Consider the following 137,801-nt stretch of genomic DNA (forward strand, 5'->3'; position numbering starts at 1 on the left):
ATGAATTTCCTAACTCATAAATAAACCAACACTTAATAAAACAGGCTTGTACTGTATTAGTCCATGTACATCTAAGTAACATTAACTGTAAAATTAGAAAGTATATGAGAACGTGATTCCTTAACTGTCATATTGACACTGATCTTGACTTTCCTCAATACTTACAACAGCTTTTCTTCTTGAAATTCCGTTATTGTTTTTGTCCTGAGGAAAAACGCAAAACAACCCGGGTCCAGTCAGAGAGGATGTATTAAAGCAAAGGTCCGGAACATCATAATGTCTAACTTGAGTTAGTGTGATATATGTTGATGTAGCCTAGTAGTTGTATCAACGTCAATATGTAATCAATAACTGCCTGTCAAATAAAATAAATTCAGTATGATTCAAAAACATTTTGACAATATTTATTGACACTTAACATTTAAGTAAACAGATACATAATACTGTAGATAGGTAGAACGTTCTTGTCTCATTAAGTCATTAAGAGCTGCATTTAGAAATAAGAGAAAATAAATAAAATAACTTGAATAATTGCGTCTTAAAATAAAGTTCATAACTTGAGAGTTTGGCAGCAGTTTTTCCCTTTTTCTGTAACTGTCACATCTTGACTGAACAGTCAACCAACTTTACAATATATAAATCTCAAACCTTATGGCTTAACTCGAATGCAATTGGTCTGTGCGTTTCCTGATCTGCTCAACCAATGCCGTAAACACTAGAAAAGCTGCGCCGGTTAAAATAGAAGCGTCTTGTCAAATTTAAAATCCCCTTATAATTTATTGATAATAGGTCTGGGTCTGTATAGGATGGTGTCTGGGTCCGGACCCAGACCGCAGTCCGCGGTCCGCCAGTTAGTGACCTATGCTTTAGATGATCCACGAAGATGCCACAATCTATTACACTTCATGAGCAAAACAGGCTACAGTCATGATAACCTCTCATATTAAGATTAACCCTTTCATGCATGAATTATGATAACCTCAATCAGGATTTTTTCACTAAGTGTTTTTATTCATCTTTAGGCATGAAAAACAAGGGTTGAACTTTATTTTTTTTCAACCCATATTTTATAAAGAAATATTTAGCAATCAATCAATCTTTATTTATAGAGCGCCAATTCATAACAGCGTTATCTCAAGACGCTTTACATAAAGAGCAGGTCTAGACCAAACTCTTTAATTAGAGAGAGACCCAACGATTCAGGAATTCAACATTAAGGATTCAAGAATCCCCACATGAGCAGCAGTGGCAGGAAAAACTCCCTCTTAACGGGAAGAAACCTCGAACAGACCCAGGCTCAATGTGGGCGGCTTCTGTCAGGGTCCATGTTGGGTGGAGGTTGGACAGAAAGAGAGAGAGAGACAGAGAGAGAGAGAGAGAGAGAGAGACAACACAAACAGCAACCAACATACTAACAGTGACTATAGCACTAACAATAGGAGTGTGACTAAAAAATTTGCATTAGCAATATGGTAATATTGTAAAACATGACGAGTGGCCGACGATCCGCAGCAGAGAACCACAGCAGGAGAACCAGGACCAGGATCCACAGGAACCTGAGAGATGAGAAAAGCACAGAAAGGCTCCGGGGAAGTTACCAAGTAAGTAACAGACTTTAAAGAGACATGAAGCATCAGGATGGAGAGGAAGAGGAGGAGAGAGGAGCCCAGTGCATTATAGGAGTCCCCCGGCAGTCTAAGCCTATAGCAGCATAACTAGGGGCTGGTCCAAGGCCTGAGTCAGCCCTAAACTATATGCCTTTATCAAAAAGGAAGGTTTTTAGTCTGCCTTTATCAAAAAGGAAGGTTTTTAGTCTGCTCTTAAATGTATTTATATGTGCACTCAGATGGACAGCATGCATTCTTTTAGAAATATGCATTTAACAAACAAATGAATAAAATTTTATAATAGAAGAATAAAAAAGTGTGTTGAAATGTGAAATGTGATGCATGCATAACCAAAACAAAGAAATGTACACTGCATCCGTAAAGTATTCATACCGCTTCACTTTTTCCACATTTTGTTATGTTACAGCCTTATTCCAAAAAGGATTCAATTCTTTCTTATTCTCAAAATTCTACACACAATACCCCATAATGACAAAGAAAAATGTTTTTTAGAAAATGTTGCAAATGTATTAAAAATAAAACACTCAAATATCGCATGTACATAAGTATTCACACCCTTTACTCAATACTTTGTTGAAGCACCTTTGGCAGCGATTACAGTCTCCAGTCTTCTTGGGTATGATGCTACAAGCTTGGCACACCTGGATTTGGGGAGTTTCTCCCATTCTTCTTTGCACATCCTCTTACGCTTGACATTCAGGCCAAAGAGTTCAATCTTGGTTTCATCAGACCAGAGAATTTTGTTTCTCATTGTCTGAGAGTCCTTTAGGTGCCTATTGGCAAACTCCAAGCGGGCTGTCATGTGCTTTGTACTGAGGAGTGGCTTCTGTCTGGCTGGCCACTCTACCATAAAGGCCTGATAGGTGGAGTGCTGCAGAGATGGTTGTCCTTCTGGAAGGTTCTCCCATCTCCACAGAGGAACGCTGGAGCTCTGTCAGAGTGACCATCGGGTTCTTGGTCACCTCCCTGACCAAGGCCCTTCTCCCCCGATTGCTCAATTTGGCCGGGCGGCCAGCTCTAGGAAGAGTCCTGGTGGTTCCAAACTTCTTCCATTTACGAATGATGGAGACCGCTGCACTCTTTGGGACCTTCAATGCTGCAGACATTTTTCTGTACCCTTCCCCAGATCTGTACCTCGATACAATCCTGTCTCGGAGGTCTACAGACAATTCCTTTGACTTCATGGCTTGGTTTATTCTCTGACATGCATTGTCAACATTGGGATCTTATAGACAGGTGTGTGCCTTTCCAAATCATGTCCAATCAATTGAATTCAATTCAATTGACTCCAATCAAGTTGTAGAAACATTTCAAGGATGATCAGTGGAAAAAGGATGCACCTGAGCTCAATTTTGAGTTTCATAGTGAAGGGTGTGAATATTTTATGTATGTTTTGTGTATGTGTGATATTTGAGTGTTTTATTTTCAATACATTTGCAACATTTTCTAAAAGAATGTAATCCATTTTGAAATAAGGCTGTAACATAACAAAATGTGGAAAAAGTGAAGCGGTATACTTTCCAGATGCACTGTAGCTAGTGATGCATGATGTACACTTCAGTGGACATGTGTTTAATCATAATTTCCTCCCAATATAAAATCAATACTTGGAAAATTTAGCAATTGCATGACTCCTTAGATGTTACTTGATGTCACAATATTTTTCTTACCTGCAAGGGTCTCTTTTTCTCTCAGAGTGTAAATGAACCAACTCACTGTTTTAACCACACTCTTGACCTTGTTTTGGCTTATGGTGTTGAAATTGAACAGTTAACAGTCTTTCCACATAACTCTATTTTATCAGACCATTACCTGATAACATTTGATTTCTTCCTACTGGACTATGGTCTATATGACAGAGAGGTCCTCACTAGATGCTTATCTGATAGTGCTGTTGCCAAATTTAAGGAGGTGGTTCCTTCAGTATTTCAGCCAGTGTGTCCCTGTGCTATGGATGACCGCTATGCTAATCTTAGCCCCTCCCAAGTTGATTATCTGGTCGATAGTGCTGCAGGTTCACTGCGAATGACACTAGACTCTATCGCCCCTCTAAAAAAGAAGAGAATTAAAGACAAGAGACAAGCTCCCTGGTATAACTCCCAGACCCGCGAGCAACAAACAGATTTCCAGAACTGCCTTTTTCCATCTACGTAATATTGCTAAAATCAGGCCCATCATATCTATAGATGATGCAGAAAAATTGGTCCATGCATTTGTCACTTCTAGGTTGGACAATTGTAACTCGTTATTATCAGGCTGCCCCAATAAGTCCTTAAAGACTCTCCAGCTGGTCCAGAACGCTGCTGCTCGTGTACTGACGAGAACTAAAAGAAGAGACCACATTTCTCCTGTACTGGCTTCTCTTCATCGGCTTCCAGTAAAATCTAGAATAGAGTTTAAAATCCTTCTCCTCACCTACAAGGCTCTTAATGGTCAGGCTCCATCATATCTTAAAGAACTCATAGTCAACCTAATGTCTGCCACTAACTTGCTATCTTCCCCGGAGCCTTTCTGCGCTTTCTCATCTCTCAGGTTCCTGTGGATCCTTGTCCTGGTCCTGCTGATGTGGTTCTCTGCTTCCTGAGTCACTGCTGCGGATTGTCGGCCACTCGTCATGTTTTTCAATAATATCAAACTGCTAATCTTTTAGTCACACTCGTATTGTTAGTGCTATAGTCACTGCTAGTACGTTGGTTGCTGTTTGTGTTGTCTCTCTCTCTCTCCCCCTCTCTCTCTCTCTCTCCAACCGCCACCCAACGCGGACCCCTGCAGAAGCCGTCCACATTGAGCCTGGGTCTGTTCGAGGTTTCTTCCCGTTAAAGGGGAGTTTTTCCTTGCCACTGTTGCTCAATATAATATCTGATGCTGCTCATGTGGGAATTCTTGAATCCTTAATTTTGAATTCCTGAATCGTTGGGTCTCTCTCTAATTAAAGAGTTTGGTCTAGACCTGCTCTTTATGTAAAGCGTCTTGAGATAACGCTGTTGTGAATTGGCGCTATATAAATAAAGACTGATTGATTGATTGATTTTTATAGAAGGTTTGAACAGAAGACAATTAGCAACTTGGTGTTGGCCATCTTGGCTTCCCACTGGGTAGCAGTGTATGAGATGATGCAGTAGCATCCACTGTAGTGGCTGATGTGCAACTATGCCATCAAAACTCATGCATATACAAAAAAACAGCTTTTGAATAGCTGTACACTGCAGTGACCTCTATGCATGAAAGGGTTAAACATCTGAAGTTGAGCCACTCAGGCAAGTTAAACTGATGTAAAAAACGATAATACAGGGAAAACAACAATCCTCTATACGTCAATAAATAAAGCCTGGAATGAAAATACAATAAACCAGCATCTATTTTAAAGTGCAACAAGTCAGTCAGTCAGTCAGTCAGTCCCATGGCAGGACAGCACAGTCCATTCACATACGTGTTCATTTTATTTTAGCCAACTTTCATGAAGCAAACACTAAAGCTGGGTTTATGAGCATACAAATCCAAACCAGCTAACTAACATTTATCTGAGGCTAGCTGAGCTCGCTAGCAGGACAAATAACAAACAAACTTGCTGACAAGAACTAAGAGAAGAGACCATATTTCTCCTGTACTGGCTTCTCTTCATTGGCTTCCAGTAAAATCCAGAATAGAGTTTAAAATCCTTCTCCTCACCTACAAGGCTCTTAAGGGTCAGACTCCATCATATCTTAAAGAACTCATAGTACCCTACTACCCCACTAGAGCACTGCGCTCCCAGAATGCAGGCCTACTGGTGGTTCCTAAAGTCCTCAAAAGTAGTGATGGAGCCAGAGCTTTCAGCTATCAGGCTCCTCTCCTGTGGAATCTCCTTCCAGTTTGGGTTTGGGGGGCAGACACCCTCTCTACATCTAAGAGTAGACTAAAAACCTTCCTTTTTGATAAAGCTTATAGTTCAGGGCTGGATCAGGCTTTGAACCAGCCCCTAGTTATGCTGCTATAGGCTTAGACTGCCGGGGGACTCCCATGGGCTCCTCTCTCCTCCCCTTCCTCTCCATCCTTATGCTTCATGTCTCTTTAATGTCTGTTACTAACTTGTTATCTTCCCTGGATCCTTTCTGTGCTTTTCTCATCTCTCAGATTCTTTTGGATCCTGGTCCTGGTTCTCCTGCTGTGGTTCTCTGGTTCCTGTGGATCCTGGTCCTGGTTCTCCTGCTGTGGTTCTCTGGCTTCATGAATCACTGATGCGGATCGTCGGCCAATTGTCATGTTTTTCAATGCTAGCATAGTGCTAATTTCTCACATTCCTATTGTCAGTGCTATAGTTGCTGTTAATATGTTGGTTGCTGTTTGTGTTTTCTCTCTCTGTCTCTCTCTCTCTCTCTCTCTGTCCAACCTCCACCCAACACGGACCCGGACAGAAAGCCGCCCACATCTGAGCCTGGTTCTGTTCGAGGTTTCTTACCGTTAAAGGGGAGTTTTTCCTGCATCTGTTTCCTAATATAATATCTGATGCTGCTCATGTGGGGATTCTTAAATCCTTAATGTTGAATTCCTGAATCGTTGGGTATCTCTCTTAATTAAAGAGTTTGGTCTAGAGCTGCTCTTTATGGAAAGGGTCTTGAGATAATACTGTTATGAATTGGCACTATATAAATAAAGATTGATTGATTGATTGATTGACTTGCTAAAAACTCGGCGTTACACCTCCCCTCATCCATGCCACATCACAAACAAATGCCTTACCTTTATCCTTTGATTGTTTTTCTTCCTCCTGCTGTTTGCCATTAATGTCCTCACTAAGGGGAATGATGAGTAGTTATTATCATTCCCATCGTACCTGTCGGCACGTCACTCGCTGCCTGACAGTGCAGTCCAACGATTGTGACTTAACCATGGGACTTAATTAACTACATAAATTTTTTAGCATATAAGGGATATAATAAACACATGAGATAGCTACAGATAAAGACAGGTAATTATAATTCTCCACAGATGAGGCTGAACATGCAACTTGGGGGCCCTATGCATTTGCATAGTCCACATATAGCAAGAAACGGCTCTAAGTGTGCCGTTCCCCGCCAACGCAGTGGCTCAACGGACCCTTGCCTTGCCGCCATCCGAGCTGGACCCAAACCTGCCAGGAGGACATACACACACTAATCGTTCGCTAAGCGATCTCAAGTAAGAGGCTTGTGTCTGCAGAGACAGTTTAGAATTTAAGTATGTTGTTGCTATAAGTTTGTTAAACTATAAGCTAAATTGCCGTACCACCGTGTCCTGTTACAAAGACTGTGTTTGCTGCTGGTTTTCTTTTCTGTGTTGGTTTGTGCAATCCCAGGCAGGGGATTTAGTTGTGTTGATAACCGACACGTGGAGAGCCAGTAAATGTTATTTTATCAGTTAAAGGACCAGCGCCGCCATCGGTGAATCAGTTACTGATCGTGCTGCTCAGTGATAAAATAGACGGTTATGGTGCGTTCCTGTGACAGTTAAAGACCCTCTTTGCAGTGTTTTTGAGTGCTTTCCTTTCCTTTCTTTCTTCTCACTAACCCACACTTTTACATTTACACACACACATACATGCACGTGTGGTACGTGGTAAATAGTTATGTGGATTCAATGTGCCTTGATGTGTTAGTAATGCCTTGGGGCTCCAGCAGGGGGCGAACACGGACTTTTCCCCTCACTAAATACAGTCGAGTGAGCGGACAAGCAGCGTGTTGTGCTTCTTCACCATTCTCCCCTTGCTATTCCCCTTTTTAAGGTATTTTGTGCCGAACACAAAACGATGTTAAACTAAAACATGTTTATGACATCTTTTCTATGTCTTAGCTTGTATAAGAGTTTGTGTTTTGTAATCTTTTGTAATCTTGTAATCTGAAGAGTCTACAGAAACGTGGTGGATAAGATAACGATTAGCAACCTCGTGGTCCCTGTTTGAAGTTTGATTGTGTTAAGTTATTGCTAGTCATGTAACTATGTCATGTTTACAGTCATAAGCGCAGTGTAAAACTCATATGCTAATTAGTTCATATATATTTTTGTTTTCAATGTATTTGCTAAAAACTGTAGAGTTTTCCGGTGTACACTAAATACAGTCGAGTGAGCGGACAAGCAGCGTGTTGTGCTTCTTCACCATTCTCCCCTCCTTTTTAAGGGCACAACACACGCACCTCTACCGATCCTTATAGGCACGGTCTGCGCCATTACACAGTCAGCCTCTAGTGTTTAGACTTGTAATTACAGCCGTTACTACACACTCAGCAGTATCCTGCCTCTAGTGATTAAGCAGTAATTGCAGTCACCATTACACACTCAGTGCTGTCCTACACCCTAGTGTAGACCAGTGATTGCAGTCGCTATTACACACTCAGCAATGCCCTACCTCTAGTGTTCAGACTAGTGATTACAGCTTCTACTGTACTCTTGTTCCCTCTGTTCAACTCTTCGACATACTCACTCGCGTGATTATGTCACCATCCTGCTGCCTCCCCCTCACCTGGTTATTGGTCCCTGATTGGTTATTGGATTATGTGTACTGCATATGGTGTGAGTAAATGTATTTACTTACAGTAAATGTATTTAGTCCTTGGTAATAATGTTTGTCTTCAAATTAGTATTTAATGTAGGTCTTTTATCTTTATCTTATCTTTTATACTAAACCTTGCTTTTCTATTCATTCATTATTATCCTTTTTTAACTACTGCCCTACTGGACTTATTACACAGATAAACAGGCTGTGTGTGAGCTGTGTGCACAGTATGAATGAGTGTGTGTGACAGGCTGAAGCAGACAGATACATGTGTCACCAGAGTTATGGCAGCAGAGGGTAACACTCTTCATATGAACACTGTCAACAACATTGCCTGCATGTCCGTCATAAAATTCACTTCTTACACTAAGCCATGGAAGTTGTTTCGACACTTTATTGCCCATTCTTCCACTCAGAAAACTGCAGAATTCTTTGTAGGTGTGGTTTTGAAATCAAATCAGCGTGAGCTACAGCAAAAAGGACTGAGAAATGATCAGGTGGTTTGAGTTTTTCAGGTTGAAAACACTTGACTTTAATTTCTCCATTTTCTTCTTTTTCTCCAAATTTTTTATAAATCAAATTCTATTATGCCCTGCCCCTTCTCCACATGTTGTAGGGAATGGTAATGATGAACACAGGGAAAAGAAACCCAATCACTGCTGACAAGCCAATCAGCACCTCCATTTGATTATTCTTCTCTGAAACTGCAGAGAGAATATGCACACAACCAGGTGACTCAGCAAAGAACACACTCAAACAGGACACTCACAGAAAATAACTATTTGTCTCATAGATCCTAAAACAATAACTTTGTACAAACTGATAAGATAGGACTTTACTGCTGTTAGATAATGGAACAATAAATGTTAACCTTGTGAGGTTCTCTTTTTATTGAGACCTGGTCAAAGTGTTGCATTGTTTGCTATTGCTAAACACTATTGGCACTGTAACTGTGATAAGGATGGGTATTTTCACCTCCACTCATCACAATTAAAGTTGACAAAATGATCTTAATACTAATACTGAATACTAATGTGTCCCGGAGCATTCAACAGCATCCCAATGAAGTGGTTGGCTCAGCTGTCATGAAGATGGCTCGGTTGTCATCACATGACCAAAGTATGGAACTTGAAATGATAACAGGTGGCAATATAGGAGAAAATCTGGCCCTATGAACAGCCATAGACTATAAAACAAGTGCACGCAGCCACCGTGATGTCACCCACTGGTTTGTGGACTTCTGCTCTGAATCCTCCAGTTTGCATTTTGATCGTCGCCATCTTGGGTTTTTGAGTCTGAAGGTTTTTTGTTTCTGTGATTGGTTAAATTTAGGCATGACCCTCCTCTGATTGGTTAGTGAGCAGGTGGCCCATCCTAAAGCCCTCCCTCTTCCTTTTGTATTTTCCTCTAAATGGGACCATCATTTACTAAATGAACATCCTGCTGTGTAGAAGAAGACCGTAAACTAGCAACTGAGACCATAAACTCATCAGGAAAATGTTTACTGAGCTAATAAATCAGGACAGAAGTCAGCTCATTTTCTCATTGACTTCCATCCAATCAGACCTCTGTTTGGAGCCAGTGGAGTCGAGAGATTAAGAGAATGCAGATTTAAGGCTCTTCAGCATTGGCTTCACTGTTCAGACCCAGATGACGCAACACTTCTTTATACAGACTGTGATACGGACCAATTAGAGGACACCAACACTTCTTTATACAGACTGTGATACCGGAGGTCATCAAACTCATTTATTGACATGGTGCACAATAAAGTTTAGCTTGGCTATTGGAGTCCGTCGTGATGCCATAGTTTGGGAGGAGTAGGACTTCTGATGAGCTGATGAGAAATGACAGCTGAGCACAGAGTGCAGCACAGAGGAGAACAGATGTAAAGTCTGACAACAGCCAGATTCTGGGGTCCATTTTCCCTCCCTGATGCCTGAGTATCAGCAGAATAGCAAAAAACATCATTGTACAGCATCTGGCATCTCCATCACAGAGCACTGTATGGTGCTAACAAGTTGTGGTGAAAATGCATTTACACAAATTTTTTTGCAGTCATTATGTTTCTAACTCTGGGTCCTATCTGTCAGTGCTATAGCTGCTGTTAGTATGTTGGTTGCTGTTTGTGTTGTTTCTCTCTCTGTCTCTCTCTCTCTCTCTCTGTCCAAACTCCACTCAACATGGATCCTGACAGAAAGAACAACATCTGAGCCTGGTCCTGTTCAAGGTTTCTTTCCGTTAAAGGGGAGTTTTTCCTGCCACTGTTGCCTAACTTTGAATTCCTGAATCGTTGGGTCTCTCTCTAATTAAAGAGTTTGGTTTAGACCTGCTCTTTATGGAAAGCGTTGAGATAACGCTGTTATGAATTGGCACTATATAAATAAAGATTGATTGATTAATTGATCTGTCCTGGTGTCTAAATGAGTGGTAGGTACTAAAAGTAAGGGAATTGGTCCAGTAGATCACCTCAGCCAGCAGCCACCAAACAAACTACAATGGCTGCAATGTCAACTGCACCTGATCAAAGTAGGTCCACTAAAAGTCAAAAGTCCTCTCCACTGATCTTTGTGTTGTGCATCTTGGGTAGAGTTTAAATGCAGCTAATGGCCAGTATGAGTGGGTTTACAGTATGGTCTCTGTGCTTCTGTCTTCCTTACATGGACATATGTGAGCGTCAGCATACCATGGTCCCCCTACTGAAAAACAAAAGACACCAGTCTCTGTCAGGGGACAACTTTCAAGTCCTGGATGTTGTGGAAAAAGTCTCTAGTTTTCTTAATTTGATGAGCCAACTCCATGACTGTAGTTGTTGTTTACATCTGTTGCTGTTTAGCCTTTTACAGTCAGTCTATTAGTTTTTTAATCTTAACCTTTTAACCTTTACACACAAGTCTTTTATGGCTGTTTATGAGGAAATGCTTTTTTAGGCTGCAGGTAATTCTTTTTTTGAGGTTAGCTTTGGGTACAAATTGGCAGCAAGGCTCATTTGCTGCACTGTGTCCAACTTTGACAGCATTCATGTTTAAATGGCTGGGACCCCTACCAGCCAGTAGAACTCGTGAGGCCTTTTGACTGAAAGGGCCACAAGGTTTAGAAAGGTGTCACTGAAGGGATACAAACAAAGGTCAGGGCACTTAGTAGGGAAGGAACTGAAGCAAAATGGTCAAAGCCCCTACTGGCAAAAGCACATGTGTAAACAACCATTTTTTCAGATGTTTGTGGGCCTTGTTAGTACAGTGATTCATCAACATGGTCATGTCCGTTGGTGGTTCAGGGCCACTTGGGAAACCTCGGTGGACTCCTGACCATCGCAACACACTTTTTGGAATTATTGTACATTTAAGAAGAGACTTTCCGTTATGTCCGTATCCATGCGAAAAACCATCTGTCAGGCTCAGGTGTGGGCGCCGTTGGAGCAGGTGGCAGTCCCATAATCTGAATATTGTGCGTCATTTTAAGTCTTTGACATCTTTAATTTCTTATTATTTTTCGTTGTTCTTTCACTGTAACTAAGCAAACTTCATCTGCTGATGAAGAGTATGAGATGCTGTTAAAAGCTCAGGAAGAAGCCTGTAAGTGGACCTGAGGTTAGGATGTGTCAAAGTAAGTCATCACAATCAACTTTTTAAGCTGTGCTTCATGACACAGCTTGACATTGGTAGATTTAGCAGTATTCTGTGTATTGACAATTGTCTGACTCTAAATAAATAAACAAGTTTTGTTCATATATTTGTACACTTACTGTCATTGTCTCCTCCTGCATTGTTCCTGGCAACCAACATGTGTTTGGTATGGTCCAGATGTCCATCATTTAGCTCTGGAATTATCCCCAGTAGATCATCAGTGGGTATACATCAACCAGGTCAAAGGGATCAACCATCATGTTTTTCTGGAAGTCTGGATCCACGGTCCTGAAGAATGATTTCATGTCCATGACTTCATTATCAAAGCCATGCTGTCCTTTGGTGTAGTGCAAAGGTAAAAACTGTATGGACACAGAAATGTTCACAGTTTCATGAGAAACATGGACATATTGGACATTTTTGAGCTTTATTTCCTTAATTTCATTGAATATATACAGTGAAAGACGAGCTGAAGTACAGGATCTTAGACTTTTTCTATGCACACAAAATGCAAAGGCTTGTGCAAAGTGTGTGTACAAATTTTTTAAGATCCATGTTAGTGAGCATTTCTAAGATAATGCCAAGATAAGGCTTATCATCATGGTACTTAATGAGCATGTTTAGTACAAAAGTATGCTTCAGATGGTCACAGCATACAAGATACATTATACACCGTCCACACAGACAGCTGTTGGCATTCACACAGACAGCTGGTGACGTTCACACAAACAGCTGGTGACGTTAACACAGACTACGTGAGGCGTCCACACAGACGGCTCAATCAATCAATCAATCAATCAATCTTTATTTATATAGCGCCAATTCATAACAACGTTATCTCAAGACACTTTACATAAAGAGCAGGTCTAGACCAAACTCTTTAATTAGAGAGACCCAACGATTCAGGAATTCAAAGTTAAGGATTCAAGAAACATGAGCGGACAAGTGGACGACGGCTGTTGGCATCCACACACTGCTACAGCAGACACACTAGATTATCCACAGACACACCAGAGGGCTTTTAATTTGAAACTAATACAGGACGTGTTGAGTTAAAAAAAAAGTTTTTTCATGTCGGTATCACATTGTGTATTGCATTTGTATTGCAGCTAATGTTAGCTACTAATGTTGCAGATTCAGCAGCAGCAATGTTGGACATTTTCTTGGTGTCTTGGTGCCTTTACATGGGTTTTACTGATGTGTACTCTGGTACACATACGTACCAGAGTGCGCAGTATGCAATAAGAAGTAAGGGTAATCCTGTGGGCAAAAATCAGAAGTGCTCAGTAATGGTGAATGGATATAGCTGGATATAGCTAAACCTTGCTTACCCTGTTGTCTTCTGTTTTACCGCTGCAGATGTGTTTTGCCATCTCAAAATGCAGACACCACATGTTTCTTTGCCCTTAGAACAAAAGGGCTCTGTTGGCGAACTAAATCTCTCAAACTCCTCAGGTGTTTGCACCTGTGTGTAAACTGCAGCTCTGGACAGAGCTTTCAGATACCATTGGCCAATGTGTGGCACATGACCACAACCTTTCTCAAGCCAGGCTCATCAACAGATTTGCCAGCTAAGAAAGCAGCACGCCAAAGGACCTCTCTTTTAGCCAAACCGTTGATGTTAGCTCTGCTCAGACACAGGAACTACAAATACACATCTACACGAACAGGCCTCAACCTTGACAGAACGACAGAGCTAAGCCACTGTGCATTTGGACTGCTTTTCTCCAATTGATCTTCCTAAATTGGCTTCAGCAATTTCCTCATCCAAACTGTCAACATGTCTCCTAGACCCCATTACTACTAAGAACTTAAGGAAGTCCTTCCCTTAATTAACACGTCCTTACTGAATATGATCAACCAGTCTTTACTAACAGGCTACGTACCACAGTCCTTCAAAGTAGCAGTAATTAAGCCTCTCCTGAAAAAGCCTACTCTTGATTCAGGTGTATTAGCCAACTATAGACCTTTATCCAAGCTTCCCTTTCTCTCAAAGATCCTTGAGAAAGTTATAGCCAACCAGCTGTGTAATTTTCTAAATTCCAATAGTCTATTTGAGGATTTTCAGTCAGGTTTTAGAGCGAACCATAGCACAGAGACAGCACTGGTGAAGGTTACAAACGACCTCCTTATGGCATCAGACAGAGGACTTCTCTCTGTATTTGTCTTGTTAGATCTGAGTGCTGCATTTGATACCATTGACCATCACATCCTATTACAGAGACTGGAACAGTTCATTGGCATAAAAGGAACTGCATTAAGCTGGTTTAAGTCCTATTTCTCAGATCGATTTCAGTTTGTACACGTTAACAATGAGTCCTCTATCCACACTAAAGCTACACATGGAGTTCCACAAGGTTCAGTGCTTGGACCGATACTATTTTACCTTATATATGCTTCCTCTGGGTAATATTATCAGGAAACACTCCATTAATTTCCACTGTTATGCAACTACACTTATCAATAAAGCCAGATGAATCAGTTGGCTAAACTTCAAGTCTGCCTTAAGGACATAAAGTCCTGGATGAGCAGCAACTTTCTGCTGCTAAGCTCAGATAAAACTGAAGTTATTCTGCTCAGCCCCAGACACCTTAGGGACACCTTTTCTAACAACATAACTGAAATGTATTTTATTTTTTTATAATCAATTTGAAAAATGCAAAGTGAGCAAACAGAAGAAAAATTTGAATCAATTCAATATTAGCTGTGATCACCGTTTTCCTTCAGAACAGCATCAATTCTTCAGGTAAACTTGCACACAGGTTTTGAAGGAACTCAGCAGGTAGGTTGTTCCAAACGTGTTGGTGGACTAACCACTAACTAACTAATCACAGTTCTTTACACTGAAGATAGTTCCTGATGACATTGGCTGTATGTTTTGGGTTGTTGTTCTGCTGCGGAATAAATTTGGGGCCAATCAGACGCTCTGATGGTATTGCATGATGGATAATTATCTGTCTGTATTTCTCAGCACTGAGGACACCATTAACTCTTCAGCGAACAAACTACCATCTGCTACAGCCAAATATTTCAAAGTTTGAGTCATCAGTCCAGCGCACCTGCTGCCATTTTTGTGCACCCCAGTTCCTCTGTTTTCGTGCATAGATGAGTCGGCCATTTCAAGTTGGAGGTTTGGCTTTTTGGCTGAATTTCTCCCATGAAGACCACTTGGGAACAGACTTCTCCAGGCAGTTGATGGTGTACCTGGGTCCTACTGGTTTCTGCTAGTTCTGAGCTGATGGCACTGCTGGACGTCTTCTGATTTCAAAGGAAAGTAAACATAATGTGTCTTTGATCTGCTGCACTAAGTTTCCTTGGCCGACCACTCAATCAATCAATCTTTATTTATATAGCACCAATTCATAACAGCGTTATCTCATGACGCTTTACATAAAGAGGTCTAGACCAAACTCTTTAATTAAGAGAGAGAGAGAGAGATAGGCCATATAGGCGGTTGCCTAGAGCACCAGCTGCTGGAGGGGCGCTGCCGGTAATAATTTGCATCCCCGAGTGGCGCCCCCCGTCCGTCCGTCCGCCGCTCCTGAGATGCGCGCGGACAACGATCCACAGTAGTGATTCATGAAGCCAGAGAACCAGCAGCCAGGATCCACAGGAACCTGAGAGATGATTTAAGCACAGAAAGGCTCCGGGGAAGATAGTGTAACCAGGGTTAAAATCACCATATTTGGCCCAGTACGAGTTTTTCCCACTCTCTTGAATCTTTGAATGCACCATGTCATATGACATGATCACGTGACTTCAAACCTCCAATCATTTGCCTCTGAGGCACTATACAAGCTGCCCTGACTTCATTCCATTTAGTTGTGTGGGAGAGAAGCCAAGGGACAGCAGCTGCAGGTCAGGTCTCCAAACAATTTCTTACTTTAATTCAAATATTATGCAGGTTCCCGGTTTTAAGCATATTGTTTTGTAACCAAATTTAGAACCAGACTCTTAGCATTTGTGCTGGGGACCTGTTATCTTGTGTGCCGCGTGATTCTTCTGAACTGGTGAGTTTGAATTGTCAACTATAAAACAATGTGAGGATGGATGACGGCCTGTTAGCATTAGCCACAATGCTAGCATATAGGCTAATGCTAACATGAGGTTCTATTAACTTTGTTGATGCTTACAGGTTTGATTTTTGATGTCGATGTATCATGCTACCATGCTAAAGATTAGTGTGCTAATATGCTACCATGCTAACATAAGTTATAATGATTGTAAATGCATGTCTGATTGTGGTCATTCTAGAGACATTCTACTGTATTGTGTGACATGCTATGTTAGCTTAGTGTTAGCTTTATCTTTGAAATTGAGTTTTTCTAAGCGGATTGTTTGGTCCATGCAGGCCAGGTGCCCTGCCTTGAGACCACCAAACAAGGCCAGGAGCCTGAGGAAACGTTTTGTCACAGTCGGCTTCACCTGCAGATGGTCTGGTAGGAGGCTCTGCAGCCTGCCTACTCTCCCACCTCCTCGAGCTGAGCATTCCCACCACACTCACACTTCTCTGGATTTATTTGCGCTTCTCTACTATTACCCTTCAAACCCGAAACCTATGAACTCTTAAGGTAGAGAGTCAGACCTGGGTGGTTGTACTGATTGAGGTTTTGGAATTATTGGCCAAATCCTAAATGTGCACTTTGAATGTTTAAATGTTGAACCAGTTATTTAAGAACTGCAGTGTTGTAAATATTAGGACTTTATTTTTTATTTTGTTTGGTACATATTCATTCAATATATTTCCACATTCAACCGCAAATACTGTTACGTTGTTTTTATTTACTGCACATGCCCTCCAGTAGCCGTACCTAGTTTCTGCTGATATTTCCCTACTTGCCATTCTAAACCTCACTTATAATTACATTGTAATATCCTTGTATTCACTCAATACATGCTACATTTCTTGGCGAGCTAGCCAGGAGGGCAGTGTACAGTAAATATTGACTGCATTCATTCTCACCAGTTCATTTTGCCAATATGGAGGTTTTTGATACTCTTGAAATTAAAATTCTAAATGCAGTTCTAGTAGACGGAGCAACTGAACCCTCATTGCTCGATTAAGTCATTGATTTCCTTAAGCAATTTGGTTGAAATTAAACAAAGTGTCACTATTGAAACTACCGAAACAGAATTCAATGAACGCGTTGTAGTTGAATTTATTTCTGGTTCAGCGCTGTTGACGCTAACACTGTTATTGCCATACACATATACTTCCAGTGTAGGTAATACATTTTGCATTGAAAATCTGACATATATGCATCCAAGATTTGTGGTTCAAAGACTCGCACTCTTATGGCAGGATTCAGAAGTATTGCCAAACTGTCTGAAAAACAATATGCAGAGATCCTTCAGGAGATGATGGAACAAGTCAGTCAATCAGTACCCGAGATTCATCGCCCTGTTGATCCCGGTGCTGCCACAGCAGACCCTCCTCGACCAACATCTTATGTGACAGTGAAACAGTCTGACTCTCTGAGTTCAGGTTCTTCTCCATCAAGGTCTAGTTCCAATGCAGAGGCACAGGGGAACACGCAGGGGAGAGAGAGGCGATCCACAATCCACATGGCTCCAAGTGACTTGAATCCTCCAGAAGTCCAGCGGTACATTGTGGAGCACGTGGTCAGGAGTGGAGACAGTTCCATGTGTGGCTGGGTGTTGTTCCCCCTTTTTGCCACTGCTGGGCACTGTGACGGCTGGGCACTGTGCCAGCGGCGCAGGTATTGATTGCGGGGCGGTGCTAGGTGCGGCGCAGGTATTGATTGCGGGGCGGTGCCAGGTGCGGCGCAGGTATTGATTGCAGGGCGGTGCCAGGGGAACTTGTAAGTTCAGGGCTGTGGCAGCAGTACAGGTCTCTTCTGCTCTTTGCTGACTCCCGTGGTGACTGGTGCGGCGTGGCAACGCTGTGTGGCGTGGCAGCCCCTTTGTTTGGTGCGTGCACCGTGTGCTGGTGTTTCCCATTCAGGCACCCCGAGTTTCCTCCCAGGTGAGTACCCTGCCATCTTTCTTCCTTTCGGTTGCACGTTAGCGTGTGTGGGAATCACAAGATCTCCGCTCCTTTCAGCGTGGCTGACGGCCGGGGCAGGAGAGAGAGAGAGAGAGAGAGAGCGAGAGATTCACTGGCGCACCACTGTGTACGGTCACTTGCTCGCTCCGGTACGTAAATTCCACATTGTCTACCTGCCCTTTTGTCTGCCGTTTACCTTACTAACACAGAGCGTAACTTTTAGGCTGTGCGGTTGAGCCAACCATCGAGGCCCATATCCTCCGGGGGCTTGGGGATTTGCTGCGCTGCTTGGAGCAACTGCCTGCCCGCTGCTATCATCACTCCCTGGACTACACTGCTGTTTTGGTTCTGGTTATTTTTGTATTCTTCTGGTTTCTCTTTGTTTTGTTTTTGGTTCCGTCGTGGCGTGGGGTCAGCGCAGAGAGGACTCTGCTTTGGTTCAGCGGCTGACCGTCGCCTGGACCCGTTTTGTAAGATAAGGCTAATGGTGTCACGCACCGTCTGGAAATGCGTGGCTGTCCACGCCTCGTGACACGGGCCTTATGATGAAGATCTTCACAAATTAAGTTGTTCTTTTTTCGTTTGATTGTCTAATGATAGATTTAGTAATTTGTTTGGTATTTTGGTTTCATTTGTATTGTGTTAATCTGATTATATTGGGTTTTTTTTTTAGTTATTAAATCATTGTTGCTTTGGGATTTCTTTGTTTAGTCCACACCAGTTTTTGTTATGTTTATGGGCACGTTGTATTAATCTGTGTTTTTCAGGTGCTGTGGGCTGACTGTGGCAGTTACTCCCTGGTGGTGGTGCGTTCTTCATGGTCCCCTCCCTCCTTTTTTTGATTTTGTGTGCGTGTGCATTTGCAGTGTCATGGGTGATTCATTTGAGGGACTCCTTCTTCCTTCTTGGTTATCCTGCCGCATGGTAAGCCCCCAGCCCTGTGGTTTTATATTTTTCTGCCCATTTTATCGAGTGTTTGATCTGGTGTGTGATTTTGTTTATTTTCTTATGATCAAGTTTATTAATAAAATTGATTTTTGAAAACACATCCTGCCCAGTGGTATCTGACCTGCGTGGCTAAGTTCATGGTGACTTTAGATTAAGGTTGCCTGAGCTCCTCATGCCACACATGCAATATCATCCATCTCATCGGCTGAGAACCTTCTCCGGTAAAGTGCCCAGACCGGCACATGAGGCAGATTATGACACATGGCAGTCTGGTGTTGAACTGATCCGTGATAGTCTACTGCCTCCTGCGGCCGATATCGTGAAACATCTGAGCCCTGACACCACACCAGAGATTTACTTACAACAGCTTGACTCAGTGTATGGTGATGAACTCTATGCTAAGTTTTTAGATACTTACCAAGATGCTGGAGAGAAGCCATCCACTTACCTGCAATGTCTCCAAGTTGCTTTGCAGCACGCTGTGAAGAGAGGAGGTATGCCTGTGAAGGATGTGGACAAGTGCCTTTTAACCCAATTCTGTCAGATGTTGGGACAATAATCTCATTGTGGAGCTACAATTAAAACAAAGGAAGATTAACCCGCCTTCGTTTGCAGAATTCTTGCTGCTACTTCGTACAGAGGAGGACCAGGATGTAGCAAAGGCAGTACGGATGAAACAGCACCTGGGTGCAGCAAAGTGCAAGTTATGCACCGCTTGTACGCCCAGAGGAAGAAACTAACTTGTGTGCTGCTCTGACGATACTCACCAAACAGTTGTCTGATCAAATGTCGGCCATTCAGAAACAATTTGCTGCTCTAACAGCAAGTCAGAGCAGAACCTCAGCAACCTCTGCCATGGAGAGACAAAAGCCTGGTAACCCAAAATCTGCTTTCTCGAAGCCTGGTTTTTGTTTCCGCTGTGGAGAAGATGGTCACATTAAGCCCCACTGTGAGAATGCTCCGAATCTATCTTTAGTAAGTGCCAGAAAAAAACAGTTCAATGGTAAACCGCAAAAGTGGCAGAAACCAAACACCTCGACATTTAAACTATTCTCAACTCCTGCTAAAGGACAATCAGGAGTTGTGTTGGACCAAACCTGTCCCACAAGTAAGAAGCCTGTCCAGTGTGTGGAAATGCGGTCAAGCTTGAAAATGAAGAGGCTACCAAAGGGATTAGTCGGTTCCAGGTGTACGACGGAAGTCACCATCGCTGGCCAAACTTGCCCGTGTCTCCTTGATACCAGATCGCAAGTAACCACAATCCCAGTGTCATTTTACAATAAACACTTGTCGGCTCAACCCATCCATTCACTTACCGAGCTACTCCATATCGAAGGTGCAGCGGGCCAAAGTGTTCCTTACCTTGGATATGTCAAGATAGCAGTAACCTTTCCAGAAGATTTCCTTGGGAGTAATTTTGCCATCCAAACTCTTGCACTTCTTGTTCCAGATATCAAACCTGGTTTTCCAACTTCTGTCTTGATTGGCATGAACACCCTTGAAGCCTTTTATGAGTGGTTTTCCAGCAGCGATTCTTCCACCTTTCAGCCTAGTTCACATGGCTACCAAATGATCTTGAAAGGTCTCCAGTTGACACATCAGAACAACTTTGAAGATCATATTGGACTTGTCAATCTTTGCAGCAGGACTCCAGTGCTCATTTTAGCAGGTAGCACTGTTGTGGTCGAGGCTTGGCGAAGGTGTTTGCTCCAACAACCAGCCAGTCTGCAATCATTCAGCACCTGGATTCAGGCCTGCTGGGTGGCTTGTGTGTAAGCAGCTGTTTGGTTGCCATACCCATACCTTTTCACTCATCCCACAAGGTTCCTGTTGTGGTGACAAATGAGTCGGAGCAGGATGTCTTCATCCCTCCATTCTCTGTGATTGCAGATCTTGACACCTATGAATGTATACTCTCTGACCATCATGTGGTCAGCAAACCATCCCAGAGCCCAACGACTTCTGTCCTTTTAATTTTGGTGAAAGTCCAGTTCCACCTGAGTGGCAAGAACGAATCACAGCCAAACTAAATGCCATGCCTGAAGTGTTCTCACACCACGATCTTGATTCCGGGTGCACAAGCCATGTTAAGCACCACATCAACCTTCATGACAATACCCCTTTCAAGCATCGTGCACGACCCATTCACCCACATGACATTGAAGCGGTCCAAAAACATCTGCAGGAGCGTCTTGATGCTGGTGTGATTAGGGAGTCGGAATCACCATTTTCATCCCCTATTGTGGTTGTGAAAAAGAAGAATGGAGACATTAGGTTGTGTATTGACTATCATAAACTGAATTTACAGACAAAGGATGCTTATCCATGACAGAATCTGGAAGAGTCTTTTGCCGCACTCAGTGGCGCTAAGTGGTTTTCAGTTCTGGGCCTCAAATCAGGCCATTACCAGATTGAGATGCATGAAAAGGATAAGGCTAAAACTGCCTTTGTCACTCCCCTGGGGTTCTGGGAATTCAGTAGAATGCCCCAGGGCATCACGAATGCCCCCTCAACATTCCAGCACTTGCTGGAAAAGTGCATGGGGAGTCTGCATCTAAAGGAGGTCCTTGTGTTCATTGATCTCATAATCTTCTGACACCCTGGAGGAGCATGAACGCCACCTACTGCGAGTGCTGAACAAGCTCAAAGAGTATGGGCTCAAACTCTCTCCAGACAAGTGCAAGTTACTGCAGACATCTGTCCGGTACTTAGGTCATGTAGTGTCAGCGAAGGGCGTTGAGATGGATCCTGACAAGGTCGCCACATTGAAATCCTGGCCAGTTCTGCACAATCTTAAGATCTTGCGCTCATTCCTTGGCTTCGCAGGCTGTTGTCGGCGCTTTATAAAAGGTTATGCCGCCATTGTAAAGCCACTCAATGACCTTACCCAAGGTTACTCACCTGTTAGGAAATCCTTGTCAAAGACTAAAGCCTCCAACCCTTCCTTTGATCCAAAGCAATCCTTCGGCGCTCGATGGACTCCTAAATGCCAGCAGACTTTCACCACGCTCATCGACAAACTTACTACTGCTCCTGTGTTAGGATTTGCCAATCCGTTGCTGCCATATATACTCCACACGGATGCCAGCACCACAGGACTTGGGGCAGCCCTCTACCAGGAACAGGACGGAAAACTGCGAGTGGTTGCTTTTGCCAGCAGAGGATTGTCGCAAAGTGAGAGCCGCTATCCAGTGCATAAGCTGGAATTTCTGGCGCTTAAATGGAGTGTGATGGAGAAGTTCCAGGATTACCTGTATGGGGCAAGCTTTACAGTAGTCGCCGACAGTAATCCTCTTACTTACCTCTTAACATCGGCGAAGCTGGATGCCACCAGCCATCGTTGGCTGGCTGCCCTTTCGACATTTTCATTTAAGATCCAGTACAGAGCTGGGAAGCAGAACTTGGACGCGGATGCCCTTTCCTGACGCCCACACGACAGTTCTCCTTCAGACACAGTACAAAAGGATCATGAACTCTTGAACCAGTTTGCAGCAACATCTTGCAGACACCAGTGATAATGAGATCTCTTCTGAGGTGGTTGACGCTATTAGTCAGAGTAGTTTTGTCCGATCCCTGGAGGATGTCACTCAATTTCAATCACTGCTGATACCATTCCTGAAATGTTCACGGAGGATGTCCATGGCCTGCCCATTGTTCCTGTGTTGTGTCATGTCGACCTCCAAGACAAGCAACGGGCAGATCCAGGTCTTCATGAGATCATCTACCAGCTGGAAACTGGTGAAAAAGTACCACCTACAGCTTGAAGAAATACCAGAGCTACCACTTCTCCTGAGAGAATTGAACAAGCTGGAACTCCTCAGTGGTATTCTGTACAGGAAGAGGCATGGTAATGCACAACCCTCCTATCAACTGGTTTTACCAGACGAACTTCGACCAACCGTTCTCCAAAGCCTGCATGGTGATTGAGCAGACCCTTGATCTTGCTCGCACCCGCTTTTATTGGCCCAGAATGGCTGCTGATGTCGAGCATAAAATCGAAAACTGTGGCCGTAGCGTACGACGTTAAGCGTTGCCTGAAAAAGCTGCTCCTCTAGTCAGTATCCAAACATCTCGTCCATTGGCGCTTCTTTGCATGGATTTCCTTTCCTTGGAGCCCGACACCAGTAACACCAAGGATATTCTGGTTTTGATGGACCACTTTACCAAATTTGCCATGGCCATACCAACGGCCAATCAGAAGGCTCGAACTGTGGCAATTTCATTGTCTATTATGGAATCCCCGAGAGGTTGCATACAGACCAAGGCCCGGATTTTGAATCCAAATTGATCTGCTGCTGTGGCTGGCATACAGAAGTGTCGGACAACACCCTATCATCCTCGAGGAAATCCAGTTGAGAGATTTAATAGGACTTTACTCAACATGCTAGGAACCCTGGAGACAAAACAAAAATCGAAGTGGAGGGAGTATGTCAAAGTAGTATGTCGAAGTAACCGGCTTCACGCCGTACGAGTTGATGTTTGGGCGATCTCCTTGGTTGCCTGTGGATCTAGCATTCGGATAGCCAGTGCACAATCAGAAACCTCGACCTCATTCTCAATATGTACACGATCTGAAGCAGAGACTGGAAGAGAGTTACCAGATCGCTTCGAGGAATGCTGCTGAAAATGCAGAGAGGAACTAGGTTCGTTTTGACCAACACGTGACACTGTCCAAACTGGAAATTGGTGATCGAGTCCTAGTGCACAATGTGCGTATCAGAGGTAAACACAAGCTCTCTGATAAATGGGAACAAGACATCTTTGTTGTGGTGAAACAATCTGGAGACCTTCCAGTTTATGCTGTGAAGCCGAAAACAAAGTTGGTCCAATTCGCACTCTACATAGGGACCTTCTCCTCCAATGTGGTTTTCTTCCTGTGGCAGAACTATCAGTCGAGGCCATTTCTGTGCCTGAACCAAGTTCCAAGCTCCAAGAGTATTGTCCTCCAGTGACCCAGGTATAGTTTCGGAATATTTTCCTGCCATTGAACCACCAAACTTACCTGATCCTGTGGAAGAAAATCTAACTGACAATCTATCTGAAAACTCACCTGGGATCTTTCCTGAGAACTTACCTGAACACTCACCTGTTCCTGCAAGGCCGCTGCTCCTTGATGTTCCTCTGGATGATGACTGATCTTGAATGTATACCGGACTTACCTGATGCAGAACCCGCTGTAAGACGTTCAATTCGTCCTAGATCACCTCCCAAAAGATTTAAATACGTTTCTTTGGGCAATCCATTAATATGTTGTTCAGACCTTATTACATAGCTTGTCTGATGCTTTAGGTGCATCACCTGACATGAATATCTCAGCTGTCCGTGTTGTTTAATGCCACCTTGCAACGGGACTTGCAAGGGTTTAAGGGGGGAGGGTGTAACCAGGGTTAAAATCATCATATTTGGCCCAGTATGAGTTTTTCCCACTCTTGAATCTTTGAAAGCACCATGTCATATGACATGATCACGTGACTTCAAAGCTCCAATCATTTGCCTCTGAGGCACTATACGAGCTGCCCTGACTTCATTCCATTTAGTTGTGTGGGAGAGAAGCCAAGGGACAGCAGCTGCAGGTCAAGTCTCCAAACAATTTCTTACTTTAATTCAAATATTATGCACTTTCCTGGTTTTAAGCATATTGTTTTGTAACCAAATTTAGAACCAGACTCTTTGCATGTGTGCTGGGGACCTGTTATCTTGTGTACCGTGTGACTCTTCTGAACTGGTGAGTTTGAATTGTCAACTATAAAACAATTTGAGGATGGATGACGGCCTGTTGGCATTAGCCACAATGCTAGCATATAGGCTAATGCTAACATGAGGTTCTATTAACTTTGTTGATGCTTACAGGTTTGATTTTTGATGTTGATGTATCATGCTACCATGCTAAAGATTAGCGTGCTAATATGCTGCCATGCTAACATAAGTTATAATGATTGTAAATGCATGTCTGATTGTGGTCTGAGACATTCTACTGTATTGTGTGACATGCTATGTTAGCTTAGTGTTAACTTTATCTTTGAAATTGAGTTTTTCTAAGCGGATTGTTTGGTCCATGCAGGCCAGGTGCCCTGCGTTGAGACCACCTCCCGGATGGCGAGCTATGAAACAAGGCCAGGAGCCTGAGGAAACCTTTGTCACAGTCAGCTTCACCTGCAGATGGTCTGGTAGGAGGCTCTGCAGCCTGCCTACTCTCCCATCTCCTCGAACTGAGCATTCCCACCACACTCACACTTCTCTGGATTTATATGCGCTTCTCTACCATTACCCCTCAAACCCGAAACCTATGAACTCTAAGCTCGTTTAATTGATCATTTCTTTGATCAGGGAGTCAGACCTGGGTGGTTGTACTGATTGATGTTTTGGAATTATTGGCCAAATCCTAAATGTGCACTTTGAATGTTTAAATGTTGAACCAGTTATTTAAGAACTGCAGTGTTGTAAATATTAGGACTTTATTTTTGATTTTGTTTGGTACACTTTATATTCATTCAATATATTTCCACATTCAACCGCAAATACTGTTACGTTGTCTTTATTTACTGCACATGCCCTCCAGTAGCCGTACCTAGTTTCTGCTGATATTTCCCTACTAGCCATTCCAAACCTCACTTGTAATATCCTTGTATTCACTCAATACATGCTACAATAGCAAGTTAGTGGCAGACATTCAGCGGACATGAAACATAATGATGGAGGGGAAGAGGAGGATAGAGGAGCCCAGTGCATCATGGGAGTCCCCTGGCGATCTAATCCTATAGCAGCATAACTAGGGGCTGGTCCAAGGCCTGAACCAGCCCTAAACTATATGCCTTATCAAAAAGGAAGGTTTTTAGTCTACTCTTAAATGTAGAGAGGGTGTCTGCCCCCCGAACCCAAACTGAAAGGACGTTCCACAGCAGAGGAGCCTGATAGCTGAAAGCTCTGCCTCCTGTACTACTTTTGAAGACTTTTGGAACCACCAGTAGGCCTGCATTCTGGGAGCGCATTGCCCTAGTGAGGTAGTATGGTACTATGAGTTCTTTAAGATATGATGGAGCCTGACCCTCAATAGCCTTGTAAGCAAGGAGAAGGATTTTAAACTCTATTCTAGATTTTACTGGAAGCCAGTACGGGAGAAATATGATCTCTTCTCTTAGTTCTCGTCAGTACACAAGCAGCAGCATTCTGGACCAGCTGGAGAGTCTTTCAGGACTTATTGGGGCAGCCTGATAATAACGAGTTGCAATAGTCCAACCTAGAAGTGACAAATGCTTGGACTAATTTTTCTGCATCATCTATAGACAAAATGGGCCTGATTTTAGCAATATTACGTAGATGGAAAAAGGCAGTTCTAGAAATCTTTTTAATGTGGGAGTTAAAGGACAACTCTTGATCAAATAAGACTCCCAGATTCCTCACAGTGGAGCTGGAGGCCAGAGTAATGCCATCCAGAGTAGTTATGTTGTTAGAAAAGGTGTCTCTAAGGTGTCTGGGGCCGAGCAGAATAACTTCAGTTTTATCTGAGTTTAGCAGCAGAAAGTTGCTGCTCATCCAGGACTTTATGTCCTTAAGGCAGACTTGAAGTTTAGCCAACTGATTTTGTGTCATCAGTATAACTAATGGAGTGCTTCCTGATAATACTACCCAGAGGAAGCATATATAAGGTAAATAGTATCGGTCCAAGCACTAAACCGTGTGGAACTCCATGTCTAACCTTAGTGTGGACAGAGGACTCATTGTTAATGTGTACAAACTGAAATTGATCTAATAAATAGGACTTAAACCAGCTTAATACAGTTCCTTTTATGCCAATGAACTGTTCCAGTCTCTGTAATAAGATGTGATGGTCAATGGTATCAAAAGCAGCACTCAGGTCTAACAAGACCAGTACAGAGAGAAGTCCTCTGTCTGATGCCATAAGGAGGTCGTTTGTAACCTTCACCAGTGCTGTCTCTGTGCTATGGTTCGCTCTAAAACCTGACTGAAAATCCTCAAATAGACTATTGGAATTTAGAAAATTACACAGCTGGTTGGCTATAACTTTCTCAAGGATCTTTGAGAGAAAGAGAAGCTTGGATAAAGGTCTATAGTTGGCTAATACACCTGAATCAAGAGTAGGCTTTTTCAGGAGAGGCTTAATTACTGCTACTTTGAAGGACTGTGGTACGTAGCCTGTTAGTAAAGACTGGTTGATCATATTCAGTAAGGATGTGTTAATTAAGGGAAGGACTTCCTTAAGTTCTTAGTAGTAATGGGGTCTAGGAGACATGTTGACGGTTTGGATGAGGAAATTGCTGAAGCCAATTTAGGAAGATCAATTGGAGAAAAGCAGTCCAAATGCACAGTGGCTTAGCTCTGTCGTTCTGTCAAGGTTGAGGCCTGTTCGTGTAGATGTGTATTTGTAGTTCCTGTGTCTGAGCAGAGCTAACATCAACGGTTTGGCTAAAAGAGAGGTCCTTCGGTGTGCTGCTGGCGTTTCTTAGCTGGCAAATCTGTTGATGAGCCTGGCTTGAGAAAGGTTGTGGTCATGTGCCACACATTGGCCAATGGTATCTGAAAGCTCTGTCCAGAGCTGCAGTTTACACACAGGTGCAAACACCTGAGGAGTTTGAGAGATTTAGTTCGCCAACAGAGCCCTTTTGTTCTAAGGGCAAAGAAACATGTGGTGTCCACATTTTGAGATGGCAAAACACATCTGCAGCGGTAAAACAGAAGACAACAGGGTAAGCAAGGTTTAGCTATATCCAGCTATATCCATTCACCATTACTGAGCACTTCTGATTTTTGCCCACAGGATTACCCTTACTTCTTATTGCATACTGCGTACACATCAGTAAAACCCATGTAAAGGCACCAAGACACCAAGAAAATGTCCAACATTGCTGCTGCTGAATCTGCAACATTAGTAGCTAACATTAGCTGCAGTACAAATGACTGTGGCTTTCATCACCGTCATATTGACATCATACCAGATACATTATACACCAATCACTACAGTCTCAATGGCTGTGCCTGCACAATGTGATACCGACATGAAAAAAGTTCAGTTTTTTTTTTAACTCAACACGTCCTGTATTAGTTTCAAATTAAAAGCCCTCTGGTGTGTCTGTGACTGTGCTACGTAGCCTGTTAGTAAAGACTGGTTGATCATATCCAGTAAGGATGTGCTGATTAGGGGCAGAGACTTCCTTAAGTAGCCCAGTAGGAACGGGGTCTGAGAGACATGTTGACGGTTTGGATGAGGAGATTATTGAAGCCAATTCAGGAAGATCAATTGGAGAAAAGCAGTCCAAATGCACATCAGGTCTAGCAGCTGTTTCCATGATTCCTAAGTTTGAAGTTGGATCAGACCCTGTTGAGGGTAGGAGGTGATGAATTTTGTCTATAATAGTTAGAATTTTATCATTAAAGAAGCCGTTGCTACTGAGCTCTAAAGGATCACAAGGATCAGGGGAGTTCTGGCTCTTTGTCAGCCTGGCTATCGTGCTGAACAGAAATCTAGGGTTGTTTTTACTTTCTTCTATCAGTGAGGAGTAACAGGCGGCTCTGGCATTACAGAGGGCCTTTCTATAGGTTTTTAGACTGTCTTGCCAGATTAAGTGTGAGTCTTCCAATTTGGTGGCATGCCATATCCTCTCAAGTTTCTGCGAATATTGCTTAAGCTTGCGAGTCTTGGAATTATACCAGGGAGCTTGTCTCTTTTCTTTAATTATCTTCTTTTTTGGAGGGGCAATAGAGTCTAGTGTCATTCACAGGGAGCCTGAAGCACTATCGACCAGATAATCAATTTGGGAGGGGCTAAGATTAGCATAGCGGTCATCCATAGCACAGGGGCACACTGGTTGAAATACTGAAGGAATCACCTCCTTGAATTTGGCAACAGCTAACCCTAACCCACTGCGTCTACGGTCCTCAACGTTGCCCGTTTCTTTGTGCTTCTTCAAAAGAGCTTGAACAGCACATCTTGAAACCCCAGTCTGCTCTGAAATCTTTTCCTGGGAGAGACCTTGCTGATGCAGTATAACCACCTGGTGTCTTGTTGCTGTGCTCAGTCTGAACACGATGACCTGTGACATGAAACTGTGTTCCACAACCTCACCTTTAAACAGATTTAAATTTCTGTTTCAGTTAATGACTGTGTTTCAACCTACTGTTAACCTTTCCTGCTTTAGTCTCCCGACCGTGGTTGGGGGACACAGGGGAGATCCGTTTTCTCCAGGGCCGAAGGCAGCTTTTCCTCCGGGGTTAACTCCCGTGGACTTCACGCTTGTTAATAGTAGTAGTGACACAGAAAGAACAGGCCGTTTTGCTGCTGGAGAGTTGGGGCTTTATTGGCTATCTGCACTGTAACGCATACATTAAGCTCGCTACCTGCCCCGGTCGCCATACCTGTCTCCCACTTGCGTCCCAGGTACACACACTGTCTGCTCCGCGGACTCATTCACACAGGTGCGCGCCTCCGCTGCGTGCACGCACTCGCTCACTCACATTCACGCACTGAGCTGCCTGGTCTACACACATTGGAGCTAGACACATCCCACAACACTACATATGAATGATTTGCACCTGTTTGGGATAACTGCTTAATCACACACCATTGTGCAAGTGTACCTGAAGAATTGATCCTGCTTTCAAGGCAAAGGATTATCACACCTAATATTCATTTGATTATTTTTTTTTTTTGTGTTCACTCACTTTGCATTTCGTAAATTGATAAAAATTAACAATTTAATTTGATATTTCTTAAAGCATTCTTACTTTACAGAACATGGAGAACTGGCAATGAGGCTGAGAACAGCAAGGCCGAGCAGCAGCACGACTGATGAGTTAGACCTTGTAGGGACTTGACTGAAAATCCATTAGTGGGTCATTGTTAGCCCTTATCTACCCAAACACACAAGACACGTTTTTTACCTTAATGCCTTTATTGGTGTAATGCAATGACGAGATACTCGTTGTATCTCAGGAGGGTTCAAATCATTGCCAGAGAGCGGATTTACAGCTGGATTTGGCTGGGGTTGAGATCCTTGCAGGTCAGCGGAGGAATGACCTGCTTGCTGTGAGGGAAGAATGGGTATGTGAGGTTGACTGGCCTCTGTAGCTGTGCCAAGTACCTCAACAGTGTCTTCCTCTTCATGTTCCTCTTCAGGCTCCCCTCCAGTAGCTGCCAATCCCAAATGTGCGCTTATTTGGCCAAAATCTCCCTTCAAGACATTGTCGAAGGATTGGCCACTCTGCTGGGAAAGATGTCTCAGCACTTGGAGGTAGTCGGGGGGTGAGTTAGTCCCCACTGTGGCTGTGGCAGCGCTCTCCCTTGTAAGCAATGTGACAACAAATTCAACGTCTGCAGCTAAACGAGATGTGTAAGTATATGGCAAATGCGGTTTTAGCTGTGCCAAGGCTGCAGCGTTGATAAATTCAACTGCCAGGTTTTTGTAAAATAGACTCTCACGTTCTGTAACAATAAGCAAGGTTAGGGGTCACAGGAAGTGGGCAAATAAAATTAATAACCAAATGCGGGTTACGTAAACCTTGATGAAAACCTTCCCAGAAGAGTTGAGGCTGTTATAGCTGCAAAAGGTGGGCCAACTCCATATTAAATCCTACAGATTAAGAATTGGATTAAAGTTAAAGTTCATGTGCGTGTAAAGGCAGACTTCCGAATAATTTTGTCCATATAGTGTACAAAAAGTACATATATCTTTGCACAATGTATATATGTGTCCCTTTTCATGATCTACTTTAAATCCGTTTTGGTTTTACAAGGCACTTTTTATCTGTCTGCTAATCTCTATCATGGTGAGCCAATGAGCAGAGCCACCAGAGTACTGCACAGTAATGCCTCCATCAGCTGTACCGAGAAGGGTTCAGCAGCTCTCGTTCCCAGCTGCCCACATTTCCTCACATTTCCATAAGTCTCTCTGTTATTAATTGGAATATCGATAAATGTTCATGTTACACAGAAAACCATTTGCTGCAGCTGTGCTCCATTTAATTCAAAATGAAGTAATGTGCAAATAGGTGTTAAAAGATTGGACTCCAACAAAGGACAATAGAAATGTTTTTCCAGCCCATAAACGCTGTGAAGCTTCTAATCCAAAGTGACAGCTGTACCATTCAAACTCAACACAGTCAGCTGGTATCATAATGCTGTAGTGCAGTTATCCTTTTATTTATGCAGGACTGAAGTACATGAATGTGACACTGTTTGTCACATGAGGAAAACTGTTATTGAGCCAAACTGCTAATGCAGTGTTTTTCCATTCTATTCTCTATTACAGATCCATGATAAAGAGGTCATAATCGGATGGTAGCTTTTGCAGTAAAATCTTGATAATAAAAGGGTTTAACAGACCTCTTCATTGCTACAGTCACAAACAACAGTCGCTGACAGCAGAGCAGTTACAGTATAAAAAAGGTAGTTGTTAAAGTGAGATAATGTATTCATGAAAAAGATGGTAATATAGGACTTATTCATCAGTAATAGTTTGATTTTAACATCTGTTTGAAGCTATCATTTTTAATTCAGGATATGATAATTAGTAAAAAATTACCTTCTTATAGTGTAGCTGTCAGGGAAGGTGTTTTTGGCCAAGTTCATGTAAAACAAATCAGTTGTTCTGAATACACAACATGTGTTTCTAGCTCTCAGTACCTCGCAGTGCACATCAACAAGAATTCACACTGAATCAGAGTCAACAACTAAGCACTCACGGAAGCTGCACAATGGCCTACATTTTAAAAATGAAGTTTTGAATTTGCATTTGTGTATTTATGACAATATACATGTGACAGGGAACTCTGGGTCATTCATAAGAATAGTGAAATGTTCAAATATGTTCAGAAAATCTTCAGCCTATTCCAAAAATCACTTTCTCATTACACACTAATAATTAGTCAAGACATGCTTTTCTACTGGTTTGTAATTAGTGGAGGACGTTAACTTGGATAAGGAGAGGATTAGGGAAAAACATAAGCATCAATCTAAAATGTCAAAAACTGGTTTGGTTGCTGTTGATCTTTCCTTCATCGGCAGCATTTTTTGGTTCGCATCTGAAGAGAAGAGAGAAGAGAAGAGAGAAAAGAGCACAGAGTCAGTTATTTAGTCATGTCAACAGAGTGAGAAGAGTGAAATACTGATCTGTACAGTATATTATTCATTTATTAATCATTCTAAATTGCACATAAGTATAAAATCACTTGGACAAAGCATAAGAGTGGCTTGGCTGAATGAACAGATTAATGTCCACAGCATTTCACCTCCTTTCAGATCTGCTCCTCTTGCACCAAGCATAGGAAGTAGTCACTATGAACACGAGTACCAGAAACCCAGTCACTGCTGATAAGCCGATGACCACTTGGAGCTCTGTATTCATTTCTGGATCTGCAGTCAGACAATATTAGAGGAGAAAGAAAGGATGATGCTGTTATTCCAAGTGTTAGTCGAGAAGGTGTGCTTAATTCATTTACTTCAGGGAGCAAAGACATCCTCTGTACTGTGTGAGGGTACCCCAGTTTTATTTCCTGATAATAAATGACATTAAACCTGGATGATAATGTAATACACCTTGTCAGATGAATTGATGATGCGTAGCTAATTGTTATCAAGATGCAGATTGGGATCTCTTATCTGGACACAGTCACCTTCTCTGGCTTGCTGTAGGGTTGCTTATCTTGTGTTGTATTACTATACAAGACAAGATAAGCAACCCGCTCTATCTGCGATCTCAGTCTAAGAGTGGTGATGACTTACAGACTGGTTTTCTGTCTGGCCAAGTCAAAAGTCCATCATATGGCCATCGTCTTCTTATCAGTTTATATTACTTTAAGTCCCATTACTTTTTGACAATGGTAAAACTTGGTTTGCATTGCGTTTGGTGTACATATATCAGTATATTAAGTGGGAGGAGCTATTTCAGCCCCCCTGGTTCTGGAAGTAAAAGTCCAGTGTTAAGTGAAATCATTTAACGAATGCCCATAACAGACCTGACAAATCAGATCAGAGCAGATCTGAGACCTGCATTGGATCATTACTTTTCTGGGTTTTCTCATTACTTCTCTGTTTCCATGTTGAGGAACAGTGAGGAGCTTATTTAAGGAAAAATTCTAAAAGTGGGGGAAAATACTGAGCAGCTGTTCTCACTTCAGCACTCAGATCTCCACGTCCCGAGCTGGCTACCATTAGCATCCAGTCATATTCATTCAGGTGTGAATGGTTACCTTATAGGTTTCAGTCACTGGGTCTTCACAGAGCACCTGCATCCCTACATGAATGGTCAGTTCCTTAACAGAACTGTCTTTAGCTGAGCTACTTCATTCTAACTAATATGACGCCTTAATAATTCTACATAATTAGTACGGCACCCCAAAGCAGGATCTGCAGCATTGTTTTCTGTCTTTTTTTGCTGAGAGACGTGTAGCTCATTCCTGTTTTTTGATTTCAAACAGTGCTGGCATGGTGGAGAAGGTTTCTCATAGCACAGCAGGGGCTGATGACGTGTTGGAAGTGTGCTTCTTTGCACAACCCACACAAACGCATCACCTGCAGATCTTCATAGCAGTCATTAAACTGTAAAATAAATCTAATCTAAAGTACAGGAACAGGAATGCACAAGTGACAAAAAAGACCTGCAAACCACAGATAACAACCTGCAAGTACTAGGTAGAGTGCCAGACTTTTAAAAACTGTGCTTTCTCTCTTGACAGCAGCACAACCTCATATGCAAGTAATGGATTGTCACAGCACAACCTTTCTTACCGTCATTATCTCCTCCTGTGTTTTCCTTAGGCACCAGCATGTGTTTGGTATTGTCCAAGTGCCCATCGTTGATCTCTGGCTTTATTCCTAATAGATGGCACATCAGTGGGTACACATTGACTGTCTCAAAGGGCCCAAACACCAGCTTTTTCTGGAAATCAGGCCCCACTGCCCTAAAGAAAGGCTTCATGTCCATCACTTGATTGTCAAAGCCATGCTCTCCTTTGTTGGACTGGACAGGAAAAAACTATGTATGGAGAGAAAACAGTAAAATTCTGTGTTGTGGAAATTCATGATAAAAAATGACATTGTATGTAATTTTTGTTATGCCCTAAATAAGTTTAATGACTGACATGTACATTTCCTCACCCCATTGATTACATATCCAGGGTCAGCGAGGAGGATGATGGGCAGGAGTCGAGGATGGGTACTGTAGTGCAGTCTAGCTGGCATCTCTTCCTTTTTATACACATGAAGGTGAGGGTGGCTTCCTTTCAGAGCCCGGTAGACCTTCTCCAGCATCCCCTCTTTAGGAAGCAGCATCCCGACAGGACCATAATCCAACAGTTGGAACTGGATATCCTTGAAGCTGAACCCAGAAATCTTTGAGAGGATGATTTCGTTAACTAGTCCACCCCGAAGAATTGTACTCATGCCGTGGTCCGCAGTGATGATGATATTGAGCTGGTCAGTGAGGCCATGGTCTTGGATCTTGTCCCGGATGTAGCCCACTGTGCGGTCCACTTGCTGGACCATCTCTCTTCGTTCTGGAGAATCTGGTCCATATTTGTGCCCTGCCAAATCTGGTTCTCCAAAGTACAAAGAGACAAAATCCAGGTCTTGTTGGTGGAACCACTCTCCAATCACTTTGTCGATGTTCAGCCTCCAATCTGTCTCGTTGGAATGATTGTAGAAACGAGGCTCCACTTGTCTAACCCTGACAGTCTCTCCTTTGTAGGTGGCTGCTGTGCCAGGAAAATGCAGAGAGCCTACTTTCAGACCCTGGAAGAATATAAAACAATTATTCTTTCTTTTTAAAATATACTACTCACAAAAAGTTAGGGATATTCGACTTTCAGGTGAAATATATGGAAAATGTAAAAAGTTAATGCTACAGTGATATTATATCATGAAAGTAGGGCATTTAAGTAGTAGCATGCAATGGTAATTTCTAATGTATTTGAAGAAAATCTAACAACAGTGGTAGGTATACCACAACAAAACATTTTCGGTGCCTCAATAAATTGGGTTGTGGCCAAAGGACGTCCACTCCTCTCCTTTCTGTGACTCTTCCAGCCACTTTGTATCACTGTTACAACCTCCTGATGACACTCTGTGACCCTCTAAGCTCAGTGAAAACTTCCGTCTGAGGACTTCCTGTTTGAAGCCTCGCAATGGCGAGGTGCTGTTGATCAACTGTTAGGTGTCATCTTGGTCTCATGATGTCAGAATGTGAACAGCATGATGAGGAGGACTGTTTAAAATACCAATTTTAACTGAACCAGGAAATGTATTGGTCGATTCATGGATCAAACCTGTTGTGAATTTTGCTGTTAAGCTCCTTGTTAGAGAACAGCAACTTGTGCAAAAAGTACTGAAACACTGAACAGTTGGACATGTGCATTCAAAAGTTTAGAGAAGGTCACATTAAGTTCACCTGGAAAGGTTAGAATGCATTTTAGGTTCATCCTGAAATTTCACCTGAAAGCCGAATATCCCTAACTTTTTGTGAGTAGTGTATAGTCCCATAAATGGGATCAAACATTGAACTGGATACTATAGCAAGATAATACAACAGATAGATGGATCTAAAGAACCTGTTTCTGTGCCGTTATCCAGATCGGCAAGCTGCCATTGTCCCAGTAGGAATCAACAAACTGAGTCATGTAGTACTGCTTCTTCTCCTGAGTGGTAGTGTTGAACCATATGTTGTGGATTACTCCGTGCTTCTCAATGTAATGTCCTGATGAATAGAAGAACTATAGCTTAAAACATTTTGAAGATCAAGTCCTTCAGTAGAGAAAAGACTACACAAAAGGGGACATCAGGTTACATTACAGTTTATAAGATGATATGGTACGATAGGCCATTTGCCTTTCAAAGCACTTTTCCATTTGCTGCCCTCTGCAGTTTGGTCAGACCTACATTACTTTTTTGTTCAACAATATTTTTTGTTGGAAGTTTTACAACAACAACGAAAAAGATACAAACAATCATAACAACCACACACAAAATCAAACCAACAGCAGTCCTCATCTGTTTAGACTAGGTAACCTGTTACAGAAAAGTGCGTTATGTACATCTTGATAAGAAAAAAAGAAATCACAAGTATGGAAGCTGCATGGTCTGCACACATCATTCACCTTCTTCTTCAGGCGTTACGATTGAGTTCTTAACATAATCAATGAAAGGTCGCCATATCTTCATAAAGACATGTTTTTCCGATTTTATTATATATGTCATTCTTTCAAGTGGAAGGTTTGTTAACATCTGTCTCAACTACTGAGTCACATCTGGTCTATGAGTCTTTTTCCATAATAGTGCAATGCATTTTTTGGCATTAACCCCTTACTGCCTTAATTTATTTACAATTATATAAAAAAATAAATTATTTGTGTTTTTGCATTCAAGCAGATGCTAAATTAAGTGGAGATTGTTAATTTGAATATAGCATAGCATAGAATAGTACAATATAATAATAGTATAATATAATATATATGTATATGCGCATAGAATATATATATATATATATATATATATATATATATATATATATATATATATATATAAATATAATGTATACATAGAAGATGCATCAACCGGCATTAGTGGGATACAGAGGCCGCCTCAGCTGCATCAAGACCGGAAGAGGTTTGAAGCGAATTCGCGACAACAGTCAACAAGAGGTTAAGCAGGCTGAGGTCTATGAATGTTCTTTCACTTTTGTTGAAGTTATGTTTTTCTGGATACAGACCCAACAAAAACAATTTAGGGTTCAATGTACCTACATTTCTTTTAAAATAATTACAAATACTTCATGCTTGCTCTTGTGGACATTAAAAAACCCTAGTTTTGAATTCCTGAATCGTTGGGTTTCTCGGTTAATTAAAGAGTTTGGTCTAGACCTGCTCTTTATGGAAATCATCTTGGTTATGAATTGGTACTATATAGATTGTAGCGACTTCAACAAACAAGAGTCGCTGAGGGACTGAGGTTGAGCCTGTTTGTCTGATGCACGAAACAAAAGAATTCACTGAGATTTCAAAGAATGACATTTTGCCTTTTATTTGAGAAAAAAGATGATCAGTAATCACAGCGATCAAAGAAAAATAGTGGTCAACAAAGAATACGGCGACCCAGCTCACCCCCTCTCTCTCCCTCAGACAATGAAAAATGAACAGGTGAGTCTTCTAGCTTAATTTCCCTACCGATATCCATGTGACCCGCTATCTCCCTATTCAATATAATCACAAAATAATATCATAACCAAAACCATCACTAACAACAATCAAACAACAATTCACTCATGGCTCCTACATAGATAAAGATTGATTGACTTTTTGCCACAGTGAAGTGGCTCAAGGAATGAACTTCCCCTCACTTGCTCAGTCCACTATGTTGAACCAGAATGAAAAAGAACATTGGATGGATTACCATGAAAGAATGAATCCATATGACACTAGTGATCTCTTGACTCCTTATCTAGCAGCAGGAGCTGCAAGTTTTAAATTACCCGTCAAAATAGAAATCTACCAGATGGATTACCACAAAATTCTGTATAGACATACATGGCTCCAAGATCATGTATCCTAACGCCTTTGGTCAAGGAGACATGAGAAATATAAGTTCATGTAATAGGGACGATGGGGAGATGAGAGGTCAAATGTCTTCATAAGTATTGGATGGATTGTAATGAAGTTTGTTCAGATATTGAGAATGAATCGTAATAACTTTGGTGATTCCATGACTTTTCATTTGCCATCGTCCAAGGTCAATATTTAATACTACTACTACTACTATAATAATAGTACTAATGTATTCACAAATGCACACATCAACTACTCCCAAAAAATAGTGGACAAGCCAGTTAATTATAGGAGACATATTTTTTCACCAAATAACAACAATCAATTCTAATCATAAAGGTCTAAAATATAGCTAGTAAAGGCTTAACTAATGTAGGCAGGACCAACTTGGGGGCAGGTTAAGCAGCAGAATCCTCGACTGGCTTGGAGAGGCTGTTTACAGATGAGCTGCCATCTGATCAGACAAACCCCCCAAGAAGCTTGTCTGAGCTGGAGATACTGTTAGACTGCAGTAACAACGCAAGGCAGATTCCTGCAAAGACAGCGGGAATCTCTCCTTCTCTAAATACCTTTAAGTCTGTTTACTTAAAGGTTCTATATATAAAACTCAGCATCTCAGACCAAAACAAAAATCTTGCCAATCCTGGTTTAGCAGGAGACCCTTGCAAGTAAATAAAATGTGGTGACATAAAGTAACAATAAAGGAATAATAAAATTCTTACAATTTCCAAGTATTGATTTTATTTTGGGAGGACAAAATAATAACAGAATAAAGACAAACCATTGTCAACTAAATTCAACTACAATTCATACATACTGTGACTTTGATGTTCTTATAAAGACTTCATTCGGAGTAACCATGTTGGTTGTAAATCAGCTGATTTATGTTATTAGATGTAACTTAGAGTTTTTGTAACAGACTCTTTTTTAAAAAAATAGTTCTCAGATTACTTTTATATTTGCATTTTTACTCTGCATATTAAATTTGATACTTTTTATAGTGTTTATTACATTTTGTATTTATTTACCTTTATTTAGTTATTTATTACCTTGCAACTTACAACACCCACGCAGCTTCCTGGCATCTTCCTTGTCTTTCCATCCCTGAAGCTGACTCTCCTGTGCCTCCTGTGTCCTCGGAGATACCCTTGCAGCTCGGTAGAGCCCGGCTCACACCTGAGCAGCGACAGTGCAGACTGCGGGAGGGCAGATGCATCTACTGCACTCAGTTGGGTCATTTCCTATCTTCCTGCCCAGTAAAAGACCAGGCTCACTAGCGCCCCCCTCAGGCTCACCAGCGAGGAGGGCACTGGTGAGCCGAACCATTTCCTCTACCTCCTTGCCTTGTCAACTTCTACATGCTAAGCTTATCACTCCCTAACTGACTTTAAGCCTCCCTATGTTGGTTGATTCAGGGGCAGACGAAAGCCTTATAGACGGGAGATTGGCCAAAAGGCTTGGACTTCACTTGGAGCCTCTACCTAAGCCCCTGGAGGCCAATGCACCGGATGGACGACTTCTCTGCCGAGTTACTCACCACACTCAGCCTGTCCAGCTCATCCTTGCTAAATCCCACTCTGAGTTCCTGAGTTTCCACTTGTTCGACTCTCCACATCAGTCCATCATCCTGGGATTTCCATGGCTTTCCCAGCACAACCCTCAGTTCAACCGGACCTCTGGTGAGGTTCTGCAGTGGGGAAAAGAGGGTGCTCATTCGTCTGCATGGGTCTTCACCTGAGTCTTCTGCGTGTGTGCCTGGGACGTCAGGTGCCCTCCCTTGAGGGGGAGGGGGTACTGTCATGACCCATCCTTGGGTTTTGCTGTTTGTCCGTCTTGCTTCTTTATTTCCTGTTTTATTTTGGTTTCTTACCCTTTACCCTCATTTCTGGTAGATTCACTTCCTCCCATTGTGTGTTTTCCTGCCACCACTGATTGTGTATCCACCCCTTCCACCTGTGTCTCGTTACCTGCCTGCCCCAGTGTATTTAGTCTGTGTCTCCCCTGTTCTCTGTGCCAGTTCATCTTTGCTCCCCGTGACAAGCGTTCCAGCAGTTTTTCTTGTGTACTACATTCCTGGTTTTTGATTCCTGTTCTTGCCTTCAACTCTGCCTCTGCCTTGCCCCTCCTGGATTTGTTTGCCTTCTCTCTGACTGCCTACCTGTGTACCGAATCTGCTTGTAAAGACTTTTACCTTATCTGCCAGTTGTCTTGAGTTGTGCTATTGAGTCCACCTGCTTGTGGTTTCCCAGCCGTTACAAATTTAACATTAGGTGATTCAAGATGATCCAGGCCTGCACAGAACTGATCACCAGCGATCATTGCACGCATGTCGTGCATGCACTGGCAACAATAACCTCACAAGATCAAGTCAGCCACAGTTTTTAGAGCCAGGCACTGAAGCTGCTCTCCACTGACTGTAAGACCCAGGGCATGATGGGAAATGCCTGGCTGTCACCTGATGGAAGAGCTGATTGGCTCTTAGTTATGACCACAAACACAACGTTAAGTTGTAAATATTTCAACAGTAGACTGTTAAAAATATATATATAATATATATAATATAATATATAAAATAATACCCCTTATTATTACAGATTGCTCACAAAGGACATCAAAATGAGCAATTACAAAGTGCTCTTCAAGGCTGACATAAAAAGGACAAAGCATAGAATACAATGGCAGACATTCCCACACATTCTCACATCCCATCCATCCATTGTCTATACCGCTTATACTTAGGGGTCTGGGGGGGCACAATCCCAGCTGACATTGGGTAAGAGATGGGGTACAGCCTGGACTGGTCACCAGTCACAGGCTCAACACCTAGAGACAGACACATTCCCACATTACAAATTTAAACAAATCAATAAATAAAGATGCTAAAAAAGTTTTGCTGCATTTCCTCCCTGTGTGCTGCCTCTGAATGGAGCTGTTAATTCAGTCGTACCACTCCATGAATTTAGGGATTTTATCATGTATACATGACGGCGTCTTATATACATTTTCAATAGAGGCTGAACTCATTCAAATAAATATTACTTCCAAGGGTTAAAATCTTTCTTGGATTTGCTCCTCAGTTATAACCGCAGTATCCATACTGCACAGTCCAAAGACATGCAGTATGGTTCATTTCGTAGGTGTGAGCTGGATTGGCTCCAGCCGTGGTATAGACAATGGATGGATGGATGGTCTTTGAAGGCTGCTGAAAACTGTGTGAATTGACTGTAGCCCCCCCCCCCTCCTGCTGCCTAGTGTATGAGTCTAGTGTATGTTAACATGCTAGGATGGTGGAGTCTGTAAACATAACCTGCTTAACATCAGCATGTTAGCATGCTGACATTAGCATTTAGCCCAAAGCACTGCTGTGCCCAAGTACAGCCTCACAAAGCTGCTAGTGTAGCTCTGGTCTCTTAAGTCTTTTGAAGCCTGAGGACAGTGAATGATTTATATTCATCCTAATGTTTCTGTTTCATTTACATTCCTCAACAGCTCTTCATTTTGGAGTAGTGTTTTCAAAATGCCACAGCCACAACAGTGTGTGTTCCCATAGCTCAAATTTATCTAAATAAACACAGAACACTACAGACCCGATTGGCTTGTATGGTTTCAATATTAGGCAAGTCACATCATTTAGAAATAACTCTGGTAAAGTAAGAAAATCTGTCTAATGAACAGGCTTGTGAATTTTGAGTATTTCTGACATACAACATATAACATACAATCTTACTTAAAGTTGCCATCCTTTTCATTTGGCTTCACTTTTTGATGATTAGTGATCATTTGTGTGTTGTTTTTGGACTGTGCTTCCTAAAGTTAATTTCTCCGAGTCTGTCTGGCACTATAACATCTGATGCCTCGTTATTTTCAGTTGAATGTGAGCTGCACACAACACCCTAGATCTCCTTCACTTCAATCATAACTTTTTAAAAAAATTTTGTTTGGGATTTACAGGTAGGTCATCAGAGGGTCTTGTTATTTTAAGGAGACACTTTTTTAAGGAAAAACTAAAAGTCTCAGTGTTTTAAAATGAATTTTGTACTGGTGATGTTGTGTATAACCCTTTCATAACCTTTTCTGTAAGTTATAAAAATTCAGATTTTTCAGAATACCTGTGAGCAGGGTAAAGTGTGCAGGGCTAGTGATGGTGAGGAACGCTGGTGTGACGTATTGTGCCTTCACGCCATCCTGGGCCATCTTATCCAGGTTAGGGGTGTCCACGTCTCGGTCGTAATCCCAGCGGAAACCATCGAAAGAGATGAGCAGCAGTTTGTTCCTGTTAGAGTGAGACCCTGCTGTGTGCCGTGGTGGCACAGCAGCACAGGGAGAACTGCCAATGAGGCAGAGGACAGCGAGGCAGAGCAGCAGCATTACCACCTGCACTGCGCACTAAGCTTCTGTCTGTACAGGCTGAAGGTCTCTGAGCCACAGTTTACCCACTTCCTTTACCTTCTCTCATATGATCTGTTGAGTCTCAGTAATACGACAACCTGTTTTGAACACTGAACTCACTATAATGACTTAGGCAGATAACCCCCAGACTTTATCTGTTCACACACCCATAGATGATGTACATCTTATCAACTCATAAAGAAGTTTATTACTCTAGTATCCAGCAGAGGGTCAATACAATGGATCAAGTGCACAACACTGTGACTGTTTTTAGGGCACGTTCGCACCTTCATTTGGAAGGAAAAAAGTTTGTTTTCTCTTCCTGGGCCCTACAGGAACCATTTGAAAAATGTGAACAACATGAATAATGTAATACCATGACCAGATTCACCTGTTTGGGCACCCTGTGGGAAAATGTCACTGTTGGGCTGCTACCAACAACTGGAGATGGTCATCAGAGACACAGTTTTGTTTGGGATCAATATGATCTGAAGTGTTTTAGATTTAGCTCTAAAACTTTGGATCCTACACTTCCTGTGCTGCAGCTCAAAAGCATCTATTTGTTAGACCTTTGCTGGTGCTGTAAATGACCACATATTTCAACCTATACACATCCAGTTTGCAGTGCAGGCTTCCTGTCAAATATTACAGTTTCCAAGCCCAAGTTGAGATAACTCTGATGACATATTGAGGTATTTTCATGAAGAAATTGGAAAATAATAAAGTTACCTGTTACCACATGACTTGTGTAAAACCAAGAACCAGATCATACACTGGGAAAAAAAAACCAGACAGAGACAAGTCAGACTGACAATACTTACTAAGAAGGACCAGCAGGTGGCGTCTCCTCTCCACGGAATAGTACTGCGGTTCAGGCCATCACTCAAGTATTACTCTCTCTCTTCGTACCTCTCAGACAGGGATGGCATTCACACAGTCACTCATAGGTAGGCAGATATGACTTGATCAAAATCTAATCCAGATTTGTGTTCACACAACTTGTATTAAACTAGAGTAAAAGTACACAAAGTACTCTATGAGTTCTTTGAAAAGGAAAACACAGGAACCATGATACAAACAGCTTGTGTCTGTCTGTGCTTTTACACAGATGTAGGCACAAATATTTGTATGGAAGTACATAGTAATCTGTTTAGTATTTAAATGCTGATTCAGAATGCAAGACATAAAGCAAACGCAGAGAGACACTCAGAAGTTTCCCATCCCCTATGTATTAAGTACAGCCCTATAATCTGGACAGAATTAAAATAATAAAAATGTACTCTAATGAGATCTGAGATGGTTTCTGTTATCTCCCTCATCAGCCACAGGGGGAATGAGCTGCAGTATCACTGCCAGCCACAGAGGAGAGAAACGGATCATAGTTCTCATGCAGACTGTGTTTGCACTCCAAATAAGGTTCATCTGGCATTAAAGAGCATTTTGAACTTGACTGTTATGGTTTATGGTTATGGAGAAACCAGAATGCAGACAGAAAAAGTTGTCACTTAACAACAAAGTGGAAGCTACATAAAACTAGTGGCACAGGTCCACCTTTAGAGCCTCCGTCAAGGTGAGTCTATGTGTAATTTAAAACTAAGAACAATGGGAGTCACCCAGCCCTCCTCTTCCTCTACATTTTATTCATCCTTCTGTTTTTACTTTGCTCGTATTTTTCCTGTTTGTTAATGCTTTGCGTACATCCAGTACTTGTTTAGTAGCACTAATTCATTGCTGATTCCATCGTTTTATGGGATTTGTTGACGAACAAAGAAGACAAACAACAAATATCAGCATATAATCATACCAATAGCCACACTATTGAGCTACAATATGTCAGCAAAACAAAATTTCAATAGAAGGTGATCATGTCAACTCTAGATTGAAGTACTGCATCCCATCTCGATGCATGTTAACGCCTGAGGGCTTCGCCATTAATGTATGGAAATGTATCCATGTAGTTACCACACACTCCTTCCACAGCTGTCCATCACACAGCCTGACAGGGGAGCACTCAATTTTTTCCCTGGCTCAGCCCTGAGACAAACCCGGTCAAGGGTTGATGTTTAATCTATGAGAGGAGATCACAGCTGTTGTTCATGCTATGCTACAGGACACAATCCCATCCATATGCATTCAGTGTTTAGTGGGTTCAGGTTTGCTGTGAGGTCCTGTCTGCCACGACTCAGTCAGACAGACAGGAGTCTTACAGAGGAATTGAGTCGCACTGGTAGAAATCAGTGGAGATGAGTGATGGCCTGTGACTGACCTGGTTATCACTTGATATGTTTATATGTAAAATAAATCAGGTTCTTAACCTGGTTACTGGTTTAATGAGTCAGTTCTCTGTTTTAGGTAGAAACCAAATACACGTGACCTCTAAACGTGGGTGAGGTAGAGATCCTCTGCACCTTTCAGTCACAGAGGCAGACACCATCTTGGAATCCCCTTTTTGCCACTAGCCTAAAAATGATTGATGTCAGAGGTGAAGAGAGTTTCTCTTACTGTTCTCCTCAGAAAGACATGCTTCTTGGTTTTGCTGGTGTAGCTCTGACATGGTTCAGATCCTGCCTCTCCAACGCAGGCCATTTAAAATCCATAAAAGCCTGGAGATCCTCCACAGCCCTCGTCACCAGTTTACTTACGATCCAGGTGTTGTAACATAATTTGAGAGGTGGTATTTATAAAGCAACATCCAGCCCCACAGCATCACAGCCTGTGCCTCTGCTGCAGCACTGCTTTGATCCTGTCTTAATTTCCCAGCCCTCTGCTGCCCTCTGCTGCATGTCAAACACTGTGCTCACAGCACGCTCACACAGTGGACAGTCAGAATATGTTCCACATCTCCTGAGACACTTATTACAAGTTGAGGAGAGGAAGAACCACAGAGATAACAAAACGACATCATGTTAACACCTGTGACCCTTGTAAAGTCTCAATGCTTTACTTGCTGACACACACACTGCTAGCACCTCTCCTGCTCTGTAAGCCTAGAGCACGTTAATTACCTACAATTAAGATCCAGCTTGTTAGAAGAGGAAGAGAAAGAGAATGCTGAGCAGAAAGGAAAAAAGAGGAGTGGGAGAAAGACTGTCCAGCTGCTCGGGGCTCTGTGCTTTGCTGTGTTAATGTGTATTTAGTTCAGTTATCATCTAAAAGAGGCTGCTTCATTAGTAGAGTCTTCTGCACATTTATACAGGAGTGCGTTCACGTTTGCATTGCAAAGCTGTGTGTAAACATGGGATGGAGTTTGGGAGGGAGTGGGGGGTGTGGGGGTTGTGTGTGTATGTGCATGTGATCGCAACACTGCTGCGTTGACAGTGATGTATGGGTAATTTAAAAAGTCATTCTTTTCCACAGAGCGGTCTGCAGACAGACCAGCCAACCACAGCCCAATCCCCTCAGCACTGAGAACACTGATCTACAACACACACACACACACACACACACACACACACACAGACAGACAGATAATGTATATAAGCACACTGTCACAGAGCATTTCTGTTGAACTTTACTTTATGTTCTCATTTGTATGTGTGTCTGTCTGCCACCATGTTGCTTTCTAAATGTGACCTCAGTGCCCCCAACCTGGACAGAGTGCCATAGGTCAGCAGTGTTGTTCTGGAAACCACTTTGCTTGTTGGCTCTGCACTTCAGCCTCCAGCACTTGAACCCATTAGCGAGGAGGAGTCGGTGTATGTGTCCTTAGTGGGTGGAGACGGAGCCATGGGATGCCTGGCCCACAGCCTCCATATACAGAGGTAGATCGCTACGATCCCCAGCTCCTCCAGTCCACATGTCTTTGGGCAAGACACTGAACCTCAAATTCTTCCTGAAGTTGTGATTTGGTGTGTGATTGTGTGTGAATGAATAGTTTACTCCTGATGGCAGTTTGCCATCATTTTTGTGTTGTGATGGGGTTGTGAACGGGTGAGTGTAGTGTTAAAGAGCTCCAAGCTGTCAAAAAGACCAGAGAGGTGCTATACAAGGGCAGTCCATATAGTATTTTACCCCAGGAGAATTAAACAGACCTGTCTGAGAGGACTGGACTCTTCATAACATGGCAGCAGTTCCTACTATTAGCTTCCATTTACATCTTTTTTTCCTGGGCTTTTTATTAATTTGGCCAGTAATATTCAATAGTGCAGCACCCTCATAGCTTGATTGTCAGACAGGAGTGGTGAATTACATCCCAAGAACTCAAACTGGAAAGGTTCTTGTGGTCAAAATGCAGGCAAAGTTCCTGTTTTCAGTTTTTGCAGGTACAATTTTTAAAACCCTCAGTTCCTGATTGCTTCCAGGGCCCCTCTCTGCCTCTTTGTGCCCCTGTGACTCTACCAGCAGCAGTTGAGAGGGCGATCAGACAGCATGGCTTCCCTCCTGTTGGGATGTGATGGATGAGGGCTGTGTGTGATCACTCCACAATGGCACACACACCTAATCCTCTCCTCTCCCCCTCACTTCTCTCCTCCGTCCACCCCTCCTCTCTCCTGTTTCCTCTGCTCCATTCCAGCCTCCTGTCTTGTCACTTGTCCTTTTTCCTTTTCCAATCTATGTTTTCTCCAACTCCCCTTTGTTCAATCCTCTTTTCTGCCCTGTTTTGTTTCCTATTTGAGTCTTCTACGCTCTCCACTCCCCCTTTCCTCTTCACTTCATTGCTCCGCTCCTTTCCTTTTTCGTTCAACACCTTTTCCTAAGTTTTTGGTATATTTGTCCGTGTTTGCATTCACTCCACCACCAATGTCCTGCTTCAGAATCAGAATCAGAATCAGAATTCCTTTAATAATCCCCAGGGGGAAATTGCTTTTTGTTACACACAGCTCCAAAAGAATAAGAATAAACTTCAAACACAAAAGTAATAATAATGATAATAATAATAATGATACAAATAATACCACTACTACTACTAATAATATATAACAACATGTACATTCAGAGTGAGGAGATGTATTATATAATACTAATAATACTACTACCACTACTACTACCAACAATAACATATAACAATGTACACTCAGAGTGAGGAGCTGTACCAGATTATAATAATGATAATAATAATAATAATAATACAAATAATACCACTGCTACTAATAATAATAATAATATATAACAACATGTACACTCTGAGTGAGGAGCTGTATTATATAATTATAATAATAATAACAATAATAATAATCAGGTGAGTCCAGAGTCCAGGGTCCTCTCCTCTTTGGTGGAACAGTTCACGTACTGGGTGAAGTTGGACAGTGCCTTTGCCATGGTGACATGGTTGAAGACAGAGACAGCAGTGAGTGCACTCTGGTGAAGAGTCTGTACCCGGGCTATGGCGGAGTGGATGACGTCACACGCCGAAGTTGTCTGGTGCCACAGCAAATAGTAATTTTATGTAATTTAAACATTTTTTTTACTTAATTTTCTTTCAGGACAACTTGTTCCAACATTAAACTAGGAGCAGTCTTTTTTTCTGTCAGTATGACTTCTGTAGGACCTGGGAGCACAGACACTACAAAACTGCATCTAGATGATCTATGATTTAATTCAGTGATATAAACAATATAATAGTATCATAAATAAATCAATAAAAGTTTTGTAATGTAATGAAAAGCGAATGTTTTTGTCTCCATAGCTCCACAGGTCGATTAGGCCCATTGATAATGACGCCGCTTCCACTATGAAAAACGAATAAAAAGCCAGACTGAAGGCCTTAATGTTGGAACAAATTCTCCTGAAAGAAAATTAAGTAAAAAAATAAAAAATTACACAAAACTTCTCATGTAAGCTAATTCCCCTCCACCGACACCAAGCTGGGAGGTGGTTGCGGCTGACTTTGACATCCTAAAACAGGTCCCATTTTGTTCGTTCATTGCAGGTCAACTTTGGAAGAAAAACAAAAAATATGTCGAATATGTCGAACGAAGGCCGGTTAGCTCAGATGGCCAGAGTGTAATGCTAATAACGCCAAAGGCATGGGATTGACCCCCATACTGACCAAAAAGAATTTTTTGCCATTTTTCTGCATCATCCTGCTGCTACCAATACCAAAAGATCATGCTCTAAAATTTGGGCAGCATCCATTAGCTGATCCTCAGCAACAAATTCTCCTGAAAGAAAATTAAGTAAAGAAATAAAAAATTACAAAAAACCGCCTGGCCTTCTCTGTCATTCGAGCAAAGCCATCATGTCAGAGCCAATTGCATTGCTTAACGCTACCAAGATTCTACCAAGATTTGACCAATCACATGCGGCCCCACTACCAAGATGTGCCTACCAAGATTTAACAAATCAGAATTGCCAGAGCTACCAAGAATTGAGCCGGAAGCTGCTGCCCACTCAAAAGTTCACCAGAGTGCACAACCTTTCAACTTTGTTGACATCTTGTGCAATATTTTTGGTAAGTTCATCGCCGTTTTTTGTCTCCAATTGTTGATATGTGGGTGTCGCCATTAGGGATAATGTGTTGACGCAAGTCTTCATCAGCTTGTTTTACATCCACTGATGCACGTTGGATGTCGGTCATGAGATCTTGTAGTATCTCAATGGAGAAAGGTTTATTGAGTACTTTTTTAGCCTCCTTAGCATGCGCTTTCCATTTGTCATAACTAATTGTGAAGCGATTTTGAAGCACTTTAGATCTGCCATAATGGAGTTCTTTTACCCTTTACTGTGAGTGTTCGGGTTCTTTGACTTCTTATTCCTTCTTCTGTAGCAGCTTGGGTCTCTAAACCTATCTCAGTCAGTGGGTTTGTCTAAAGGTTCATTAGACTGCTGATTTTGTAACTTTGTAATTTCACTGTTACTGTCAGAACAGTGTTTTTCAACCTTTTTTGAGCCACGGCACATTTTTTACATTGGAAAAATCTTGCAGCACACCACCAACCAAAAATGTTACAAAATGACACTCTGTAGCCTAATACAGTATATATAATTACAATATAGTTTCTCAATTTATTTATACTCACTCAGTGTGAAACCTGGGCCTGTTTAGATGAACAAAGCCGATATCATGGCAGGAATTGAAGAAAGACACACGAAGCTCTTCTTCAACAGCTCTCAGTCTCTCTCTGTTTTTAGTTTTTATAGCAGTTAGGCTTGAAAAGCTCAGATCACACAGATATGTTGTGGAAAATGGAAGCAATGTCAAAACAGCTTTGTTGGCCAGAATGGGGAACTCCTTGGCAGCAGTCAACCAGTTAGTTCCTCCTGCTCCTGTAAAGTCATGTCCTTTCCAACAACTTCCCTGGGTCCCTAACCCAGTCAAGGCATTCAGTGGAGGCTGAAGAGAAATAAAATGACAACTTCTCCTCAAGAGTTTTCAAATGTTTACCTATTACATCGCACAGTGCAGCAGTGTGATCTTGCCATTTCTCTGTGAGTGGGAACATCTCAAGGTTGGCACTTTGCACATGTTTTTGCCAGAGGTGCACCTTTAAACAGAATCCATTTATTTTATCTGTGCTTGTAAGCATTTTGGCCTTGCATCCGTGTGTTCAGTTCATTCAGATGATGAAATATATCTGCCAGGTATGCCAGCTTTGCACACCACTCATCACTTGCAAACAGATTTGAGTAATCGGACCTCTCATTTGTCAGAAACACTTTAAGTTCCTCCCGCAGCTCATACACACAGGCCAGCACCTTGCCGCGCAACAACCATCGGACCTCCGTATGGAGCAATAAGGCTTTATGCTCCGCTCCCATTTCCTCACACAAAGATGCAAATATACGACTTTTCAAAGCACAAAGCAAATGCGCACAACATCATCCAACACAGGAACTAGTTCTACTGGTAAAGTCTTTGCAACAAGGGCCTCACAGTGCAAAAAACAGTGCGTAACAATAAGATCTGGGTTTCTTTCCTTCACTCTAATGAAGCCTTTGGTGCGCCCGACCATGGCTGCAGCTCCATCAGTGCAAACACTTGTGCAATTTGTTGTTTTTTCTGGCAGTGCCTTGCAAAATAGGAAGTTTTCTCTAATGGCATCTCCATCCACAAAACGCACATTGGCCAAGAGCTGAGAATGTCCACTAATATCCATAGACTCATGAAGTTACAACGCAAATTTCCTACTGATGCGTAAAAACAAAACATGACTTTAGATGTCTGTAGACATGCCATCAATACGTCTGGAAATTGTGTTATCTGAGAGCGGGACTTTAGCTATGTCTTTAACCGCATCAGGGCCGAGCATCTCATTGACAATGGCTTTGCAGGCAGGTAGTATTAATGTCTCTGCCACAGTGTGGGACTTTTTTGATTTAGCTACGAGTTCAGCAACTAGGTAACTAGCTTTGAGGGCTTTCTCATTTACCTTTGTGGTTTTTCTCATAAAAGTTGGGAGATGGCGTTTAAGCGTGCTTGGCACCATGGCGCTGTTGGACAGCTTCTCGCCACACACCAAGCATAGTGGAGTCGGTGTCGTCTCATCCCCGGTGAAAGTAAATCCAAACGAAAGATAGTGTTGTGACTTCTCTGATGCCGATGATGTGCAGATGAAACGAAGGAAAACGTCCGATGACAACGACTTGTTGCATAAAAATAGGTTTATTACAAAAAGATCAGTTGTCTAACAGGCTCCATGGTTGCCTGGAAAGACGTAACCCAATTATTTGTCTCTTACAGACAGAGTATCCCCTAGCCAAATTAACGTCTTCCCCGAGCTTCTCTTCTCCATCACTGTCACCATGACCTGTCGCATGCGTCACTAATTCTCTTGTCTCTAAGGAGGAACGAGGCAATAAGCTACCTGCTGCCACCCGGATGAACATTACATTACTCTGCCAGTCACTATATTACAGCACAGACACTCGACAATGGCATATTATTTGCAGATAATAATTAATAAATGTTAATAAAAAAAAGAATTTTAAGACTAATTAAGTGAAATTGGATAATTTCTCACGGCACACCTGACGATCTCTCACGGCACACTGGTTGAAAATCACTGGTCTAGAACACAATTATTAGCTTCAGGCTCAAATTCAGCCATCTTTGGTGTTATCTAAATTGTCCTTACTTGTCTTATAGTTTAGATGTTGAAACTTAAATTAAGTCAAATCAGTTAATTGACTAGCTTAGGTTAAACCTCACTAATTTGTTGCATAAGCTGCAACAATAGCTAACTTTGCCGTAATGTGTAATTAACACCTGTTCAAAGTGCCAATGAACTTATTTTTAACTTAATGAATTGGAGAACACTTCTCTTTAACACTTAGCAAGTTATAACAATATTGGCTATACTAGCCCTTTAAATGTTTTGCACACTTTAAAATAGCTTAACAGTAAATAACTACCGCGAATTACGCAATGACTATAAAAACTGAAACATGTACACAACACCAGAGAAGTTACTCTTTTTGGCACTTATAAGTTCCTTAAAGCAGTTGGCGAAGTTACTCCACTTCTTCACATTCAACTTGTTTTGAATGTGTCCTTGTTGGCTTGACCATGCTATGCTCCTGAACTCCGTTTGCCACTTGCTGCAGTCACTGGTATATGCACAGTCTTATCTGCCGACAATTATTTTATTTTTTATTAGTTGTTTTTATTATTATTATTATTTTGAAAGTCCGTTGCTCGCTGGCTCTGAATACACATACAGACAAACCATGGGTCACGGGGGGGGGCTTGGGATGGGCATCATCACGTGTCTCAACCAATGAGAGCATTTGGGGTAGGCCTTGGGTCGCTTTCACACCAGAGCTGTTTGGTCCGCTTTAAACGGACCGGAGTTCATTTCCTTAGATAGTCCACTTCGTTTGGGCAGTGAAAGCTCATCCAAACTCTGGTGCTGACCAAACAAGCAAACTCTGGTCCGCCAGAATCAATCAATCAATTCATTCATTAATTATTATTAATTAATATTATGATCGTGGCTCTGGACTCTCAGGGTAACTTGTTTTTCTATAACAAACTAGATAAAACGTTAATGCCCTGGCAGTGGAAAATAGCATTGGTTTTATATTTGATTTGATTACATTAATGTTTAAGTTGAAATTTACAAGAAATATTTTAACTGCTTATTTGTTTGAAAACCAAATGTTATTGCACTTTAGTTCATATAGCAGTACTTTTAAAATGAGACCAAAATTGGTCAGACTTCGTTAATTGCAGGTCAACTTTGTAAGAAAAACGTGAGGACAAAAATATTTCCAACGAAGGCCGGTTAGCTCAGATGGTCAGAGCGTGGTGCTAATAACGCCAAAGGTCATGGGTTCGACCCCCATACTGGCTAAAAACAGTGTTTTGCCAGACCCATTTTTAAGCATCATCTTGCTGCTACCAAGACCAAAAGATCATGCTCTAATAGATGGCAAGCATACGTTAACCGATCCTCACCTAGCAGGTGGTTAAACCTGGCCAACCTTCTAAACTGCTTCTGTGCCTAGTTTAATGTTGGAACACATTCTCAAGAATTAAAAAAATTAAAAATGACATAAAACTTCTCTTTGCTAAGACCGCGTGGCCTAATGGATAAGGCGTCTGACTTCGGATCAGAAGATTGAGGGTTCGAGTCCCTTCGTGGTTGCAAGCTCCAGCCCAGGTTGTGACTTCATGAAACTGTGCGTGTAAAGGAAATGTCTGCTGCAGTTGTGTAGATACGGCGCATCTGTACATATAAGCAAATGAAATACTTAGTAACAAAAACCATGCAGCATATGTTAATCAACTCCACTAATCATAACCCTGAAGATGTTCCATGTAAGCTAATTCCCCGACACCAAGCAGGCAGGTGGTTATGCTTGACTTCAACATCCTGAAACAGGTCCCGTTTTGTTCGTTCATTGCAGGTCAACTTTGGAAGAAAAACTTCAGGACAAAGCTCTGTCCACTGAAGGCCGGGTAGCTCAGATGGTCAGAGCGTGGTGCTAATAACGCCAAAGTCATGGGCTCGACCCCCATACTGGCGAAAAAGCCGTAAACTACCAGTGTTTTTTTTTCAGTACCATCCGACTCCTATGAAAAACTAGTACTATACGATTTGAATGGTTTTCCTTCCAGCCATGCTAAGGTCGGACATAGTCCCTCTTGACTTTGATGTCCAAAATTGGTCAGACTTTGTTCGTTCATTGCAGGTCAACTTTGGAAGAAAAACGTGAGGACAAAAATATGTCCAACGAAGGCCGGTTAGCTCAGATGGTCACAGCGTGGTGCTAATTATGCCGAGGTGATCGGTTCGACCCTCCTACTGGCTAAAAACAGTGTTTTGCCAGACCCATTTTTCTGCATCATCTAGCTGCTACCAAAACCAAAAGATCATGCTCTAAAAGATGGCAAGCATACGTTAACCGATCCTCACCTGCCAGGTGGTCAAACCTGACCAACCTTCTAAACTGCTTCTGTGCCTAGTTTAAAGTTGGAACACATTCTCAAGAATGAAAATTAATTAAAAAAATTAAAAATGACATAAAACATCTCTTTGCTGTGACAGCGTGGCCTAATGGATAAGGCGTCTGACTTCGGATCAGAAGATTGAGGGTTGGAGTCCCTTCGTGGTTGCAAGCTCCAGCCCAGGTTGTAACTCCGTGACACTGTGTGCGTAAAGGAAATGTCTGCTGCAGTTGTGTCGATACGGTGCATTTGTACATGTTAGCAAATGAAATACTTATTAATGAAAACCATGCAGTATATGTTAATCAACTCCACTAATCATAACCCTGAAGATCTTCCATGTAAGCTAATTCCCCGACACCAAGCAGGCAGGTGGTTATGCTTGACTTTAACATCCTGAAACAGGTCCCGTTTTGGTCGTTCATTGCAAGTCAACTTTGGAAGAAAAAATTTAGCACAAAACTCTTTCCACCGAAGGCCGGTTAGCTCAGATGGTCAGAGCGTGGTGCTAATAACGCCAAGGTCATGGGTTCGACCCCCGTACTGGCCAAAAGTCTGTAGTTTACCAAAGTCTTTTTTCAGTACCATTCTACTCCTATGAAAAGCTAATACTATACGATTTGAATGGTTTTCCTTCAAGCCACACCAAGGTCGGAAATACTCCCCCTTGACTTTGATGTCCAAAATTGGTCAGACTTTGGTCGCGCCTTGCAGGTATACTTTGAAAGATAAACGTGAGGACAAAAATATGTCCAACGAAGGCCGGTTAGCTCAGATGGTCAGAGCGTGGTGCTAATAACGCCAAGGTCATGGGTTCGACCCCCGTACTGGCCAAAAGTCTGTAGTTTACCAAAGTCTTTTTTCAGTACCATTCTACTCCTATGAAAAGCTAATACTATACGATTTGAATGGTTTTCCTTCAAGCCACACCAAGGTCGGACATACTCCCCCTTGACTTTGATGTCCAAAATTGGTCAGACTTTGGTCGCGCCTTGCAGGTCAACTTTGAAAGATAAACGTGAGGACAAAAATATGTCCAACGAAGGCCGGTTAGCTCAGATGGTCAGAGCGTGATGCTAATAACGCCAAGATCATGGGTTCGACCCCCATACTGGCCAAAAACAGTGTTTTGCCAGACCCATTTTTAAGCATCATCTTGCTGCTACCAAGACCAAAAGATCATGCTCTAATAGATGGCAAGCATACGTTAACCGATCCTCACCTAGCAGGTGGTTAAACCTGGCCAACCTTCTAAACTGCTTCTGTGCCTAGTTTAATGTTGGAACACATTCTCAAGAATTAAAAAAATTAAAAATGACAATAAAACTTCTCTTTGCTAAGACCGCGTGGCCTAATGGATAAGGCGTCTGACTTCGGATCAGAAGATTGAGGGTTCGAGTCCCTTCGTGGTTGCACGCTCCAGCCCAGGTTGTAACTTCATGAAACTGTGCGTGTAAAGGAAATGTCTGCTGCAGTTGTGTAGATACGGCGCATTTGTACATATAAGCAAATGAAATACTTAGTAACAAAAACCATGCAGCATATGTTAATCAACTCCACTAATCATAACCCTGAAGATGTTCCATGTAAGCTAATTCCCCGACACCAAGCAGGCAGGTGGTTATGCTTGACTTCAACATCCTGAAACAGGTCCAGTTTTGTTCGTTCATTGCAGGTCAACTTTGGAAGAAAAACTTCAGGACAAAACTCTGTCCACTGAAGGCCGGGTAGCTCAGATGGTCAGAGCGTGGTGCTAATAACGCCAAAGTCATGGGTTCGACCCCCATACTGGCGAAAAAGCCGTAAAGTACCAGTGTTTTTTTTTCAGTACCATCCGACTCCTATGAAAAACTAGTACTATACGATTTGAATGGTTTTCCTTCCAGCCATGCAAAGGTCGGACATAGTCCCTCTTGACTTTGATGTCCAAAATTGGTCAGACTTTGTTCGTTCATTGCAGGTCAACTTTGGAAGAAAAACGTGAGGACAAAAATATGTCCAACGAAGGCCGGTTAGCTCAGATGGTCACAGCGTGGTGCTAATTATGCCGAGGTGATCGGTTCGACCCTCCTACTGGCCAAAAACAGTGTTTTGCCAGACCCATTTTTCTGCATCATCCAGCTGCTACCAAAACCAAAAGATCATGCTCTAAAAGATGGCAAGCATACGTTAACCGATCCTCACCTGCCAGGTGGTCAAACCTGACCAACCTTCTAAACTGCTTCTGTGCCTAGTTTAAAGTTGGAACACATTCTCAAGAATGAAAATTAATTAAAAAAATTAAAAATGACATAAAACATCTCTTTGCTGTGACAGCGTGGCCTAATGGATAAGGCGTCTGACTTCGGATCAGAAGATTGAGGGTTGGAGTCTCTTCGTGGTTGCAAGCTCCAGCCCAGGTTGTAACTCCGTGACACTCCGTGACACTGTGTGCGTAAAGGAAATGTCTGCTGCAGTTGTGTCGATACGGTGCATTTGTACATATAAGCAAATGAAATACTTAGTAACAAAAACCATGCAGCATATGTTAATCAACTCCACTAATCATAACCCTGAAGATGTTCCATGTAAGCTAATTCCCCGACACCAAGCAGGCAGATGGTTATGCTTGACTTCAACATCCTGAAACAGGTCCCGTTTTGGTCGTTCATTGCAAGTCAACTTTGGAAGAAAAAATTTAGCACAAAACTCTTTCCACCAACTACCAGTGTTTTTTTTTCAGTACCATCCGACTCACTCCTATGAAAAACTAGTACTATACGATTTGAATGGTTTTCCTTCCAGCCATGCTAAGGTCGGACATAGTCCCTCTTGACTTTGATGTCCAAAATTGGTCAGACTTTGTTCGTTCATTGCAGGTCAACTTTGGAAGAAAAACGTGAGGACAAAAATATGTCCAACGAAGGCCGGTTAGCTCAGATGGTCACAGCGTGGTGCTAATTATGCCGAGGTGATCGGTTCGACCCTCCTACTGGCTAAAAACAGTGTTTTGCCAGACCCATTTTTCTGCATCATCTAGCTGCTACCAAAACCAAAAGATCATGCTCTAAAAGATGGCAAGCATACGTTAACCGATCCTCACCTGCCAGGTGGTCAAACCTGACCAACCTTCTAAACTGCTTCTGTGCCTAGTTTAAAGTTGGAACACATTCTCAAGAATGAAAATTAATTAAAAAAATTAAAAATGACATAAAACATCTCTTTGCTGTGACAGCGTGGCCTAATGGATAAGGCGTCTGACTTCGGATCAGAAGATTGAGGGTTGGAGTCCCTTCGTGGTTGCAAGCTCCAGTCCAGGTTGTAACTCCGTGACACTGTGTGCGTAAAGGAAATGTCTGCTGCAGTTGTGTCGATACGGTGCATTTGTACATGTTAGCAAATGAAATACTTATTAATGAAAACCATGCAGTATATGTTAATCAGCTCCACTAATCATAACCCTGAAGATCTTCCATGTAAGCTAATTCCCCGACACCAAGCAGGCAGGTGGTTATGCTTGACTTCAACATCCTGAAACAGGTCCCGTTTTGGTCGTTCATTGCAAGTCAACTTTGGAAGAAAAAATTTAGCACAAAACTCTTTCCACCGAAGGCCGGTTAGCTCAGATGGTCAGAGCGTGGTGCTAATAACGCCAAGGTCATGGGTTCGACCCCCGTACTGGCCAAAAGTCTGTAGTTTACCAAAGTCTTTTTTCAGTACCATTCTACTCCTATGAAAAGCTAATACTATACGATTTGAATGGTTTTCCTTCAAGCCACACCAAGGTCGGACATACTCCCCCTTGACTTTGATGTCCAAAATTGGTCAGACTTTGGTCGCGCCTTGCAGGTCAACTTTGAAAGATAAACGTGAGGACAAAAACATGTCCGACGAAGGCCGGTTAGCTCAGATGGTCAGAGCGTGGTGCTAATAACGCCAAGGTCATGGGTTCGACCCCCATACTGGCCAAAAACAGTGTTTTGCCAGACCCATTTTTAAGCATCATCTTGCTGCTACCAAGACCAAAAGATCATGCTCTAATAGATGGCAAGCATACGTTAACCGATCCTCACCTAGCAGGTGGTTAAACCTGGCCAACCTTCTAAACTGCTTCTGTGCCTAGTTTAATGTTGGAACACATTCTCAAGAATTAAAAAAATTAAAAATGACATAAAACTTCTCTTTGCTAAGACCGCGTGGCCTAATGGATAAGGCGTCTGACTTCGGATCAGAAGATTGAGGGTTCGAGTCCCTTCGTGGTTGCACGCTCCAGCCCAGGTTGTAACTTCATGAAACTGTGCATGTAAAGGAAATGTCTGCTGCAGTTGTGTAGATACGGTGCATTTGTACATATAAGCAAATGAAATACTTAGTAACCAAAACCATGCAGCATATGTTAATCAACTCCACTAATCATAACCCTGAAGATGTTCCATGTAAGCTAATTCCCCGACACCAAGCAGGCAGGTGGTTATGCTTGACTTCAACATCCTGAAACAGGTCCCGTTTTGTTCGTTCATTGCAGGTCAACTTTGGAAGAAAAACTTCAGGACAAAACTCTGTCCACTGAAGGCCGGGTAGCTCAGATGGTCAGAGCGTGGTGCTAATAACGCCAAAGTCATGGGTTCGACCCCCATACTGGTGAAAAAGCCGTAAACTACCAGTGTTTTTTTTTCAGTACCATCCGACTCACTCCTATGAAAAACTAGTACTATACGATTTGAATGGTTTTCCTTCCAGCCATGCTAAGGTCGGACATAGTCCCTCTTGACTTTGATGTCCAAAATTGGTCAGACTTTGTTCGTTCATTGCATGTCAACTTTGGAAGAAAAACGTGAGGACAAAAATATGTCCAACGAAGGCCGGTTAGCTCAGATGGTCACAGCGTGGTGCTAATTATATATAGGTGATCGGTTCGACCCTCCTACTGGCTAAAAACAGTGTTTTGCCAGACCCATTTTTCTGCATCATCTAGCTGCTACCAAAACCAAAAGATCATGCTCTAAAAGATGGCAAGCATACGTTAACCGATCCTCACCTGCCAGGTGGTCAAACCTGACCAACCTTCTAAACTGCTTCTGTGCCTAGTTTAAAGTTGGAACACATTCTCAAGAATGAAAATTAATTAAAAAAATTAAAAATGACATAAAACTTCTCTTTGCTGTGACAGCGTGGCCTAATGGATAAGGCGTCTGACTTCGGATCAGAAGATTGAGGGTTGGAGTCCCTTCGTGGTTGCAAGCTCCAGCCCAGGTTGTAACTCCGTGACACTGTGTGCGTAAAGGAAATGTCTGCTGCAGTTGTGTCGATACGGTGCATTTGTACATGTTAGCAAATGAAATACTTATTAATGAAAACCATGCAGTATATGTTAATCAGCTCCACTAATCATAACCCTGAAGATCTTCCATGTAAGCTAATTCCCCGACACCAAGCAGGCAGGTGGTTATGCTTGACTTTAACATCCTGAAACAGGTCCCGTTTTGGTTGTTCATTGCAAGTCAACTTTGGAAGAAAAAATTTAGCACAAAACTCTTTCCACCGAAGGCCGGTTAGCTCAGATGGTCAGAGCGTGGTGCTAATAACGCCAAGGTCATGGGTTCGACCCCCGTACTGGCCAAAAGTCTGTAGTTTACCAAAGTCTTTTTTCAGTACCATTCTACTCCTATGAAAAGCTAATACTATACGATTTGAATGGTTTTCCTTCAAGCCACACCAAGGTCGGACATACTCCCCCTTGACTTTGATGTCCAAAATTGGTCAGACTTTGGTCGCGCCTTGCAGGTCAACTTTGAAAGATAAACGTGAGGACAAAAACATGTCCGACGAAGGCCGGTTAGCTCAGATGGTCAGAGCGTGGTGCTAATAACGCCAAGGTCATGGGTTCGACCCCCATACTGGCCAAAAACAGTGTTTTGCCAGACCCATTTTTAAGCATCATCTTGCTGCTACCAAGACCAAAAGATCATGCTCTAATAGATGGCAAGCATACGTTAACCGATCCTCACCTAGCAGGTGGTTAAACCTGGCCAACCTTCTAAACTGCTTCTGTGCCTAGTTAAATGTTGGAACACATTCTCAAGAATTAAAAAAATTAAAAATGACATAAAACTTCTCTTTGCTAAGACCGCGTGGCCTAATGGATAAGGCGTCTGTCTTCGGATCAGAAGATTGAGGGTTCGAGTCCCTTCGTGGTTGCACGCTCCAGCCCAGGTTGTAACTTCATGAAACTGTGCGTGTAAAGGAAATGTCTGCTGCAGTTGTGTAGATACGGCGCATTTGTACATATAAGCAAATGAAATACTTAGTAACAAAAACCATGCAGCATATGTTAATCAACTCCACTAATCATAACCCTGAAGATGTTCCATGTAAGCTAATTCCCCGACACCAAGCAGGCAGGTGGTTATGCTTGACTTCAACATCCTGAAACAGGTCCCGTTTTGTTCGTTCATTGCAGGTCAACTTTGGAAGAAAAACTTCAGGACAAAACTCTGTCCACTGAAGGCCGGGTAGCTCAGATGGTCAGAGCGTGGTGCTAATAACGCCAAAGTCATGGGTTCGACCCCCATACTGGCGAAAAAGCCGTAAACTACCAGTGTTTTTTTTTCAGTACCATCCGACTCCTATGAAAAACTAGTACTATACGATTTGAATGGTTTTCTTTCCAGCCATGCTAAGGTCGGACATAGTCCCTCTTGACTTTGATGTCCAAAATTGGTCAGACTTTGTTCGTTCATTGCAGGTCAACTTTGGAAGAAAAACGTGAGGACAAAAATATGTCCAACGAAGGCCGGTTAGCTCAGATGGTCACAGCGTGGTGCTAATTATGCCAAGGTGATCGGTTCGACCCTCCTACTGGTTAAAACAGTGTTTTGCCAGACCCATTTTTCTGCATCATCTAGCTGCTACCAAAACCAAAAGATCATGCTCTAAAAGATGGCAAGCATACGTTAACCGATCCTCACCTGCCAGGTGGTCAAACCTGACCAACCTTCTAAACTGCTTCTGTGCCTAGTTTAAAGTTGGAACACATTCTCAAGAATGAAAATTAATTAAAAAAATTAAAAATGACATAAAACATCTCTTTGCTGTGACAGCGTGGCCTAATGGATAAGGCGTCTGACTTCGGATCAGAAGATTGAGGGTTGGAGTCTCTTCGTGGTTGCAAGCTCCAGCCCAGGTTGTAACTCCGTGACACTGTCTGCGTAAAGGAAATGTCTGCTGCAGTTGTGTCGATACGGTGCATTTGTACATGTTAGCAAATGAAATACTTATTAATGAAAACCATGCAGTATATGTTAATCAGCTCCACTAATCATAACCCTGAAGATCTTCCATGTAAGCTAATTCCCCGACACCAAGCAGGCAGGTGGTTATGCTTGACTTTAACATCCTGAAACAGGTCCCGTTTTGGTCGTTCATTGCAAGTCAACTTTGGAAGAAAAAATTTAGCACAAAACTCTTTCCACCGAAGGCCGGTTAGCTCAGATGGTCAGAGCGTGGTGCTAATAACGCCAAGGTCATGGGTTCGACCCCCGTACTGGCCAAAAGTCTGTAGTTTACCAAAGTCTTTTTTCAGTACCATTCTACTCCTATGAAAAGCTAATACTATACGATTTGAATGGTTTTCCTTCAAGCCACACCAAGGTCGGACATACTCCCCCTTGACTTTGATGTCCAAAATTGGTCAGACTTTGGTCGCGCCTTGCAGGTCAACTTTGAAAGATAAACGTGAGGACAAAAACATGTCCGACGAAGGCCGGTTAGCTCAGATGGTCAGAGCGTGGTGCTAATAACGCCAAGGTCATGGGTTCGACCCCCATACTGGCCAAAAACAGTGTTTTGCCAGACCCATTTTTAAGCATCATCTTGCTGCTACCAAGACCAAAAGATCATGCTCTAATAGATGGCAAGCATACGTTAACCGATCCTCACCTAGCAGGTGGTTAAACCTGGCCAACCTTCTAAACTGCTTCTGTGCCTAGTTTAATGTTGGAACACATTCTCAAGAATTAAAAAAATTAAAAATGACATAAAACTTCTCTTTGCTAAGACCGCGTGGCCTAATGGATAAGGCGTCTGACTTCGGATCAGAAGATTGAGGGTTCGAGTCCCTTCGTGGTTGCACGCTCCAGCCCAGGTTGTAACTTCATGAAACTGTGCATGTAAAGGAAATGTCTGCTGCAGTTGTGTAGATACGGTGCATTTGTACATATAAGCAAATGAAATACTTAGTAACCAAAACCATGCAGCATATGTTAATCAACTCCACTAATCATAACCCTGAAGATGTTCCATGTAAGCTAATTCCCCGACACCAAGCAGGCAGGTGGTTATGCTTGACTTCAACATCCTGAAACAGGTCCCGTTTTGTTCGTTCATTGCAGGTCAACTTTGGAAGAAAAACTTCAGGACAAAACTCTGTCCACTGAAGGCCGGGTAGCTCAGATGGTCAGAGCGTGGTGCTAATAACGCCAAAGTCATGGGTTCGACCCCCATACTGGTGAAAAAGCCGTAAACTACCAGTGTTTTTTTTTCAGTACCATCCGACTCACTCCTATGAAAAACTAGTACTATACGATTTGAATGGTTTTCCTTCCAGCCATGCTAAGGTCGGACATAGTCCCTCTTGACTTTGATGTCCAAAATTGGTCAGACTTTGTTCGTTCATTGCATGTCAACTTTGGAAGAAAAACGTGAGGACAAAAATATGTCCAACGAAGGCCGGTTAGCTCAGATGGTCACAGCGTGGTGCTAATTATATATAGGTGATCGGTTCGACCCTCCTACTGGCTAAAAACAGTGTTTTGCCAGACCCATTTTTCTGCATCATCTAGCTGCTACCAAAACCAAAAGATCATGCTCTAAAAGATGGCAAGCATACGTTAACCGATCCTCACCTGCCAGGTGGTCAAACCTGACCAACCTTCTAAACTGCTTCTGTGCCTAGTTTAAAGTTGGAACACATTCTCAAGAATGAAAATTAATTAAAAAAATTAAAAATGACATAAAACATCTCTTTGCTGTGACAGCGTGGCCTAATGGATAAGGCGTCTGACTTCGGATCAGAAGATTGAGGGTTGGAGTCCCTTCGTGGTTGCAAGCTCCAGCCCAGGTTGTAACTCCGTGACACTGTGTGCGTAAAGGAAATGTCTGCTGCAGTTGTGTCGATACGGTGCATTTGTACATGTTAGCAAATGAAATACTTATTAATGAAAACCATGCAGTATATGTTAATCAGCTCCACTAATCATAACCCTGAAGATCTTCCATGTAAGCTAATTCCCCGACACCAAGCAGGCAGGTGGTTATGCTTGACTTTAACATCCTGAAACAGGTCCCGTTTTGGTCGTTCATTGCAAGTCAACTTTGGAAGAAAAAATTTAGCACAAAACTCTTTCCACCGAAGGCCGGTTAGCTCAGATGGTCAGAGCGTGGTGCTAATAACGCCAAGGTCATGGGTTCGACCCCCGTACTGGCCAAAAGTCTGTAGTTTACCAAAGTCTTTTTTCAGTACCATTCTACTCCTATGAAAAGCTAATACTATACGATTTGAATGGTTTTCCTTCAAGCCACACCAAGGTCGGACATACTCCCCCTTGACTTTGATGTCCAAAATTGGTCAGACTTTGGTCGCGCCTTGCAGGTCAACTTTGAAAGATAAACGTGAGGACAAAAATATGTCCGACGAAGGCCGGTTAGCTCAGATGGTCAGAGCGTGGTGCTAATAACGCCAAGGTCATGGGTTCGACCCCCATACTGGCCAAAAACAGTGTTTTGCCAGACCCATTTTTAAGCATCATCTTGCTGCTACCAAGACCAAAAGATCATGCTCTAATAGATGGCAAGCATACGTTAACCGATCCTCACCTAGCAGGTGGTTAAACCTGGCCAACCTTCTAAACTGCTTCTGTGCCTAGTTCAATGTTGGAACACATTCTCAAGAATTAAAAAAATTAAAAATGACATAAAACTTCTCTTTGCTAAGACCGCGTGGCCTAATGGATAAGGCGTCTGTCTTCGGATCAGAAGATTGAGGGTTCGAGTCCCTTCGTGGTTGCACGCTCCAGCCCAGGTTGTAACTTCATGAAACTGTGCATGTAAAGGAAATGTTTGCTGCAGTTGTGTAGATACGGTGCATTTGTACATATAAGCAAATGAAATACTTAGTAACAAAAACCATGCAGCATATGTTAATCAACTCCACTAATCATAACCCTGAAGATGTTCCATGTAAGCTAATTCCCCGACACCAAGCAGGCAGATGGTTATGCTTGACTTCAACATCCTGAAACAGGTCCCGTTTTGGTCGTTCATTGCAAGTCAACTTTGGAAGAAAAAATTTAGCACAAAACTCTGTCCACCAACTACCAGTGTTTTTTTTTCAGTACCATCCGACTCACTCCTATGAAAAACTAGTACTATACGATTTGAATGGTTTTCCTTCCAGCCATGCTAAGGTCGGACATAGTCCCTCTTGACTTTGATGTCCAAAATTGGTCAGACTTTGTTCGTTCATTGCAGGTCAACTTTGGAAGAAAAACGTGAGGACAAAAATATGTCCAACGAAGGCCGGTTAGCTCAGATGGTCACAGCGTGGTGCTAATTATGCCGAGGTGATCGGTTCGACCCTCCTACTGGCTAAAAACAGTGTTTTGCCAGACCCATTTTTCTGCATCATCTAGCTGCTACCAAAACCAAAAGATCATGCTCTAAAAGATGGCAAGCATACGTTAACCGATCCTCACCTGCCAGGTGGTCAAACCTGACCAACCTTCTAAACTGCTTCTGTGCCTAGTTTAAAGTTGGAACACATTCTCAAGAATGAAAATTAATTAAAAAAATTAAAAATGACATAAAACATCTCTTTGCTGTGACAGCGTGGCCTAATGGATAAGGCGTCTGACTTCGGATCAGAAGATTGAGGGTTGGAGTCCCTTCGTGGTTGCAAGCTCCAGTCCAGGTTGTAACTCCGTGACACTGTGTGCGTAAAGGAAATGTCTGCTGCAGTTGTGTCGATACGGTGCATTTGTACATGTTAGCAAATGAAATACTTATTAATGAAAACCATGCAGTATATGTTAATCAACTCCACTAATCATAACCCTGAAGATCTTCCATGTAAGCTAATTCCCCGACACCAAGCAGGCAGGTGGTTATGCTTGACTTTAACATCCTGAAACAGGTCCCGTTTTGGTTGTTCATTGCAAGTCAACTTTGGAAGAAAAAGTTTAGCACAAAACTCTTTCCACCGAAGGCCGGTTAGCTCAGATGGTCAGAGCGTGGTGCTAATAACGCCAAGGTCATGGGTTCGACCCCCGTACTGGCCAGAAGCCTGTAGTTTACCAAAGTCTTTTTTCAGTACCATTCTACTCCTATGAAAAGCTAATACTATACGATTTGAATGGTTTTCCTTCAAGCCACACCAAGGTCGGACATACTCCCCCTTGACTTTGATGTCCAAAATTGGTCAGACTTTGGTCGCGCCTTGCAGGTCAACTTTGAAAGATAAACGTGAGGACAAAAACATGTCCGACGAAGGCCGGTTAGCTCAGATGGTCAGAGCGTGGTGCTAATAACGCCAAGGTCATGGGTTCGACCCCCATACTGGCCAAAAACAGTGTTTTGCCAGACCCATTTTTAAGCATCATCTTGCTGCTACCAAGACCAAAAGATCATGCTCTAATAGATGGCAAGCATACGTTAACCGATCCTCACCTAGCAGGTGGTTAAACCTGGCCAACCTTCTAAACTGCTTCTGTGCCTAGTTTAATGTTGGAACACATTCTCAAGAATTAAAAAAATTAAAAATGACATAAAACTTCTCTTTGCTAAGACCGCGTGGCCTAATGGATAAGGCGTCTGACTTCGGATCAGAAGATTGAGGGTTCGAGTCCCTTCGTGGTTGCACGCTCCAGCCCAGGTTGTAACTTCATGAAACTGTGCGTGTAAAGGAAATGTCTGCTGCAGTTGTGTAGATACGGCGCATTTGTACATATAAGCAAATGAAATACTTAGTAACCAAAACCATGCAGCATATGTTAATCAACTCCACTAATCATAACCCTGAAGATGTTCCATGTAAGCTAATTCCCCGACACCAAGCAGGCAGGTGGTTATGCTTGACTTCAACATCCTGAAACAGGTCCCGTTTTGTTCGTTCATTGCAGGTCAACTTTGGAAGAAAAACTTCAGGACAAAACTCTGTCCACTGAAGGCCGGGTAGCTCAGATGGTCAGAGCGTGGTGCTAATAACGCCAAAGTCATGGGTTCGACCCCCATACTGGCGAAAAAGCCGTAAACTACCAGTGTTTTTTTTTCAGTACCATCCGACTCCTATGAAAAACTAGTACTATACGATTTGAATGGTTTTCTTTCCAGCCATGCTAAGGTCGGACATAGTCCCTCTTGACTTTGATGTCCAAAATTGGTAAGACTTTGTTCGTTCATTGCAGGTCAACTTTGGAAGAAAAACGTGAGGACAAAAATATGTCCAACGAAGGCCGGTTAGCTCAGATGGTCACAGCGTGGTGCTAATTATGCCAAGGTGATCGGTTCGACCCTCCTACTGGTTAAAACAGTGTTTTGCCAGACCCATTTTTCTGCATCATCTAGCTGCTACCAAAACCAAAAGATCATGCTCTAAAAGATGGCAAGCATACGTTAACCGATCCTCACCTGCCAGGTGGTCAAACCTGACCAACCTTCTAAACTGCTTCTGTGCCTAGTTTAAAGTTGGAACACATTCTCAAGAATGAAAATTAATTAAAAAAATTAAAAATGACATAAAACATCTCTTTGCTGTGACAGCGTGGCCTAATGGATAAGGCGTCTGACTTCGGATCAGAAGATTGAGGGTTGGAGTCTCTTCGTGGTTGCAAGCTCCAGCCCAGGTTGTAACTCCGTGACACTGTCTGCGTAAAGGAAATGTCTGCTGCAGTTGTGTCGATACGGTGCATTTGTACATGTTAGCAAATGAAATACTTATTAATGAAAACCATGCAGTATATGTTAATCAGCTCCACTAATCATAACCCTGAAGATCTTCCATGTAAGCTAATTCCCCGACACCAAGCAGGCAGGTGGTTATGCTTGACTTTAACATCCTGAAACAGGTCCCGTTTTGGTCGTTCATTGCAAGTCAACTTTGGAAGAAAAAATTTAGCACAAAACTCTTTCCACCGAAGGCCGGTTAGCTCAGATGGTCAGAGCGTGGTGCTAATAACGCCAAGGTCATGGGTTCGACCCCCGTACTGGCCAAAAGTCTGTAGTTTACCAAAGTCTTTTTTCAGTACCATTCTACTCCTATGAAAAGCTAATACTATACGATTTGAATGGTTTTCCTTCAAGCCACACCAAGGTCGGACATACTCCCCCTTGACTTTGATGTCCAAAATTGGTCAGACTTTGGTCGCGCCTTGCAGGTCAACTTTGAAAGATAAACGTGAGGACAAAAACATGTCCGACGAAGGCCGGTTAGCTCAGATGGTCAGAGCGTGGTGCTAATAACGCCAAGGTCATGGGTTCGACCCCCATACTGGCCAAAAACAGTGTTTTGCCAGACCCATTTTTAAGCATCATCTTGCTGCTACCAAGACCAAAAGATCATGCTCTAATAGATGGCAAGCATACGTTAACCGATCCTCACCTAGCAGGTGGTTAAACCTGGCCAACCTTCTAAACTGCTTCTGTGCCTAGTTTAATGTTGGAACACATTCTCAAGAATTAAAAAAATTAAAAATGACATAAAACTTCTCTTTGCTAAGACCGCGTGGCCTAATGGATAAGGCGTCTGACTTCGGATCAGAAGATTGAGGGTTCGAGTCCCTTCGTGGTTGCACGCTCCAGCCCAGGTTGTAACTTCATGAAACTGTGCATGTAAAGGAAATGTCTGCTGCAGTTGTGTAGATACGGTGCATTTGTACATATAAGCAAATGAAATACTTAGTAACCAAAACCATGCAGCATATGTTAATCAACTCCACTAATCATAACCCTGAAGATGTTCCATGTAAGCTAATTCCCCGACACCAAGCAGGCAGGTGGTTATGCTTGACTTCAACATCCTGAAACAGGTCCCGTTTTGTTCGTTCATTGCAGGTCAACTTTGGAAGAAAAACTTCAGGACAAAACTCTGTCCACTGAAGGCCGGGTAGCTCAGATGGTCAGAGCGTGGTGCTAATAACGCCAAAGTCATGGGTTCGACCCCCATACTGGTGAAAAAGCCGTAAACTACCAGTGTTTTTTTTTCAGTACCATCCGACTCACTCCTATGAAAAACTAGTACTATACGATTTGAATGGTTTTCCTTCCAGCCATGCTAAGGTCGGACATAGTCCCTCTTGACTTTGATGTCCAAAATTGGTCAGACTTTGTTCGTTCATTGCATGTCAACTTTGGAAGAAAAACGTGAGGACAAAAATATGTCCAACGAAGGCCGGTTAGCTCAGATGGTCACAGCGTGGTGCTAATTATATATAGGTGATCGGTTCGACCCTCCTACTGGCTAAAAACAGTGTTTTGCCAGACCCATTTTTCTGCATCATCTAGCTGCTACCAAAACCAAAAGATCATGCTCTAAAAGATGGCAAGCATACGTTAACCGATCCTCACCTGCCAGGTGGTCAAACCTGACCAACCTTCTAAACTGCTTCTGTGCCTAGTTTAAAGTTGGAACACATTCTCAAGAATGAAAATTAATTAAAAAAATTAAAAATGACATAAAACTTCTCTTTGCTGTGACAGCGTGGCCTAATGGATAAGGCGTCTGACTTCGGATCAGAAGATTGAGGGTTGGAGTCCCTTCGTGGTTGCAAGCTCCAGCCCAGGTTGTAACTCCGTGACACTGTGTGCGTAAAGGAAATGTCTGCTGCAGTTGTGTCGATACGGTGCATTTGTACATGTTAGCAAATGAAATACTTATTAATGAAAACCATGCAGTATATGTTAATCAGCTCCACTAATCATAACCCTGAAGATCTTCCATGTAAGCTAATTCCCCGACACCAAGCAGGCAGGTGGTTATGCTTGACTTTAACATCCTGAAACAGGTCCCGTTTTGGTCGTTCATTGCAAGTCAACTTTGGAAGAAAAAATTTAGCACAAAACTCTTTCCACCGAAGGCCGGTTAGCTCAGATGGTCAGAGCGTGGTGCTAATAACGCCAAGGTCATGGGTTCGACCCCCGTACTGGCCAAAAGTCTGTAGTTTACCAAAGTCTTTTTTCAGTACCATTCTACTCCTATGAAAAGCTAATACTATACGATTTGAATGGTTTTCCTTCAAGCCACACCAAGGTCGGACATACTCCCCCTTGACTTTGATGTCCAAAATTGGTCAGACTTTGGTCGCGCCTTGCAGGTCAACTTTGAAAGATAAACGTGAGGACAAAAATATGTCCGACGAAGGCCGGTTAGCTCAGATGGTCAGAGCGTGGTGCTAATAACGCCAAGGTCATGGGTTCGACCCCCATACTGGCCAAAAACAGTGTTTTGCCAGACCCATTTTTAAGCATCATCTTGCTGCTACCAAGACCAAAAGATCATGCTCTAACAGATGGCAAGCATACGTTAACCGATCCTCACCTAGCAGGTGGTTAAACCTGGCCAACCTTCTAAACTGCTTCTGTGCCTAGTTCAATGTTGGAACACATTCTCAAGAATTAAAAAAATTAAAAATGACATAAAACTTCTCTTTGCTAAGACCGCGTGGCCTAATGGATAAGGCGTCTGACTTCGGATCAGAAGATTGAGGATTCGAGTCCCTTCGTGGTTGCACGCTCCAGCCCAGGTTGTAACTTCATGAAACTGTGCATGTAAAGGAAATGTTTCCTGCAGTTGTGTAGATACGGTGCATTTGTACATATAAGCAAATGAAATACTTAGTAACAAAAACCATGCAGCATATGTTAATCAACTCCACTAATCATAACCCTGAAGATGTTCCATGTAAGCTAATTCCCCGACACCAAGCAGGCAGGTGGTTATGCTTGACTTCAACATCCTGAAACAGGTCCCGTTTTGTTCGTTCATTGCAGGTCAACTTTGGAAGAAAAACTTCAGGACAAAACTCTGTCCACTGAAGGCCGGGTAGCTCAGATGGTCAGAGCGTGGTGCTAATAACGCCAAAGTCATGGGTTCGACCCCCATACTGGCGAAAAAGCCGTAAACTACCAGTGTTTTTTTTTCAGTACCATCCGACTCCTATGAAAAACTAGTACTATACGATTTGAATGGTTTTCTTTCCAGCCATGCTAAGGTCGGACATAGTCCCTCTTGACTTTGATGTCCAAAATTGGTAAGACTTTGTTCGTTCATTGCAGGTCAACTTTGGAAGAAAAACGTGAGGACAAAAATATGTCCAATGAAGGCCGGTTAGCTCAGATGGTCACAGCGTGGTGCTAATTATGCCAAGGTGATCGGTTCGACCCTCCTACTGGTTAAAACAGTGTTTTGCCAGACCCATTTTTCTGCATCATCTAGCTGCTACCAAAACCAAAAGATCATGCTCTAAAAGATGGCAAGCATACGTTAACCGATCCTCACCTGCCAGGTGGTCAAACCTGACCAACCTTCTAAACTGCTTCTGTGCCTAGTTTAAAGTTGGAACACATTCTCAAGAATGAAAATTAATTAAAAAAATTAAAAATGACATAAAACATCTCTTTGCTGTGACAGCGTGGCCTAATGGATAAGGCGTCTGACTTCGGATCAGAAGATTGAGGGTTGGAGTCTCTTCGTGGTTGCAAGCTCCAGCCCAGGTTGTAACTCCGTGACACTGTCTGCGTAAAGGAAATGTCTGCTGCAGTTGTGTCGATACGGTGCATTTGTACATGTTAGCAAATGAAATACTTATTAATGAAAACCATGCAGTATATGTTAATCAGCTCCACTAATCATAACCCTGAAGATCTTCCATGTAAGCTAATTCCCCGACACCAAGCAGGCAGGTGGTTATGCTTGACTTTAACATCCTGAAACAGGTCCCGTTTTGGTCGTTCATTGCAAGTCAACTTTGGAAGAAAAAATTTAGCACAAAACTCTTTCCACCGAAGGCCGGTTAGCTCAGATGGTCAGAGCGTGGTGCTAATAACGCCAAGGTCATGGGTTCGACCCCCGTACTGGCCAAAAGTCTGTAGTTTACCAAAGTCTTTTTTCAGTACCATTCTACTCCTATGAAAAGCTAATACTATACGATTTGAATGGTTTTCCTTCAAGCCACACCAAGGTCGGACATACTCCCCCTTGACTTTGATGTCCAAAATTGGTCAGACTTTGGTCGCGCCTTGCAGGTCAACTTTGAAAGATAAACGTGAGGACAAAAACATGTCCGACGAAGGCCGGTTAGCTCAGATGGTCAGAGCGTGGTGCTAATAACGCCAAGGTCATGGGTTCGACCCCCATACTGGCCAAAAACAGTGTTTTGCCAGACCCATTTTTAAGCATCATCTTGCTGCTACCAAGACCAAAAGATCATGCTCTAATAGATGGCAAGCATACGTTAACCGATCCTCACCTAGCAGGTGGTTAAACCTGGCCAACCTTCTAAACTGCTTCTGTGCCTAGTTTAATGTTGGAACACATTCTCAAGAATTAAAAAAATTAAAAATGACATAAAACTTCTCTTTGCTAAGACCGCGTGGCCTAATGGATAAGGCGTCTGACTTCGGATCAGAAGATTGAGGGTTCGAGTCCCTTCGTGGTTGCACGCTCCAGCCCAGGTTGTAACTTCATGAAACTGTGCATGTAAAGGAAATGTCTGCTGCAGTTGTGTAGATACGGTGCATTTGTACATATAAGCAAATGAAATACTTAGTAACCAAAACCATGCAGCATATGTTAATCAACTCCACTAATCATAACCCTGAAGATGTTCCATGTAAGCTAATTCCCCGACACCAAGCAGGCAGGTGGTTATGCTTGACTTCAACATCCTGAAACAGGTCCCGTTTTGTTCGTTCATTGCAGGTCAACTTTGGAAGAAAAACTTCAGGACAAAACTCTGTCCACTGAAGGCCGGGTAGCTCAGATGGTCAGAGCGTGGTGCTAATAACGCCAAAGTCATGGGTTCGACCCCCATACTGGTGAAAAAGCCGTAAACTACCAGTGTTTTTTTTTCAGTACCATCCGACTCACTCCTATGAAAAACTAGTACTATACGATTTGAATGGTTTTCCTTCCAGCCATGCTAAGGTCGGACATAGTCCCTCTTGACTTTGATGTCCAAAATTGGTCAGACTTTGTTCGTTCATTGCATGTCAACTTTGGAAGAAAAACGTGAGGACAAAAATATGTCCAACGAAGGCCGGTTAGCTCAGATGGTCACAGCGTGGTGCTAATTATATATAGGTGATCGGTTCGACCCTCCTACTGGCTAAAAACAGTGTTTTGCCAGACCCATTTTTCTGCATCATCTAGCTGCTACCAAAACCAAAAGATCATGCTCTAAAAGATGGCAAGCATACGTTAACCGATCCTCACCTGCCAGGTGGTCAAACCTGACCAACCTTCTAAACTGCTTCTGTGCCTAGTTTAAAGTTGGAACACATTCTCAAGAATGAAAATTAATTAAAAAAATTAAAAATGACATAAAACTTCTCTTTGCTGTGACAGCGTGGCCTAATGGATAAGGCGTCTGACTTCGGATCAGAAGATTGAGGGTTGGAGTCCCTTCGTGGTTGCAAGCTCCAGCCCAGGTTGTAACTCCGTGACACTGTGTGCGTAAAGGAAATGTCTGCTGCAGTTGTGTCGATACGGTGCATTTGTACATGTTAGCAAATGAAATACTTATTAATGAAAACCATGCAGTATATGTTAATCAGCTCCACTAATCATAACCCTGAAGATCTTCCATGTAAGCTAATTCCCCGACACCAAGCAGGCAGGTGGTTATGCTTGACTTTAACATCCTGAAACAGGTCCCGTTTTGGTCGTTCATTGCAAGTCAACTTTGGAAGAAAAAATTTAGCACAAAACTCTTTCCACCGAAGGCCGGTTAGCTCAGATGGTCAGAGCGTGGTGCTAATAACGCCAAGGTCATGGGTTCGACCCCCGTACTGGCCAAAAGTCTGTAGTTTACCAAAGTCTTTTTTCAGTACCATTCTACTCCTATGAAAAGCTAATACTATACGATTTGAATGGTTTTCCTTCAAGCCACACCAAGGTCGGACATACTCCCCCTTGACTTTGATGTCCAAAATTGGTCAGACTTTGGTCGCGCCTTGCAGGTCAACTTTGAAAGATAAACGTGAGGACAAAAACATGTCCGACGAAGGCCGGTTAGCTCAGATGGTCAGAGCGTGGTGCTAATAACGCCAAGGTCATGGGTTCGACCCCCATACTGGCCAAAAACAGTGTTTTGCCAGACCCATTTTTAAGCATCATCTTGCTGCTACCAAGACCAAAAGATCATGCTCTAATAGATGGCAAGCATACGTTAACCGATCCTCACCTAGCAGGTGGTTAAACCTGGCCAACCTTCTAAACTGCTTCTGTGCCTAGTTCAATGTTGGAACACATTCTCAAGAATTAAAAAAATTAAAAATGACATAAAACTTCTCTTTGCTAAGACCGCGTGGCCTAATGGATAAGGCGTCTGACTTCGGATCAGAAGATTGAGGATTCGAGTCCCTTCGTGGTTGCACGCTCCAGCCCAGGTTGTAACTTCATGAAACTGTGCATGTAAAGGAAATGTTTCCTGCAGTTGTGTAGATACGGTGCATTTGTACATATAAGCAAATGAAATACTTAGTAACAAAAACCATGCAGCATATGTTAATCAACTCCACTAATCATAACCCTGAAGATGTTCCATGTAAGCTAATTCCCCGACACCAAGCAGGCAGGTGGTTATGCTTGACTTCAACATCCTGAAACAGGTCCCGTTTTGTTCGTTCATTGCAGGTCAACTTTGGAAGAAAAACTTCAGGACAAAACTCTGTCCACTGAAGGCCGGGTAGCTCAGATGGTCAGAGCGTGGTGCTAATAACGCCAAAGTCATGGGTTCGACCCCCATACTGGCGAAAAAGCCGTAAACTACCAGTGTTTTTTTTTCAGTACCATCCGACTCCTATGAAAAACTAGTACTATACGATTTGAATGGTTTTCTTTCCAGCCATGCTAAGGTCGGACATAGTCCCTCTTGACTTTGATGTCCAAAATTGGTAAGACTTTGTTCGTTCATTGCAGGTCAACTTTGGAAGAAAAACGTGAGGACAAAAATATGTCCAATGAAGGCCGGTTAGCTCAGATGGTCACAGCGTGGTGCTAATTATGCCAAGGTGATCGGTTCGACCCTCCTACTGGTTAAAACAGTGTTTTGCCAGACCCATTTTTCTGCATCATCTAGCTGCTACCAAAACCAAAAGATCATGCTCTAAAAGATGGCAAGCATACGTTAACCGATCCTCACCTGCCAGGTGGTCAAACCTGACCAACCTTCTAAACTGCTTCTGTGCCTAGTTTAAAGTTGGAACACATTCTCAAGAATGAAAATTAATTAAAAAAATTAAAAATGACATAAAACATCTCTTTGCTGTGACAGCGTGGCCTAATGGATAAGGCGTCTGACTTCGGATCAGAAGATTGAGGGTTGGAGTCTCTTCGTGGTTGCAAGCTCCAGCCCAGGTTGTAACTCCGTGACACTGTCTGCGTAAAGGAAATGTCTGCTGCAGTTGTGTCGATACGGTGCATTTGTACATGTTAGCAAATGAAATACTTATTAATGAAAACCATGCAGTATATGTTAATCAGCTCCACTAATCATAACCCTGAAGATCTTCCATGTAAGCTAATTCCCCGACACCAAGCAGGCAGGTGGTTATGCTTGACTTTAACATCCTGAAACAGGTCCCGTTTTGGTCGTTCATTGCAAGTCAACTTTGGAAGAAAAAATTTAGCACAAAACTCTTTCCACCGAAGGCCGGTTAGCTCAGATGGTCAGAGCGTGGTGCTAATAACGCCAAGGTCATGGGTTCGACCCCCGTACTGGCCAAAAGTCTGTAGTTTACCAAAGTCTTTTTTCAGTACCATTCTACTCCTATGAAAAGCTAATACTATACGATTTGAATGGTTTTCCTTCAAGCCACACCAAGGTCGGACATACTCCCCCTTGACTTTGATGTCCAAAATTGGTCAGACTTTGGTCGCGCCTTGCAGGTCAACTTTGAAAGATAAACGTGAGGACAAAAACATGTCCGACGAAGGCCGGTTAGCTCAGATGGTCAGAGCGTGGTGCTAATAACGCCAAGGTCATGGGTTCGACCCCCATACTGGCCAAAAACAGTGTTTTGCCAGACCCATTTTTAAGCATCATCTTGCTGCTACCAAGACCAAAAGATCATGCTCTAATAGATGGCAAGCATACGTTAACCGATCCTCACCTAGCAGGTGGTTAAACCTGGCCAACCTTCTAAACTGCTTCTGTGCCTAGTTTAATGTTGGAACACATTCTCAAGAATTAAAAAAATTAAAAATGACATAAAACTTCTCTTTGCTAAGACCGCGTGGCCTAATGGATAAGGCGTCTGACTTCGGATCAGAAGATTGAGGGTTCGAGTCCCTTCGTGGTTGCACGCTCCAGCCCAGGTTGTAACTTCATGAAACTGTGCATGTAAAGGAAATGTCTGCTGCAGTTGTGTAGATACGGTGCATTTGTACATATAAGCAAATGAAATACTTAGTAACCAAAACCATGCAGCATATGTTAATCAACTCCACTAATCATAACCCTGAAGATGTTCCATGTAAGCTAATTCCCCGACACCAAGCAGGCAGGTGGTTATGCTTGACTTCAACATCCTGAAACAGGTCCCGTTTTGTTCGTTCATTGCAGGTCAACTTTGGAAGAAAAACTTCAGGACAAAACTCTGTCCACTGAAGGCCGGGTAGCTCAGATGGTCAGAGTGTGGTGCTAATAACGCCAAAGTCATGGGTTCGACCCCCATACTGGCGAAAAAGCCGTAAACTACCAGTGTTTTTTTTTCAGTACCATCCGACTCACTCCTATGAAAAACTAGTACTATACGATTTGAATGGTTTTCCTTCCAGCCATGCTAAGGTCGGACATAGTCCCTCTTGACTTTGATGTCCAAAATTGGTCAGACTTTGTTCGTTCATTGCATGTCAACTTTGGAAGAAAAACGTGAGGACAAAAATATGTCCAACGAAGGCCGGTTAGCTCAGATGGTCACAGCGTGGTGCTAATTATATATAGGTGATCGGTTCGACCCTCCTACTGGCTAAAAACAGTGTTTTGCCAGACCCATTTTTCTGCATCATCTAGCTGCTACCAAAACCAAAAGATCATGCTCTAAAAGATGGCAAGCATACGTTAACCGATCCTCACCTGCCAGGTGGTCAAACCTGACCAACCTTCTAAACTGCTTCTGTGCCTAGTTTAAAGTTGGAACACATTCTCAAGAATGAAAATTAATTAAAAAAATTAAAAATGACATAAAACTTCTCTTTGCTGTGACAGCGTGGCCTAATGGATAAGGCGTCTGACTTCGGATCAGAAGATTGAGGGTTGGAGTCCCTTCGTGGTTGCAAGCTCCAGCCCAGGTTGTAACTCCGTGACACTGTGTGCGTAAAGGAAATGTCTGCTGCAGTTGTGTCGATACGGTGCATTTGTACATGTTAGCAAATGAAATACTTATTAATGAAAACCATGCAGTATATGTTAATCAGCTCCACTAATCATAACCCTGAAGATCTTCCATGTAAGCTAATTCCCCGACACCAAGCAGGCAGGTGGTTATGCTTGACTTTAACATCCTGAAACAGGTCCCGTTTTGGTCGTTCATTGCAAGTCAACTTTGGAAGAAAAAATTTAGCACAAAACTCTTTCCACCGAAGGCCGGTTAGCTCAGATGGTCAGAGCGTGGTGCTAATAACGCCAAGGTCATGGGTTCGACCCCCGTACTGGCCAAAAGTCTGTAGTTTACCAAAGTCTTTTTTCAGTACCATTCTACTCCTATGAAAAGCTAATACTATACGATTTGAATGGTTTTCCTTCAAGCCACACCAAGGTCGGACATACTCCCCCTTGACTTTGATGTCCAAAATTGGTCAGACTTTGGTCGCGCCTTGCAGGTCAACTTTGAAAGATAAACGTGAGGACAAAAATATGTCCGACGAAGGCTGGTTAGCTCAGATGGTCAGAGCGTGGTGCTAATAACGCCAAGGTCATGGGTTCGACCCCCATACTGGCCAAAAACAGTGTTTTGCCAGACCCATTTTTAAGCATCATCTTGCTGCTACCAAGACCAAAAGATCATGCTCTAATAGATGGCAAGCATACGTTAACCGATCCTCACCTAGCAGGTGGTTAAACCTGGCCAACCTTCTAAACTGCTTCTGTGCCTAGTTTAATGTTGGAACACATTCTCAAGAATTAAAAAAATTAAAAATGACATAAAACTTCTCTTTGCTAAGACCGCGTGGCCTAATGGATAAGGCGTCTGACTTCGGATCAGAAGATTGAGGGTTCGAGTCCCTTCGTGGTTGCACGCTCCAGCCCAGGTTGTAACTTCATGAAACTGTGCATGTAAAGGAAATGTCTGCTGCAGTTGTGTAGATACGGTGCATTTGTACATATAAGCAAATGAAATACTTAGTAACCAAAACCATGCAGCATATGTTAATCAACTCCACTAATCATAACCCTGAAGATGTTCCATGTAAGCTAATTCCCAGACACCAAGCAGGCAGGTGGTTATGCTTGACTTCAACATCCTGAAACAGGTCCCGTTTTGTTCGTTCATTGCAGGTCAACTTTGGAAGAAAAACGTGAGGACAAAAATATGTCCAACGAAGGCCGGTTAGCTCAGATGGTCACAGCGTGGTGCTAATTATATATAGGTGATCGGTTCGACCCTCCTACTGGCTAAAAACAGTGTTTTGCCAGACCCATTTTTCTGCATCATCTAGCTGCTACCAAAACCAAAAGATCATGCTCTAAAAGATGGCAAGCATACGTTAACCGATCCTCACCTGCCAGGTGGTCAAACCTGACCAACCTTCTAAACTGCTTCTGTGCCTAGTTTAAAGTTGGAACACATTCTCAAGAATGAAAATTAATTAAAAAAATTAAAAATGACATAAAACATCTCTTTGCTGTGACAGCGTGGCCTAATGGATAAGGCGTCAGACTTCGGATCAGAAGATTGAGGGTTGGAGTCCCTTCGTGGTTGCAAGCTCCAGCCCAGGTTGTAACTTCATGAAACTGTGCATGTAAAGGAAATGTCTGCTGCAGTTGTGTAGATACGGTGCATTTGTACATATAAGCAAATGAAATACTTAGTAACCAAAACCATGCAGCATATGTTAATCAACTCCACTAATCATAACCCTGAAGATGTTCCATGTAAGCTAATTCCCCGACACCAAGCAGGCAGGTGGTTATGCTTGACTTCAACATCCTGAAACAGGTCCCGTTTTGTTCGTTCATTGCAGGTCAACTTTGGAAGAAAAACTTCAGGACAAAACTCTGTCCACTGAAGGCCGGGTAGCTCAGATGGTCAGAGCGTGGTGCTAATAACGCCAAAGTCATGGGTTCGACCCCCATACTGGTGAAAAAGCCGTAAACTACCAGTGTTTTTTTTTCAGTACCATCCGACTCACTCCTATGAAAAACTAGTACTATACGATTTGAATGGTTTTCCTTCCAGCCATGCTAAGGTCGGACATAGTCCCTCTTGACTTTGATGTCCAAAATTGGTCAGACTTTGTTCGTTCATTGCATGTCAACTTTGGAAGAAAAACGTGAGGACAAAAATATGTCCAACGAAGGCCGGTTAGCTCAGATGGTCACAGCGTGGTGCTAATTATATATAGGTGATCGGTTTGACCCTCCTACTGGCTAAAAACAGTGTTTTGCCAGACCCATTTTTCTGCATCATCTAGCTGCTACCAAAACCAAAAGATCATGCTCTAAAAGATGGCAAGCATACGTTAACCGATCCTCACCTGCCAGGTGGTCAAACCTGACCAACCTTCTAAACTGCTTCTGTGCCTAGTTTAAAGTTGGAACACATTCTCAAGAATGAAAATTAATTAAAAAAATTAAAAATGACATAAAACATCTCTTTGCTGTGACAGCGTGGCCTAATGGATAAGGCGTCTGACTTCGGATCAGAAGATTGAGGGTTGGAGTCCCTTCGTGGTTGCAAGCTCCAGCCCAGGTTGTAACTCCGTGACACTGTGTGCGTAAAGGAAATGTCTGCTGCAGTTGTGTCGATACGGTGCATTTGTACATGTTAGCAAATGAAATACTTATTAATGAAAACCATGCAGTATATGTTAATCAGCTCCACTAATCATAACCCTGAAGATCTTCCATGTAAGCTAATTCCCCGACACCAAGCAGGCAGGTGGTTATGCTTGACTTTAACATCCTGAAACAGGTCCCGTTTTGGTCGTTCATTGCAAGTCAACTTTGGAAGAAAAAATTTAGCACAAAACTCTTTCCACCGAAGGCCGGTTAGCTCAGATGGTCAGAGCGTGGTGCTAATAACGCCAAGGTCATGGGTTCGACCCCCGTACTGGCCAAAAGTCTGTAGTTTACCAAAGTCTTTTTTCAGTACCATTCTACTCCTATGAAAAGCTAATACTATACGATTTGAATGGTTTTCCTTCAAGCCACACCAAGGTCGGACATACTCCCCCTTGACTTTGATGTCCAAAATTGGTCAGACTTTGGTCGCGCCTTGCAGGTCAACTTTGAAAGATAAACGTGAGGACAAAAACATGTCCGACGAAGGCCGGTTAGCTCAGATGGTCAGAGCGTGGTGCTAATAACGCCAAGGTCATGGGTTCGACCCCCATACTGGCCAAAAACAGTGTTTTGCCAGACCCATTTTTAAGCATCATCTTGCTGCTACCAAGACCAAAAGATCATGCTCTAATAGATGGCAAGCATACGTTAACCGATCCTCACCTAGCAGGTGGTTAAACCTGGCCAACCTTCTAAACTGCTTCTGTGCCTAGTTTAATGTTGGAACACATTCTCAAGAATTAAAAAAATTTAAAATGACATAAAACTTCTCTTTGCTAAGACCGCGTGGCCTAATGGATAAGGCGTCTGACTTCGGATCAGAAGATTGAGGGTTCGAGTCCCTTCGTGGTTGCACGCTCCAGCCCAGGTTGTAACTTCATGAAACTGTGCATGTAAAGGAAATGTCTGCTGCAGTTGTGTAGATACGGTGCATTTGTACATATAAGCAAATGAAATACTTAGTAACCAAAACCATGCAGCATATGTTAATCAACTCCACTAATCATAACCCTGAAGATGTTCCATGTAAGCTAATTCCCAGACACCAAGCAGGCAGGTGGTTATGCTTGACTTCAACATCCTGAAACAGGTCCCGTTTTGTTCGTTCATTGCAGGTCAACTTTGGAAGAAAAACTTCAGGACAAAACTCTGTCCACTGAAGGCCGGGTAGCTCAGATGGTCAGAGCGTGGTGCTAATAACGCCAAAGTCATGGGTTCGACCCCCATACTGGCGAAAAAGCCGTAAACTACCAGTGTTTTTTTTTCAGTACCATCCGACTCACTCCTATGAAAAACTAGTACTATACGATTTGAATGGTTTTCCTTCCAGCCATGCTAAGGTCGGACATAGTCCCTCTTGACTTTGATGTCCAAAATTGGTCAGACTTTGTTCGTTCATTGCAGGTCAACTTTGGAAGAAAAACGTGAGGACAAAAATATGTCCAACGAAGGCCGGTTAGCTCAGATGGTCACAGCGTGGTGCTAATTATATATAGGTGATCGGTTCGACCCTCCTACTGGCTAAAAACAGTGTTTTGCCAGACCCATTTTTCTGCATCATCTAGCTGCTACCAAAACCAAAAGATCATGCTCTAAAAGATGGCAAGCATACGTTAACCGATCCTCACCTGCCAGGTGGTCAAACCTGACCAACCTTCTAAACTGCTTCTGTGCCTAGTTTAAAGTTGGAACACATTCTCAAGAATGAAAATTAATTAAAAAAATTAAAAATGACATAAAACATCTCTTTGCTGTGACAGCGTGGCCTAATGGATAAGGCGTCTGACTTCGGATCAGAAGATTGAGGGTTGGAGTCCCTTCGTGGTTGCAAGCTCCAGCCCAGGTTGTAACTCCGTGACACTGTGTGCGTAAAGGAAATGTCTGCTGCAGTTGTGTCGATACGGTGCATTTGTACATGTTAGCAAATGAAATACTTATTAATGAAAACCATGCAGTATATGTTAATCAGCTCCACTAATCATAACCCTGAAGATCTTCCATGTAAGCTAATTCCCCGACACCAAGCAGGCAGGTGGTTATGCTTGACTTTAACATCCTGAAACAGGTCCCGTTTTGGTCGTTCATTGCAAGTCAACTTTGGAAGAAAAAATTTAGCACAAAACTCTTTCCACCGAAGGCCGGTTAGCTCAGATGGTCAGAGCGTGGTGCTAATAACGCCAAGGTCATGGGTTCGACCCCCGTACTGGCCAAAAGTCTGTAGTTTACCAAAGTCTTTTTTCAGTACCATTCTACTCCTATGAAAAGCTAATACTATACGATTTGAATGGTTTTCCTTCAAGCCACACCAAGGTCGGACATACTCCCCCTTGACTTTGATGTCCAAAATTGGTCAGACTTTGGTCGCGCCTTGCAGGTCAACTTTGAAAGATAAACGTGAGGACAAAAACATGTCCGACGAAGGCCGGTTAGCTCAGATGGTCAGAGCGTGGTGCTAATAACGCCAAGGTCATGGGTTCGACCCCCATACTGGCCAAAAACAGTGTTTTGCCAGACCCATTTTTAAGCATCATCTTGCTGCTACCAAGACCAAAAGATCATGCTCTAATAGATGGCAAGCATACGTTAACCGATCCTCACCTAGCAGGTGGTTAAACCTGGCCAACCTTCTAAACTGCTTCTGTGCCTAGTTTAATGTTGGAACACATTCTCAAGAATTAAAAAAATTAAAAATGACATAAAACTTCTCTTTGCTAAGACCGCGTGGCCTAATGGATAAGGCGTCTGACTTCGGATCAGAAGATTGAGGGTTCGAGTCCCTTCGTGGTTGCACGCTCCAGCCCAGGTTGTAACTTCATGAAACTGTGCATGTAAAGGAAATGTCTGCTGCAGTTGTGTAGATACGGTGCATTTGTACATATAAGCAAATGAAATACTTAGTAACCAAAACCATGCAGCATATGTTAATCAACTCCACTAATCATAACCCTGAAGATGTTCCATGTAAGCTAATTCCCCGACACCAAGCAGGCAGGTGGTTATGCTTGACTTCAACATCCTGAAACAGGTCCCGTTTTGTTCGTTCATTGCAGGTCAACTTTGGAAGAAAAACTTCAGGACAAAACTCTGTCCACTGAAGGCCGGGTAGCTCAGATGGTCAGAGCGTGGTGCTAATAACGCCAAAGTCATGGGTTCGACCCCCATACTGGCGAAAAAGCCGTAAACTACCAGTGTTTTTTTTCAGTACCATCCGACTCACTCCTATGAAAAACTAGTACTATACGATTTGAATGGTTTTCCTTCCAGCCATGCTAAGGTCGGACATAGTCCCTCTTGACTTTGATGTCCAAAATTGGTCAGACTTTGTTCGTTCATTGCAGGTCAACTTTGGAAGAAAAACGTGAGGACAAAAATATGTCCAACGAAGGCCGGTTAGCTCAGATGGTCACAGCGTGGTGCTAATTATGCCGAGGTGATCGGTTCGACCCTCCTACTGGCTAAAAACAGTGTTTTGCCAGACCCATTTTTCTGCATCATCTAGCTGCTACCAAAACCAAAAGATCATGCTCTAAAAGATGGCAAGCATACGTTAACCGATCCTCACCTGCCAGGTGGTCAAACCTGACCAACCTTCTAAACTGCTTCTGTGCCTAGTTTAAAGTTGGAACACATTCTCAAGAATGAAAATTAATTAAAAAAATTAAAAATGACATAAAACATCTCTTTGCTGTGACAGCGTGGCCTAATGGATAAGGCGTCTGACTTCGGATCAGAAGATTGAGGGTTGGAGTCCCTTCGTGGTTGCAAGCTCCAGCCCAGGTTGTAACTCCGTGACACTGTGTGCGTAAAGGAAATGTCTGCTGCAGTTGTGTCGATACGGTGCATTTGTACATGTTAGCAAATGAAATACTTATTAATGAAAACCATGCAGTATATGTTAATCAGCTCCACTAATCATAACCCTGAAGATCTTCCATGTAAGCTAATTCCCCGACACCAAGCAGGCAGGTGGTTATGCTTGACTTTAACATCCTGAAACAGGTCCCGTTTTGGTCGTTCATTGCAAGTCAACTTTGGAAGAAAAAATTTAGCACAAAACTCTTTCCACCGAAGGCCGGTTAGCTCAGATGGTCAGAGCGTGGTGCTAATAACGCCAAGGTCATGGGTTCGACCCCCGTACTGGCCAAAAGTCTGTAGTTTACCAAAGTCTTTTTTCAGTACCATTCTACTCCTATGAAAAGCTAATACTATACGATTTGAATGGTTTTCCTTCAAGCCACACCAAGGTCGGACATACTCCCCCTTGACTTTGATGTCCAAAATTGGTCAGACTTTGGTCGCGCCTTGCAGGTCAACTTTGAAAGATAAACGTGAGGACAAAAACATGTCCGACGAAGGCCGGTTAGCTCAGATGGTCAGAGCGTGGTGCTAATAACGCCAAGGTCATGGGTTCGACCCCCATACTGGCCAAAAACAGTGTTTTGCCAGACCCATTTTTAAGCATCATCTTGCTGCTACCAAGACCAAAAGATCATGCTCTAATAGATGGCAAGCATACGTTAACCGATCCTCACCTAGCAGGTGGTTAAACCTGGCCAACCTTCTAAACTGCTTCTGTGCCTAGTTTAATGTTGGAACACATTCTCAAGAATTAAAAAAATTAAAAATGACATAAAACTTCTCTTTGCTAAGACCGCGTGGCCTAATGGATAAGGCGTCTGACTTCGGATCAGAAGATTGAGGGTTCGAGTCCCTTCGTGGTTGCACGCTCCAGCCCAGGTTGTAACTTCATGAAACTGTGCATGTAAAGGAAATGTCTGCTGCAGTTGTGTAGATACGGTGCATTTGTACATATAAGCAAATGAAATACTTAGTAACCAAAACCATGCAGCATATGTTAATCAACTCCACTAATCATAACCCTGAAGATGTTCCATGTAAGCTAATTCCCCGACACCAAGCAGGCAGGTGGTTATGCTTGACTTCAACATCCTGAAACAGGTCCCGTTTTGTTCGTTCATTGCAGGTCAACTTTGGAAGAAAAACTTCAGGACAAAACTCTGTCCACTGAAGGCCGGGTAGCTCAGATGGTCAGAGCGTGGTGCTAATAACGCCAAAGTCATGGGTTCGACCCCCATACTGGCGAAAAAGCCGTAAACTACCAGTGTTTTTTTTCAGTACCATCCGACTCACTCCTATGAAAAACTAGTACTATACGATTTGAATGGTTTTCCTTCCAGCCATGCTAAGGTCGGACATAGTCCCTCTTGACTTTGATGTCCAAAATTGGTCAGACTTTGTTCGTTCATTGCAGGTCAACTTTGGAAGAAAAACGTGAGGACAAAAATATGTCCAACGAAGGCCGGTTAGCTCAGATGGTCACAGCGTGGTGCTAATTATGCCGAGGTGATCGGTTCGACCCTCCTACTGGCTAAAAACAGTGTTTTGCCAGACCCATTTTTCTGCATCATCTAGCTGCTACCAAAACCAAAAGATCATGCTCTAAAAGATGGCAAGCATACGTTAACCGATCCTCACCTGCCAGGTGGTCAAACCTGACCAACCTTCTAAACTGCTTCTGTGCCTAGTTTAAAGTTGGAACACATTCTCAAGAATGAAAATTAATTAAAAAAATTAAAAATGACATAAAACATCTCTTTGCTGTGACAGCGTGGCCTAATGGATAAGGCGTCTGACTTCGGATCAGAAGATTGAGGGTTGGAGTCCCTTCGTGGTTGCAAGCTCCAGCCCAGGTTGTAACTCCGTGACACTGTGTGCGTAAAGGAAATGTCTGCTGCAGTTGTGTCGATACGGTGCATTTGTACATGTTAGCAAATGAAATACTTATTAATGAAAACCATGCAGTATATGTTAATCAGCTCCACTAATCATAACCCTGAAGATCTTCCATGTAAGCTAATTCCCCGACACCAAGCAGGCAGGTGGTTATGCTTGACTTTAACATCCTGAAACAGGTCCCGTTTTGGTCGTTCATTGCAAGTCAACTTTGGAAGAAAAAATTTAGCACAAAACTCTTTCCACCGAAGGCCGGTTAGCTCAGATGGTCAGAGCGTGGTGCTAATAACGCCAAGGTCATGGGTTCGACCCCCGTACTGGCCAAAAGTCTGTAGTTTACCAAAGTCTTTTTTCAGTACCATTCTACTCCTATGAAAAGCTAATACTATACGATTTGAATGGTTTTCCTTCAAGCCACACCAAGGTCGGACTTACTCCCCCTTGACTTTGATGTCCAAAATTGGTCAGACTTTGGTCGCGCCTTGCAGGTCAACTTTGAAAGATAAACGTGAGGACAAAAACATGTCCGACGAAGGCCGGTTAGCTCAGATGGTCAGAGCGTGGTGCTAATAACGCCAAGGTCATGGGTTCGACCCCCATACTGGCCAAAAACAGTGTTTTGCCAGACCCATTTTTAAGCATCATCTTGCTGCTACCAAGACCAAAAGATCATGCTCTAATAGATGGCAAGCATACGTTAACCGATCCTCACCTAGCAGGTGGTTAAACCTGGCCAACCTTCTAAACTGCTTCTGTGCCTAGTTTAATGTTGGAACACATTCTCAAGAATTAAAAAAATTAAAAATGACATAAAACTTCTCTTTGCTAAGACCGCGTGGCCTAATGGATAAGGCGTCTGACTTCGGATCAGAAGATTGAGGGTTCGAGTCCCTTCGTGGTTGCACGCTCCAGCCCAGGTTGTAACTTCATGAAACTGTGCATGTAAAGGAAATGTCTGCTGCAGTTGTGTCGATACGGTGCATTTGTACATATAAGCAAATGAAATACTTAGTAACCAAAACCATGCAGCATATGTTAATCAACTCCACTAATCATAACCCTGAAGATGTTCCATGTAAGCTAATTCCCCGACACCAAGCAGGCAGGTGGTTATGCTTGACTTCAACATCCTGAAACAGGTCCCGTTTTGTTCGTTCATTGCAGGTCAACTTTGGAAGAAAAACTTCAGGACAAAACTCTGTCCACTGAAGGCCGGGTAGCTCAGATGGTCAGAGCGTGGTGCTAATAACGCCAAAGTCATGGGTTCGACCCCCATACTGGCGAAAAAGCCGTAAACTACCAGTGTTTTTTTTCAGTACCATCCGACTCACTCCTATGAAAAACTAGTACTATACGATTTGAATGGTTTTCCTTCCAGCCATGCTAAGGTCGGACATAGTCCCTCTTGACTTTGATGTCCAAAATTGGTCAGACTTTGTTCGTTCATTGCAGGTCAACTTTGGAAGAAAAACGTGAGGACAAAAATATGTCCAACGAAGGCCGGTTAGCTCAGATGGTCACAGCGTGGTGCTAATTATGCCGAGGTGATCGGTTCGACCCTCCTACTGGCTAAAAACAGTGTTTTGCCAGACCCATTTTTCTGCATCATCTAGCTGCTACCAAAACCAAAAGATCATGCTCTAAAAGATGGCAAGCATACGTTAACCGATCCTCACCTGCCAGGTGGTCAAACCTGACCAACCTTCTAAACTGCTTCTGTGCCTAGTTTAAAGTTGGAACACATTCTCAAGAATGAAAATTAATTAAAAAAATTAAAAATGACATAAAACATCTCTTTGCTGTGACAGCGTGGCCTAATGGATAAGGCGTCTGACTTCGGATCAGAAGATTGAGGGTTGGAGTCCCTTCGTGGTTGCAAGCTCCAGCCCAGGTTGTAACTCCGTGACACTGTGTGCGTAAAGGAAATGTCTGCTGCAGTTGTGTCGATACGGTGCATTTGTACATGTTAGCAAATGAAATACTTATTAATGAAAACCATGCAGTATATGTTAATCAGCTCCACTAATCATAACCCTGAAGATCTTCCATGTAAGCTAATTCCCCGACACCAAGCAGGCAGGTGGTTATGCTTGACTTTAACATCCTGAAACAGGTCCCGTTTTGGTCGTTCATTGCAAGTCAACTTTGGAAGAAAAAATTTAGCACAAAACTCTTTCCACCGAAGGCCGGTTAGCTCAGATGGTCAGAGCGTGGTGCTAATAACGCCAAGGTCATGGGTTCGACCCCCGTACTGGCCAAAAGTCTGTAGTTTACCAAAGTCTTTTTTCAGTACCATTCTACTCCTATGAAAAGCTAATACTATACGATTTGAATGGTTTTCCTTCAAGCCACACCAAGGTCGGACATACTCCCCCTTGACTTTGATGTCCAAAATTGGTCAGACTTTGGTCGCGCCTTGCAGGTCAACTTTGAAAGATAAACGTGAGGACAAAAACATGTCCGACGAAGGCCGGTTAGCTCAGATGGTCAGAGCGTGGTGCTAATAACGCCAAGGTCATGGGTTCGACCCCCATACTGGCCAAAAACAGTGTTTTGCCAGACCCATTTTTAAGCATCATCTTGCTGCTACCAAGACCAAAAGATCATGCTCTAATAGATGGCAAGCATACGTTAACCGATCCTCACCTAGCAGGTGGTTAAACCTGGCCAACCTTCTAAACTGCTTCTGTGCCTAGTTTAATGTTGGAACACATTCTCAAGAATTAAAAAAATTTAAAATGACATAAAACTTCTCTTTGCTAAGACCGCGTGGCCTAATGGATAAGGCGTCTGACTTCGGATCAGAAGATTGAGGGTTCGAGTCCCTTCGTGGTTGCACGCTCCAGCCCAGGTTGTAACTTCATGAAACTGTGCATGTAAAGGAAATGTCTGCTGCAGTTGTGTAGATACGGTGCATTTGTACATATAAGCAAATGAAATACTTAGTAACCAAAACCATGCAGCATATGTTAATCAACTCCACTAATCATAACCCTGAAGATGTTCCATGTAAGCTAATTCCCAGACACCAAGCAGGCAGGTGGTTATGCTTGACTTCAACATCCTGAAACAGGTCCCGTTTTGTTCGTTCATTGCAGGTCAACTTTGGAAGAAAAACTTCAGGACAAAACTCTGTCCACTGAAGGCCGGGTAGCTCAGATGGTCAGAGCGTGGTGCTAATAACGCCAAAGTCATGGGTTCGACCCCCATACTGGCGAAAAAGCCGTAAACTACCAGTGTTTTTTTTTCAGTACCATCCGACTCACTCCTATGAAAAACTAGTACTATACGATTTGAATGGTTTTTCTTCCAGCCATGCTAAGGTCGGACATAGTCCCTCTTGACTTTGATGTCCAAAATTGGTCAGACTTTGTTCGTTCATTGCAGGTCAACTTTGGAAGAAAAACGTGAGGACAAAAATATGTCCAACGAAGGCCGGTTAGCTCAGATGGTCACAGCGTGGTGCTAATTATATATAGGTGATCGGTTCGACCCTCCTACTGGCTAAAAACAGTGTTTTGCCAGACCCATTTTTCGGCATCATCTAGCTGCTACCAAAACCAAAAGATCATGCTCTAAAAGATGGCAAGCATACGTTAACCGATCCTCACCTGCCAGGTGGTCAAACCTGACCAACCTTCTAAACTGCTTCTGTGCCTAGTTTAAAGTTGGAACACATTCTCAAGAATGAAAATTAATTAAAAAAATTAAAAATGACATAAAACATCTCTTTGCTGTGACAGCGTGGCCTAATGGATAAGGCGTCTGACTTCGGATCAGAAGATTGAGGGTTGGAGTCCCTTCGTGGTTGCAAGCTCCAGCCCAGGTTGTAACTCCGTGACACTGTGTGCGTAAAGGAAATGTCTGCTGCAGTTGTGTCGATACGGTGCATTTGTACATGTTAGCAAATGAAATACTTATTAATGAAAACCATGCAGTATATGTTAATCAGCTCCACTAATCATAACCCTGAAGATCTTCCATGTAAGCTAATTCCCCGACACCAAGCAGGCAGGTGGTTATGCTTGACTTTAACATCCTGAAACAGGTCCCGTTTTGGTCGTTCATTGCAAGTCAACTTTGGAAGAAAAAATTTAGCACAAAACTCTTTCCACCGAAGGCCGGTTAGCTCAGATGGTCAGAGCGTGGTGCTAATAACGCCAAGGTCATGGGTTCGACCCCCGTACTGGCCAAAAGTCTGTAGTTTACCAAAGTCTTTTTTCAGTACCATTCTACTCCTATGAAAAGCTAATACTATACGATTTGAATGGTTTTCCTTCAAGCCACACCAAGGTCGGACATACTCCCCCTTGACTTTGATGTCCAAAATTGGTCAGACTTTGGTCGCGCCTTGCAGGTCAACTTTGAAAGATAAACGTGAGGACAAAAACATGTCCGACGAAGGCCGGTTAGCTCAGATGGTCAGAGCGTGGTGCTAATAACGCCAAGGTCATGGGTTCGACCCCCATACTGGCCAAAAACAGTGTTTTGCCAGACCCATTTTTAAGCATCATCTTGCTGCTACCAAGACCAAAAGATCATGCTCTAATAGATGGCAAGCATACGTTAACCGATCCTCACCTAGCAGGTGGTTAAACCTGGCCAACCTTCTAAACTGCTTCTGTGCCTAGTTTAATGTTGGAACACATTCTCAAGAATTAAAAAAATTAAAAATGACATAAAACTTCTCTTTGCTAAGACCGCGTGGCCTAATGGATAAGGCGTCTGACTTCGGATCAGAAGATTGAGGGTTCGAGTCCCTTCGTGGTTGCACGCTCCAGCCCAGGTTGTAACTTCATGAAACTGTGCATGTAAAGGAAATGTCTGCTGCAGTTGTGTAGATACGGTGCATTTGTACATATAAGCAAATGAAATACTTAGTAACCAAAACCATGCAGCATATGTTAATCAACTCCACTAATCATAACCCTGAAGATGTTCCATGTAAGCTAATTCCCCGACACCAAGCAGGCAGGTGGTTATGCTTGACTTCAACATCCTGAAACAGGTCCCGTTTTGTTCGTTCATTGCAGGTCAACTTTGGAAGAAAAACTTCAGGACAAAACTCTGTCCACTGAAGGCCGGGTAGCTCAGATGGTCAGAGCGTGGTGCTAATAACGCCAAAGTCATGGGTTCGACCCCCATACTGGCGAAAAAGCCGTAAACTACCAGTGTTTTTTTTCAGTACCATCCGACTCACTCCTATGAAAAACTAGTACTATACGATTTGAATGGTTTTCCTTCCAGCCATGCTAAGGTCGGACATAGTCCCTCTTGACTTTGATGTCCAAAATTGGTCAGACTTTGTTCGTTCATTGCAGGTCAACTTTGGAAGAAAAACGTGAGGACAAAAATATGTCCAACGAAGGCCGGTTAGCTCAGATGGTCACAGCGTGGTGCTAATTATGCCGAGGTGATCGGTTCGACCCTCCTACTGGCTAAAAACAGTGTTTTGCCAGACCCATTTTTCTGCATCATCTAGCTGCTACCAAAACCAAAAGATCATGCTCTAAAAGATGGCAAGCATACGTTAACCGATCCTCACCTGCCAGGTGGTCAAACCTGACCAACCTTCTAAACTGCTTCTGTGCCTAGTTTAAAGTTGGAACACATTCTCAAGAATGAAAATTAATTAAAAAAATTAAAAATGACATAAAACATCTCTTTGCTGTGACAGCGTGGCCTAATGGATAAGGCGTCTGACTTCGGATCAGAAGATTGAGGGTTGGAGTCCCTTCGTGGTTGCAAGCTCCAGCCCAGGTTGTAACTCCGTGACACTGTGTGCGTAAAGGAAATGTCTGCTGCAGTTGTGTCGATACGGTGCATTTGTACATGTTAGCAAATGAAATACTTATTAATGAAAACCATGCAGTATATGTTAATCAGCTCCACTAATCATAACCCTGAAGATCTTCCATGTAAGCTAATTCCCCGACACCAAGCAGGCAGGTGGTTATGCTTGACTTTAACATCCTGAAACAGGTCCCGTTTTGGTCGTTCATTGCAAGTCAACTTTGGAAGAAAAAATTTAGCACAAAACTCTTTCCACCGAAGGCCGGTTAGCTCAGATGGTCAGAGCGTGGTGCTAATAACGCCAAGGTCATGGGTTCGACCCCCGTACTGGCCAAAAGTCTGTAGTTTACCAAAGTCTTTTTTCAGTACCATTCTACTCCTATGAAAAGCTAATACTATACGATTTGAATGGTTTTCCTTCAAGCCACACCAAGGTCGGACATACTCCCCCTTGACTTTGATGTCCAAAATTGGTCAGACTTTGGTCGCGCCTTGCAGGTCAACTTTGAAAGATAAACGTGAGGACAAAAACATGTCCGACGAAGGCCGGTTAGCTCAGATGGTCAGAGCGTGGTGCTAATAACGCCAAGGTCATGGGTTCGACCCCCATACTGGCCAAAAACAGTGTTTTGCCAGACCCATTTTTAAGCATCATCTTGCTGCTACCAAGACCAAAAGATCATGCTCTAATAGATGGCAAGCATACGTTAACCGATCCTCACCTAGCAGGTGGTTAAACCTGGCCAACCTTCTAAACTGCTTCTGTGCCTAGTTTAATGTTGGAACACATTCTCAAGAATTAAAAAAATTAAAAATGACATAAAACTTCTCTTTGCTAAGACCGCGTGGCCTAATGGATAAGGCGTCTGACTTCGGATCAGAAGATTGAGGGTTCGAGTCCCTTCGTGGTTGCACGCTCCAGCCCAGGTTGTAACTTCATGAAACTGTGCATGTAAAGGAAATGTCTGCTGCAGTTGTGTAGATACGGTGCATTTGTACATATAAGCAAATGAAATACTTAGTAACCAAAACCATGCAGCATATGTTAATCAACTCCACTAATCATAACCCTGAAGATGTTCCATGTAAGCTAATTCCCAGACACCAAGCAGGCAGGTGGTTATGCTTGACTTCAACATCCTGAAACAGGTCCCGTTTTGTTCGTTCATTGCAGGTCAACTTTGGAAGAAAAACTTCAGGACAAAACTCTGTCCACTGAAGGCCGGGTAGCTCAGATGGTCAGAGCGTGGTGCTAATAACGCCAAAGTCATGGGTTCGACCCCCATACTGGCGAAAAAGCCGTAAACTACCAGTGTTTTTTTTTCAGTACCATCCGACTCACTCCTATGAAAAACTAGTACTATACGATTTGAATGGTTTTCCTTCCAGCCATGCTAAGGTCGGACATAGTCCCTCTTGACTTTGATGTCCAAAATTGGTCAGACTTTGTTCGTTCATTGCAGGTCAACTTTGGAAGAAAAACGTGAGGACAAAAATATGTCCAACGAAGGCCGGTTAGCTCAGATGGTCACAGCGTGGTGCTAATTATATATAGGTGATCGGTTCGACCCTCCTACTGGCTAAAAACAGTGTTTTGCCAGACCCATTTTTCGGCATCATCTAGCTGCTACCAAAACCAAAAGATCATGCTCTAAAAGATGGCAAGCATACGTTAACCGATCCTCACCTGCCAGGTGGTCAAACCTGACCAACCTTCTAAACTGCTTCTGTGCCTAGTTTAAAGTTGGAACACATTCTCAAGAATGAAAATTAATTAAAAAAATTTAAAATGACATAAAACATCTCTTTGCTGTGACAGCGTGGCCTAATGGATAAGGCGTCTGACTTCGGATCAGAAGATTGAGGGTTGGAGTCCCTTCGTGGTTGCAAGCTCCAGCCCAGGTTGTAACTCCGTGACACTGTGTGCGTAAAGGAAATGTCTGCTGCAGTTGTGTCGATACGGTGCATTTGTACATGTTAGCAAATGAAATACTTATTAATGAAAACCATGCAGTATATGTTAATCAGCTCCACTAATCATAACCCTGAAGATCTTCCATGTAAGCTAATTCCCCGACACCAAGCAGGCAGGTGGTTATGCTTGACTTTAACATCCTGAAACAGGTCCCGTTTTGGTCGTTCATTGCAAGTCAACTTTGGAAGAAAAAATTTAGCACAAAACTCTTTCCACCGAAGGCCGGTTAGCTCAGATGGTCAGAGCGTGGTGCTAATAACGCCAAGGTCATGGGTTCGACCCCCGTACTGGCCAAAAGTCTGTAGTTTACCAAAGTCTTTTTTCAGTACCATTCTACTCCTATGAAAAGCTAATACTATACGATTTGAATGGTTTTCCTTCAAGCCACACCAAGGTCGGACATACTCCCCCTTGACTTTGATGTCCAAAATTGGTCAGACTTTGGTCGCGCCTTGCAGGTCAACTTTGAAAGATAAACGTGAGGACAAAAACATGTCCGACGAAGGCCGGTTAGCTCAGATGGTCAGAGCGTGGTGCTAATAACGCCAAGGTCATGGGTTCGACCCCCATACTGGCCAAAAACAGTGTTTTGCCAGACCCATTTTTAAGCATCATCTTGCTGCTACCAAGACCAAAAGATCATGCTCTAATAGATGGCAAGCATACGTTAACCGATCCTCACCTAGCAGGTGGTTAAACCTGGCCAACCTTCTAAACTGCTTCTGTGCCTAGTTTAATGTTGGAACACATTCTCAAGAATTAAAAAAATTAAAAATGACATAAAACTTCTCTTTGCTAAGACCGCGTGGCCTAATGGATAAGGCGTCTGACTTCGGATCAAAAGATTGAGGGTTCGAGTCCCTTCGTGGTTGCACGCTCCAGCCCAGGTTGTAACTTCATGAAACTGTGCATGTAAAGGAAATGTCTGCTGCAGTTGTGTAGATACGGTGCATTTGTACATATAAGCAAATGAAATACTTAGTAACCAAAACCATGCAGCATATGTTAATCAACTCCACTAATCATAACCCTGAAGATGTTCCATGTAAGCTAATTCCCCGACACCAAGCAGGCAGGTGGTTATGCTTGACTTCAACATCCTGAAACAGGTCCCGTTTTGTTCGTTCATTGCAGGTCAACTTTGGAAGAAAAACTTCAGGACAAAACTCTGTCCACTGAAGGCCGGGTAGCTCAGATGGTCAGAGCGTGGTGCTAATAACGCCAAAGTCATGGGTTCGACCCCCATACTGGCAAAAAAGCCATAAACTACCAGTGTTTTTTTTTCAGTACCATCCGACTCACTCCTATGAAAAACTAGTACTATACGATTTGAATGGTTTTCCTTCCAGCCATGCTAAGGTCGGACATAGTCCCTCTTGACTTTGATGTCCAAAATTGGTCAGACTTTGTTCGTTCATTGCAGGTCAACTTTGGAAGAAAAACGTGAGGACAAAAATATGTCCAACGAAGGCCGGTTAGCTCAGATGGTCACAGCGTGGTGCTAATTATGCCGAGGTGATCGGTTCGACCCTCCTACTGGCTAAAAACAGTGTTTTGCCAGACCCATTTTTCTGCATCATCTAGCTGCTACCAAAACCAAAAGATCATGCTCTAAAAGATGGCAAGCATACGTTAACCGATCCTCACCTGCCAGGTGGTCAAACCTGACCAACCTTCTAAACTGCTTCTGTGCCTAGTTTAAAGTTGGAACACATTCTCAAGAATGAAAATTAATTAAAAAAATTAAAAATGACATAAAACATCTCTTTGCTGTGACAGCGTGGCCTAATGGATAAGGCGTCTGACTTCGGATCAGAAGATTGAGGGTTGGAGTCCCTTCGTGGTTGCAAGCTCCAGCCCAGGTTGTAACTCCGTGACACTGTGTGCGTAAAGGAAATGTCTGCTGCAGTTGTGTCGATACGGTGCATTTGTACATGTTAGCAAATGAAATACTTATTAATGAAAACCATGCAGTATATGTTAATCAGCTCCACTAATCATAACCCTGAAGATCTTCCATGTAAGCTAATTCCCCGACACCAAGCAGGCAGGTGGTTATGCTTGACTTTAACATCCTGAAACAGGTCCCGTTTTGGTCGTTCATTGCAAGTCAACTTTGGAAGAAAAAATTTAGCACAAAACTCTTTCCACCGAAGGCCGGTTAGCTCAGATGGTCAGAGCGTGGTGCTAATAACGCCAAGGTCATGGGTTCGACCCCCGTACTGGCCAAAAGTCTGTAGTTTACCAAAGTCTTTTTTCAGTACCATTCTACTCCTATGAAAAGCTAATACTATACGATTTGAATGGTTTTCCTTCAAGCCACACCAAGGTCGGACATACTCCCCCTTGACTTTGATGTCCAAAATTGGTCAGACTTTGGTCGCGCCTTGCAGGTCAACTTTGAAAGATAAACGTGAGGACAAAAACATGTCTGACGAAGGCCGGTTAGCTCAGATGGTCAGAGCGTGGTGCTAATAACGCCAAGGTCATGGGTTCGACCCCCATACTGGCCAAAAACAGTGTTTTGCCAGACCCATTTTTAAGCATCATCTTGCTGCTACCAAGACCAAAAGATCATGCTCTAATAGATGGCAAGCATACGTTAACCGATCCTCACCTAGCAGGTGGTTAAACCTGGCCAACCTTCTAAACTGCTTCTGTGCCTAGTTTAATGTTGGAACACATTCTCAAGAATTAAAAAAATTAAAAATGACATAAAACTTCTCTTTGCTAAGACCGCGTGGCCTAATGGATAAGGCGTCTGACTTCGGATCAGAAGATTGAGGGTTCGAGTCCCTTCGTGGTTGCACGCTCCAGCCCAGGTTGTAACTTCATGAAACTGTGCATGTAAAGGAAATGTCTGCTGCAGTTGTGTCGATACGGTGCATTTGTACATATAAGCAAATGAAATACTTAGTAACCAAAACCATGCAGCATATGTTAATCAACTCCACTAATCATAACCCTGAAGATGTTCCATGTAAGCTAATTCCAAGACACCAAGCAGGCAGGTGGTTATGCTTGACTTCAACATCCTGAAACAGGTCCCGTTTTGTTCGTTCATTGCAGGTCAACTTTGGAAGAAAAACTTCAGGACAAAACTCTGTCCACTGAAGGCCGGGTAGCTCAGATGGTCAGAGCGTGGTGCTAATAACGCCAAAGTCATGGGTTCGACCCCCATACTGGCGAAAAAGCCGTAAACTACCAGTGTTTTTTTTCAGTACCATCCGACTCACTCCTATGAAAAACTAGTACTATACGATTTGAATGGTTTTCCTTCCAGCCATGCTAAGGTCGGACATAGTCCCTCTTGACTTTGATGTCCAAAATTGGTCAGACTTTGTTCGTTCATTGCAGGTCAACTTTGGAAGAAAAACGTGAGGACAAAAATATGTCCAACGAAGGCCGGTTAGCTCAGATGGTCACAGCGTGGTGCTAATTATGCCGAGGTGATCGGTTCGACCCTCCTACTGGCTAAAAACAGTGTTTTGCCAGACCCATTTTTCTGCATCATCTAGCTGCTACCAAAACCAAAAGATCATGTTCTAAAAGATGGCAAGCATACGTTAACCGATCCTCACCTGCCAGGTGGTCAAACCTGACCAACCTTCTAAACTGCTTCTGTGCCTAGTTTAAAGTTGGAACACATTCTCAAGAATGAAAATTAATTAAAAAAATTAAAAATGACATAAAACATCTCTTTGCTGTGACAGCGTGGCCTAATGGATAAGGCGTCTGACTTCGGATCAGAAGATTGAGGGTTGGAGTCCCTTCGTGGTTGCAAGCTCCAGCCCAGGTTGTAACTCCGTGACACTGTGTGCGTAAAGGAAATGTCTGCTGCAGTTGTGTCGATACGGTGCATTTGTACATGTTAGCAAATGAAATACTTATTAATGAAAACCATGCAGTATATGTTAATCAGCTCCACTAATCATAACCCTGAAGATCTTCCATGTAAGCTAATTCCCCGACACCAAGCAGGCAGGTGGTTATGCTTGACTTTAACATCCTGAAACAGGTCCCGTTTTGGTCGTTCATTGCAAGTCAACTTTGGAAGAAAAAATTTAGCACAAAACTCTTTCCACCGAAGGCCGGTTAGCTCAGATGGTCAGAGCGTGGTGCTAATAACGCCAAGGTCATGGGTTCGACCCCCGTACTGGCCAAAAGTCTGTAGTTTACCAAAGTCTTTTTTCAGTACCATTCTACTCCTATGAAAAGCTAATACTATACGATTTGTATGGTTTTCCTTCAAGCCACACCAAGGTCGGACATACTCCCCCTTGACTTTGATGTCCAAAATTGGTCAGACTTTGGTCGCGCCTTGCAGGTCAACTTTGAAAGATAAACGTGAGGACAAAAATATGTCCGACGAAGGCCGGTTAGCTCAGATGGTCAGAGCGTGGTGCTAATAACGCCAAGGTCATGGGTTCGACCCCCATACTGGCCAAAAACAGTGTTTTGCCAGACCCATTTTTAAGCATCATCTTGCTGCTACCAAGACCAAAAGATCATGCTCTAATAGATGGCAAGCATACGTTAACCGATCCTCACCTAGCAGGTGGTTAAACCTGGCCAACCTTCTAAACTGCTTCTGTGCCTAGTTTAATGTTGGAACACATTCTCAAGAATTAAAAAAATTAAAAATGACATAAAACTTCTCTTTGCTAAGACCGCGTGGCCTAATGGATAAGGCGTCTGACTTCGGATCAGAAGATTGAGGGTTCGAGTCCCTTCGTGGTTGCAAGCTCCAGCCCAGGTTGTGACTTCATGAAACTGTGCATGTAAAGGAAATGTCTGCTGCAGTTGTGTAGATACGGCGCATTTGTACATATAAGCAAATGAAATACTTAGTAACCAAAACCATGCAGCATATGTTAATCAACTCCACTAATCATAACCCTGAAGATGTTCCATGTAAGCTAATTCCCCGACACCAAGCAGGCAGGTGGTTATGCTTGACTTCAACATCCTGAAACAGGTCCCGTTTTGGTCGTTCATTGCAAGTCAACTTTGGAAGAAAAAATTTAGCACAAAACTCTTTCCACCGAAGGCCGGTTAGCTCAGATGGTCACAGCGTGGTGCTAATTATGCCGAGGTGATCGGTTCGACCCTCCTACTGGCTAAAAACAGTGTTTTGCCAGACCCATTTTTCTGCATCATCTAGCTGCTACCAAAACCAAAAGATCATGCTCTAAAAGATGGCAAGCATACGTTAACAGATCCTCACCTGCCAGGTGGTCAAACCTGACCAACCTTCTAAACTGCTTCTGTGCCTAGTTTAAAGTTGGAACACATTCTCAAGAATGAAAATTAATTAAAAAAATTAAAAATGACATAAAACATCTCTTTGCTGTGATAGCGTGGCCTAATGGATAAGGCGTCTGACTTCGGATCAGAAGATTGAGGGTTGGAGTCCCTTCGTGGTTGCAAGCTCCAGCCCAGGTTGTAACTCCGTGACACTGTGTGCGTAAAGGAAATGTCTGCTGCAGTTGTGTCGATACGGTGCATTTGTACATGTTAGCAAGTGAAATACTTATTAATGAAAACCATGCAGTATATGTTAATCAACTCCACTAATCATAACCCTGAAGATCTTCCATGTAAGCTAATTCCCCGACACCAAGCAGGCAGGTGGTTATGCTTGACTTTAACATCCTGAAACAGGTCCCGTTTTGGTCGTTCATTGCAAGTCAACTTTGGAAGAAAAAATTTAGCACAAAGCTCTTTCCACCGAAGGCCGGTTAGCTCAGAGCGTGGTGCTAATAACGCCAAAGTCATGGGTTCGACCCACATGATTTTCCACATGATTCCACAAAACAACAAAGCACTGGTGAGCTAGCCTTTTTTTGGAATAGAGATTAGTGGAGTTTCACGGTCTTGTCTGTTATCTCCTCCAACATGTAGCGGTAGAAGCCACACATGGTGGTAGTAGCAGCTAGCTGGTTACTGTGTCAGGTCATCACTGTGTGTGTGTATTTTTCAGTATGTAAGTATGAGTTGTCTCTCAGTGCTTTGCAAAGTTCACTGAAATAAACTAGTGTAAGCGAACAAACAATCAAATAAAGAGTCCAGCAGTTGATGAGGTCAATGGATCAGTCCGAGGCATCACCTGCCCTTTATGACCCTCCTTCTTCGGGAAGGAAAAACTCAAAAAACCCAGTGGGAAAAAATATCATGGTTATTGTCAATATATTGCGACACCCCTGGCCTTAAAGAGCAACTTGAAGGTTAATTGTTTTCTGACATCTAAATATAACCTTGTCTGAAAAGGTGGGTGAAATGTTTTACAAGATATGAGGGCAGAAATTCAAAGGAGAAAGTGGCTGATTTCCGCAAAACTTGTAAAAACGCTCTTTTACACAACATAAGGGAGTTATTGTCCATTGCGGTAATAGGTAGTTGTGAGTCTGAGCGGTCACATTGCAGTGTGTTGGTGCATTTTCAGGAAGTTTTATTTGCATTTTACCATATATCATCATGGTAAATGATTGCGTTTGTGCAGGTTGCACAAACCGAAACCTGTCAGGACATGCAGGTCACAGTTTTCCTATAGCAGGAAAAGGAAAGCTGCTAGCTTTGTGTCTGTGTGCGTGTGCAGGTGAGGAGAGGGGACTTCATTGGTTCATTGTTACTGTGGCGAGCAGAGGCTCAGGAAAATAAAGAAATAGTCGTTCTTACTCTACTTTTAACAAATCAAGTTGCCAATGCCACTTTGGGATCTCAGCCCAAAGAACTGAATGACGCACCTTTAAAGGCGCACAGGTCTGTTCACTCAAGTAACAGTGTTCCAATCTCAAAAAAATCTAAGTTTTATTAACAAAATTTGATTAAAATGATATAAAAAAAACCACACCACTCACACAGGGATTAAACTAGGGGACTAAATTAAAGCGGAGGATACCGGTGCACGAGCTGATGGAGCGGTGAATCCCAACAAAAACAAAACAAAAAAAGAAGACACCCAGCCGTGACAGTCACACACACGTGAAGGATACCCATATACCAGGGAGCACAGCACACAAAAGGGGATCCCACCACCAGACCACCGGACCTCAGCAACTAAAACAAAAGGAACACACACACGGGTTAGTGGGGTTACAATAATCCAACAGAATAATATACAAGAACTTGGAAACAAACAAATAAATGGCAGCAGAAATCAATTAAATTAATTTAAACAAAACTACCAGATGCCAAATACAAATTACTCAAAATACAAAGAAAAATAAACAATGTAAGAAACAAGAAAAACTCTGCCCAAATGAAATATCTAAACAGATAAATCTAAATATGAAAATAATCAATACAACAAATCAAGACAACGGGGCAGGGCAACTAAATGAAAACAAAAATGCAACCCACACCCCCAGCAAACAGACTCCAATCAAGCCAGTCAATTAACAGTCAGCACACCAGAGTACCACGCAATACTTGCGAGTGATGTAAGCCAGGGGAAAAGCAAATGTCTTAAGAAGGCAGGTCCACAGCTGGTGAAGTAGAGCCTCTCCACCAGACAGATGCTGGAAATCAGCGCGTTGTAGCGGACATGCCGAGGAAACTCACTGACGCCGATCTCCACAAAGCAGCAGCGATCCACACAACGCAGTAGCGATCCACACATCGCAGCAGCGATCCAGACAAAGCAGGTCCCCACAAAGCAGCAGCAGTCCCCAGCTACGAGCAGCGCCAACTGTGTAATCAGCTGCTGACGCCACACACCTGACCGCAAAATCACCGTGCCAACAGTGAGCAGGATACACGGTCAAAAAAAAAACTCCGGGGCACTCGAACCAAGGGCCCTGCAGTACAACACAGCAATTAATAATAACCCACAGGCCTACACAGAAGGTGAGCAGACTAGCCGCCTTACCTGCCCGATGCGAGCGTGGTTGAGCCAGCAGTGACGCAATCAACCAGGAAGCAGAGAGGGAGAGCCAGCAGGGGGGAAATCCACCCCTTAAATAGCCATGGCGCCATCAGTGGTTGGCTATGGTGCTGCCAATTGGCACCGTCAGAGTATAATAATGGCAACACAATTTCTATGCTGCTACATTACGAAAAATATGATCATTTGTGGTGCTTATTTTGGACTGGGGGATTATCTTCCCGATGATTTTAGGATGGGATTTTGAAGCCAAGACCATGTAAGACTGAAAGCTGCTGCTGTTCCTTCCAGGAGTCACTGTAGGGAATAAATGAGTAAATTTCTATGAAAATCTAGTTCATTTTCCTATTGATTGGGTGGGGTCTCCAACCTGTAAGTTCCTCTTGAAATGATTTCACACTTCACTTCAATAATGCTGTTTTTTAACCTGTGTGTGGATTGAACACAATAAATGACACAATAGCAAGTTATTAATTGTGTGAATAATCAAAGTGTTACTGGCAATAAAACTGACATTTTCACAGTCAAAACTGATTACTGCACTCTCCAGTTAGAATAAGTAAGTTAAAAGAAGCAGTGCTCATTCAGTTGATACTGTGGCAGGAAAACGTCTATTTCACTTTGTCATCTGTACACTAACAGGCTCACACAGAATCATAGGTCATTATAAAGTGTATATAATGTGATATATGTTGATGTAGCCTAGTAGTTGTATCAATGTCAAATCAAATTAAATATATTCAGTATGATTCAAAAATGTTTTGACAATATTTATTGTCACTTAACATTTAAATAAACAGATACATAATACTGTACATAGGTAGAAGGTTCTTGTCTCATTAAATAAAAGAACTTCTGCATTTAGAAATAAGAGAAAATAAATAAAATACTGTTTGAACAACTGTGTGTCTTAAAACAAAGTTCATAACTTGAAAAAAATAAAGTTTAGCAGCAGCTTTTCGTCTGTCTTTCGTCTGTCCCTCACGTCATAAACATTAGAAAAGCTGTGCCGGTTAAAATAGAAGTGTCTCGTCAAATTTAAAATCCCCTTATAATTTATTGATAATAGGTCCGGTTCCGTATAGGAAGGCGCCTGGGTCCGTTAGTGACCTATGGTAATGTGATAATTTTCCCAAGTTTTATCTGTTAACTGCAACTGCTCGTTAATGGGGAATGGAAATAATGTATTTATTGATTTAGTTATAGAAACACCTGTCACATGGGTTCAAAGGTAAATGTAAACAGCTAGAATTGAAACCGAAGGCCAAAACCAATTGCCACTTAAAGTTGCCTTGCCATATAAATCTAACCAATCACCTCCAAATTATGTCTACTGCCAGTGTGCGGAAGTAAGTCAGGAATGAGCTGCATATAGCCACCAGGTTCCCATCCACACAGAGCTGTAAAATGGAAGGAAGTTATTTACACGACATTGTCTCTTAAAAGGAAATTTGGGTGTGCGAACTTTTGTATGAGATTCATAATCTTCAGTCATAGAGAGTGGCAGCTGTTGAGGGCCTGTAAAGGTGTCTGACCATGAAGCAGCCACACCAGCCCAGCCAGATTGATCACATACTGCAGTGTGCAGTGGGTGGGGGGCATGGCTGACAGCTGTGTGTATTTGCATAGAGAGAGTGAGTCAGAGAGCGAGTGAGAAAGGCTCTTAGAGGGTCAAGTACCCCACTACTGGTCTGCTGGTTTAATAGAAAAGTAGAGTCCCCTCGGCCATATGTGCTTTAATGAATGATAGGTTGGTTGACATGGATTGATGTCCACTGGCAAACTTGAACAGCGGAGCTTAAAAAACTTTCTAAGAATAACATTTCCCAGAAAGCTATGGGAATGGTGCTGGGAAAAGCCTGAAGAATTTGACAGTATGCTCACATCAAGACAGAGCCAGGAGTTCAACACACATACCGAGAACTTGTTCAACATTTCACTCAGTCTTTTTCACTCACAGCCACAGTGGCTGTCACTGTAGCAAAATGACCAACTAGTATGAAAAATAGGCAAAGGACCACGCAGAATAAACACAGTACATTACACCCTACATGAATGGATGAATCCAGGCCGATACTCTGTTCAGGAATGGTCTGAAATGGTGTGTCAAGTGTGTAAATGAGGGAAAACAGAAAATGGCTGGTTTGTTGCCCCTTAGTGGTGAACCCTACTACTGAACAATTAAGTTGCAACACTTATAACTAATGATGCAAAACCACTATCCAATGCCAACATTTCTAAAATGACTTCTTTCTAAGAAACCTGTGTATCATTACTAGAATATGGTTAAGGTTAAGGAATGACAAAAAAAGTGATCGTTAAGTGCAGGTGTGTGAGTTCTGCATACACAGTCCAATATGCTACTCACCCATTCACCCAGACCAGACTGGGATTTAAAAAATTCAATTTCCAACTAACTACAGCAGTTTAGGAAAAAAAATCATGGTTTTGGTTAAAATAATGCCACCATTAACTTTTGGTTTCACACAGGAACTGAAAAGTGGGATGTGAGGAAGGAGTCTGGAGTCAGTTTAATAACCTTTATTTAAGATTATCCGAGGAATCATTGAGGGTGACCATAATTTATAGATACAAAATCAGGAAACAAAAACCAGGAAAAATAGCGACCATAACAAAATATAACCATACAAATCACCATTATCAGTTAGAATCAGTTACAGCGAAATTAAGGAGGAAGAGGTTGCCACAGCAAAACCTTGAACAGAACCAGGCTCAGGGGGGGGGCTGCTTTCTGTCTGGGTCCGTGTTGGGTGGAGGTTGGACAGACAGAGAGAGAGAGACAAAACTAACAGCAACTAAGACAATAACAACAACTATAGTACTGATAATACGAATATGACTAGTTGAATAGTTAATATATGAATAATAATAACACAACTAATATTGGTAAAAAGTGGCAGCGGCTGACGATCCACAGCAGTGATTCATGAAGCCAGAGAACCACAGCAGGAGAACCAGGACCAGGATCCACAGGAACCAGAGAACCACAGCAGGAGAACCAGGACCAGGATCCACAAGGACCTGAGAGATGAGAAAAGCACAAAAAGGCTCCGGGGAATATAGCAAGTTAGTAACAGACATTAAAGAGACATGAAGCATCAGGATGGAGAGGAAGAGGAGGAGAGAGGACCCCACTGCATCATGGGGAGTCCCCCGGCAGCCTAAGCCAATAGCAGCATAAATAGGGGCTGGTCCAAGGCCTGAGCCAGCCCTAAACTATAAGCTTTATCACCACTCTTAAAGGTAGACAGGGTGTCTGCCCCACGAACCCAAACTGGAAGGAGATTCCACCTGTGTCTCTAAGGCCTAAACACCTTAGAGACACATTTTCTAACGATATAGCAAGCAGAGTAACTTCAGTTTTGTCTGAATTTAGCAGAAGAAAATTGCTGCTCATCCAGGACTATATGTCTTTAAGCCAGACTTGGAGTTTAGTCAACTGATTGGATATATATAATATATATGTATATATATGTATAATATATATGCATAATATATATGCATATACAGTGCTGTGAAAAAGTATTTGCCCCCTTACAGATTTCTTCTGTTTTTGCTTTATTGTCACACTTACATGTTTCAGATCATCAAACAAATTTTAATATCAGACATAGATAACCTGAGTAAACACAAAAAGCAGCTTTTGAATGATGATTTCATTTATTAAGGGAAAAAAGCTATCCAAACCAACCTGGCCCTATGTGAAAAAGTAATTGCCCCCTCCTTGTTAAATCATGAATTAACTGTGATTAACCACATTTTTGAAAGCTGAGTTCAATTTCACTTGCCACACCCAGGCCTGATTACTGCCAGAGCTGTAGAATCAAGAAATCACTTAAATAGACAACATGAAGTAGGCTAAAAGATCTCAAAATGCAACACATCATGCCCCGATCTAAAGCCATTCAAGAACAGACAAGAAACAAAGTCATTGACATCTATCAGTCTGGAAAGGGTTACAAAGCCATTTCTAAGGCTTTGGGACTCCAGCGAACAACAGTGAGAGCCATTATTCCCGAATGGAGAAAACATGGAGCAGTGGTGAACCTTCCCAGGACTACCGGCCTACCAAAATTACTCCCAAGAGTGCATCGGCGACTCATCCAGGAGGTCACAAAAGAACCCCAAACAACATCTAAAGCACTGCAGGCCTCACTTGCCTCAGTTAAGGTCAGTGTCCATGATTCAACAATAAGAAAGAGACTGGGCAAAAATGGCCTCCATGGGAGAGTTCCAAGGTGAAAACCACTGCTGACCAAAAAGAACACAAAGGCACATCTCACACTTGCTAAAAAACATCTTGATGATCCCCCACACTTTTGGGAAAATATTCTGTGGACTGACGAGACAAAAGTGGAACTTTTTGGAAGGTGTGCGTCCCGTTACATCTGGCGTAAAACTAACACAGGAGAAAGAACATCATACCGACAGTCAAACATGGTGGTGGTAGCGTGATGGTCTGGGGCTGCTTTGCTGCTTCAGGACCTGGACAACTTGCCGTAATTGATGGAACCATGAATTCTGCTCTCTACCAGAAAATCCTGAAGGAGAATGTCCGGCCATCAGTTTGTGACCTTAAGCACAAGTGCATTTGGGTTATGCAGCAGGACAATGATCCGAAGCACACCAGCAAGCCCACCTCTGAATAGCTGAAAAAAAACCAAAATGAAGGTTTTGGAGTGACCTAGTCAAAGTCCGGACTTAAATCCAAGTGAGATGCTGTGGCATGACCTTAAACAGGCCATTCATGCTCAAAAACCCTCCAATGTGGCTGAATTAAGACAATTCTGCAAAGAAGAGTGGGCCAAAATTCCCCCACAGCGATTGTGAAAGACTCATCGCCAGTTATTGCAAACGCTTGATTGCAGTTGTTGCCGCCAAGGGTGGCACAATCAGTTATTAGGTTTAGGGGGCAATTACTTTTTCACATAGGGTCAGGTTGGTTTGGATAGCTTTTTTCCCTTAATAAATGAAATCATCATTTAAAAACTGCTTTTTGTGTTTACTCAGGTTATCTTTGTCTGATATTATAATTGGTTTGATGATCTGAAACATGTAAGTGTGACAAAAAAGCAAAAACAGAAGAAATCTGTAAGGGGGCAAATACTTTTTCACAGCACTGTATAAGGTCAATAATATCGGTCCAAGCACCGAACCTTGTGGAACTCCATGTCTCATGTTTAGTGTGGACAGAGGACTTAACACATACAAACTGAAATTGATCTGATAAATAGGACTTCAACCAGTTTAAAATGGTTCCTTTTATGCCAGTGAAGTGTTCCAGTTCCTCTGTAATAGGATGTGATGGTCAATGGTGTCAAAATGCAGATCTAACAGGACAAGTATAGAGAGAAGTCCGTCTGATGCCATAAGGAGGTCGTTTTTAACCTTCACCAGTGCTGTCTCTGTGCTATGGTTCGCTCTAAAACCTGACTGAAAGTCCTCAAATAGAGTATCCAAATTTAGAAAATTACACAGCTGATTGGCTACAACTTTCTCGAAGATCTTGGAGAGAAAGGGAAGGTTGGATAAAGGTCTATAGTTGGCTAATACACCTGAATCAAGAGTAGGCTTTTTCAGAAGAGGTTTAACTTCTACTTTAAAGTACTGTGGTACGTAGTCTGTTAGTTAAAACTGATTGATCATATTCAGTAAGGACGTGTTAATCAAGTAGTAGGAATGGAGACAAGTTGACGGTTTGGATGAGGAAATCACTGAAGCCAATTCAGGAAGATCAATTGAGAAAAGCAGTCCAAATGCACATTAAGCTCAACAGCTATTTCCATGTATCCAGCGATTTTGTGTATGATGTTAATGGACAGGACGTCAATGCACAACCAAGGTGAGGAGAGAATGTCAGACTTGTTTTCATACTCTGTGCTGATGACGTGGTTCTGTTGGCCTCTTCAGACTGGGACCTCCACCATGCACTGGAGCTGTTTGCAGCTGAGTGTGAGGCAGTCAGGATAAGAATTAGCACCTCTAAGTCTGAGATCATAGTACTTTGCTGGAAAATGGTGGATTACTCCCTCCGGGTTGGGAGTGAGTTGTTGCCTCAACCAAGGTAGTTCAAGTATCTCAGGGTCTTGTTCACGAGTGAGGGTAAAATGGAGAAGATGTTCAGATGGACTGGTACGGCATCAGCGCACACACACATGTACACACAGCCACTTGGTCTAGTCGTAGTATTGAGAGGAGATATGAGCCTTATGGCTCCTCTGTAATCTACTGACATTGATCTGAGAGAAACATCAGACTCTGGCCAGACACTCCCAGGAATCTGAGTCTGTGTGCAAATGATGTTTATGATGTTTGAAATTTGTGCAAATCTGTGCAAATGGTTCCTGAGTGGCACCACTCACACACCACAGGGGCGGCTGTGGCTCAGTGGTAGAGTGGGTCGTCCCTCAATCAGAAGGTCGGGGGTTTGATCCCCAGCTCCTATGGGTCAACATGTCGAAGTGTCCACTGAACCCCAACTTGCTCCTGCATGGCTTCAGAGTATGAAAGAATAGTCTCCTCCAAATTACATTTCTCCTGTATGATTGATGTGTGAATGGGTGAATGAGGATGTCATGTAAAGCGCTTTGAGTAGTTGAAATAACTAGAAAGGCACTATACAAATACAGACCATTTACCATTTACCACCAAGCCTGATAGTGGATTGGACCAGGGAGATGGCTAGCAATCAGACTCCATCCAGACGACCCAAAGCCAGTAGCATCTCCTTGTTTTATCAATTAAAGTACAGCTGGACAGCTCCAGCACTGTCTCATTTACAGCAGAATGAGCAGTGCTTTTAAGGCACAGTCTGTAACTTATTTTAGAAGCACTTTTTGTGAAATTCAAATAATTCAAATGAATAAATGGTTCCATACCATTCTTAGATTTTCTTCAGACAGTGCACATTCATGTGTTGGGGGTGGCTTTGGGATATTTCTGGTTGGATACTTTCCAAGTCTATCTACTCTTGCCAAATTCTCCAATGTTACAGACTCTGCCTTTAACTACATCACAGAGTTTTTGGGATACCAAAAATTTTCACATCAGACACTAAAGATGTTAAATGACTACTGCAGGCTGGGAATCATTTGAAGAAAATTAGTAACTAAACAAACAATAACATTTCTGATATTTATCTGCTTTTAACTTTCTTTTAACATTAAAAGACTATTAGCAATACAGTTACAATATGACCAATATTATTTTTGCTTCACAAAATGTGATTTTAGTTGTACTTTAAATCGCACATTTTAGGCTTTGTTGATAACTGAAACAATAAGCTGAAAGTGAGTGAACGTTCTTAAACCATAGCTCTGGAGTGTTAATACTCCAATAATAATTATTAGCAGTTGCAGCACTGTGATATTACAAGAAGTGTTTTATCTATTATCTGATTTACTGCTAACATCAACATCTATTGTGGGACATTAGACACAATAAGCACATGGTCTTTAATGAGTTTCTTTTCATAAGAGCTACTATCAACATAGATTTTATGCAACAGATATGCAATTGGTTTTCCAGTACTGTCAGCAACTTCTGTGGTGCTCCGCACTTTTAACAGTTACTTGTCAGCTGTAACACTGTAACACAGACAATCCAGAAATCTAAAACACACCATTTTGTATATTTCACAGTACTTCCCCAAAGGACGCTTAGCAGACATTTACTGTTTAAACAGTACAGTACAAACTCATGAACCAACTAAACTGGAAATAAGTGTGAACAGTGATGGAGCAGTAAAACAAAGAAAAACTGACCCACTGTACTTTAAAAAGTAAACGAGAGAATGCAAAAGGAAATAGCTGAATGACATTCTAGCTGTCATTCTTGAAAAGAAAAGGATATACAGAAAGGAGCTCCTTACACTCTGCATTCTCATTCTCCCCCGGTTGTTCCTTCAGACATGCTTTTTCTGTCTCTAAGACTTACAGATGAGAGACAAGATGATTTTCAAGGTGGCTGAGGGAAAAGAGAAAGCAGTCCCTATCAAACGCTTTCATATCACAGAAAAATTGAGGTGATCGATTTTCTGTCTCTTTCTGTCTCTGCTGGGAATATTAAAACACTGAGGTTTCATATGCACCCATCCCACCCCTCCCACCTACTGCCCTCCCTTTTCTATACTTCTCTCTTCCTACCTGATCTCACCCTTCTTCACTCTACTTATCACTCCTTTCTCTCATTTTTAACCCACTTCGTTTCATTCCCACCACTCTATAACTTTACTCCATCCATACCGTGCATACCTACACTCCCATGGTCTTCTTAGGTGTAAGTTCCTCCTGTCCTCCTACATCACGCCACCATCTTTTCATTTCCCACTAAGGGACCCTTACAGAACGTTGCCTCCTTCTCCTGGCTTGAAGGTAGAGGGCAGGCTTTGATACAGGGATGGAGGGAAAAGAGTTACGGAGATGAGAATTCCAGGGAGGGGGAAGGAAAGAGGCTGCTGACTTGTTGATAGCCCCAGGCAGTGATCTGTCAAGTGCGGTGCTCCAAAGCGTTGTTTCAGCTTCACATCCATGCTGATGTGAAGAACTGTCAATCAATAAAACCTGACTATTCAGGAATTGAAAATGAAGGATTCAAGAATCCCTTCATGAGCAGCATCAGATATTATATTAGGCAACAGTGGCAGGAAGAACTCCCCTTTAACGGAAAGAAACCTTGAACACAACCAGTCTCAGATGTGGGCGGCTTTCTGTCGGGGTCCGTGTTGGGTGGAGGTTGGACAGAGAGTGAGAGAGAGAGAGAGACAAAACATGATGAGTGGCTGATGATCTGCAGCAGTGATTCATGAAGCCAGAGAACCACAGCAGGAGAACCAGGACCAGGATCCACAGGAACCTGAGGGATGAGAAAAGCACAGAAAGGCTCCGGGGAAGATACCAAGTTAGTAACAGACATTAAGTGGCATGAGAGGCATGAGGCATGAGACATAATGATGAGGATAGAGGAGCCCAGTGCATCATGGGAGTCCCCTGGCAGTCTAAGCCTATAGCAGCATAACTAGGGGCTGGTCCAAGGCCTGAGCCAGCCCTAAACTATAAGCTTTATCAAAAAGGAAGGTTTTTAGTCTACTCTTAAATGTAGAGAGGGTGTCTGCCCCCCAAACCCAAACTGGAAGGAGATTCCACAGGAGAGGAGCCTGATAGCTGAAAGTTCTGGCTCCATCACTACTTTAGAGGACTTTAGGAACCACCAGTAGGCCTGCATTCTGGGAGCACAGCGCTCTAGTGGGGTAGTATGGTTCTATGCGTCTGTCCTAGGCTACAGCCTGTCCGTCCTTGGGAGCTGGATCTCTCCTTCATTGCAGTGCTCCCGGAGGTTCCTCTCTTCCCACTGGGTTTTTTGAGTTTTTCCTTCCCGAAGAAGGAGGGTCATAAAGGGCAGGTGATGCCTCGGACTGATCCATTGGCCTCATCGACTGCTGTACTCTTTATTAGATTGTTTGTTCGCTTACACTTGTTTATTTCAGTGAACTTTGTAAAGCACTGTGAGACAACTCTGTTGTGATATTGGGCTATACAAATAAATTGAATTGAATTGAATTGAAAATTTAATTTAAAATATGATGGAGCCTGACCCTTAAGAACCTTGTAGGTGAGGAGAAGGGTTTTAAACTCTATTCTAGATTTTACTGGAAGCCAGTGAAGAGAAGCCAGTACAGGAGAAATATGATCTCTTCTCTTAGTTACACGAGTTAGTACACGAGCAGCAGGGTTCTGGACCAGCTGTAGAGTCTTTAAGGACTTATTGGGGCAGCCTGATAATAACGAGTTGCAATAGTCCAACCTAGAAGTGACAAATGCATGAACTACTTTTTTCTCTTTTTTAATTTATTTTTTTCTGTATCATCTATAGACAAGATGGGTCTGGTTTTAGCAATATTACGTAGATGGAAAAAAGAAGTTCTGGAAATCTGTTTAATGTGGGAGTTAAAGGACAAATCCTGATCAGATAAGACTCCCAGATTCCTCACAGTGGAGCTGTTATGTTGTTAGAAAATGTGTCTCTAAGGTGTCTGTGCCCAAAGGACCCCTCCCTGCCAGATGCCCTCAACAGGTTCTATGCCCGCTTCAAGTACCCCAACAACCCCCCCAGCACCAGACTCACACCATCACTAGGTGACGCGCCCCTCAATGTGACCACAGCAGACGTGAGGAGGGCCCTTCAGAGGCTCAACCCCCTCAAAGCTGCAGGCCCCGACGACATCTCAGGGCGGGTACTGAGGGACTGCGCACACCAATTGTCTGAGGTGCTGATGGACATTTTTAACATCTCGCTCCAACAGGCATCAGTTCCCACCTGCCTGAAGACTGTCACCATCATCCCTGTCACCAAGAGCTCCACAGTGACAGGCCTGAATGACTATCGGCCTGTAGCCCTCACTCCGATAGTCATGAAGTGCTTTGAGAGGCTGGTCATGGCCCATATTAAAGACTCTATCGATGTCATTGTGGACCCCCACCAGTATGCTAGAAGAAAGGATAGAAAGGAGACAGCAGTTCAAGCCATGCTTTCCATCTGTTGTCATGAAACATGAGGTCTCTTCAGAACAAGATGGAAGAGCTAGCAGCGCTAACGAGGCTACAGCCGGAGTACAAGGTCTGCTTCACTTTACCGAGACCTGGTTGAATGAGCTCACCCCAGACTCTCTGGTGCAGCTGGACGGATTTCATCTCGTCAGAGTGGACGGAAACATGAGGGAGAGTGGCAAGAAGGGTGGGGGAATAGCGATGTTTGTGAACGACAAGTGGTGTAACCCTAGGCACATTCATGCTGCTAGCTGCTAGCATCCGGCCGTACTACCTGCCCTGAACACGGAGACTGAGACTGGGCTAAATCTGTTTTTCAACAGATTTGATACTGGGCCCAGCCCCCAGCATGAGCACTGACCAGCCTACCTCCAGCTCCCTTTGCTTGCTTACCTCCTCACCACCACCATCTCCAGGGCTCTCACTCTCCCCCTCACCACCACCATCTCTGCGGCTCTCCTCCCCCCTCCCGCTCCTCTCTTCACACTAACAGTAGATCAGGTGAGAAGGCAACTTAAGAAGACAAGACAGGACAGCCACGGGCCCTGATGGCATCAGCTCCAGACTCCTCAGGGACTATGCAGACCAGCTCTGTCAGGTGGTCTGCTACATCTTTAACCTGAGCCTGAGTCTGGAAAAAGTTCCTGTCATGTGGAAAATTTCTTGTGTGGTTCCAGTTCCTAAGACCTTGTGACCCAAGGAGCCCCAACCACTTCAGACCTCTCACCTGATGAAGGCACTTGAGAGGATTCCAGGACTCCAGTGCTTTCAACACGATCCTACCTTCACTGCTCAGAGTGAAGCTGGGGAGAGCGGGGGTCAGTGACCAGCTGGCTGCATAGGTCACTGACTACCACACAGACCCCAGTATGTGAGAGTGCAGGACAGTGTGTCTGATGTGGTGGTCTGCAGCACAGGGGCGCCCCAGGGAACAGTACTTTCCCCTTTCCTTTTCACCCTGTACACATCAGACTTCAGATACGCTACTGACAGTTGTGTTGGGGGTATGGTATGTTCAATGTGGTTATCAGAAATAATTAAGAACTATCGAAGATAAGTAATAATTAACAGCTTGCTGAGGGATTTTGGAGTTCTTGACAGAGTAGAGGTTGGCAGTATTCACTCTTGTACAATATTAAAGAAGACAGCATGTGGATTAAAACATTTATGAAAACATAACAAAATCAATCATTAACAATCTAACTAAGTGTGACTATGACTAGCTAACAAACAATAGGGAGAGTGTGTGTTTGTGTGTATGTGTGACTAGGCAGGAGGAATGTGAGATAGAGGACCATAAAGTTGGGAGAGCCCAAAATGGTAATGGCCAGACCCCCTGGGGTGTGGGGCAGAAGCAGACAAAGGAAAGCTAAGTGCTGTAGCTTAGCTTAGCTTTGTCTCTCAGTCGAGGCCTATTGGAAACTGTATGTGTGAGCGTGTAGGATAAAGGTACCAGATTAGGAGAGGATGGTTAGTCTGTAGACTCTGTGTCTGTGTGAGCAAACTAACATCAACTTAACTTTATGGCTGCACAGTAAACTACAACACATTCCAATAATCAAACTCAATGAACATTAAAGCAAATCAATACATTAACAAGGTTAAACCATGTATGCAGTAATGCTATGCTATATATGCCCAGTTAGAGTTTGTTACCAGTCCTTAAAAGGGGAGAAGAAGTGTCCTTCATTGTGCTGCTTCCTTAGCCTATTGGTGGGCCAGGCTTGAGGAAAGGTGTGGTTCTTGTCCATTGCTGTGTGGCTGCAAGCTGGAGGAATCTGGTCGCTCCTTTGTTTTTTGGCTAGTTAGCAGCTCGGTGCCAACTTGCTGGTGTGCTCCTGTTGCTCTGGTGATCAGCTGGCAGACTCTTAGGTCATACCTGCTGGCGCTGATCTGCTTGGTTCAGGCAGGACTTTGTGTTGCTGCCATGAAGAAGGTGGTCTGCTCTGGAGCAGGCCACACTGAGGCAGAGACCCTCAGGAATGTGAGAGACCCCTGGCAGGAGGGATCTTCTGCAGATGAGTCAGAAAAAGAGCACTGAGCTTAGCTCAGTTGACCCTCCGGGGTCCTGGGCTGGAAAGAGAAGATCTCTCCTCTTCAGGAGAGAGGTCAGAAAGAGTCCTGAGGTCGTAAAATAATGTATCCCACTCTGACGAATGTCAGTCTGTGAAGCTGGGTCCAGGGGTGACTTAGCACCTATGTGTGAAACTTGGGGACTCTGGGAAACTGAGTTCATGGTAAATGGTCTGTATTTGTGTAGCGCCTTTCTAGTTATTTCAACTACTTAAAGCGCTTTACATGACATCCTCATTCACCCATTCACACATCTTTCATACAGGAGGGATCTAATTTGGAGGAGACTATTCTTTCATACTCATTCACACACTGAAGTCATGCTTCAGGAGCAAGTTGGGGTTCAGTGTCTTGCCCAAGGACACTTCGACATGTTGACCCATAGGAGCTGGGGATCGAACCCCGACCTTCTGATTGAGGGATGACCCACTCTACCACTGAGCCACAGCCGCCCAGTTGATGGGAATTTGCATGTCAGAAGACAAAGAAATGCAAATTCACAGTTTGATCCACCAGGGTGTGTCCCGACCAGACCGCAGAAGAAAGAGCTGTTAAAACATTTGGTCTGTCAGGATGCATCCCGGCCAGGTATGGGAACAAAGGAGGTGTTGAAATAACGTCTGATCAACAGGATGTGTATAAGAACTGTTAGACTGCGTTACTGTCTCTGTAACAGCTGTTCCTTTTTGCAAAAATAAATGCGCACAAGAACTCCATGCAGCAGACTTTATCTCCTAGAAATTTCCACAACATCACTTATCCATTTTGTACAAACAACAGCTTATAACCTGACTTTTAATGAATCCATTGGTTTTAGAAATGGCTCATATGAAAGCTAAAACCCTCCCAAATTATGTTTAATATACTAAAATAAATTTGCTTCACTGAAGAAAGATTGATCATTTAATGAACACAGAAAGGTCAGATTTTAGCAAGACAAAGGTTTTGTCGCCTACAGAGAGTTATGTGAAAATTGAACAAATAATTTACTTCAAATACAAATATGTTGTGTAACATCAGTGAATTAAGTAGTGGCGCTGTGAGATCCATATTTAATATCTTGTATGACTTCCATGAGCTTGAAGGACTGCATCCATGTGGTTCGACAATGATTCATACAATTTATTGATGAAGTCATCAGGAATAGCAAAGAAGGCAGTCTTACATGCCTCCCAGAGTTCATCAAGATGCTTTGGTTTCGTCTTCCATGCTTCCTCTTTTATTCTACCCCAGACATGCTCAATGATGTTCATGTCTGGTGACTAGGCTGGCCAGTCCTGGAGCACCTTGATCTTCTTCGCCTTGAGGAACTTTGATGTAGAGATGGAAGTATGCGATGGAGCACCATCCTGCTGCAAAATTTGACCCCTTTTATGGTTGAGAATGTAAGAGGTAGCTAATACTTCTTGATATTTTAGGCTATTGATATTGATTCTCGCACACCCCCATACTGGATGTAACCCCAGACCATGATTTTTCCGCCACTAAACTTAACTGTTTTCTGGGTGAATCTCGGATCCATGCAGGCTCCAGTAGCCCTCCTGCAATATTTACGGCGGCTGTGATGTAATTCAACCGAAGATTCATCTGAGAAATCCACCTTCTGTCACTTTTCCAGCGTCCATCCTTTTAGCAGGCTGTGGGCCTTGGCAAATGCCACACGTTTTTTTAATTGCCTTTTGTTTAGTGCTGGTTTCTGGGCACTGATTCGACCATGGAGGCCATTTCGAGACAGAATTCTACAAACTGTTCTGGTTGACACAGGGACTTGAGGTGACCAGGCCTGGTCGAGCTCTGCTGCAGTGGAAAAGGGGCTGGCCTTGGATTTTCGAGCCAACAAACGGTCCTCCCGAGCAGTTGTCTTGCGGGGTCTGCCGGACCTGGGCTTGTCAAAAACATCTCCAGTCTCTTCAAATCTTTTTCTTATTCTTTGTACTTGACGCTGAGACACATTGAAGGTGTCAGCCACCTCAGCAGTGGATCTGGTCTTCTGGTCTTAGAAATATATTTGAGGGGCACTTAAGGTCAACTTGTACCCAAGCGACAAGACTTTTGTCAGGGACAAAAATGGCACAAAAATTCAAGAAGCTCAGCTTTGTTTGATGGCTTGTGACCATCCATCTTCCTCTTATCACATTCCAGAGGTTTTCAATGGGGTTCAGGTCTGGAGATTGGGCTGGCCATGACAGGGTCTTGATCTGGTGGTCCTTCATCCACACCTTGATTGACCTAGCTGTGTGGCATGGAGCATTGTCCTGCTGGAAAAACCAATCCTCAGAGTTGGTGAACATCGTCAGAGCAGAAGGAAGCAAGTTTTCTTCCAGGATAACATTGTGCGTGGCTTGATTCATGCGTCCTTCACAAAGACGAATCTGCCCAATTCCAGCCTTGCTGAAACACCCCCAGATCATCACCGATCCTCCACCAAATTTCACAGTGGGTGTGAGACACTGTGGCTTGTAGGCCTCTCCAGGTCTCCGTCTAACCATTAGACGACCAGGTGTTGGGCAAAGCTGAAAATTGGACTCATCAGAGAAGATGAGCTTACTCCAGTCCTCTATGGTCTGATCCTCATGGTCTTTTGCAAACCTCAGCCTGGCTCTTCTTTGCTTTTCATTGATGAGGGGCTTTTTTCTAGCTTTGAACGACTTGAGCCCTGCCCCTAGGAGCCTGTTTCGAACCGTTCTCGTTGTGCACTTCACCCCAGCTGCCATTTGCCATTCTTTTTCACTTGATGTCATCCTATGGTTGCTGAGTGACATTCGAATGAGTTGACGGTCATCTCGGTCAAAGGAGAGTCGTTTTCACCCTCTGCAGGTTTGTAGTTTTGTTGTCCCCAATATCTGCTGCTTGACCTTGTTCTTATGAACCGCTGTCTTAGAAATTTTAAGGATGGAAGCAACCTGACACTCACTGTATCCCTCTGCCAGTAAAGCCAGAATTGAACCCTTCTTTTCCTCACTCAAAACTTTTCTTTTCAACTCTTTTGGCATGGTCAATAGTTATTTTTGTGATTCCAATTACTTTTGAGGTACTACTCGTACTGATTTTGCCATCCAGCTGGTCCTATTGCAAGAGGATAGTGATGACCACAGCAGTGGTTTTTATACTTTTCCTCATTAAATAAGATTTGGTTCAGGTGATCACCTAATCAGTACCTCATTAAGCAGAGTGAGGTGTGCTTGTGTTGGAATTCAACAGACACTGGAATGGAATGGCTGTCATACATGTAGAGATGCTGATTTCAGAAAAATTTGCAGTGGTCTCTTAATTTTTTCCAGAGCTGTATATGAAAATATTCACTGAATGTATAGTGTATAGTGGATAGTGGCAATAGGAAATGTCATGTTTTACTCTGTGACGTCCACAGAAAAGACAAAGGACCAGATCTACTTCAAAATGCTGTCAGATTACCCTTAAGGCCTTGAAGAAGCGTTTTTGCGAAAACAGTGACTTTTTCATCAGAGGGCCTGGGTTTGGCAGTGCAACGAATTTCGATCTTTCGCCATGAAAATTCGATCAGCTATAATCAGGTCCTATCTTTACCAAATTTAATGTGCTTAACACATGTACAGGTCAGTTTTGAATCATAGACATTGCGCCACCTAGTGGCGGGAGTAAGTGTCGCGTTCTATTCTCAGACCTCTATCTCCCAGAAGGTTAACCACAGCCCCCTACAATACTTCAGCGAAGCAGCCCCCACACTACCTTTAATCTACGTTTATGAAATTTGGTAAGCATATAGCAAATTTAGAAACCTACAAAAAAGTATCTTGGAGCCATGTTGTAAACCCAACAGGAAACCTGTTATTTTTAATTCAATGTCAGAATTTGATGGACTTTTGGCCATTAAAAGGGGTCGTAAATTGACGAACAGATCCACCTCAAACTTGGTCAGTGTGTGGCAAAAATGTTAATGATGAAGGGTCAGTACAAAACTTGAAGGACGTGGCTGTCGTGTGGCATTATATTTTCAAAGCAGGAAGTTGCTGTAGAAAGGCCAGGCATAGTTGAAACTTCACCAAACCACCTCAAATTTGGTGAAAACATTCCCAAGACTTTGATGATGCTATGTTATGAAGCTCTTGAGCTTTCGTCAAACACTGCCGCCGTGGCCACGCCTCCTTCGCTATGAAACTGGAAGTTGCTGTAAAATGATTCAAACCTCACCAAACTTGGCACACACATCAGGAGGCCTAAAATGTGGAATCTGATCTGCTTTATAGGTTCTCTATCAAATCAATATGCCAACATTTATTCTGCACTTATTTCATTGGCCACCAGAGGGCGGTGCTGGCTATCTAGTGGATGTAAGCCTCTTTGGAAGAAGCTGAAGAAGCAGTTTTCAGTGTATGTTACTCTAATGACCTTCCCTGCTTTTCTAATTGTTTTCCCAATTTAATATTGAGTCAGAGCAAAAGACAGTGACAACAAGAGGTCAGCTTCATGTGACATCATGATCATTTAATTGACATTACATTAATGTAATACACATTATCTTAATCTCACTTCCACTCAGGCTGACAAGTCAGGCCGTGCCCATTATACTCCGGCAGGAAACCTGCAGCTGGGAACACACACCAACAGGACAGGTCTGTCCTGGGTTGCCCCCTCGACCCTGTGGAGGTGGTGGGAGAGAGGGGGATAATGGCAAAGCTATCATCCATGAGACAGAACAACTCCCGCCCCAGACCACTAGAGAGCTCCTTCAGCAACAGACTCCTCCACCCTCAGTGTGTGAAGGAGCGATATCGCGCGAATGTGTGACGGCCCTTCAATGCTGCTTGCAGCTTTAATTCATCATTCTTATTTAGTTTTGGAAAATGTTTTCAACCCAACTTTTAGCTTGTCATTATGTGTCATAATGACAGATTTTAGAAATTTCTGCCAGGTTTTAGAGCTTTACACAGCACAGAAACTGCCCTCCTCAAGGTAACCAGTGACTTTCTTTCAGCAGCCTACATGCAACTTTAATTCTTTTAGATTTAAGTGCAGCCTTTGACACAGAAGATCAGGCCATTTTAACTGCCAATTAATTACACCTCTAAAACTCATTTTACCTGTGGGTCTCGGTTTGCTTGCAAGTGAACCCTGGTGCGGTTGGCTTACAGTGGGTAATGCAAATGGACTATCAGCGAACCAAAGAGAGGAAGTGAACCAAAGGGAGGAAGTGATGTAGAGCGCAATGCCAAAAAAACAAAGCCAACAGTGTGAATCTGAACAAGCTGAGGTAAACAAAGAAAAAGTTGGAAAATGTCTCATGGGCAGACGTGGAGTAGTGAGGAGGTGCAGGTGCTTATTGATATATGGTCAGAGGACTATATAACGCGGTTGCTTGTGGCTTCCGTGTTCATTTTAAGTTGAGATTTACAAGAAATATTTTAACTGCTACTGTGTAAAAGGAATACTTCTGTTAAAAAACACCTTATTTGTTTAAAGTGTTTGCAAACCAAATGTTATTGCACTTTTGTTTATATAGCAGTACTTTTAAAATAAAAGCGCCCAATACACTACTTTAGAATTCATTATTGAATTTTGTGCATAACAAATTTTTTATTGCAATTAAAAATTTTGATTGTTGCCCAGCACTATTAATTTTACATCTATACACTCCCACTTAGTCAAATCATCCAACGTCATAACACTGTTACACTGATGACACAAAGATATAATTTCCCCTGAGGTGGGATCCAAAAAGCCTCGCTGCTGTTTTAGATTGTCTCCGCGATGTCAAGTGTTGGATGGCACAAAAATGTCTTTGCAAAATCTAAATCATATTGCTCAATCCTCCACAATCAGTTTAGTTGAAAATTGTCTTGGTCCCCACTTACTAATGTGAATGCTGTTCCCAGAAATTTGGGAGTACTATTCAACTTAAATCTAAACTTTTAGTTACAGATCAATAAAATAATGTAGTCCTGCCTCCTCCACACAAGAGTCATCTATAAAATCAAACCAATGCTTTCATACTCTTACTCTGATCAGGTGGCGCCCTGCTGGTTGTTCCAAAGTCGAGGCTTAAGTCAAAAGGTGACCATACTTTTGTCATCAGGGCCTGCCAACGTTGGGCCTGCAGAGTCAGTGACTTCTTTTTAATCACTTCTTAAAACCCGTTTTTACAGGCTTTTACATCATCATCAGAAAGCAAGAGCAGGAGCAGAGTCAGGAGAGGTTGTAGGCTGTGGTGAACAGGTGGTGTTTGAGGAGTCTTTTAAATATGAGATGGAGCTTTGCAGGCAGCAGGAGGAAGCCTTAGCCTTGGTGACCAGCTTGGTCACTATGATGGCATACACAGGTGTGAAGGCGTTGGTACTGAGACAGGGGAGTAGGGAAGGGAGCATAGCTCTCCACACTGTGCTGACCCACCTGGAACACCAGGGGAGCTATGCGAGGATGCTCTTCATAGACTTCAGCTCAGCCTTCAATACCATCATCCCGGACCTCCTAGTTGAGAAACTTTCCCACCTAGGCCTCTCCACCTCCATCTGCTCCTGGATTAAAGACTTCCTGACAAACCGCCCACAGGTTGTCAGACTTGGCCCCCACCTCTCCTCCACCCTCACCCTCAGCACCGGTTCCCCACAAGGTTGTGTACTGAGCCCACTCCTGTACACACACAGATGTTCACCGACCCATCCCTCGAACTCAAGTTCGCTGATGACACAACCGTGGTCAGGCTCATCTCGGGACAAGATGAGCAACAATTTCATGGAATTTCTTCCATGTGCTCTGCTCTGTTAAATGTGCAATAACCTATGTCTCACCCAGTGCAATACATATAAATGTGATATACAGACATCACACAAGCCTTTTTATGGACATGTAGAATTTTGTACATATATATTTATATATACTGTGTATATTGTTATATTCCTTTTATTAAATTTGTATTGTTATTCTATTCTTATTTTATTTTTGTAAAATTTTTCTTTTGCACCAAAGTGGAGCAGCACCCCTAATTTCATTGTACTGCAATGACAATAAAGGCTATTCTATTCTGTTCTATTCTATTCTATTCTAATATCACTTGTTTATTTCAGTGAACTTTGTAAAGCACTATGAGACACTCTGTTGTGATATTGGGCTATACAAATACATTGAATTGAATTGAAAAATTGAATATCCTGAGGCAGAGGGGGAATGTGAGGTGGTTGAGGTAGCTGATGGATAGCATCAACCTTCTTATGGAAGAAATCCAAGAACTTGGAGCAAGGGTTGGGGTGGCCTTGGGTGAGGCGGGGGTCATTGGGGCGAAGTAGGCTGCTGACAGTAGAGAAGAGTAGTCTTGCTGGTTAGTGATGAGAGTGGAGAAGTACTGCTTCTTGGCTGTTGAGAGAATCTCCATAAGATAAGATAAGATATTCCTTTAGTAGTCCTACAATGGGGACATTTATGATGTCACAGCAGACACAAGCAGATATAAAATAATATGTACATCTAGAGAGGAAGTATGAAAAATAGTGTAATATAGTGTACAAGTGGGAGATATTACAAAGTTGCACAAAATTGCACATTGTGAGGTGAGGTAAAGTGATGAATAAATATATTGCACAGAGTGAGGTTGCTCTGAATAGATATATTGACAGTTGGTCTACATTATAGTGCCAGGTTGTCAGTTTATAGGAAGATACATGGTCTCTGTAGGCCTCCAGGTGGACAGTGAGGCCAGATTTCTTATACAGTCTCTCCAGCTGGAGACCAAAGGCCTTCATGGGAGTTCAGTGGTGACGAAGTGAGTTTCGTCAAGTGAGGGCTAGAGGCCAGGTGGGTTGTTATTTCATTTGTTAGGGCTGGAATGCTTACTTTGATGCCTTTGATTTGAAGGTGATGGTGCATTTAGCATGGTGCCTGGGGAAGGGGGTAGGAACAGTAAATCGCATGATAATCAGAGACGGCAAGGTCCAGGCACTGAAGATGGAGGGGAGATATACCAATGGAGCACACGAGATCCAGTGTGTGACCTTTGGTGTGAGTCAGACCTTTTAAAATGCTGTGTGATGTTGAAGCAGTACAGTTGACAGAGAAATTCAGTAGAAAAGGTGCAGCTGGTGGAGTCGACATGAATATTAAAATCACTGAGGAGGAGTGTGGAGGGACACCTAGAGCAGACAGGTAAGTAGCTTGGATAGCTCAGACATGAAGGTGGTAGAGACTTTAGGGGTTTGGTAGACAAAGACAATCTGAAGCTGAGCCTACCCTGTCAGACTGAAGGTTAGACATTCTAAAGAGGTTGCATTGGGTAGGGAAACCTCTTTGACCATGAAGTCCCCCCTCTGCAGCCCATAGAGCAGGGCTTCTGGATGTACACATAGCTGTGTGGGATGGCTTGGTTGAGAGACATGAAGTCTTCTTGATTCTGCCAGGATCCAGTTAAGCAGAGGAAATTATTGATTATCCCGCCTGTGGTGATGTCATGGATGAAAAGTGCTTTATTGTTAATGGACCGGGCATTTTGCAGCATGAATGAAGCAGTACTGTTTCAAGATGCTGAGTGAGAGGGAGTGGGAGGAATGTCACTGTCAATACATAGGAGAGGTCTCAGATTGCATGTGTGGTTTGTTGTGATGATGTCATTGCGGTGGGATGGGGCGCCAGCCCAATACTTTGGTTGGGGGTGGCATGGTCAGAGTAAACAAACTTGCATTTCATAGCCCTGTGCATGTAACAAAGACAGCACAGGAGTCAGAGGGATTTTATGTCTGGGATGCAAGCTGGAGCAAAGTAGTGGAGGAGGTTGAGAAGTTGGAGTGAAGAATATTTTAGGTGGACCAAGACTGTGGTGCAGAGAAGCAGCGGCCAGCGTTGGCTGTTGCCGCTAGTTGCTGGACAGGGGACTGGGCTTAGGAAGCTCCACAGGGAATCGGAGTGGGGATGGTGTAATATACAGCCATATTAAGAGCTTTAACTCATTAACACAGATAACTGAAACAGAAAATGAATAATGCAAGGGTGAGTGTCGATGGTCAAGATCCTGGGCTGATGAAAATGGGGGTAGAAATATGTATTTTGGGTCATTTGGTGCTTTGTAATTCTTGGAAAGTATGACTAAAATGTGAAAACCTGAGAGCTAATGAGAATATGATCTTCCTTATCATTAGCACAACTGGAAGAGTTTGATGGAATAGCCTTTTTTGCCTCTTTGTGTTTCTTTGCATAATCATTGTGCCCTGACAAGCTGTAATTCCATCTCATGACTAAGAAAGGGCTTTTGTTCTCCTATATTTCATATCTGAAAGTTTACGAACTTTTTAAACCATCACACACTTCTGTCAATGTCAGCTACAAAGGCTTCCATATTCAGCATTTGCCTGACAAAAACATAAAGTGTGTTCTTATTCTCAACCTGCCAGTCCCACTCTTCAGAACTCCAGCTAGCCTTAGCCCCCCTGCTCAAGGTTGTCCTGAATCTTGTTTGACAGAAATACAACACTCACTAACTATTTCAAATGATATTTGGTTCCTGCCAACACGTTTTTTCTTTCTCCTGTGTTGTCTTTTATCTCCCCCCTCTCATTTTTGTTCTTTGGGACTGTAAATTGTTTTTCGCTCGGCCACGGCTTCTCCTTGAGCTTGTCATTGGTTTTCCCATTAAAGGCGACTTATGATGAAGTTTGGTGTGTGGAGAAGGGTTGGCCAGCTCTGGTACACCAGTTAGTCTGTTTCTGACTGTGTGTGTGTGTGTGTGTGTGTGTGTGTGTGTGTGTGTAGCAGGGTCGCATCAGCTGATTTGGACTGTGCACCACACTTTTCTCCATTACAAAGTTTTTGAGAGTTTTGTTGATAGTGTGAAATTGATCAGCTTCCATTTGTTGTTAGTTGTCAGAACACTGCAGTCCAAAGAGAATCAAACTTTGACTCTGACATAAATGATGCCTGAGAATGAATGCTTGTCATTCATCTCCATCGGTATGCATCATGTCCCTAACGTAGTTTTACTAACTACTATCTATGTTGGTATCTTCCCCAGAGATTTTGATCCTGGCTGACTTATGTACTGAGTTCTTCTTGCCTTTGTCTCCTGGTTCTTGCTCATGTGGGGATTCTTGAATCCTTCATTTTGACTTCTTGAATCACTGGGTCTCTTTTGAAGTGAAGAGTTAGGCCTTGATTTGGTCTATATTAAAAGTGTCTGGAGTTCATGTATGTTATGAATTGGCCCTATACAAATATATCCCAAGCAGTCACAGAGACAGATCACTGAAAGTTAACCAGTCAGGGTTTTAGTTACAATATATATCACTATGGGCAGCACGGTGCATGTTCTCGCTTCCTCCCACAGGGGGACATGCAGGTTAGGTAAATTAGTCACTCTAAATTGCTTGTGTCTGTCTCTGTGTGTTGGCCCTGTGATTAACTGCTGACTAGTCCAGAGTGTACCCCACCTCTTGCCTAAAGTCAGCTGGGATTGGCTCCAGCCCCCCTCCAATCCTCTTTTTGTACCAGCACAGAACCACTTGCATGCACTCAAACTCACTTGGACACCTTATGGATATTATGTTGACTGAGTCAGGGCTACAGCAATCTGTACACCTGCAGGAGCAACACCTGACAGACACACTTGAGTGCTCTGTGGCAGTAGTTTAGGTAAATATTTAGGTAATTATGTTTTGGTAGCTTTCTTTTCAAAAGCAAGATGAGATGATGGATGAATTCACATCTGTGTGGTAAGTCTAGTAGTAAATCTAGTGTTATGGGCACCATCATGAAGACTGGAAATAGGAGGAATCAGCTGACCTGGCTGTGTCCAAAGTTTAAAGCTGTTAAACTGTGCTGATTTCTAACTTGTTTATCCTGTACAAACTGAGTTTGAGGTTTTAGGGGTTGCACAAACTATTTCATACAGTGACAGTCACAGAGTGGACTGTCAGGCTTGGTATCATTGTGTCTATAGATAAACCAAAACCCGACAGACTGTAAATTGTGAGCTCTCCTGCCCTAACTATTCAATTGCATACATAGCTTTGCAGCATGCTAAACACTATCCCATAAAGTATCCAAGACAGGAGCTGGCTTTAGCCACCTTTAAAGGAAGCCATGTAAAACTGTATTGAAGTACAGTATGACATATGAATAAAGAAAGTCCCATATAATATCAAAATATCTCAATACAAATGAAATAAATACCTAAAAAGATGAATAACGGTTAGTGTAGAAAGCATTACACAATGCTAAAAGCCATGCATGATACAGAGAATTGCTGTAGCAACATACTCCATATGTACTACATACGTACATGGCTGTGGTTCTCAGGTTCCAGTGGATCCTGGTCCTGGTTCTCCTGCTGTGGTTCTCTGGCTTTATGAATCACTGCTGCGGATCGTCGGCCGCCGACACTTTTTACTGATATTAGTCCTGTTATTATTATTCATATATTGTCATGTTTTTCATATTGTTAATTATTAGTCATATTCCTATTGTCAGTACTATAGTTGCTGTTAGTATTTTGGTTGTTGTTTGTTATGCACCCACCCCCCTCTCTCTCTCAAATCTCCACCCAACACAGACCCCGACAGAAAGCCCCCCCTCCCCATCTGAGCCTGGTTCAGTTTGAGGTTTCTTCCCGTTAAAGTAGAGTTCTTCCTGTCACTGTTGCTCAATATAATAGCTGATGCTGCTCACGTGGGGATTCTTGAATCCTTGATTTGAATTCCTGAATATTGGGTCTCTCTCTTATCTCTCTAGAGATAACACTGTTATGAATTAGCGCTATATAAATGAAGATTGATTGATTGATTGATCCTGTCTGCTTGTGGCTCCCTGGTTTTCGGTCAATCAATCGATTCTCACATACAGAAGTCCGAGGTGATTACTGGGACAGAGACAAGGGGAGATGGTCAGAGACAGGCTGGGTCGGCAACAGGTGATCGGTCCAGAAGTGCAGGAGTATCTTGCATCGAGGAGTGAAGAACAATCTGCCAACGAGTGAGTGAGTGAGTGGTGAATGCTTAAATACTGGCTTAATGAGCAGGAGGATTGGTGGGTGGAAAAATACTGAGAGGAGTACCAGAAGTACACAGTACCAGAAGGACTGTGACATTTGAAGTTGTGAGGATCAGGCAAAATGTCCTCACAAAGCAGGAATGTCCTCACACACACACACACACACACACACACACACACACACACACACACACACACACACACACACACACACACACAGAGGTCATTTTGAGAGGTGTGAGGGGGTCCTGTATCCAGCTGGCTGCTGGGTTATTGATAAACACTTATTTCGCAGCTGCCTGATGTGAATTGTGGGTAAGTCCTGGTGGAACCATCTAGTGGCAGCATTATTTTTCTTGATGACAGCTCACACAGACACTATCCTGTTCTCTGTTCTCCTTTTTTTTGAAAGCTCCCATCATTCAAGGAGCAGGACACAGTCTCAGCTGCACAGATAAAGTACAATACAGTCCAAATGTGTGTGGGTTTGGGTTTTCATTTGTATGTGTTTGTGTGCCATTCTTGTGTTCTTTTTCTTTCAGTTTACTTGGCTCTCCATTAATCAGAATTAGGTAAATCTGCGATTAGTTCTGAATGGAGGGAGATGAATTGTTGTGTCTAATTTCTGGATCAGATACCTTTGAGACAAGGCTTCTCTCACTGTGAACCACAAGCACCGCTAGAATCTCAATCTCTATCATATCTCACACAGACTTAATTTTCTGACTCATTGCTCCAGGTTCCAATGGTATAGATGGGTCTGGGGCCGGTGGGTGGCACAGACAAGGACCCTGCTGAATGGTGGAACACGGAACACACACACACACACACACACATATGGATATGGATCTGGAGGCCTTATGCAGAGGATGTGGGATATATGGATGCTTTGTCAGCACTTTTTACTCCCCCCAGGCCCATGTATTACCTAGGAACTCTCCAGACTCACCATTCTCCATCTATCCCTCAGATGCCCTCAGATTTTCGCACGGTTCCACATCACCTGACTCCTATAGCCACTTGCTCACCTGTTTCTCATTCCCCACCCACCCCCCACAGTATTTATATCAGCCCATCTCCACTTACTCCTGGAGTGATGGTCCATGCTGCTTTGTAAACCTGAATGCTATTCTGTACCTTTTAGTCAAAATAAGGCAATAGCACCATTCAGACACAGTTTACCAGCACTGTTCCTGTCTGACTGTTTGCACAGTTTCATACAAAAGAAATGAATAAGAAATGACTTCAAAACAATTTTGCTGATGTAGATTTCTGTATATAGCATAGAATGCTACAATTGACTAGTCAGAATCAAGTATTCCCGAATGCCATGTCTATATGCACCCAGGTGCAGGGTACAACCTTAACCCTATCCAGAGTAACATGGGTGTGATGGCTGAATGGTTTAGCTACAGGCCTGTCACTCACAATAGCCACATTGGCCATTTATGCTCACATATTAGTAGCATCTGTCTATTTATTGTATGTTTTCTTATTCACGTAATTGCTCCATCATACTTTCTTTAAAATTAATTTCCATTTCATTAAACATTAAAGCCTTAATGGTGTGCCATTTCTGCTCAGCTAAGCTACAGACATATCACCACACACATTCCCACATTGCTCTACATTTATACATCCTAAACGTGATCTTAAAGTTATATCAACAAGTCCTGTAACTCTGCTGTTGATATTGACCAGCAGTTGGCCCCGGCCCCCTCCCAGACACTTCATGAATCACATTAGCAAGGACCCCTCCTTCAGGGGAGCGGTAGCCCTGTGCAGGGCACGGGGGGCACATTTTACGGTGACACACAGTTCATTAGATCACAGAGGTCAGACACTCTGTGCTTGTTACCGGCCACTTCGTCCCTTTAATGGACACTGGAGTGTTTGCAGGGTGGGAGGGTGGGCTTTGGGGGACGGATATGTGTGCTGCCCTGCAAGAGCTCGTCAATTTGCTGCGGCACGTTCCAATGGGAGTGCTGGGGCTGTCAGAGATGTGATTCGAGGATGACCTTGTAGGAGTTGCTGGCATTTTGGGGAGGAAAGTGAGATTAATACAGCGCTGTTAATGTTTGTGCCTTCCATAGATCTCTTTCTATGCCTCTCTTTCATTTTGCCATGTTTGGCCCTCTCTTTTTTTCTGTTCTCTCTGTTTTGCTGAATGATTGCAGAGCCCGGAAATCCAGTCTGTTCAAAAACACTTTACCTCATGTCTTGCAAACTTGCAGCCCACCCGCTCTCAGCTGCAAACCTGCACAGAGCAGAGAGCAGGTAGGGCTCTGTTAGTAGTCTTCAAGTTGTGTGCTTCAAAGTTTTCCCATGTTGAGAAAGTTAACCAACTCTCCTAATAAACCTCACTCAGTAGGTTTGGTTGGCTGAGGCCTGTGCTGTGATTTATGATTGGCCAGTGAGGGACCCGGCAGTAATCCATCATGGTTGGAGATGAGGATCATTGAGATGAATGGATCTGCTCCAGATTTACTCATTATCTCTCGCAGGTTTTATGCCCAACCCTTCGTCTTCAATTACACCAGCACTTCCACACCATCAACATTTGCATGGTCCGTTGTGAATAATCATCAGTGGAGGGATTTCTAATTGCTCCTCTCAGAGTTTATTGAAGATTGTTGATGAGAGGAAGTATTCATGGCGGCATATTGACATCAGATTGTTCTTTGGAGCTTATGTCTTTATGAGTATGCATACAGTGGTGGGTTTAGATATACGGTTATTGTCAAGCTTAAACTTGAGGAAGCAACCTAGCCGAAATATATTATTAAATACAACAGACTACCCAGTTGGACTGTAATACCATAACTGTTAAATACTAATGCATAATGGTAAATTCACTACTACTCATTCACATACTGCTACGTATGTGTTGCATGTTGACTTGTTGGCACAAAAATTCTATTCAATCAATTGCATGTACTATTTTTTTTTCCATTGGCAATATCTATTTCATGCTGACAGCATCATTATCTTTTTTCTCCACAGTTGGGCCTGGAGAGTAACAGGGACTGGACCACTGCCCAGACACACACACAGACATACTTTTCTCTATTATATAATTAGATAACTTAGAAATGCGGGAACATAGGGCTGTGGGAACATAGGGATGACCCCAAACAAACAGAGGACTTGACAAAACATGCCTCTTTTATTAGACAGTGAATCCCTAAATGATGCAGTCTAAAAGGTGATTAGAGCAGTTACCTGGTTACACACAGATGCATGTGATACAAGTGTCAGTGTGATCGTATACTCCACCAGCACATCAATATTCTTTTATAATCAGTCACCAGGCCAGATGTTAACCTGTCAGAGGGTTTCTTACACCATGGACGAGAGGTTCGTCTTGGATGTGGAAAAACACTTTCACCTTCACTTTAAACTGTTGTCTGTAGGCTACAGCACAACCAAGTTGTAAATACATACAAGTAACACATTTCACACAATCACAATCTAGACAGAATAAGAAATGTAACTAGTTTGCTCATGTTAGAAGCAACAAGTTAATTAATCAGCCAGGCAAAATGCTGTCCTTTGAAACGCTCCCGGTGGGATTTACAGCCGCACTAAGGACAGAGCAAAAACCGCACTATAGCCGGAACGTCACGCAGACATGCCCTGTGGGGTTTTGGGGTCAGAGTTGATAAGATTTGATTTATAGTTCACACTAACTTTTGCGACTAGACTAAATGGTCTGTATTTCAACTACTCAAAGTGCTTTTACATCACATCCTCATTCACCCATTCACACATCATTCATACAGGAGGAATCTAATTTGGAGGAGACTATTCTTTCATACTCATTCCCACACTGAAGCCATGCTTCAGGAGCAAGTTGGGGTTCAGTGTCTTGCCCAAGGACACTTCGACATGTCGAATCCCTGACCTTCTGATTGAAGGATGAGTGGACGACTCTACCACTGAGCCACAGCCGCCCCTACTACTGTGCAGAACAATATTCAGAGCGTTTCCCAAACGTGGCTTATAGGCACCTCTTTTCCTCATCCCAAATGATGGCAGTGTCAGATTTCGCACATGATTGTTGCTTGAAAATCACACACAAATATGCAAGCCCTACAGCGCTCATACATGGATCACAAGGATGGCACCTGGTTGGATAAGTGGCACATCCTGTTCGATGTATGCTAGATGTAGTATCTCTGTAGCTTTCATAATCCTGAAGTGTAGTTACCAAAGATACAGCTCTCTACAGCATAGCTACAGTGTTTATGTACATAGGCCATGCTGCTACACACTAACCTCTTAGCTCACAGCAATAAATCTCTCTGTAGCCTTAAAATGATTTATGAATATGTCCTCCCTGTTCCTTCTCTAAAATGCACGACACCCCCATCTCCCTCTTTACGAAATAGTGTTTCAGTGGGGGAGAGTTAAACACACACAGTTTTACATCAAGTCTCTCAGATTCATCCTGAACCAGAGTTGACCGAGTATCTCTGTGGTGGTGGGTGAATGTTTTTACCTCAAAATGACCTGCACGTCCGGCTGTCTTCTCACTGATTTTTACTGTTTCATCTAAGGGCACAGAATGTGTAAAGTACAAGACCTTGGCAAGTCCTGGCTTGCTTCAGTTTACACTGAATCTGTAGGTGATTGTCGGTGGCTCTGCTTACCTGTGTGTGTGTGTGTGTGTGTGTCTGTGCAGGCCTTGAATGTTTGCTTGTATATGTCAGCTCAGTAATCTTTAAATATGTTTTTGCAGTTCAGTATTATTATATCTGTTTTGTGCATGTGTGCATATTGGCTGTGTGTGTGTTAATCTCCTGCCACTGCTGTCATTTTTATAATCCTCAAGACAGCAGGCCAGCCAAAGAAGAAAAAAAGCAGAAGGAGGGAAGCTGCATGTCAGGCCTAGAAGCAAAAGGTGCTATTAATCATACACACTGTCAGATAACGAGTGACTCAGTGATGACCACACACTCACAAACACACACACACACAGAAAATGCAGTGGTTGAGCTGCCCACACTACACCTAAGCTCATCACACAGCCATGACATCTGTGGGACCTTCGTAATGGGCGTCACCTAAGGCATAAGACGCCCTGAGGAGGAAACTCATTTTGGCTGCTTGTACTTGCGATATTGTTCTTTTGGTCACTGCCCGGAGTTCATGACAATGTGAGCGTTGGCACATTGTTTAAATTGCAAATCAAGAGCTTTGCCTTCCAGCTCAGTTCCCTCTTCACTACAACGGTCGAGTACAGCAACCACATTATTGCTGGTGCTGCACCAGCATCCATCCATCTCTTGTTCCTTTTAACCCTCGCTCATAAACAAGAGTCCAAGATACTTGAACTCCTTCCACTGTTTCCCAGCACATTCCCATGGCCTCAGACTTGAAGTTGCTTACCCTCATCCTGACTGCTCAGCTGAAAACCACTCCAGTGCATGCTGGAGGCCACGCTATGAAGAAGCCAACTGGACCACATCATCCTTGAAAAACAGAGATGCAGTTCTGTGATTCCCAAACCCTTTCAGTCAGCATTGGTTCATGGTTTCTATTGTAACCATTATGAAGAAGCTCCCCTAACCTTCATGTCATTTGAACCTGAACCACAATGGCCCTAACCAAGTGCTTTTTGTGCCTAAATGGAATCAGCATTGTTTTATAGTGTTGTCACATCATTGGTCCACTGTCTTCTAAATGCTGTCAACTGCTATTAATTATTATTCTTATTATTATTATTACTAAGATGTTACTAAATGTATTGCATCTATAAATTAATTTACCACTCAAAATCCAAAAGTACAACTCAAACTCTTTCTTCCAGCTTCAGCCTCAGCGTGGCCTGTACCAGATCAGACCACCTTTTTCATGGCAGCGACACAAAGCCCTGCCTGAACCAAGTTTCTCAGCGACAGCAGATATGACCTGAAGTCTGCCAGTTGATCTTCAGAGCAACAGGAGCACACCAGCAAGTTAGCACTGAGCTGCTAACTAGTGATGTGCGGATCGATCCTGAAATATCGATACCTCCGATACCGGATCTTTCTGCTCTAAAATCGATTCTCAAATCAAAATATCGATACTTTTGATACTTCAGTCATTTGAGGTAATGTATATCCTTAACAGGAACACGGTGAAAAGTAACTAAACTATTGAGATCTTGTCTAAATGACACGCGGTTGGTGGGAACTACTTTTTCCTCCGCCTGGGTAACAACAGTGTCAGTGTTGGATGCTGTGTTATTTACATGTTCAGTATTTTCATGTTAACATGTCCATGTAACCTGAATTAAGACGCAAGTTTGCATCTTTATAGTGGTTCTTAATAATTAAAGAAGAATTTATTTCAATGTTTTTATAATTGTACTCATTTTCTTTTTTTCAGAGAAACACCATTTTCACATATTTTGTATGATTGTGTCCTCCCTTTGGTTTTTCTATTGTTGTATTACTCAGCTATATAAATGAGGCCGCTACCTCAATATACTTCAGAGTTTAAAATAAATAAATAAACAAACAAATTACTCTGCCTTATATTCTTAAGGAAGCTATGATATGAAATACACTTCTTTTTTTAGATTTAAAAGACATATTAGGTGTAGTCGCATAAAATATAGGTATCGGTATCGGTATCGCCGATACCAGCCTGAATTTTACTCAGTATCGGATCGGAAAGGAAATCAGTGGTATTGAACATCACTACTGCTAACTAGCAAGGAACAAAGAAGGATGCCTGGATTCCTGTAGCCTGCAACCAGGACAGCAAGGACAAAAAACCACAACCTTCTTCCAGCCTGGTTCATCAACAGGCTGAGAAAACAGCACACTGAAGGACCTTTTTCCTTACATGCAACTAACCATCCTCTCCTAACCTGGTACTTTTATCCTACACACTCATACATACAGTTTACAAATAGGCCTCAACCGAGAGACGAAGCTAAGCTAACAGCTACAGCACTTAGCTTTCCTTTGTCTGCCTCTGACCCACACACCAGGGGGTCTCCATTTTGTAGGGAGTCATCATTTGTTTCTCCCACCTTTTGTAGTCCTCCCTGTGTCATTCCTCTGCATATTCACATACAAACACACACACACACACACACACACACACACACACTCATTGTTGTCTTCTTTAATATTGTACAAAAGTGAATTACTGCCAACCTTTACTGTCAAGAACTCACAAATCCTTCAAGTAGCTATCAATTTGGTAATTTTGTTAATTATTAATCATAATACCAAAGTGATAGTTTATTTAATCTAATCTAAATTTATAGTTATTTTAAATGGTAAATGGTCTGTATTTGTATAGCGCCTTTCTAGTTATTTCAACTACTCAAAGCGCTTTCCATGACATCCTCATTCACACATCAATCATACAGGAGAAATGTAATTTGGAGGAGACTATTCTTTCATACTCATTCACTGTCTTGCTCAAGGACAATTCGACATGTTGACCCATAGGAGCTGGGGATCGAACCCCCGACCTTCTGATTGAGGGACGACCCACTCTACCACTGAGCCACAGCCGCCCATTTTAAGAGACTGAAACCATTGAATTGGCTCTTTTCCTCGTTTAACAAGGTGGTGTCCCAATCCAGATGGACTTTACACTAAGTCCCATTAATCAATATAATTAATTATGTTTGATAATTATTAATTATTTCCAATTGCCAAATTGCCCCAGAAATGGTGCAAACCTCAACATTTATTGGTGCCCCAGAGTACTTAGCACAACATAAGTAAGACCTCTTGCTGTAAACTGACTGTACAGAGAGGCAGATTAGCTCGAAGTGAGAAGAAGTGTGTGCCAGTAGGAACACATCAGCACAGAGAGGACACACTATTCATTGTGTTCCCACGTAGAGCTGGAGGCATTGCTGCATTTCTATCTGTGCTGCACACATTATACCTAAACTTAACTATAATTAATTTGAAAGCCTTATTCTTAATTTCTCACATCCAACCTGGAAAACACTAAAGCCAGTCTTATTTGTTACAGTGTACCTCCCTCCCTCTATTCTGAATTCCTAACTGAATTCTCAGAGTTTCTATCAAAGTTAGCCCTTAGTGCAGATAAAGTAACAACAGTAGGTGACTTTAATATTCATGTGGACGATGATAATGATGGTCTGAGCACTGCTTTCCTATCACTATTGGACTCAATTGGCTTCTCCCAGACTGGAAATGAACCCACGCACTGCTTTAACCACACCCTTGACCTTGTTCTGGCATATGGTATAGAAACTGAACAGTTAACAGTCTTCCACCAAAACTCTATTCTATCGGACAGTTACCTCATAACTTTTGATTTCTTGACAAAAATGTCCTCACTAGATGCTTATCCGATAGTGCTGCTGCCAAATTTAAGGAAGTGATTCCTTCAGTATTTAAGCCAATGTCGTGTCTCCATACAATAGAAGACCCTCTCTACATTTAAGAGTAGACTAAAAACCTTCCTTTTTGATAAAGCTTATAGTTCAGGGCTGGCTCAGGCCTTGGACCAGCTCCTAGTTATGTTGCTATAGGCTTAGACTGCCGGGGGACTTCTATGATACATTGGGCTCCTCTCTATTCTCTATCCTCCTCTTCCTCTTCCTAAATGTCTGCCTCTAACTTGGTATCTTCCCCGGAGCCTTTCTGTGCTTTCTCATCTCTCAGGTTCCTGTGGATCCTGTGGATCCTGGTCCTGGCCCTGCTGATATGGTTCTCTGGTTCCTGTGGGTCCTGGTCCCGGTCCCGCTGATGTGGTTCTCTGGTTCCTGTGGATCCTGGTCCTGGTTCTGCTGATGTGGTCCTCGGGTTCCTATGGATCCTGGTCCTGGTCCCGCTGATGTGGTTCTCCATCAGCCAATGGATGTGCGTTGTCCAAGGCTACAGCCACCCTAACCACCAGTAGGCCTGCATTCTGGGAGCACAGCGCTCTAGTGGGGTAGTATGGTTCTATGCGTCTGTCCTAGGCTACAGCCTGTCCGTCCTTGGGAGCTGGATCTCTCCTTCATTGCAGTGCTCCCGGAGGTTCCTCTCTTCCCACTGGGTTTTTTGAGTTGTTCCTTCCCGAAGAAGGAGGGTCATAAAGGGCAGGTGATGCCTCGGACTGATCCATCGGACTGATCCATTGGCCTCAGCGACTGCTGGACTCTTTATTAGATTGTTTGTTCGCTTAAACTTCTTGTTTATTTCAGTGAACTTTGTAAAGCACTGTGAGACAACTCTGTTGTGATATTGGGCTATACAAAATAAATTGAAAATTGAATTGAATTGAATTCCTCTCCATCATCATGTCTCATGTCCACCTAATGTCTGTTACTAACTTGCTATCTTCCCCGGAGCCTTTCTGTGCTTTTCTCATCTCTCAGGTTCCTGTGGATCCTGGTCCTGGTTCTCCTGCTGTGGTTGTTACACTTCTTTGAATGACGCCATGGTCAATCCTTTGGGTAGCACATTCATTTTTATTTCTGCAAAAGTGGTAACAAAAACATTTCAGTTTTTAACGTCCGCGTCGCTCCATGTTAACTGAGTCTGGCGTCTAACTCTATTAGCGACTGGCATATCTCAGAACACACTAACAGTTGATCAAATCAAAAACATTCAAATTATAATCAGGCGATCATGTAACAATCGACCCTGTAATCAACCTTTTTACCAAAAGTATTTATACTCAATTAACATCCTTTTTTAATCCACCCTTAGTCTTCCATATACACTCTTATTTTACATGTAACCAGACCACCTATATTTGATCTATCGTTCCGCTCTTATTCTGAAACCAGACTAAGAGCTGAACTGTGTAGTGCCCGGCAGCCAAACTGCAATGCGCGCGGACTTTACTATTAGCATCGTTAGCATCTGTGTCATTTGCCTTCACTCATTCATTCGAATCACCATCTGTCACATTCACAGTCTAAGGCTTATACATGTTATTTGTATCATTTTCCTATTTCCTTCTGGTCATGATTCTTGAGCATTTTACCTGCAAAAGTGGTAACAAAAACATTTCAGTTTTTAACGTCCGCATCGCTCCGTGTTAACTGTAGAGTCTGACGTCTAACTATAGACGTCTAACGTCTATACACATAGTAACCAGACCTGCTAGAAACAGAATGACACCACCCAGAGGATACTAATACAGTCATTTTTCACATGTTTTAAAGTCCTTAGCTATTTCTTATGAATACAGATTTTAAATGGGGGGGCAAGATATTTCAATCAAGTCTTTGTAATCATGTCTTTGAACACTCTGTGTCTCTAAAACACTCAGTGCCACACTCTCCCCCACGATTTTTAATGTCTCCTGACATTACAACCAAAAGTCTACCAAGGTCGCCATAAGTGTCTCTGCTCATTATACTGAGTCTCTATCACTTCACAGTGTCTTGCGACCAATGATGGCTGCCCTGGTGTCTCATAGTACAACCTGACAGGTGGCTGTCTGAGTCTGGGTGGGTGTGTCTGTACTTTTAGAGACAGTTCCTCTCCCAACTCACCACTCTCAGTAACTACAGAAACAGCTGGATCTCGTTCATGTCGCTTAGTCAGGTGTGACACATCAGCCACCTCCTCGCTCTGTAGTGGCACATCCTCTTCGCTCTGTAGTGGCACATCCTCTTCTGAAGGTGGAGAACCCTGTTGAGGCTGAAAGGATGCTGCCTCAGGATTCAGCGACGCCTGATGCTGCTGTCCCCCTCTACCAGACCTGAGATACCACTGGTAGATGCCGCCACCATCGTCTTCTTCTGAGCTGCTGTCTGATGCTGGCTGCCGCTGCTGGTCAGGACGTGGCATCCTCTTCCCCTTTGCAGGTCTCCCGACGTTTCTCTGCTGCAGCGGAGTCCGCACCGAAGGTAGCTCAAGGGGTAAGTGGTCACATGCCAGTAGCAGGTTTCTATGGACCACTCTGTCCCTCCCAATACCGTTCTCTGGGCTGATCTGGTAAACTGGGCTGCCATCAGCCTTCTGGTCTTTCACCCTGAAAACCTGATCCTCCCAGTAGGACTGGATCTTTCCTGTACCTCCTCTTGGAGTGAGATTTCGGATGAGGACCCGATCACCTGGTAGAAGGTCTCTGCCTAGCACTTTCTTGTCATAGTTTGCTTTCCCCCGAGCTGCTCCTTTATCTGCATTTCTAGCAGCAATCTGATAGGCCTCCTGCATTCTTTCTTTCCAGTGGCTCACGTAGTCCTCATAGCTTCCATGGGCATTGTCTCTTTCAATGTTGAACAGCAGGTCGATTGCCAGGCGTGGAGAGCGTCCAAAGATGAGGTAATAAGGTGTGTAGCCCGTGCTCTCATTCTTTGTGCAGTTGTACGCATGAATGACCTTGGTTAGTGACTCCTTCCAATCCTTCTTTTCCTCTTCCTCCAAGGTGCGCAGCATGGAGAGCAGAGTTCGGTTGAATCTCTCCACCTGTCCGTTACCCTGAGGGTGGTACGGTGTCGTGTGTGAGCCCCGGATACCAGAGAGTTCTTTCAGCCTGGTCATCAGTCTGTTTTCAAACTCTCCTCCCATATCATGGTGCAGCTTGCTGGGGAAACCGAATTTCAGAGCAAAATCATTAAAGAGCTTGTCAGCCACAGTCTTCGCTGATTTGTTCTTTGTAGCGTAGGCCTGTGCAAACCTTGTGAAGTGATCCATAACCACTAATATATATTCGTAGCCATGCTTGCACTTGTCCAGGTGGAGAAAGTCGATTGAAACTAGCTCGAATGGATATGCAGTCTGGATCGGAGTCAGGGGTGCACGGATCTGCCTACATGGTTTCTTCTTCTTTACACACTCACAGACTTTGGTCACAAAATGTTCTATATCCTGGTGCATTTGTGGCCAGTAGAACCTCTACTTTCGACCCCCAAATGGCCCATGTCTTGGTGCAGTTCTTTGAAGATCAGTGGGTGGTATGACTTGGGAGCCACTAGCTGTTCTCGTTGGAACGTCCTACGGCGTAGGACACCATTTTCATCCAAGCCGATTTTTAACCACTGCTTTAGCAGTGTAGCAACTGCTGGCCGTTCTGCTTTGGTCTCAGCTCTACTTGGTCTATGCTTGCAGCTCTTGTACCAGATGACTCGTGACAGTACTTCATCCTCTTCTTGAGCCTTACGGATCTGTGATGGGGTTAGGGGCTGGCCAGTCATGCTGCTACAGTCTCTGATGAGGCTCAAGGCACAGGTCTGGATTACTCCAACACCCTGGCAAGGATCTCTCCTTTCAACCTTTACATTCTCCATGAGGGCATTCACAGTCTCTCCATTGACCTCTCTCGTGCAGCTGTTCATGTAGTCCTCGATGCTGAGCGGCATTCGAGACAGCCCATCAGCATCATTGTTGTTTTTTCCGGGGCGGTAGCGTATTGTGAAGTGATAATCGGCAAGCTCCACCACCCATCTGTGTCCTGCAGCGTTGAGTTTGGCAGTTGTGCGTACATACGTCAATGGATTATTGTCCGTATAAACCACAAATGACTGGGCGTGGTACAAGTAGTCCCAGAAGCGTTCACAAATGGCCCACTTCAGCGCTAAAAATTCAAGCTTTCCCGAGTGGTACCTTTTCTCTGCCTGACTAAGGCTGCGGGAGCCATACGCCACCACTTTCATCTTCCCCTGTTGCCGCTGGTACAGCACTGCACCCAACCCATCCTGGGAGGCATCACAGTGAAGTGCAAAGGGCTGGTCGAAGTCAGGGTACCCAAGGATGGGGGGTTTGGTGAGGGTCTCGATCAGCTGATTCAGCACTTCCTGGTGCTCTGTAGTCCAATGAATCGGTGTGTGAGAGGGTAAGTGACCTTTCTTTGTCTTCCTCAGTCTCTTTTGTTTTCCCGGCAGTGGTTCTAGGTCATTTTGTCCGGATTTGGGCGGGGCAAGGAGGTTGTACAATGGCTTGGCTTTGCTGGCAAAGTTGGGGATGAAGTAGCGATAATAGGACAGGAAGCCTAGCATCTGGCGTAGGTCCCCCACAGTTGCAGGCATTCTCTCCTTCAGAGCCAACACAGGTGCAATCTCTGCTGGGTCCATTGTGTAGCCATCTCCTGTTACCATTTTTCCCAAGAACCTTACTTTCCGTTTGAACAGTTCACATTTCCTTGGTGTCAACTTTACACCGTGCTCCTTGTAACGCTGGAGGACGAGGCGGACATGCTCCAGGTGTTCATCGAAACTGCCACTGTGTACTAAGTTGTCATCCAGGTATGGGAGGCAAATCCTGTCCCTCAGGCCAACTAAACAGTGCTCCATGCTACGTTGGAACTCAGCAGGTGCAGAGCTCAAGCCAAAAGGAATGCGGACCCATTCATAGAGCCCCCAGGGCGTGATGAAGGCTGTTAACGGACGGCTCTCTTCATCCAAGAAGCCCTGGTGGTACGCTTTGCCCTGGTCCAATACAGAAAACCACGAGCTCCCACCAAGTGTGTCCAGCAGGTCCTGTATCCTTGGAATAGGATGGCGGTCCGGCACTGATTTGCAGTTCAGTTCTCTGTAATCACAACAGAGACGTAGGCTGCCATCTTTCTTTTGGACACACACCACCGGTGAAGAATAAGAGGATCGTGAAGACGTTATCCAGCCCCTATTCAACAAATCCTGCAGGTACTCCTTCACTTC

General features: G+C 43.0%; 1 protein-coding gene and 69 non-coding genes across 70 annotated transcripts; 69 read left to right on the forward strand and 1 right to left on the reverse strand.

Annotated features, from left to right (window-relative positions):
- Positions 1-31,604: 31,604 nt before the first annotated feature.
- On the reverse strand, positions 31,605-41,772 carry LOC139219868 (ectonucleotide pyrophosphatase/phosphodiesterase family member 7-like). The gene is made up of 6 exons (XM_070851866.1): positions 41,373-41,772; positions 35,275-35,420; positions 33,827-34,459; positions 33,458-33,704; positions 31,960-32,083; positions 31,605-31,752 (listed from the first exon to the last, which is right to left on the reverse strand). The coding sequence occupies exons 1-6, from the start codon at positions 41,629-41,631 to the stop codon at positions 31,692-31,694; spliced, it is 1,470 nt and encodes a 489-aa protein (XP_070707967.1). The 5' UTR covers positions 41,632-41,772; the 3' UTR covers positions 31,605-31,691.
- Positions 41,773-51,809: 10,037 nt separating this feature from the next.
- Positions 51,810-51,884, forward strand: trnai-aau (transfer RNA isoleucine (anticodon AAU)). Its single transcript has one exon. It is a non-coding gene; the product is annotated as a tRNA-Ile (tRNA).
- A 221-nt stretch (positions 51,885-52,105) lies between these two features.
- trnar-ucg (transfer RNA arginine (anticodon UCG)) lies at positions 52,106-52,178 on the forward strand. Its single transcript has one exon. It is a non-coding gene; the product is annotated as a tRNA-Arg (tRNA).
- A 1,279-nt stretch (positions 52,179-53,457) lies between these two features.
- On the forward strand, positions 53,458-53,531 carry trnai-aau (transfer RNA isoleucine (anticodon AAU)). Its single transcript has one exon. It is a non-coding gene; the product is annotated as a tRNA-Ile (tRNA).
- Positions 53,532-53,741: 210 nt separating this feature from the next.
- Positions 53,742-53,815, forward strand: trnai-aau (transfer RNA isoleucine (anticodon AAU)). Its single transcript has one exon. It is a non-coding gene; the product is annotated as a tRNA-Ile (tRNA).
- Positions 53,816-54,025: 210 nt separating this feature from the next.
- On the forward strand, positions 54,026-54,099 carry trnai-aau (transfer RNA isoleucine (anticodon AAU)). Its single transcript has one exon. It is a non-coding gene; the product is annotated as a tRNA-Ile (tRNA).
- A 222-nt stretch (positions 54,100-54,321) lies between these two features.
- trnar-ucg (transfer RNA arginine (anticodon UCG)) lies at positions 54,322-54,394 on the forward strand. The gene has a single exon. It is a non-coding gene; the product is annotated as a tRNA-Arg (tRNA).
- Positions 54,395-56,571: 2,177 nt separating this feature from the next.
- Positions 56,572-56,645, forward strand: trnai-aau (transfer RNA isoleucine (anticodon AAU)). Its single transcript has one exon. It is a non-coding gene; the product is annotated as a tRNA-Ile (tRNA).
- Positions 56,646-56,855: 210 nt separating this feature from the next.
- trnai-aau (transfer RNA isoleucine (anticodon AAU)) lies at positions 56,856-56,929 on the forward strand. Its single transcript has one exon. It is a non-coding gene; the product is annotated as a tRNA-Ile (tRNA).
- Positions 56,930-57,150: 221 nt separating this feature from the next.
- Positions 57,151-57,223, forward strand: trnar-ucg (transfer RNA arginine (anticodon UCG)). The gene has a single exon. It is a non-coding gene; the product is annotated as a tRNA-Arg (tRNA).
- Positions 57,224-58,506: 1,283 nt separating this feature from the next.
- On the forward strand, positions 58,507-58,580 carry trnai-aau (transfer RNA isoleucine (anticodon AAU)). Its single transcript has one exon. It is a non-coding gene; the product is annotated as a tRNA-Ile (tRNA).
- A 210-nt stretch (positions 58,581-58,790) lies between these two features.
- trnai-aau (transfer RNA isoleucine (anticodon AAU)) lies at positions 58,791-58,864 on the forward strand. Its single transcript has one exon. It is a non-coding gene; the product is annotated as a tRNA-Ile (tRNA).
- A 221-nt stretch (positions 58,865-59,085) lies between these two features.
- On the forward strand, positions 59,086-59,158 carry trnar-ucg (transfer RNA arginine (anticodon UCG)). Its single transcript has one exon. It is a non-coding gene; the product is annotated as a tRNA-Arg (tRNA).
- Positions 59,159-60,436: 1,278 nt separating this feature from the next.
- trnai-aau (transfer RNA isoleucine (anticodon AAU)) lies at positions 60,437-60,510 on the forward strand. The gene has a single exon. It is a non-coding gene; the product is annotated as a tRNA-Ile (tRNA).
- A 210-nt stretch (positions 60,511-60,720) lies between these two features.
- Positions 60,721-60,794, forward strand: trnai-aau (transfer RNA isoleucine (anticodon AAU)). The gene has a single exon. It is a non-coding gene; the product is annotated as a tRNA-Ile (tRNA).
- Positions 60,795-61,015: 221 nt separating this feature from the next.
- On the forward strand, positions 61,016-61,088 carry trnar-ucg (transfer RNA arginine (anticodon UCG)). Its single transcript has one exon. It is a non-coding gene; the product is annotated as a tRNA-Arg (tRNA).
- Positions 61,089-62,371: 1,283 nt separating this feature from the next.
- Positions 62,372-62,445, forward strand: trnai-aau (transfer RNA isoleucine (anticodon AAU)). The gene has a single exon. It is a non-coding gene; the product is annotated as a tRNA-Ile (tRNA).
- Positions 62,446-62,655: 210 nt separating this feature from the next.
- trnai-aau (transfer RNA isoleucine (anticodon AAU)) lies at positions 62,656-62,729 on the forward strand. The gene has a single exon. It is a non-coding gene; the product is annotated as a tRNA-Ile (tRNA).
- A 221-nt stretch (positions 62,730-62,950) lies between these two features.
- On the forward strand, positions 62,951-63,023 carry trnar-ucg (transfer RNA arginine (anticodon UCG)). Its single transcript has one exon. It is a non-coding gene; the product is annotated as a tRNA-Arg (tRNA).
- Positions 63,024-64,219: 1,196 nt separating this feature from the next.
- On the forward strand, positions 64,220-64,293 carry trnai-aau (transfer RNA isoleucine (anticodon AAU)). Its single transcript has one exon. It is a non-coding gene; the product is annotated as a tRNA-Ile (tRNA).
- A 210-nt stretch (positions 64,294-64,503) lies between these two features.
- trnai-aau (transfer RNA isoleucine (anticodon AAU)) lies at positions 64,504-64,577 on the forward strand. Its single transcript has one exon. It is a non-coding gene; the product is annotated as a tRNA-Ile (tRNA).
- A 221-nt stretch (positions 64,578-64,798) lies between these two features.
- trnar-ucg (transfer RNA arginine (anticodon UCG)) lies at positions 64,799-64,871 on the forward strand. The gene has a single exon. It is a non-coding gene; the product is annotated as a tRNA-Arg (tRNA).
- A 1,278-nt stretch (positions 64,872-66,149) lies between these two features.
- trnai-aau (transfer RNA isoleucine (anticodon AAU)) lies at positions 66,150-66,223 on the forward strand. The gene has a single exon. It is a non-coding gene; the product is annotated as a tRNA-Ile (tRNA).
- A 210-nt stretch (positions 66,224-66,433) lies between these two features.
- trnai-aau (transfer RNA isoleucine (anticodon AAU)) lies at positions 66,434-66,507 on the forward strand. Its single transcript has one exon. It is a non-coding gene; the product is annotated as a tRNA-Ile (tRNA).
- Positions 66,508-66,728: 221 nt separating this feature from the next.
- On the forward strand, positions 66,729-66,801 carry trnar-ucg (transfer RNA arginine (anticodon UCG)). Its single transcript has one exon. It is a non-coding gene; the product is annotated as a tRNA-Arg (tRNA).
- Positions 66,802-68,084: 1,283 nt separating this feature from the next.
- trnai-aau (transfer RNA isoleucine (anticodon AAU)) lies at positions 68,085-68,158 on the forward strand. Its single transcript has one exon. It is a non-coding gene; the product is annotated as a tRNA-Ile (tRNA).
- Positions 68,159-68,368: 210 nt separating this feature from the next.
- Positions 68,369-68,442, forward strand: trnai-aau (transfer RNA isoleucine (anticodon AAU)). The gene has a single exon. It is a non-coding gene; the product is annotated as a tRNA-Ile (tRNA).
- A 221-nt stretch (positions 68,443-68,663) lies between these two features.
- trnar-ucg (transfer RNA arginine (anticodon UCG)) lies at positions 68,664-68,736 on the forward strand. The gene has a single exon. It is a non-coding gene; the product is annotated as a tRNA-Arg (tRNA).
- A 1,278-nt stretch (positions 68,737-70,014) lies between these two features.
- Positions 70,015-70,088, forward strand: trnai-aau (transfer RNA isoleucine (anticodon AAU)). Its single transcript has one exon. It is a non-coding gene; the product is annotated as a tRNA-Ile (tRNA).
- A 210-nt stretch (positions 70,089-70,298) lies between these two features.
- On the forward strand, positions 70,299-70,372 carry trnai-aau (transfer RNA isoleucine (anticodon AAU)). The gene has a single exon. It is a non-coding gene; the product is annotated as a tRNA-Ile (tRNA).
- Positions 70,373-70,593: 221 nt separating this feature from the next.
- On the forward strand, positions 70,594-70,666 carry trnar-ucg (transfer RNA arginine (anticodon UCG)). Its single transcript has one exon. It is a non-coding gene; the product is annotated as a tRNA-Arg (tRNA).
- Positions 70,667-71,949: 1,283 nt separating this feature from the next.
- trnai-aau (transfer RNA isoleucine (anticodon AAU)) lies at positions 71,950-72,023 on the forward strand. Its single transcript has one exon. It is a non-coding gene; the product is annotated as a tRNA-Ile (tRNA).
- A 210-nt stretch (positions 72,024-72,233) lies between these two features.
- On the forward strand, positions 72,234-72,307 carry trnai-aau (transfer RNA isoleucine (anticodon AAU)). Its single transcript has one exon. It is a non-coding gene; the product is annotated as a tRNA-Ile (tRNA).
- A 221-nt stretch (positions 72,308-72,528) lies between these two features.
- Positions 72,529-72,601, forward strand: trnar-ucg (transfer RNA arginine (anticodon UCG)). Its single transcript has one exon. It is a non-coding gene; the product is annotated as a tRNA-Arg (tRNA).
- Positions 72,602-73,879: 1,278 nt separating this feature from the next.
- trnai-aau (transfer RNA isoleucine (anticodon AAU)) lies at positions 73,880-73,953 on the forward strand. Its single transcript has one exon. It is a non-coding gene; the product is annotated as a tRNA-Ile (tRNA).
- A 210-nt stretch (positions 73,954-74,163) lies between these two features.
- trnai-aau (transfer RNA isoleucine (anticodon AAU)) lies at positions 74,164-74,237 on the forward strand. The gene has a single exon. It is a non-coding gene; the product is annotated as a tRNA-Ile (tRNA).
- Positions 74,238-74,458: 221 nt separating this feature from the next.
- On the forward strand, positions 74,459-74,531 carry trnar-ucg (transfer RNA arginine (anticodon UCG)). The gene has a single exon. It is a non-coding gene; the product is annotated as a tRNA-Arg (tRNA).
- A 1,283-nt stretch (positions 74,532-75,814) lies between these two features.
- trnai-aau (transfer RNA isoleucine (anticodon AAU)) lies at positions 75,815-75,888 on the forward strand. Its single transcript has one exon. It is a non-coding gene; the product is annotated as a tRNA-Ile (tRNA).
- A 210-nt stretch (positions 75,889-76,098) lies between these two features.
- On the forward strand, positions 76,099-76,172 carry trnai-aau (transfer RNA isoleucine (anticodon AAU)). Its single transcript has one exon. It is a non-coding gene; the product is annotated as a tRNA-Ile (tRNA).
- Positions 76,173-76,393: 221 nt separating this feature from the next.
- trnar-ucg (transfer RNA arginine (anticodon UCG)) lies at positions 76,394-76,466 on the forward strand. Its single transcript has one exon. It is a non-coding gene; the product is annotated as a tRNA-Arg (tRNA).
- A 1,969-nt stretch (positions 76,467-78,435) lies between these two features.
- trnai-aau (transfer RNA isoleucine (anticodon AAU)) lies at positions 78,436-78,509 on the forward strand. The gene has a single exon. It is a non-coding gene; the product is annotated as a tRNA-Ile (tRNA).
- Positions 78,510-78,719: 210 nt separating this feature from the next.
- trnai-aau (transfer RNA isoleucine (anticodon AAU)) lies at positions 78,720-78,793 on the forward strand. Its single transcript has one exon. It is a non-coding gene; the product is annotated as a tRNA-Ile (tRNA).
- Positions 78,794-79,014: 221 nt separating this feature from the next.
- trnar-ucg (transfer RNA arginine (anticodon UCG)) lies at positions 79,015-79,087 on the forward strand. Its single transcript has one exon. It is a non-coding gene; the product is annotated as a tRNA-Arg (tRNA).
- Positions 79,088-80,370: 1,283 nt separating this feature from the next.
- trnai-aau (transfer RNA isoleucine (anticodon AAU)) lies at positions 80,371-80,444 on the forward strand. Its single transcript has one exon. It is a non-coding gene; the product is annotated as a tRNA-Ile (tRNA).
- A 210-nt stretch (positions 80,445-80,654) lies between these two features.
- trnai-aau (transfer RNA isoleucine (anticodon AAU)) lies at positions 80,655-80,728 on the forward strand. Its single transcript has one exon. It is a non-coding gene; the product is annotated as a tRNA-Ile (tRNA).
- A 221-nt stretch (positions 80,729-80,949) lies between these two features.
- On the forward strand, positions 80,950-81,022 carry trnar-ucg (transfer RNA arginine (anticodon UCG)). Its single transcript has one exon. It is a non-coding gene; the product is annotated as a tRNA-Arg (tRNA).
- A 1,282-nt stretch (positions 81,023-82,304) lies between these two features.
- On the forward strand, positions 82,305-82,378 carry trnai-aau (transfer RNA isoleucine (anticodon AAU)). Its single transcript has one exon. It is a non-coding gene; the product is annotated as a tRNA-Ile (tRNA).
- A 210-nt stretch (positions 82,379-82,588) lies between these two features.
- trnai-aau (transfer RNA isoleucine (anticodon AAU)) lies at positions 82,589-82,662 on the forward strand. The gene has a single exon. It is a non-coding gene; the product is annotated as a tRNA-Ile (tRNA).
- Positions 82,663-82,883: 221 nt separating this feature from the next.
- trnar-ucg (transfer RNA arginine (anticodon UCG)) lies at positions 82,884-82,956 on the forward strand. Its single transcript has one exon. It is a non-coding gene; the product is annotated as a tRNA-Arg (tRNA).
- A 1,282-nt stretch (positions 82,957-84,238) lies between these two features.
- Positions 84,239-84,312, forward strand: trnai-aau (transfer RNA isoleucine (anticodon AAU)). The gene has a single exon. It is a non-coding gene; the product is annotated as a tRNA-Ile (tRNA).
- A 210-nt stretch (positions 84,313-84,522) lies between these two features.
- Positions 84,523-84,596, forward strand: trnai-aau (transfer RNA isoleucine (anticodon AAU)). The gene has a single exon. It is a non-coding gene; the product is annotated as a tRNA-Ile (tRNA).
- Positions 84,597-84,817: 221 nt separating this feature from the next.
- trnar-ucg (transfer RNA arginine (anticodon UCG)) lies at positions 84,818-84,890 on the forward strand. Its single transcript has one exon. It is a non-coding gene; the product is annotated as a tRNA-Arg (tRNA).
- Positions 84,891-86,172: 1,282 nt separating this feature from the next.
- On the forward strand, positions 86,173-86,246 carry trnai-aau (transfer RNA isoleucine (anticodon AAU)). The gene has a single exon. It is a non-coding gene; the product is annotated as a tRNA-Ile (tRNA).
- Positions 86,247-86,456: 210 nt separating this feature from the next.
- trnai-aau (transfer RNA isoleucine (anticodon AAU)) lies at positions 86,457-86,530 on the forward strand. Its single transcript has one exon. It is a non-coding gene; the product is annotated as a tRNA-Ile (tRNA).
- Positions 86,531-86,751: 221 nt separating this feature from the next.
- Positions 86,752-86,824, forward strand: trnar-ucg (transfer RNA arginine (anticodon UCG)). Its single transcript has one exon. It is a non-coding gene; the product is annotated as a tRNA-Arg (tRNA).
- A 1,283-nt stretch (positions 86,825-88,107) lies between these two features.
- trnai-aau (transfer RNA isoleucine (anticodon AAU)) lies at positions 88,108-88,181 on the forward strand. Its single transcript has one exon. It is a non-coding gene; the product is annotated as a tRNA-Ile (tRNA).
- Positions 88,182-88,391: 210 nt separating this feature from the next.
- trnai-aau (transfer RNA isoleucine (anticodon AAU)) lies at positions 88,392-88,465 on the forward strand. Its single transcript has one exon. It is a non-coding gene; the product is annotated as a tRNA-Ile (tRNA).
- A 221-nt stretch (positions 88,466-88,686) lies between these two features.
- Positions 88,687-88,759, forward strand: trnar-ucg (transfer RNA arginine (anticodon UCG)). Its single transcript has one exon. It is a non-coding gene; the product is annotated as a tRNA-Arg (tRNA).
- Positions 88,760-90,041: 1,282 nt separating this feature from the next.
- Positions 90,042-90,115, forward strand: trnai-aau (transfer RNA isoleucine (anticodon AAU)). The gene has a single exon. It is a non-coding gene; the product is annotated as a tRNA-Ile (tRNA).
- Positions 90,116-90,325: 210 nt separating this feature from the next.
- trnai-aau (transfer RNA isoleucine (anticodon AAU)) lies at positions 90,326-90,399 on the forward strand. Its single transcript has one exon. It is a non-coding gene; the product is annotated as a tRNA-Ile (tRNA).
- A 221-nt stretch (positions 90,400-90,620) lies between these two features.
- On the forward strand, positions 90,621-90,693 carry trnar-ucg (transfer RNA arginine (anticodon UCG)). Its single transcript has one exon. It is a non-coding gene; the product is annotated as a tRNA-Arg (tRNA).
- A 1,283-nt stretch (positions 90,694-91,976) lies between these two features.
- On the forward strand, positions 91,977-92,050 carry trnai-aau (transfer RNA isoleucine (anticodon AAU)). The gene has a single exon. It is a non-coding gene; the product is annotated as a tRNA-Ile (tRNA).
- Positions 92,051-92,260: 210 nt separating this feature from the next.
- Positions 92,261-92,334, forward strand: trnai-aau (transfer RNA isoleucine (anticodon AAU)). Its single transcript has one exon. It is a non-coding gene; the product is annotated as a tRNA-Ile (tRNA).
- Positions 92,335-92,555: 221 nt separating this feature from the next.
- On the forward strand, positions 92,556-92,628 carry trnar-ucg (transfer RNA arginine (anticodon UCG)). Its single transcript has one exon. It is a non-coding gene; the product is annotated as a tRNA-Arg (tRNA).
- A 1,283-nt stretch (positions 92,629-93,911) lies between these two features.
- trnai-aau (transfer RNA isoleucine (anticodon AAU)) lies at positions 93,912-93,985 on the forward strand. Its single transcript has one exon. It is a non-coding gene; the product is annotated as a tRNA-Ile (tRNA).
- Positions 93,986-94,195: 210 nt separating this feature from the next.
- Positions 94,196-94,269, forward strand: trnai-aau (transfer RNA isoleucine (anticodon AAU)). The gene has a single exon. It is a non-coding gene; the product is annotated as a tRNA-Ile (tRNA).
- A 221-nt stretch (positions 94,270-94,490) lies between these two features.
- trnar-ucg (transfer RNA arginine (anticodon UCG)) lies at positions 94,491-94,563 on the forward strand. The gene has a single exon. It is a non-coding gene; the product is annotated as a tRNA-Arg (tRNA).
- A 1,282-nt stretch (positions 94,564-95,845) lies between these two features.
- Positions 95,846-95,919, forward strand: trnai-aau (transfer RNA isoleucine (anticodon AAU)). Its single transcript has one exon. It is a non-coding gene; the product is annotated as a tRNA-Ile (tRNA).
- Positions 95,920-96,129: 210 nt separating this feature from the next.
- Positions 96,130-96,203, forward strand: trnai-aau (transfer RNA isoleucine (anticodon AAU)). The gene has a single exon. It is a non-coding gene; the product is annotated as a tRNA-Ile (tRNA).
- A 221-nt stretch (positions 96,204-96,424) lies between these two features.
- trnar-ucg (transfer RNA arginine (anticodon UCG)) lies at positions 96,425-96,497 on the forward strand. Its single transcript has one exon. It is a non-coding gene; the product is annotated as a tRNA-Arg (tRNA).
- The last annotated feature ends 41,304 nt before the right edge of the window (positions 96,498-137,801 follow it).

Source organism: Pempheris klunzingeri, chromosome 20 (assembly GCF_042242105.1).
Source record: "Pempheris klunzingeri isolate RE-2024b chromosome 20, fPemKlu1.hap1, whole genome shotgun sequence".
NCBI lineage: Eukaryota > Metazoa > Chordata > Actinopteri > Acropomatiformes > Pempheridae > Pempheris > Pempheris klunzingeri.

What these genes read in the sequence shown, in the direction of transcription:
- LOC139219868 (XM_070851866.1), bottom strand. Translation starts at nt 41,631, where the DNA reads ATGCTGCTGCTCTGCCTCGCTGTCCTCTGCCTCATTGGCAGTTCTCCC. An exon ending in GGATAACGGCACAGAAACAG is followed by an intron (nt 34,460 to 35,274) that starts GTTCTTTAGATC and finishes ATATTCTTCCAG; the next exon opens with GGTCTGAAAGTAGGCTCTCT. An exon ending in CTGGATATGTAATCAATGGG is followed by an intron (nt 33,705 to 33,826) that starts GTGAGGAAATGT and finishes CTCCATACATAG; the next exon opens with TTTTTTCCTGTCCAGTCCAA.